This window comes from Leuresthes tenuis, unplaced genomic scaffold, assembly GCF_036924035.1.
Source record: "Leuresthes tenuis unplaced genomic scaffold, fLeuTen1.0.hap1 SCAF_19, whole genome shotgun sequence".
NCBI classification, from domain to species: Eukaryota; Metazoa; Chordata; class Actinopteri; order Atheriniformes; family Atherinopsidae; genus Leuresthes; species Leuresthes tenuis.
The window spans coordinates 26,985,433-27,108,601 of NW_027325373.1; the positions used below are offsets into that span (position 1 = coordinate 26,985,433).

The 123,169-nt window shown below is 43.7% G+C and overlaps 2 protein-coding genes across 5 annotated transcripts; one reads left to right on the forward strand and one right to left on the reverse strand.

Annotated features, from left to right (window-relative positions):
- Positions 1-2,049: 2,049 nt before the first annotated feature.
- On the reverse strand, positions 2,050-58,850 carry chd1 (chromodomain helicase DNA binding protein 1). Of its 4 annotated transcripts, none has more exons than XM_072372480.1 (36): positions 58,259-58,850; positions 56,780-56,889; positions 55,572-55,779; positions 55,168-55,275; positions 53,474-53,670; positions 48,219-48,493; positions 47,751-47,976; positions 47,005-47,105; positions 46,734-46,912; positions 44,574-44,698; positions 44,194-44,410; positions 44,021-44,110; positions 43,704-43,894; positions 41,835-42,023; positions 38,238-38,400; positions 36,805-36,957; positions 36,598-36,669; positions 36,358-36,507; positions 35,245-35,393; positions 35,001-35,097; positions 24,969-25,064; positions 23,139-23,315; positions 22,795-22,955; positions 22,650-22,691; positions 22,434-22,567; positions 20,733-20,871; positions 19,843-19,993; positions 18,399-18,521; positions 18,162-18,305; positions 17,812-18,069; positions 17,565-17,696; positions 6,602-6,780; positions 6,306-6,405; positions 6,166-6,217; positions 5,834-6,074; positions 2,050-3,500 (listed from the first exon to the last, which is right to left on the reverse strand). In XM_072372480.1, the coding sequence occupies exons 2-36, from the start codon at positions 56,830-56,832 to the stop codon at positions 3,245-3,247; spliced, it is 5,328 nt and encodes a 1,775-aa protein (XP_072228581.1). In that variant the 5' UTR covers positions 56,833-56,889; positions 58,259-58,850; the 3' UTR covers positions 2,050-3,244. The 4 variants fall into 4 exon arrangements, with proteins under 4 accessions (XP_072228581.1, XP_072228579.1, XP_072228578.1 ...); XM_072372478.1 differs by having other exon boundaries at positions 17,812-18,072; positions 58,278-58,846; XM_072372477.1 differs by having other exon boundaries at positions 17,812-18,072; positions 58,259-58,846.
- A 555-nt stretch (positions 58,851-59,405) lies between these two features.
- On the forward strand, positions 59,406-120,446 carry syk (spleen tyrosine kinase). The gene is made up of 15 exons (XM_072371428.1): positions 59,406-59,569; positions 63,230-63,348; positions 67,759-68,230; positions 69,012-69,172; positions 94,354-94,492; positions 98,587-98,668; positions 98,753-98,805; positions 101,126-101,185; positions 107,107-107,191; positions 112,787-112,946; positions 118,049-118,258; positions 118,644-118,833; positions 119,099-119,239; positions 119,559-119,671; positions 119,760-120,446. The coding sequence occupies exons 3-15, from the start codon at positions 67,829-67,831 to the stop codon at positions 119,830-119,832; spliced, it is 1,869 nt and encodes a 622-aa protein (XP_072227529.1). The 5' UTR covers positions 59,406-59,569; positions 63,230-63,348; positions 67,759-67,828; the 3' UTR covers positions 119,833-120,446.
- The last annotated feature ends 2,723 nt before the right edge of the window (positions 120,447-123,169 follow it).

Here is a 123,169-nt window from a genome sequence, read left to right on the forward strand (position 1 = left end):
ATGTCCTCTGCTGGAGCCTGGTGGTGGTGATGGCCTCTGCTTGAGCCTGGTGGTGGTGATGGCCTCTGCTTGAGCCTGGTGGTGGTGATGGCCTCTGCTTGAGCCTGGTGGTGGTGATGGCCTCTGCTGGGGCCTGGTGGTGGTGATGGCCTCTGCTTGAGCCTGGTGGTGGTGGTGGGGATGGCCTCTGCTTGAGCCTGGTGGTGGTGATGGCCTCTGCTTGAGCCTGGTGGTGGTGATGGCCTCTGCTTGAGCCTGGTGGTGGTGATGGCCTCTGCTTGAGCCTAGTGGTGATGATGGCCTCTGCTTGAGCCTGGTGGTGGTGATGGCCTCTGCTGGGGCCTGGTGGTGGTGATGGCCTCTGCTTGAGCCTAGTGGTGATGATGGCCTCTGCTTGAGCCTGGTGGTGGTGATGGCCTCTGCTTGAGCCTGGTGGTGGTGATGGCCTCTGCTTGAGCCTAGTGGTGATGATGGCCTCTGCTTGAGCCTGGTGGTGGTGATGGCCTCTGCTTGAGCCTGGTGGTGGTGATGGCCTCTGCTTGAGCCTGGTGGTGGTGATGGCCTCTGCTTGAGCCTGGTGGTGGTGATGGCCTCTGCTTGAGCCTGGTGGTGGGGATGGCCTCTGCTGGGGCCTGGTGGTGGTGATGGCCTCTGCTGGGGCCTGGTGGTGGTGATGGCCTCTGCTTGAGCCTGGTGGTGGGGATGGCCTCTGCTGGGGCCTGGTGGTGGTGATGGCCTCTGCTGGAGCCTGGTGGTGGGGATGGCCTCTGCTTGAGCCTGGTGGTGGTGATGGCCTCTGCTTGAGCCTGGTGGTGGTGATGGCCTCTGCTTGAGCCTGGTGGTGGGGATGGCCTCTGCTGGGAACTGGTGGTGGTGATGGCCTCTGCTGGAGCCTGGTGGTGGGGATGGCCTCTGCTGCCATCCAGCAAAAAACATCAAGTTACTAACTTTAACCACCAACTATGATGCTGTGAAGACGGGATAGAAATTGGGGGCGCACATGCTCAATGCACATCATGGGGAATAATATTAGTATTTATTAATATTAATATTAGTTACTAACCAAGAAGCCACCCATCGCGCACAGTGCCAGCTTGTAGTCTGTTCCCAACAATTCTGTTACTGAATGTATGAATCATGCGTTGAATCAGCCCCCCCCCCCACAAAGCATTTGCACATCACATACGATCTGTACATTGATGGAATGAAAATGTTTGTGGCACATTTCACCAATACTTTAATAAGAATGAATGAATGAAGAATGAATTTACTCTGTGCTCTGTGACAGTCGACTAACTTCACACAGAGTTTGCTACTGATAGTTTTGTGAAACATGTAAGGATATTTATTAGATTTTGACAAGTGAAAGACGACTTTGAGTAAGATGGACATTCTTACCGGAGTGAATGAGCTGTGCTGCAGGGGGGCGTGTGGATGAAGTGGTCCCAGTAGAGTGCCTGAGTAAAAATCCCTCCGTTAGCTCTCCTATAGCTGCAAGTAGCCACATAACAGCAGCTCTGAGCTAACAGAGCTAAATCACATGTTCATTCATTCATTCTTCTTAAAGTATTGGTGAAATAAAGACAGATAATGCCTTATTTAGAGGCTGCATCGTCCCTGCCCTGTTCACTCCGTTATATGGATATATGCTGAAAGTGTATACGGAAACCTTGCCAGAAGAGTTGAAGTTATTATAGCTGCAAAAGGTGGGCGGACATCATATCAAACCCTATGGATTAAGTATGGGATGCTGCTGAAGTTCATACACGTGTAAAGGCAGATAAGTGAATACTTTTGGCAAGCATATATATATATATATATATATATATATATATATATACACACACACACACTTATAAATACAGAAAGTGCTCACAGCTGATCCAAAATAACAGCTGGATTGAGAATTATGTAAATGACAAAATGTGATTAACTTCTTTTTCACATGCCGACCATTCAATGAGGCGTCTTTGTGACGGCTCCAGCGATGCGATTTCTACCAGAACAGAGAAATGTGACAGTTTGTGGAAGAGAGTTTGTACGAGTGAATACAGTGACTGATTTTAATGATTTCATAAACAACTATATAAAACAGTTCATAAAAATTCATGCACTTTCAGTGTAAATTTGTTTGGAAATATAGAGGAAATATATACAAGTTTGAATCTTAACAGTGACTTCATTCAGTTGGGTGGTTCACAACAAATATACTTGGCTGCATAGAAACATTGACATTATTATTGCCTACATGGAAAACAAAATGAAAAGTAAGGGAAAAAAATTCTGAGTTTCATTCTAACAGCTGCTTCAGCTGTTTCTCTATATTTTACAACCTGCCTCTGGGTTCAACACACTGACACTAAACTACTAAGTACTAATGAATAAAACTGAGTATTGTTAAAGAACTTTCCCTTTACCAAAAATTACATTCTGAGAGCATTATTATGAAACCGCTGTCATAAGAAACCTCACTCATAGAATGACAAAAACATAAAAGCCTGAGTTGATAGGGAAAGTAGAGTCATAATAAATCCAAAAAGCCTGAGGAAAAAGTCCACTGATTCTCTATTTTACAAAAAGACATTTACAACAGCGTTGCTTTTATGGAAAAAAAGGGATGCTTTTTACATCTAAGAGATATGAAATTAAATAATTCACGGCTGGTGGGGAAAATGAAAAGCTGCTGAGGAAATGACAAACACTGGAAATGAGGTACTTCAGGTGTTGAGCCTGAGTCCAGACACCTTGTATCGCAATTCATGTGAAAACCGACTTCTTGAGTTGATGCTTAAATAAGGTAGAAAAACACAATAAGCATGACAGAAACACAAACACTGAGGACAGTCAATAACAGGATCCAGTGTCATTGATTGGTTGGAATATGAGGCAGCATACAGGGTCTGTTGTGTCCATTTCAAGCGTCCAAAAAACCCAAAACATTTAGAAAAGTAACAAAAAAAAAAAGTGCTGCATGCTGTAGAGCCTACACAACGATGCAACTTTAAACTTTTAAATAGAAAAATACGTTTGGATCTTTCTATCTGCTGCCTGCGTGGTGCCACTCCCTGGTGTTGTCTGCCAGGGACCCGAGATGCTGCTGCTGAAGTGAAGAAATGAACAGCCATGCTGAACTGACTGATACACAGTGCTTCAAACAGCTTCAGGTTAGGCTCCACAGTTGGTCTAAGGCATTTACTGTGTTGCTGAGTCTATGGCTGCTGCTAGCACACCCAGGCAGCTCTTGTTATGTCTTGCGGCTGCTCCAGATCTGCTCCGGTGTACTCCTGTGGTCTGACGAGTAGTCGAAAGGTGAGCGATGTCCCATTGGTGAGCGCTGGTCTCGGGGAGAGCGGGTCCCACTGGCTGAGGCTCGCTGATCTGTCTGCCAGTCTAAGTGGTAGCGGTGGGACGAGTGGTGGTCTGAATGGGAAAAGTCCAGCCGATGGTCTCTACTGCTCCGGAATTCCTCCAACTTCCTGTGTTTACTGTCATTGTAATATCTGCACACACATATCCAAATCAGTGTTACTGAAACAAGACGGCAGCATCAGACATGATGTACCAACTGAGATGATCAAAGCGAACATTTTAGCCTTCTCTGCTGCATCATCGATGGCTTCACTGCATACTTTCCTACATGTGCACAACAGGAGCAACCACTCAGTGACACCTCCTGCAGTGTCATTGCTATAGATATTTGCTAAACATAAGAAAGATCAGACCATACCTGACCCAACATGCCCCCCAGCTCCTGCTGCAGGCCATGGTCATCTCCCACCTTCACTACAGCAACGCTCTCCTAACTGGTCTCCTAACTGCTCTCCTAACTGGTCTCCTAACTGGTCTCCTAACTGCTCTCCTAACTGGTCTCCTAACTGCTCTCCTAACTGCTCTCCTAACTGGTCTCCTAACTGGTCTCCTAACTGGTCTCCGAACTGCTCTCCTAACTGCTCTCCTAACTGCTCTCCTAACTGGTCTCCTAACTGGTCTCCTAACTGGTCTCCTAACTGGTCTCCTAACTGGTCTCCTAACTGGTCTCCTAACTGGTCTCCTAACTGGTCTCCAGCCTGTGAAACCTCTGCAGATGGTCCAGAACGCGGCGGTGCGTCTGGTCTTGGATCAGCCTAAAAGAACACGTCCCCCCTCTGTTCATTGAGCTCCTCTGGCTGCCCTTAGCATCAGATCCAAGTCCCTGATGTTAGCTACAAAGAGCTTAATGGAACGGCTCCATCTACTTGAATGCTCTTGCAAAGGCTTCTGTCCCAACTGGGTCCCTCCGTTGGTCCCAGGATTGTCGTCTAGCAGCTCCTACACCACGCCTAAGACAATCCAAACTCTGTTCATGTGTCGTCCCACGATGGTGGAATGACCTACCGAGCGCTACCAGAACAGGGGCGTACCTGTCTATCTTCAAGAAGCTCCTGAAAACCCAGCTCTTCAGAGAGCATCTCCTATCCCAGCACTTACCTTGTACTTCCCTACCCCCTCTACTGCAGTATATCCTTCTGTACCTGTACCTGTCCCTCTATGCCTGCACCCTATCTCTACTCTGTCACCTCTGACAGAGTCCGACTCCTGGGTTCCTTCTATGGAGTTTATTGTTAGCTTTGATGTTAGCTGTGATGTTATATCTTCGTTTGTAAGTCGCTTTGGATAAAAGTGTCTGCTAAATGCAGAAACATGAACCAACATGTCTGTGTGCTTCCATGAATGTTTCCCAATGTTCATCTTTCCTCCTCTCAGCTAAATGTGCTTAATCTAAAACAATCCGAATACTGACAGAAGGCAGTATAGGTCAACAAAGCAAACACGTTACAAGCTGGATCTGAACCCATCAAGATTGAATTTTATTCATTGGATATGACTATATCATGATTACAATGAATTGGACTCAAATTGGATTGAAATCGACTATATTATTGAAGTGCCTTGAGGTGACACTTGTTGGGATTTGGAGCCATATAAATAAAACTGAATTGAATCAAGTTATGGACATATCCATTCAGCAGCCAACACCACAGCACACAGTGAAGTTTGTGGTTCTAACAACAGCCACTGAAGTCTGATAGCAAATCATGGACAAGTCAAAGTAAATCACTGTAACAATCATCAGCCTCATTTAAACAACAATAATTACAGTGTCATGATTTATTGAACAAAAACTGAGTCCACTCCACAATCCCTAACCCAGAACCAGATTTAGCAGCAATAACTTAAAGTAATCTGAGGGGCTTTGTTTCTCAGATCTTTCTCAGATTTCAGTGGACCTCCATCCTTGTCCCAGTGCACATGCACACGAGGGGAATTTAGTTATCAGCCTCCTTCACATATACCTTTTCAAGCCAGGACAGATGTGCCTTCATTGTACATCATGCCAAAAGTCCCGAGGCGTAACGGGGATGTGGTAACAGAAATGAAACGGGCCCACATCATTGTGACCTCACACACATCAAACTGGCCACTCATCTGATTCTGCATCGGCGGCTTGATGTGTTTACACACACGCTGATGGGGAGCTGGCATGTGTGAATTATGACCAGGAACAATGACAAGTTCATTTTTCCCATGACTCAACCCATATATGAAAAAGGTTATTTACTGAAGCACGTCTGATGCAGCCACGCAAGTTGTCACGATGACCATACAGCACCCTCTGCTGGGTCGCAATGCAAACTACCAACGGTGCGATGCAACAACACATTTCCAGTTTGAACAGATGTGGGAACTCTTAAATGAAAAAGTAATGGCTCTAGTACATAAAGATAGATGTGTTCACTTTATCTCTCAGCTGACACCATGTGGGCTAGCTGTGGGGGGCACCCTGGTTCCTCACCTGTCCTGTCTGTCTCTGTCCCTGCTGTCTGGTCTGTAGTGGTCTCTGTCACGGTGGTCTTTGCCATTGCTGAAGGAGGGGTACGGTCTTTTTCTGGACTCTGTTGTCTTCCTGAGGGAATCCAAGCTGTGCTTCTCTTTACTGCTGCTTTCATTTCTACCAGAAGGCTGATGCCTGTCAGAGCTGTAGCTGTCCCTGCTGCTCTCATCCTGCTGAGAGCTGTCCTTCAGCCTTTCAACATCTGAAGACAAACAAGACCACAGCAATGAATGAGTCAACAGTGACGTCTTGCTCATCTCATTTGCTTTGTTTCAGAGAGAAACTGACTTTACCTGTATGTTTGTAGCCGTGAGTGTTGATACTTCTAGTGTTCTGCTCCATTGCCTGAAGAAACAGAATCATAATCGTGGATTTCTGAGGCTGGAAAAGTATACGACTCACCAAGTATTACGGTAGTAGGGCGTTCACATACCTGGGCATTTTCCTGTCTTTTCTTGATTGCATGCTTATACAGTTTATGTAGTTTTCTGGCATCAAACTCGGTGAATTTAGAAACAAATATCCACAGGTTTCTGTTAATCAAATAAAAAACCCAAAACATTAGTTTAAGTCACGCAGCAGAGTAACCAAATGTATCTTAATGGGAATAACTTTCAATCTGACCATTTTAAATGATGTAAAACAGGAAGTTCTATAAGCCACTAGAATAACATCATACAAGAACACTTCAGACAGGTTTAATCTAGCCAACCCGCTGTGTATACTAACTTTCTCCATTGTTTGATCTGCTCAGGGTTTGAATACTCCTTCAAACACTCAGTGATGTGGTCTCCGATCTTTATGAGGCATTGTCTGGTGTGTTCCAGCTGCTCGCGCTCTGAAAGGCCTTTCTCTGGTCTGTCCAGCTGCTTCAGGGCAGCTTTAACTGGTCGCATCCTCTCTTTACACTAAAACACGAAAGCAAACGTTTACTCCAGCAACTCGATTATCTCTCTACTCACATGTATATTTAAACATACACATCTACACATGCAGTCATATGCATATACATGTTGGACATGTGCATCAGTTTTGTCTCTTTAGATTGTTTTCTGTTGTTGAATACTGCAACATCAGGGTTACTAATCAGTCCTAGACCCAAGATTAGTTTTAGCTCTTTTGAGTCTCTGATTCTCAGTTTTTCCCACCCAAAGTGGAAATCACAAAAACCTCTTGTGTTTGTTGTTTTGTATCGTCCACCTGGCCCTTATTCTGAGTTTCTGTCTGAATTCTCAGAGTTTTTATCCCAGTTAGTGCTGAGTACAGATAAAGTCATTGTAGTGGGTGACTTTAATATTCATGTAGATGTTGAAAATGACAGCCTAAATATTAACTTTAATTCTATGTTAGACTCTATTGGATTTTCTCAAAGTGTTCACAGACCTACTCACTGCCTTAATCATACCCTTGACCTTGTGCTGACTTATGGCATTGAGAGTGAACAGTTAACAGTGTTCCCTCATAACCCTGTCTTCTCTGACCATTTTTTAATAACTTTTGAATTTACATTACTTGACTACACGGTTTCTGAGAAGAATTCCACATATAGAAGGTGTCTGTCAGAGAATGCTGTAACCAGATTTAAAGAGTTTATTCCATTATTAGTTCCATCATCGTTTCCAGCACAAGCAGGACGCTGATCCAGAAGCTCTGTACGTGTATTGTTGTTTTTAGCGTTTAAGGTGTTGCTTTTTTTCGACTTTGATTAACTACACTTGCTGTGGAGAACTTATATAACCTATGAATATGATGTCTTTTTATCGGCAACACAGCGGTGAACAACTTGTTTATTCAAGGGAGAAGCTGCTTACACTCCAAACAATGGGACGAGCCGGCATTGTTCACCCCATACCTGAGGAACTGAGGAGGCCACAGAGCCGGGGCAAAGTTGGAGCCTAGGCTAGCGGCTAAGCGGTGGAAGTACAAGCCCTCGAATCCTTTGTTTATCGTGATCTATACAACGCCTTCATAAGGCAGAGGAGTGTGTTCAGTGACAGGCTGCTGTCCATACTGGACAACACCCACCACCCTCTGCACAACACCTTCATCAGGCAGAGGAGTGTGTTCAGTGACAGGCTGCTGTCCATACTGGACAACACCCACCACCCTCTATACAACACCTTCATCAGGCAGAGGAGTGTGTTCAGTGACAGCCTGCTGTCCATACTGAACAACACCCACCACCCTCTGCACAATGCCTTCATCAGGCAGAGGAGTGTGTTCAGTGGCAGCCTGCTGTCCATACTGGACAACACCCACCACCCTCTATACAACACCTTCATCAGGCAGAGGAGTGTGTTCAGTGGCAGCCTGCTGTCCATACTGGACAACACCCACCACCCTCTGTACAACACCTTCATCAGGCAGAGGAGTGTGTTCAGTGGCAGCCTGCTGTCCATACTGGACAACACCCACCACCCTCTATACAACGCCTTCATCAGGCAGAGGAGTGTGTTCAGTGGCAGCCTGCTGTCCATACTGAACAACACCCACCACCCTCTGCACAACACCTTCATCAGGCAGAGGAGTGTGTTCAGTGGCAGCCTGCTGTCCATACTGGACAACACCCACCACCCTCTGCACAACACCTTCATCAGGCAGAGGAGTGTGTTAAGTGGCAGCCTGCTGTCCATACTGGACAACACCCACCACCCTCTGTACAACACCTTCATCAGGCAGAGGAGTGTGTTCAGTGGCAGGCTGCTGTCCATACTGGACAACACCCACCACCCTCTGCACAACACCTTCATCAGGCAGAGGAGTGTGTTCAGTGGCAGCCTGCTGTCCATACTGAACAACACCCACCACCCTCTATACAACACCTTCATCAGGCAGAGGAGTGTGTTCAGTGGCAGGCTGCTGTCCATACTGGACAACACCCACCACCCTCTGCACAACACCTTCATCAGGCAGAGGAGTGTGTTCAGTGGCAGCCTGCTGTCCATACTGAACAACACCCACCACCCTCTGCACAATGCCTTCATCAGGCAGAGGAGTGTGTTCAGTGGCAGCCTGCTGTCCATACTGAACAACACCCACCACCCTCTATACAACACCTTCATCAGGCAGAGGAGTGTGTTAAGTGGCAGCCTGCTGTCCATACTGGACAACACCCACCATCCTCTGCACAACACCTTCATCAGGCAGAGGAGTGTGTTCAGTGGCAGCCTGCTGTCCATACTGGACAACACCCACCACCCTCTATACAACACCTTCATCAGGCAGAGGAGTGTGTTCAGTGGCAGCCTGCTGTCCATACTGGACAACACCCACCACCCTCTATACAACACCTTCATCAGGCAGAGGAGTGTGTTCAGTGGCAGCCTGCTGTCCATACTGGACAACACCCACCACCCTCTGTACAACACCTTCATCAGGCAGAGGAGTGTGTTCAGTGGCAGCCTGCTGTCCATACTGAACAACACCCACCACCCTCTGTACAACACCTTCATCAGGCAGAGGAGTGTGTTCAGTGGCAGCCTGCTGTCCATACTGAACAACACCCACCACCCTCTGCACAATGCCTTCATCAGGCAGAGGAGTGTGTTCAGTGGCAGCCTGCTGTCCATACTGGACAACACCCACCACCCTCTGCACAATGCCTTCATCAGGCAGAGGAGTGTGTTCAGTGGCAGCCTGCTGTCCATACTGAACAACACCCACCACCCTCTGCACAATGCCTTCATCAGGCAGAGGAGTGTGTTCAGTGGCAGCCTGCTGTCCATACTGGACAACACCCACCACCCTCTGCACAATGCCTTCATCAGGCAGAGGAGTGTGTTCAGTGGCAGCCTGCTGTCCATACTGAACAACACCCACCACCCTCTATACAACACCTTCATCAGGCAGAGGAGTGTGTTCAGTGGAAGGCTGCTGTCCATACTGGACAACACCCACCACCCTCTATACAACACCTTCATCAGGCAGAGGAGTGTGTTCAGTGGCAGGCTGCTGTCCATACTGAACAACACCCACCACCCTCTGCACAACACCTTCATCAGGCAGAGGAGTGTGTTCAGTGGCAGGCTGCTGTCCATACTGAACAACACCCACCACCCTCTGCACAACACCTTCATCAGGCAGAGGAGTGTGTTCAGTGGCAGGCTGCTGTCCATACTGACCAACACCCACCACCCTCTATACAACGCCTTCATCAGGCAGAGGAGTGTGTTCAGTGGCAGCCTGCTGTCCATACTGAACAACACCCACCACCCTCTATACAACACCTTCATCAGGCAGAGGAGTGTGTTCAGTGACAGCCTGCTGTCCATACTGGACAACACCCACCACCCTCTATACAACACCTTCATCAGGCAGAGGAGTGTGTTCAGTGGAAGGCTGCTGTCCATACTGGACAACACCCACCACCCTCTATACAACACCTTCATCAGGCAGAGGAGTGTGTTCAGTGACAGCCTGCTGTCCATACTGGACAACACCCACCACCCTCTATACAACACCTTCATCAGGCAGAGGAGTGTGTTCAGTGACAGCCTGCTGTCCATACTGGACAACACCCACCACCCTCTATACAACACCTTCATCAGGCAGAGGAGTGTGTTCAGTGACAGCCTGCTGTCCATACTGGACAACACCCACCACCCTCTGTACAACACCTTCATCAGGCAGAGGAGTGTGTTCAGTGGCAGCCTGCTGTCCATACTGAACAACACCCACCACCCTCTATACAACACCTTCATCAGGCAGAGGAGTGTGTTCAGTGACAGCCTGCTGTCCATACTGGACAACACCCACCACCCTCTGTACAACACCTTCATCAGGCAGAGGAGTGTGTTCAGTGGCAGCCTGCTGTCCATACTGAACAACACCCACCACCCTCTATACAACACCTTCATCAGGCAGAGGAGTGTGTTCAGTGACAGCCTGCTGTCCATACTGGACAACACCCACCACCCTCTGTACAACACCTTCATCAGGCAGAGGAGTGTGTTCAGTGGCAGCCTGCTGTCCATACTGAACAACACCCACCACCCTCTATACAACACCTTCATCAGGCAGAGGAGTGTGTTCAGTGACAGCCTGCTGTCCATACTGGACAACACCCACCACCCTCTATACAACACCTTCATCAGGCAGAGGAGTGTGTTCAGTGACAGCCTGCTGTCCATACTGGACAACACCCACCACCCTCTGTGCAACACCTTCATCAGGCAGAGGAGTGTGTTCAGTGGCAGGCTGCTGTCCATACTGAACAACACCCACCACCCTCTATACAACACCTTCATCAGGCAGAGGAGTGTGTTCAGTGACAGCCTGCTGTCCATACTGGACAACACCCACCACCCTCTGTGCAACACCTTCATCAGGCAGAGGAGTGTGTTCAGTGGCAGGCTGCTGTCCATACTGAACAACACCCACCACCCTCTATACAACACCTTCATCAGGCAGAGGAGTGTGTTCAGTGGCAGGCTGCTGTCCATACTGACCAACACCCACCACCCTCTATACAACGCCTTCATCAGGCAGAGGAGTGTGTTCAGTGGCAGCCTGCTGTCCATACTGAACAACACCCACCACCCTCTATACAACACCTTCATCAGGCAGAGGAGTGTGTTCAGTGACAGCCTGCTGTCCATACTGGACAACACCCACCACCCTCTATACAACACCTTCATCAGGCAGAGGAGTGTGTTCAGTGGAAGGCTGCTGTCCATACTGGACAACACCCACCACCCTCTATACAACACCTTCATCAGGCAGAGGAGTGTGTTCAGTGACAGCCTGCTGTCCATACTGGACAACACCCACCACCCTCTGTACAACACCTTCATCAGGCAGAGGAGTGTGTTCAGTGGCAGCCTGCTGTCCATACTGGACAACACCCACCACCCTCTATACAACGCCTTCATCAGGCAGAGGAGTGTGTTCAGTGGCAGCCTGCTGTCCATACTGAACAACACCCACCACCCTCTATACAACACCTTCATCAGGCAGAGGAGTGTGTTCAGTGACAGCCTGCTGTCCATACTGGACAACACCCACCACCCTCTATACAACACCTTCATCAGGCAGAGGAGTGTGTTCAGTGACAGCCTGCTGTCCATACTGGACAACACCCACCACCCTCTGTGCAACACCTTCATCAGGCAGAGGAGTGTGTTCAGTGGCAGGCTGCTGTCCATACTGAACAACACCCACCACCCTCTATACAACACCTTCATCAGGCAGAGGAGTGTGTTCAGTGACAGCCTGCTGTCCATACTGGACAACACCCACCACCCTCTGTGCAACACCTTCATCAGGCAGAGGAGTGTGTTCAGTGGCAGGCTGCTGTCCATACTGAACAACACCCACCACCCTCTATACAACACCTTCATCAGGCAGAGGAGTGTGTTCAGTGACAGCCTGCTGTCCATACTGGACAACACCCACCACCCTCTATACAACACCTTCATCAGGCAGAGGAGTGTGTTCAGTGGCAGCCTGCTGTCCATACTGAACAACACCCACCACCCTCTATACAACACCTTCATCAGGCAGAGGAGTGTGTTCAGTGACAGCCTGCTGTCCATACTGGACAACACCCACCACCCTCTATACAACACCTTCATCAGGCAGAGGAGTGTGTTCAGTGGCAGGCTGCTGTCCATACTGGACAACACCCACCACCCTCTATACAACACCTTCATCAGGCAGAGGAGTGTGTTCAGTGACAGCCTGCTGTCCATACTGAACAACACCCACCACCCTCTATACAACGCCTTCATCAGACAGAGGAGTGTGTTCAGTGGCAGGCTGCTGTCCATACTGGACAACACCCACCACCCTCTATACAACACCTTCATCAGGCAGAGGAGTGTGTTCAGTGACAGCCTGCTGTCCATACTGAACAACACCCACCACCCTCTATACAACGCCTTCATCAGACAGAGGAGTGTGTTCAGTGACAGCCTGCTGTCCATACTGGACAACACCCACCACCCTCTATACAACACCTTCATCAGGCAGAGGAGTGTGTTCAGTGGCAGCCTGCTGTCCATACTGAACAACACCCACCACCCTCTATACAACACCTTCATCAGGCAGAGGAGTGTGTTCAGTGACAGCCTGCTGTCCATACTGGACAACACCCACCACCCTCTATACAACACCTTCATCAGGCAGAGGAGTGTGTTCAGTGGCAGGCTGCTGTCCATACTGGACAACACCCACCACCCTCTATACAACACCTTCATCAGGCAGAGGAGTGTGTTCAGTGACAGCCTGCTGTCCATACTGAACAACACCCACCACCCTCTATACAACGCCTTCATCAGACAGAGGAGTGTGTTCAGTGGCAGGCTGCTGTCCATACTGGACAACACCCACCACCCTCTATACAACACCTTCATCAGGCAGAGGAGTGTATTCAGTGACAGCCTGCTGTCCATACTGGACAACACCCACCACCCTCTATACAACACCTTCATCAGGCAGAGGAGTGTGTTCAGTGACAGCCTGCTGTCCATACTGAACAACACCCACCACCCTCTATACAACGCCTTCATCAGACAGAGGAGTGTGTTCAGTGGCAGCCTGCTGTCCATACTGAACAACACCCACCACCCTCTATACAACGCCTTCATCAGACAGAGGAGTGTGTTCAGTGGCAGGCTGCTGTCCATACTGAACAACACCCACCACCCTCTATACAACACCTTCATCAGGCAGAGGAGTGTGTTCAGTGGCAGGCTGCTGTCCATACTGGACAACACCCACCACCCTCTATACAACACCTTCATCAGGCAGAGGAGTGTGTTCAGTGGCAGCCTGCTGTCCATACTGAACAACACCCACCACCCTCTATACAACACCTTCATCAGGCAGAGGAGTGTGTTCAGTGGCAGCCTGCTGTCCATACTGAACAACACCCACCACCCTCTATACAACACCTTCATCAGGCAGAGGAGTGTGTTCAGTGACAGCCTGCTGTCCATACTGGACAACACCCACCACCCTCTATACAACACCTTCATCAGGCAGAGGAGTGTGTTCAGTGGCAGCCTGCTGTCCATACTGAACAACACCCACCACCCTCTATACAACACCTTCATCAGGCAGAGGAGTGTGTTCAGTGGCAGCCTGCTGTCCATACTGGACAACACCCACCACCCTCTATACAACACCTTCATCAGGCAGAGGAGTGTGTTCAGTGACAGCCTGCTGTCCATACTGGACAACACCCACCACCCTCTATACAACACCTTCATCAGGCAGAGGAGTGTGTTCAGTGGCAGGCTGCTGTCCATACTGGACAACACCCACCACCCTCTATACAACACCTTCATCAGGCAGAGGAGTGTGTTCAGTGACAGCCTGCTGTCCATACTGGACAACACCCACCACCCTCTGTGCAACACCTTCATCAGGCAGAGGAGTGTGTTCAGTGGCAGGCTGCTGTCCATACTGAACAACACCCACCACCCTCTATACAACACCTTCATCAGGCAGAGGAGTGTGTTCAGTGACAGCCTGCTGTCCATACTGGACAACACCCACCACCCTCTATACAACACCTTCATCAGGCAGAGGAGTGTGTTCAGTGGCAGCCTGCTGTCCATACTGAACAACACCCACCACCCTCTATACAACACCTTCATCAGGCAGAGGAGTGTGTTCAGTGACAGGCTGCTGTCCATACTGGACAACACCCACCACCCTCTATACAACACCTTCATCAGGCAGAGGAGTGTGTTCAGTGGCAGCCTGCTGTCTCAATCCTGCTCCACCAACAGACTCGAGAACTCTTTTGTTCCCCTGGCCATCAGGCTGTACAACAGCTCTCAGTGATGGCAGGAGGCACAATAGACAAATCCAAACCCTCTTGGCACTACTTCCTGCCATGCCTGACTACCTCTGCTACATGCTGTGACTTTCATTCTTTTCACAGCATAATTTAATCGCACAGTCCTTTATCCCTATTTATCCCAATCCATACTTCTTTCTCATGTTTGTAGAAAACATTTTTACTTCTACGGTCACTTTATATTTTCAAATAGTTCATAGTTGTAAAACATTTTTATTTCTACAGTTCCTTTCTAGTTTTTAAATAGTTTTTGTATAAATGATTAGCCAGGGTTAACTTAACACAGTCCTATATTTATTCTGTAAGCAAATACTTAATTTCTCTGCTAAAGTTTAATTTTGCTACAAATGTTTAACTTAATTTCTTTAATTTCTCTGTACACATTTAAATTTACATTTATCTCAGGTCAATGTCAACATACAATATGGTTACTGTGTTATAAGTTCATTCTAATGTATGTTCAATGTATGTTATGTTACTGCTACTGGATGCTTGAATTTCCTTCAGGATCAATAAAGTATCTATCTATCTAGTTCCTTCACTGCCATGTGCTGATATGACAGAGGACGGCTACCTAAATTTTACTCCAGTAGAACTTGACTCGTTGACAGCACTATAGCTTCAATGCGTACAACACTGGACAATGTTGCCCCTCTGAAAAGGAAGGTAATCAGTGAGAAGAGGTTGGCTCCTTGGTATAATTCACAGCTGCTTTAAAGCAGACTGCAAGAAAGCTGGAGAGACAGTGGCGTTCCTCTAATTTAGAAGAGTCTCAATTAGTCTGGAAAGATAGTTTAATAACATATAAGAAAGCACTTCGTAAAGCTAGAACTGCTTATTATTCATTATTGATAGAAGAGAATAAGAATAATCCCAGGTTTCTTTTCAGCACTGTTGCCAGGCTGACAAAGAGTCCGAGCTTTGTTGAGCCATGTATTCCTTTAACTCTCAGCAGTGATGATTTCATGAGATTCTTTATCAATAAAATTGTTTCTATCAGAGAGAAGATTAATGGAATCCTTCCCACTATTATCACTGATGTATCATCAAGTAGAGCAGCTTTAGAAGTATCTTTAGAACCTGATTTGTATTTAGACGGCTTCTGTCCAGTTGATCTTTCTGAGCTAACAACAGCAATAGTCTCTTCTAAACCATCAACTTGTATTTAGACCCAATCCCAACCAGACTGTTCAAGGAGGTTTTCCGCTTAATCAATACTTCCATATTGGATTTGATCAATCGGTCTTTGTTGACAGGATATGTACCTCAGACTTTTAAGGTTGCTGTAATTAAACCTTTACTTAAAAAACCTACTCTTGATTCAGAAGTGTTGGCTAATTATCAACCTATATCCAATCTCCCTTTTTTGTCTAAAGTTCTTGAAAAAATAGTTGCAGTTCAACTTTGTGATCATTTACATAGAAATAATCTGTTTGAAGAGTTTCAGTCAGGATTCAGAGTGCATCAGAGCACAGAAACAGCACTGGTGAAAGGTACCAATGATCTCCTGTTAGCCTCTGATAGCGGACTTGTTTCTGTGCTTGTCCTGTTGGATCTCAGTGCTGCATTTGATACGATCGATCACAGCATTCTGTTACAGAGACTTCAACATGTTATTAAAGGAACTGCATTAGGCTGGTTTAAGGCATATTTATCTGATAGATTCCAGTTTGTTCTTGTAAATGAAGAATCTTCCTCACACATTGGAGTAAGTCATGGAGTTCCTCAGGGTTCTGTGCTTGGACCGATTCTTTTTACTTTCTACATGCTTCCATTAGGTAACATTATCAGACAGCATGGCATAAATTTCCATTGTTATGCTGATGATACTCAGCTGTACTTATCTATGAAACCAGATGAAACCAATAGGTTGGTCAGACTACAAGCCTGTCTTAAAGACATAAAGACCTGGATGACTCAGAACTGTCTGCTTTTAAATTCAGACAAAACTGAAGTTGTTCTCTTTGGACCTGAGCGCTTCAGGGAGAAATTGTTTAGTTATATAGTTACTCTAGATGGTATTTCCTTGGCTTCTAGTTCTACAGTGAGGAACCTTGGAGTTATTTTTGACCAGAATTTATCATTTGACGCACATATAAAACTGGTTTCTAGGACTGCCTTCTTTCACCTTCGTAATATTGCTAAAATCAGGACCATCCTGTCTCAGGGTGATGCAGAGAAACTAGTTCATGCATTTGTTACTTCAAGATTGGACTACTGTAATTCCTTATTATTGGGCTGTCCCACATATTCTCTGAAAAGCCTCCAGCTGATCCAAAATGCTGCAGCCAGAGTTCTGATGAGAACTAACAGCAGAGATCATTTTTCTCCAGTTTTAGCTTCTCTTCATTGGCTCCCTGTTGAATTCAGAATAGAATTTAAGATTCTTCTTCTCACATATAAAGTTCTTAATGACCGAGCTCCATCATATCTTAAAGATCTCATTGTAAGATATTTTCCTAACAGAGCACTTCGCTCCCAAACTGCAGGTTTACTTGTTGTTCCCAGAGTTTCTAAAAGTAGAATGGGAGGCAGAATTTAAGATTCTTCTCCTCACATATAAAGTTCTTAATGACCGAGCTCCATAATATCTTAAAGACAATAAATATTTTAAACTTTGACTATTCAGACCAAAGTTGAGATTTCCATTTCCTGTGTTTCTTGGTGCAAACAATTTCCATCTCATTGACCCTCCTAAACCATGGTTTCTTTGTGGCAATTCAACCACAAGAACCTCACAGAATCATGTCTGAACAGGTGACGATGAGATTTGTCTGTCAACTGAACCCTGTGAAGCATTAATGCACTCCAACTTCAGGACAGTCTGAACTTTGATTTGTACGGCACACATCTTTCATTTTCAGAGTAAAGTACAGATTAACGTACCACACTGAAAGTCCTCTGGTCCAGTTCCTCAGACTCCTCAGATACAGGCATATTTTCTGCACTATTAGTTATATGGACTGACGTGTCAGGAACTTTTTTTGTCCGCTCTCGCACCTCAGTCTTTTCTTCATTCTGATGAAAAGCATTTGAGAATTAGTTTCTGATTAAATTAACATTTTTCTCAATTCATTTATACTAACAGCATCTCAGTTCCTCTAATCACTGAAGACTTCTAGAATTATTTTACCTTTTCCATGCCCTCTTCTTGTTTATGCATTACCTCCGGTGTCCTCGTTTCTTTTTTCTCTTTTGACTCCTTTGTCTCTTTAATGTCACAACTTTCCTCCTTTTCCTTTTTTGCTTCTTTTTTCATTTCTTTTTCTTTTCCCTCCCTCTCCCCTGATGAAGAAACATCTTGCTCAGGCTCCTCATCGTCATCCTCTTCCTCCTTCACCATCACCTTATCGACTCGGCCACGCCTGCTTGATGTTTTTACTTGTGCCATCTCCTGAAAGGGTCAACACACATTAATACAACCGGCAAACAACTATTTTATTTCACGCAGCATGAAACTGTACCAACACCATTTAAATGTACCTTCTCCTCATCAGCTTCATCCTCATCATCTGACCTCTTGTCTGATGGGGGATCAGAGGATGGGCTCTTAATTACTTCATCCACTTTAGTTGTCTTCAGCATTTTGCTTTTTTTGCTTCTTGGTTTCCTCTTGCGTGAATTTATCTATATAATTACAAATAGGCATGATCATGCAGGAAAACTACCCATGAACAAGCATTTGATTTAGTCATGCAGAGGAATTACTACGAGACTCACTGCCCCTGTTTGTTTCTGTGCTTCTTTTTTGGCCAGGTCCTTGCTCAGTAATTTGATGAGGTAGTCTGCTCTGGTCTGTAGCTGCTTGGCCTGAGGCTTCTTATCAGGGTCATCTGGTAGTAGCTGATCAACAAAAACAAACAGATCATATTTAAGTGCTCAACATGACTGTAATATGCTACAAATTTCATTCTAATGATGGAATTTCAATGTGTCATTCCAAAATTGATGAAGATAAAGGTCCCACAAGACATTAGTCAGTGTATGGAACATCAAAGGCTCATGTTGATCTTCATTAGTTTTGGAGGGTAGAAAGAACCCACATGCTCATTTATAAAATGCTGCATTCTCAAAGGTCACATTGCTATTATTTGGCAGGCACCAGTCTGTAGAACTTAGTGATTTTCCCTTTACTTCTCTCACTGAAATTAAACATCAGTTTGGTATATATGTAAGTTGTCTGCTCATTTCTAAACCTTTCTTAGTAATACAGTTAAAGCATGTGAGGAAACATGCTGATTCCCATTAACTGATTGATATATTGGTGTCATGGGTTGTGTTATTTCTGTAAGTCAGATTCATTTAAACACTGTTCCGTAGAAACTTTGGCCTGAATGTAAACTATGAAGTTGGGGAATGACAGCTACTCCTTCCCCACTGCAGAAGGAAGTGTTGAATTGTAAAGTCCTGCCAGTCTTTTCTGCAGACAGATTAGTAGGCTGCATTCCTTCTGTTGGGATGCTGCAGGTATTTCTGTCTTTGGATGAATTGGGTCACGCTGTTGTTGCACTTTGCATGTGTTTCATGATGAGAGTTTGTAGAAAAGTCAGCAAACAACAATTAGAGCACACAGAGGGCAGCATGTGAAATACGTGACATTAACCAATGGTTCCTTCGGGTGAGTTTGTTGTTGTAGTGATCCTGTTTCATGATCAGATTATTTAACCTTTTAGGAAAGACAGGAACTTGCTTTGAACTAAATGTCCTTGACCTGGCTCGTTACAATAAATATACGCAGAGAGGGGATTAAAGATCCTGCTCTTCATATGATCCGTTTTACCAGGTGAATTGAAGCACCTCACACACAGATAATGGATAATGAAGACACCATAATGGATTCCATTCTGTCAGAAACAGCAATAAGACGTCTTCTTGGATTTTGGCAGCATTCCAAACGTGGCATAAAGCATTGCAGGGCTGAGCTACACATAAATGAAAAAGAAATACACTGCAAAAATATTTGCAACGTGGGCTGTGTTTAGCAAGAAGATGTCCATAAGTCAAGCTGTCTTGTACCAATATTGATCAAACTCAGGAGACATGTTTGGTGCATACATATCAGGTACCTACATATGGTAGGTACATATTGCAAAGCTTTGTCAAGCCTGAACCGTCTTGTTGCTTTTCACAGCTTTTTGAAGAAATTCAGGGCATTTGCACTAACCTTGTGTGTGAGATTTAGGTCTGGGTCCATCTTTATCATCTCCCAGCTGCCATAACCATATTCATAGATTCCTATGAGGAGGCTTGAGTCGTCCTCTTTCCCCCACTCAATGTCGAAATGGGCTGCCTTTGAGTGACATGGTATCATATACCTACAGGAATACATATACATTTTTTTTTAAAAATTTGTAAATAAGCTGTGCTGCAGCGACAGGCATCGATGACATCATCCCAGTAGATGAGCGTGTGGAAAGCCCTCTATAAGCCCTCCGATAGCCGCGAATAACAACAACACAGCAGCTATGAGCTAACAGAGCTATGAGCTAACAGAGCTATAGCACACGTTCATTCATTCATTCTTCTTAAAGTATTGGTGAAATAAAGACAGATAATGCCTTATTTAGAGGCTGCATCCTCTAAGCCCCGTTCTCTCCGTTATATGGATTTCCAGTTATCTAAATATCTTCTGAAGGACGCCGACTTTCACCAAACTGTTCTCAGTGAGCAGATGAACGTATTTCATGCCAGAAATAAGGTTTAAAAACACCGGAGTTCCTCTTTAAGACTGAACTAAAGAGGACAGATGCATAATAAGATACATTCTTTGATAAATCATATCTGGTGTAAACCTGATAAGGATTCCTACAATAAATCCATAGATTGTATAATGAAGCACAAGGTTTAGTGTGTCAATATAGATGCAGATGTTTGTATAATGGCTGTTCATCACAACTGTCGTATTAGAGAAAAAAAATACGTCTATTCTTGACAGCACTGATGATCTTTTTGGAAGTTGAATGTCAAAACCTATAAGCATAGTCCTAACTTCCGTGCAAAGCAGTAAAATAAGGCATAAAGAGTGGAACAGAAATAATGGATGAGCGGTTTTACCTCTTTCTCTCCTCAGGGTCAGCTGGAATAGCTTTGTGGAGTGGAGCCAGTTCTTCCTCATGGGAGATAACAAGTTTGGCATTAACCTGGACTCCAGAAATCCTGAATGTTGGCCCTTTCACTTTCCCTCTTCTGCCTCCTAATCATTAGAAAAGTGGACATGTGAATCATCTGTTTACAACAAACAAAAGAATATACATGTATATAGATACCCTACTCACAAAAAGTTAGGAACATTCAGCGTTTGGGTGAAATTTATGGAAAACGTAAAAGGTTCACGCTACAGTGATGTCATATCATGAAAGCAGGGCGTTTAAGTGGAAGCGTGCACTGGTGATTCCTCATCTCAATCTATTTATTGAAACAAAAGCCAACAACAAGGTGGGTATACCACAAATGTCAATGTCTCAATAACTTGTCATGTGCCCTTGAGCATCAGTTACAGCCGGACAACGACTCCTCGTGCTGTTCACTTATTGTGTGCTGAGGCACAACATCACACTCTTTCCGAAGGGCGGCCCTCAGGTCATTGAGGTTCTGTGGTACAGAGTTACGAGCCTCTACAGGTGGACCAGATCCCGTAGGTTTTCTATGGGATTCAGGTCTGGAGGAAGTGCAGACCCCTCCATCTGAGGTAGCCCAGCCTCCAGCAGCCGTTCCCTAATGATGCGACCTCGATGAGCTGGAGCACTGACGTCCATGAAGACCGTGTTGTTCATGCAGGGCCACAATGACTGGATTAATGATGTTATTCGGGTACCATTCACAAAGTGTAGGGCAGTTCTGACTAGTCACACCTGCCCACACTGTACCACCACCAAAGGCTCGTCTGGTGACAGCAGGGGCTGATGCACAGCGCTCTCCTTGATGTCTCCATTTCTGGAGAGTGCCACCATTTGTGCTCAGCGTGAATTGACTTTCATCAGAGAACAGCGCTGAGTCCCACTGGTCCCTCGTCCAGCGTAAATGCTCCCTGGACCTTGCAGGACGATGACACCTTTGCCCAGTGGTGTGGTCAGGTACCCTTGCATGTCGTCTAGCACGCAGACCATGCTGATGTAAATGCTTTGGAATGACCTGACGTGACACTTGGCTGCCTCTCACCTCCCTTAAATGTGTCTGGAGTTGAGTGGCAGTCATCATCCGATTCCGCGAGGCGCTGTTCACAATGCAGTGGTCATCAGTGTGGGATGTGGCCAAAGGAGGTCCACTGTCCACACTCTAAGCTCAGTGGCCACATCCGGCAGAGAACATCCTGTTTGAAGCCTTGCAATGGAGAGGTACTGTTGATCAACTGTTAGGTGTCGTCTTGGTCTCATGATGTCAGAATGTGAACGGCCTCATGAGGAGGACTGTTTAAATAGCAATTCTAACTGAACCAGAAAACTGATTGGTCAAGTCATGGATCAAACACCCGTTTCTCCTTGTTAGAGAACAGCAGCCTGTGCAAAAAGTACTGAAACACTGAACAGTTGGACATGTGCATTCAAAAGTTTACATAGGGTCACATTAAGTTCACCTGTAAAGGTTATAATGCATTTTACGTTCATCCTAAAATTTCACCCAAAAGCCGAATATCCCTAAATGTTTGTGAGTAGTGTGTGTATATATATATATATATATATATATATATATATATATATATATCTATTCACATATACATGTGTGCGCGTGTGGGAGACAAAAGATCTGTTGAATAACCTGAAGTCTTCTCTGGTCCACATGGGTTTTCACGTAGTGTTCTCACACATCCGTTGTGCACAGTCTCTGCCAAGCGTTTCAAGTCATGTTCAGACTTATCCACAAGTTCAGCATCACGAGCAATGGCATCCAACCTGAGAACGGACGTCAACGGTGAAGAGGACTGTAAAATCGTGTTGCAGTTTAGAAAATCACTAAGAAAATCTGAAAGCTTACCTTTCTAGAGGTCCACCAAACTTTTTATAACTCTTGACAAACCTGTTGGCAGTTCATAGATATGTTCACAGGGATATGTGGGAAGGAGTATATAAAGTATAGTATAGTAAATAAAGTGTATTGTATTGGCATTTTAAATATCTACCTGCGGATCTCAGCATCACTAAAACCTTTGATATTTTCCCGTGGAATTGTTCGAGGCCGTCCTCTTTTTTTTGGTCTCTTTCGGTCTGATGGGGAGTCACTGTCAGACCCAGAATATCTTCTGTTCCTACTCTGCCGACCCTCGGTAGAGTTAAAGCTTATCTGTTGACAAAGACCACCAAAATCAACTGAAGGTTCCAACAGAAGCTAAGATATACAAAGAAGTAGTTAAAAAAATCTGAAGGTGACTGCACAAAGGTTATTGTGTAGATTCATTAAAAGAACTAATTCCTACTCAATGATGATCACTTGGAAATGATCATATTTGGCATGACTGCTGTATACCTGTTTGGCACAATTCCTCATTCGTGGTAACATGTAGATTTCTTCAAGCTCCTTTTGTCTCTCCTCTTCTTCCATCCTCCTCCTCTGTTCCTCAGGAATTATATCATCCCAACTCCGCTGACTTCGCTCAGAATCAATATCTATGTCCTCGTCCTCCATCATGGTGAAGTTGGCCACCTGGAACAGCACACAAGGGGAAATGTTCGACTCAGCCATGTACATACATATACACACACACACACTCACACATATTATATATATCTCCATCTCCAGTTGTGTTCAAAATTATTCAACCCCCATTACGGTACAAGGTTTTAGGAAATTTAACTTTTTTCTTAATCTGATTTATTATGAAATCTTACAAGGACTTGTAAATGAGCTAGATGCAACAAAAATGACATCAATACTTTTACTAATACACTAGCAAATGTCCTTTTTGTGACTTCCTCACTGATAAAATTATTCAGCTCCTTAAAGATTACCACCCTAAAGAACAGAGGTTTCAATCAGGTGCTGAAAACACCTGTAGATGTGAACAGAGCCACAGTGAGCAACAATTAAGCAGATTTAAAAGGACTGCGATACTCAGCTCCTTCTGGAAAGTTAATGATGTCTTTGCAACATGGTTAAGTCCAGGGAATGGTCAAAGAAGTCAAGAGAGGAGGTCATTTCTCTTCATAAGCAAGGATATGGATATACACGCAAGTTTAAAGCTAAAGGCACAGTGGAAACGTTACCTGGGCACGGCAGAAAGAGGATACTGTCGGCCACTGCTGTCCGGTACCTGAAGTGAAAGCTGGAGAAAAGTCCCCGGGTGACAGCTGAGGAACTGCGACAGGACTTGTCAGAGAGAGGTTCTCAGGTTTCGGTCGAGACAATAAGGCACACACTGCGAGATTAAGGCCTCCATGCCAGAACTCCCAGGCACACCCCCCCGTTGTCTCCAAAGCACAAGAAGAGTCGACTCCAGTATGCCAGAAACCACGTGGACAAACCACAAAGGTTTTGGGATACTTTTCTCTGGAGCCACGAGACAAAAATGGAATTCTTTGGGCCTATGGATCAACGATATGTCTGGAGGAGGAAGAACGAGGCCCATAAAGAAAAGAACACCTTGCCTACTGTGAAGCATGGCGGGGGGGTCAGTCATGCTCTGGGGCTGTTTCACTTATTCAGGTACAGGGAATCTCCAGCGTGTGCAAGGTATCACGAACTCAATTAACTACCAGGAGATCTTGGGTGTAAATGTCATGCAGTCAATGACAAAGCTGAAGCTTGGGAGACGTTGGACCTTCCAACAGGACAACGATCCCGAGCATACCTCCACATCTACCAGAGCTTGGTTGCAGACGAAGGGCCATTGCAATCGCCGACTTAAATCCCATAGAACATTTCCGGTGAAGAAGGCAGTTGCAGCACGCAAGCCCAAGAATGTAAATGAACTGGAGGCCACGGGCTAAGATACCTGTAGATCACTGCAAGAAACTTGTACCAAGCTATGTTTCACGTCTGAAGAGCGTTATTATTGCCAAAAGGTAGTGTGATAAAGACGTATGTGGCGAAGGGGTTGAATCATTTTGTCAATGAGGTAATCACAGAAAGGACATTTGTTTAAGATTAAGATCAGATTTATTCTCATGCACAAAATTTGTCCCCTGCTTTTGACCCATCCAGGTTGGCACCTGTTGACACTCACATGCACAGACTCACACACCCATAGAGACAGATGCCATACACTGGAGCGTTGGGCAGCCATTCACAGCGCCCCGGCTGTGACAAACAGGTGATTATACATCTATATAGATACATATATGCACACACACTTCTAACCTTGAACTGAGACAGCAACTCTTCTCCCACTGTGGAGGGTCCGGGGTCATTCTCCCTGGTCTCAGCTCTTTTGAGGATCTCGTCAATGTCCATTTCCTTTACAGCAGAACAAGGAATGACATGAACATCATCACATAAAATAAATGTAATTACATAATGAATTTATATTGTGTTTGGGGTCACTTTGTAACACCTGTCCAGAGACAAAAGATGAAAAATTTCTGCTACATTTTCAATAAAGTTGAAGAATATTTGAACTTCCAACAATACTGTACAACTGTTATAATCATCATTCCCAGTCAGTGATGGACAAGAGGCCGAATACAGGGAAGTCACTTTGTGGCATGATGTGGAAACAATCACTTCCCCTCTAACCCGAACCCAACAACAGAGGACTGTGCATTTTAGAAGGACCTGGAGGAAGCCGAACACTTTTTATATCATGGTGGTTGAACTGGAAAAGCAGCAATGAGGTTATCCGCAAGAAAAAACAGAACAGGCAGTGATGGTCTAAGGACATAACGGTCCTACAACGTCTGCATCAACATATTGTGCATCTTCTATAAGTCAGTGGTGGAGAGTACAATCTGCTTTAGAGCCATCTGTTGGAGCAGCAGCATCAGAACCAGATACTCCATTTACAACCATTTACCAGAGTTGTCAAGTAAACTATCAAGTCTTTCCCACAAATGTTACTGCAACAGCCTCCTAAAGGGCCTCCCGGCTTGTGTGATAAAACCGCTAGATGCTCCAGAACAGGGCAGAGCGTCTTGTTTTTGATCTCCCGAGAAGGCCACATGTCACTGCTCTTTTTATTGAGTTACACTAGCTTCCTGTAGTTGCTCGCATCAAATTCAAATCACTAATGCTAACCTACAAGTGATTTCTGGGTCTGCTGCCACAAACCTCAATGCTCTCATACAAACCTGTGTTACCTCTCAGCTCCTTCGTTCCTCCAAGGAACATCATCTGGTGCTGCCACCACCACGAGCGCAGCACGCCAGGCTATTCTCATCCATGGTCCCCCATTGGTGGAGTGACCAACCAAGTTCTACCAGAGCAGCCCCTCGCTACCTTCAAGAAGCTCTAGAAAAACCAGCTTTTCTGAGAGTGTCTCCTCTGATAACAAACTAACCACTAACTATACTTATTATTCACATCCTTCTCCTCTCAATGTATGTGGATTAATTGTGTCAAACACTGTCGTTAAACACAGATGTGTAGTCCACAGACAAAGCGACAGAGCTGGCAGTGACATTAGCTCTCTACAAATAGAGCGCCAAGCAGATTCAATTCAGTTTATTTATACAGCGCCAAATGTCACCTCAAGGCACTTCAATGATACAGTCCAATTCAAGCTAATTAGAGTCCAATTCATGATGTGTTGTCCTGAATCAAACACAATGCAGTGCAAAGACGCTTCATGCACAAACCGAAGCCCAGAGGCTTTTCCGCAGTCAAACAGAGCGCTGCAACCTTTTCCAGACTGATGAAACGGTCCGCTGGCTGTGTCCAGATAGTAATACACAGATATTCACTGACATCAAAATATCTCAGAAGAAAATTTTGTTTGACAAGTTCAGTACACATCAACATCTGTAAAAGGAACCATTTGTTGGATCTGTACATTTCCAGTACCTTGGAGTGAGTGCAGTGTCAGAACTGGGGAAGTTTCCCTAGGTTGTTTGAAGTTTTAGTTGCTCCCCTTGGAACAATCCCTTCAAGTAGCATGAAACCCTGTGCAGCAGCATAGTTCAAACACTCAAAGCGACAGTGCCTGTCTGCATTGATCAGCATTGTTTTCTCAGATAATTAGGCTAGTTTGTCATTCCTCAGTGAACTGTAATCATCACCCCCACACAGCAGGACTTGCAAATATCAAATTGTAAACTTTTTAGTTGTTTCTCAGTTTTAGAGCCTCCATGAGAAGAAGGTAATTTCATGCTATTGATTGTTTATTTGAAAATACAAAAGCTTTAACATGGGGAACTGAATAGAAATGTTCCAATGCAAAGCATCACAGCATTTATACCTAAAGATAACCTCCAATGCCCGTCCTACTGTGGTCACTGTGTTTCTGTAATAAAAATGTCACTGAGCTAGCCATTCTTGTAGCTCTGAGCGAAGCGTCCTTAGTGAAAATTGACCAAAGTGAAAACCACCAAAAGCTCAACATCTTTGAAGACCAGAGAAATACTCATGAGCTCAAGGTGCTGCTAACCAGATCCAGTTTCCACAAGGCACAGAGATGGAGTTCATCTCCAGTTACAGGTACCTGGTGCAGCTGGACAGCAAATTATATTGAACCAGCCACATGGAGGCAAATAAAAAAAAAAAAGTAGGGCTGGGCAAATATTCAATTCTTTAATGGTGTTAATCCCATGATTTCCTGTGATTAATCACGATTAATCGCATTGTGATACGCAAAATCCAATAATGCATTCAGAAATAGCAAATAACACACTTTTTTTGGAGCTGTACAGTCATATGATTGAAGCACTCCGGTGATGAGACAAATCAACGCTGCAGTGCTTACAAATAACTTTGGCTCTGTCGCCGTCTGGAAGAACTTTGACATGAAAATGTAAAAGTTCTGTATGTTTGTTTAGCCCGCTTCATCCGCCATTCTTTTCTTTTCTGACTGTTTCCTGTGAGCGCCGCAGCAGGAAGCAACATACTGGGCTCGCTCACAATGGACCTTATTTTGAAAAGGTCCATTGTGAGCGAGCCCAGTATGTTGCCAACAAAAAGCCAACAGACGTTTACAATGAAAATGAATAATAAAAAGTGTAGGTTTTTTTTTTTTGCGGAGGCAAATAATGAATTAATTTGTTAATGCAAAACTAACACAATGTGCCCAGCCCTAAAAAAAAAAAAGGTCAGGTTGTTCTTAAAAAGGCAGTAACTGCCTCTGCTGTGCTCTTTTTACCGGACTCAGGTGGCCAGTGTTCTGTTCTTAGTGCTGTGCTTGGTGGCGGCTGCTCACTCATCTGACAGACTCAATAAACTGATTAAAAAGGGCGAGCTCGGTCACTGGCATCAATGAGGACTGTAAAGAGCAGATGGGTGATTCTCACGAAATTGCATTTTGAAGTGTCTGTAAGGATTTGATAGACTAAACTACTAAAACAATCAAACTTTTGTATTATATATAAAACTATGGTATGTACTAATTGTAGAACTACCGTTGTCATTGCATTTGATGGATTACTCTATTTTATAGACCTTAAAGTTCATTACCGTAACGTGTCCGGGCTTTTATTTTTTATCTTCAACCCAAAATTATCACAATACATCCCCATAATTTAATATACATATAAATAGAAAAAATGGTTGGGGTTATACCCTTTAACCAGCAGTGTTATCATTTTGGGCCAAGTATTTGTGAATAATTATTTTCTGGGCAAAATACATGTGTCCGGAGCATGAACAATTCATTTCCGTAACAATGATATTTGGCTCCATTAAAATCCCTGTGTTCCAATAAATAGTTTTTTTTATCCCATGATGCCTTGTGTGGAAGAGAAGTTTCAAAATAGCTACTAGGTAAGATCATCTTTCAAGTTCTTCCAGTAGATATTTAAAAAATTGTAATTATATACACCCTGTGGCACACTACTACTGTTCATTACTGTAACAGGGTATATTTAAAATAGTTTTGTAGATAATTATTTTATATTCTGTGGAAAAGTAACTTATATAGAGCCAAACTGTAATAATCAGCTATGCTAATTAATGCTATCAACATGGAACTGACATTCATTACCGTAACGCTCTGCATTCATTACCGTAACATATGCAAGGCTGTTACGGTAATGAAATGAAGTGTTACGGGAATTAATTATGTATGTATAATCAAGGCTACAAATTTTGTGGTTCGTTATCTAGGGGTTATACTGTACTGTAGCAGCATTCCTTCTCATATCTACTAACTACCTAGCTAGCTGTAGCCATTTTAGCTAATTAAATTTTTTTCCTGTAAAAATTCATAAAAAATTACAGGGTCCCTTAATTAACATTAGTTAGTACATTAATTAACTGTTTACAGATATATTAGCAATTCCATCCATCCATCATCTACCGCTTATCCGAGGGTCGGGTCGCGGGGGCAGCAGCTTTAACAGAGAAACCCAGACGTCCCTGTCCCCGGCCACTTTCTCCAGCTCTTCCGGGGGACCCCGAGGAGTTCCCAGGCCAGCCGAGAGACATAGCCTCTCCAACGTGTCCCGGGGTCTCCTCCCAGTGGGACGTGCCCGGAACACCTCACCAGGGAGGCGTCCAGGAAGCATCCTAACCAGATGCCCGAGCCACCTCATCTGACTCCTCTCAATGCGGAGGAGCAGCAGTTCTACTCCGAGCCCCTCCCGGATGACTGAGCTTCTCACCCCATCTCTAAGGGAGGCCCAGACACCCTGCGGAGGAAACCCATTTCAGCCGCTTGTATTCGCTATCTCGTTCTTTCGGTCACGACCTACAGCTCATGACCATAGGTGAGGATGGGAACATAGATTGACCAGTAAATAGAGAGCTTCGCCTTCTGGCTCAGCTCCTTTTTCACAAAGACGCCGCACCGATCCGCCCGTCAGTCTCACGCTCCATTCGTCCCTCACTGTGAACAAGACCCCGAGATACTTGAACTCCTCCACTTGGGGAAGGATCTCATTCCCGACCCGGAGAGAGCATTCCACCCTTTTCCGGCTGAGAACCATAGTCTCGGATTTCGAGGCGCTGATTCTCATCCCAGCCGCTTCACACTCGGCTGCGAATCGCTCCAGTGAGAGCTGAAGGTCACGGCCCGACGACGCTAACAGAACCACATCATCCGCAAAAAGCAGAGACCCGATTCTGAGGTCGCCAAATCGGACACCCTCAACGCCCTGGCTGCGCCTAGAAATTCTGTCCATAAAAGTTAGAAACCGAATCGGTGACAAAGGGCAGCCCTGACGGAGTCCAACCCTCACCGGAAACGTGTCCGACTTACTGCCGGCAATGCGGACCAAACGCTGACACCGGTCATACAGAGACCGAACGGCCCCTATCAAGGGGTCCGGCACTCCATACTCCCGGAGCACCCCCCACAGGACTCCACGAGGGACACGGTCAAACACTTTCTCCAAGTCCACAAAACACATGTAGACCGGTTGGGCGAACTCCTATTAGCAATTACTAATACTAAATATTAGCAATTATTGTGTATTACTTAAGAAACACAAGGGACTCTTATTGTAACCGGGGGCTCACACCAAAAGCGGCGTGAGCGGCCAGCTGCCATTCATTTTCAATGTAAGCTGGCGTCGATGAGCGCCCGACGTTGTGAGCGGCGCGTTGTGAGCTTCGTGAGCTTCAAAAGTTGAGAAAGGCTCAACTTTATGCAAATGAGCAGTGACGCGATGACAACCAATTGGGACTGATCTGGATTCCGAAGGTGGAAAAAAAAAAAGCAGGAAAACGGCAGAGCGCAAACACAAAGAAACACTAAGAAGGCTGCCCAGAGTACGATCCATGGTGAAAGAGGGAACCAATGTATGGATGGCTTATTATCTGCTAGTTGCTATACATATAAGCCCCGCCCTATTGACCTCTTCCGGCTTCTCTGACCGCATCCGGCAGCAGAAGAAGCAGAAGCGGCGGGTTGTGAGCGTTGTGAGCGACCACAGCCGCTCACGACGCTTTTGGTGTGAGCCCCCGGTAAAGTGTTACCATATTAGAAATATACTTGTGTCAAGACCAGCGGTATTCTATAATGTTGTACAAGGGTTAGGGTTGGAGATTGTATAAAGGAGGGTTCAAAAGTTATTGATTGTTTGATTATTGTATTTAATTATTGTATTGTATTGTATTGATTTTTATTCATCTTATTCGTATTGATTGTGGTTACACTAAACCTTATGAATTGCTCTTGATTCATTGTTTTATTGTAAAGTCGAGCTTAATTTCTCATTACCTAAGACAACCTAATCATTCAGTAATTCTAATGTAGCCTTGCATGACAAACAGTGAAAAAGATTGGACCATATAGCCTACTTTGTGAATACTGAAAACATGGCTTCTATGTATGAATGCCGTTTGAGTTCATTACCGTAACAAAACTTTTCATTACCGTAACAGCTTTTCATTACTGTAACACTTGCTGTATATGTGAATATTTGGATGGGAATGACTGATACCTTCAAATTTTATTTTTGTACAGGAACTATTTGTTAAGTCTTTTCAGATTACTGAATTGACATTTTTTTATTACTTGTGAAATTTACACTACAGGAAAGATGCAATTTTGTTAAAGTAATGAACATAATAACTAAAATTACTGTATCAATAAAAACATTTCTGAATGTTTACACTATATGACTATTCTGAACTATTAATAGAACATGCATGAAAAAAATAAAAGGTCTACCTTTCATACATACTCAGTTATCATCAATTGAAAATGTGTTACGGTAATAAGTTTATTTGGTCAACGACTCAATAAAACATTCCGAAAATGTATTAAAGAACGTGTATTGATCACTAATTTTAATTGAGCCAGTTAATTGAGACCCTGCTTAATACTAATAAGAGAAAAAAATAGCAAAATTGACCTAAATTTGTTTTTGCAAAGGTTAGAATCACCCAGATGGCTGAGGTGACAGTGTTGAGAAAAATGAATGCAGCAATAATCAACTACATGCACTATAACACTGAACAGTGATAAGGAGTCTGTCGTGCCAGCCGCCATCAGGCAACTGTTCTTAAGAAGGTCAATATTGAACTTTCTATCATCTGCATTATTACTGCTCTTTCTAGGTTAGATGTTGGTTTTATCCACGCATACACAGGGAGAACATGCAGACTCCACAAAGACAGAACCCACGCATACACAGACAGAACCCACGCATACACAGGGAGAACATGCAGACTCTACAGACAGAACCCACGCATACACAGACAGAACCCACGCATACACAGGGAGAACATGCAGACTCCACAAAGACAGAACCCACGCATACACAGACAGAACCCACGCATACACAGGGAGAACATGCAGACTCTACAGACAGAACCCACGCATACACAGACAGAACCCACGCATACACAGGGAGAACATGCAGACTCCACACAGACAGAACCCACGCATACACAGGGAGAACATGCAGACTCTACAGACAGAACCCACGCATACACAGGGAGAACATGCAGACTCTACAGACAGAACCCACGCATACACAGGGAGAACATGCAGACTCCACACAGACAGAACCCACGCATACACAGGGAGAACATGCAGACTCCACACAGACAGAACCCACGCATACACAGGGAGAACATGCAGACTCTACAGACAGAACCCACGCATACACAGGGAGAACATGCAGACTCCACACAGAGAGAACCCACGCATACACAGGGAGAACATGCAGACTCCACACAGACAGAACCCACGCATACACAGGGAGAACATGCAGACTCCACACAGACAGAACCCACGCATACACAGGGAGAACATGCAGACTCTACAGACAGAACCCACGCATACACAGGGAGAACATGCAGACTCCACACAGACAGAACCCACGCATACACAGGGAGAACATGCAGACTCTACAGACAGAACCCACGCATACACAGGGAGAACATGCAGACTCCACACAGACAGAACCCACGCATACACAGGGAGAACATGCAGACTCTACAGACAGAACCCACGCATACACAGGGAGAACATGCAGACTCCACACAGAGAGAACCCACGCATACACAGGGAGAACATGCAGACTCCACACAGACAGAACCCACGCATTCAAAGGGAGAACATGCAGACTCCACACAGACAGAACCCACGCATACACAGGGAGAACATGCAGACTCTACAGACAGAACCCACGCATACACAGGGAGAACATGCAGACTCTACAGACAGAACCCACGCATACACAGACAGAACCCACGCATACACAGGGAGAACATGCAGACTCCACACAGACAGAACCCACGCATACACAGGGAGAACATGCAGACTCCACACAGACAGAACCCACGCATACACAGGGAGAACATGCAGACTCCACACAGACAGAACCCACGCATACACAGGGAGAACATGCAGACTCTACAGACAGAACCCACGCATACACAGGGAGAACATGCAGACTCCACACAGAGAGAACCCACGCATACACAGGGAGAACATGCAGACTCCACACAGACAGAACCCACGCATACACAGGGAGAACATGCAGACTCCACACAGACAGAACCCACGCATACACAGGGAGAACATGCAGACTCTACAGACAGAACCCACGCATACACAGGGAGAACATGCAGACTCCACACAGACAGAACCCACGCATACACAGGGAGAACATGCAGACTCCACACAGACAGAACCCACGCATACACAGGGAGAACATGCAGACTCCACACAGACAGAACCCACGCATACACAGGGAGAACATGCAGACTCCACACAGACAGAACCCACGCATACACAGGGAGAACATGCAGACTCCACACAGACAGAACCCACGCATACACAGGGAGAACATGCAGACTCTACAGACAGAACCCACGCATACACAGGGAGAACATGCAGACTCCACACAGACAGAACCCACGCATACACAGGGAGAACATGCAGACTCCACACAGACAGAACCCACGCATACACAGGGAGAACATGCAGACTCCACACAGACAGAACCCACGCATACACAGGGAGAACATGCAGACTCTACAGACAGAACCCACGCATACACAGGGAGAACATGCAGACTCTACAGACAGAACCCACGCATACACAGGGAGAACATGCAGACTCTACAGACAGAACCCACGCATACACAGGGAGAACATGCAGACTCCACACAGACAGAACCAGCCGGGAATTGAACATGGAACCCTCTGCTGTGAGGCGACGGTGCAACCACCACACCACCGTGCAGCTCCTATATGATTTCCCTTCAGGATAAATCAATTATTTTTCATTTTGTTGTGATGGATGCTCCAGTGAGGTCATGTGTCTAACATATTCATGTTGTAGTGTGCTCAAAGATCAGAGGCTCATTAAGGAATTGCCTCTGGAGGAGCGCTTCAAACAACACCAGAGATGATGCTGGACCAATCCCTCCTCCCCCTCTGCTCCCAACCAGCCACACATGATTTGAAGCATACATGGTGTTTGGAAATGATAACGTGGTGTTTATAGGTTGCGGGCTGCTGCTTCTTTTCAGTCTCTTCTTCTCCTGTTTCTGTCAGCCTCAGTAGGAAAGTAATTGCATTTTCCTTCTTTTGTTTTTGGACAGGTTAGCCCTTCATGTTCAGATCACTTAGGTTAGTTTGTTATTTTGGCCTCGCCAACCTTAATGTAATCTCAACTCCTTTTAGACCAGGTGATTATTTGTCTCTTGTATAGAAACTTCTACATTGTTTGATCTTAATGTCTCAGACTTGGGGAAGATGGTCCTTTTTTATGCTGTGTCTTGGCCACCCCTATGGAGCATAACAAGCTGCACTTCATATACTGTTCTAGATCATACAATGTACAAATGTCACACACACAGTGGCTCTTTCTGTCACTTTCACAGGCTATCTGAATGACTGAAAGGAACTACATCATTACTTGAATTAGTTGACGAAGACATTAATGTTTAATATCTAACGTATTAAAAAGGCTTTAGGAATTATTTGAAAAAAAAAAAAAAGACTGTACCTGGCAGAAAAAAATGAAAGCTAAAACATTTTCCATTTACATAAAGGCACAACACATTTACAACACTAGCTGGGCCAGTACACATTTCTGTTCACATTGCTAAATGAAGTGGAGATGACCACCTCTGAATGGGGGGCTGAATGCATCCAGGGTGTCTTCACACCCAAACTTGTATGTGATGGGGTCATAAAAGAAAAAGTGTAATAAGGGCCAAAGGGAGCATACACAGTGCAGTAATAGTTTTTTTGTTGCTTCTTTATGTTGATGGTATTATTTATGATTCTCACTTTACGTTTTTGTGAATACAACTTTTAAAGAGCACTTTACAAAGAAGTTTATACCTGAGGCTCCTGCTCTTCACCCTCTGGCTCTTTGAAAAGCTCCTCAGCACCAAACTTCAAAATGGCTGAAAGCTCTTCCTTGTTGAATGGTGCAGAACTGTATGAAATAATACACAATCAATGAAATCTAGTGATGAGAGTTTCAGCTGAACTTGATTTGGCAGCTCTGAATGACAGCATGTGGTAAACAAGTACATCTCCATTCAAAATGGACATCTGTTAATTAGCAGAATGTGTTACTTGCCTTGAGGGAGCAGCACCGGTATGGAGGACTGTTTTTCCTGTGGTGTCCATTCTTTGAATAACTAGGTGATCCAGCACCATTTTCTTCTTGGCCCTCTCAATGATATCCTCCTCCACTGAGCTTTTTGTCACAAGGCGGTAGATATTCACCTGCCAGTCCACAAATCACCAATGCATATATAACCAAGAAGCAGCATCTGACAGTACATGTGATGTGGAAGATAAAGAAAACACTGCACGTGCAAACAGATCATTTCAGGGTGCTGGTGCCTGCTGACTGGACACAGTAGTAGTGAGGCTGGTGTGTCTGTGAAGGGAGAACTAAACCTTGTACTCAGAGCATGTCTTTGAGGGAAGAGAACAAGGTGCTAAATGTGGTAGGTAGTAATACAACAGACTGAATCCCCGGGAGCTACTTGTAGACGTAAGACATACTTCTCTGCGATTCTGGAGTTTGCTGCTCCATAGTGGTAGCAAATTGCAGCCGATTGTGCAAAGAAGGATGTTACAAAAGCTACTCAAAGTCATGGACAACACGGCACACGCGCTACATAACATGGTGATCAAACAACAAAGTGTGTTCAGTCACAGGCTTCCCCAGCAACGGATGCTACAGGAGATCATTCCTGCCCACAGTAATAATAATGACAGCTGTTGCTTTTTCATGCCCTAAAATAATTTCTCTATTTGAGATGAATGAAGTAGTTGGAACTGCTTGAAGAATATCAGTCAGAAGAGTTGAAGATGAGGTCAGCTGCAGTGTGAAGACGGTAATGACAACACTTTGGGCACAGTTCAGTGTTCCAATAACCAAATATCCCACAGCTTTTAGGGGGTCGACAAGCTTTAACTGACAAACAGCATGGAGCACAAACACTGGTGTGTACAGAGTGCATACAGAGGAAGAAAAAGCCTGGTGGAAATCCATGCACACGGTTGCAAAACCGAAAGGTCAATTCAACCATCTGTGCCCACAGATTTCCAACGTTTTTTCCCTCCTGGTGGCACTTGCTGGGCTCAGCAGTTATGAGCTTAGTTACCTTGGAAAAAAAAAGAAAGAAAAAAGAAATACTTCCACCAGAATGAGACATGGAAGCGGATCAAGGTTTCTGACCTGTCTCTTCTGTCCGATCCTGTGGGCTCTGGCCTGGGCCTGCAGATCATTTTGGGGGTTCCAGTCTGAGTCGAAGATGACCACTGTGTCAGCTGATGCTAGATTGATACCCAGACCACCAGCACGTGTAGATAACAAGAAGCAGAAATCCTGGCCACACAAAAGGATAGTGATTTTATGGGAGAGTCATGGTTATTACACTGCATTTACTACTTGTTCATAATATCAAACTTACTGTACCTCTGAGCCCTCTGCATTAAAATGATCCAATGCCTGCTTCCGCATCTCCCCTTTGATGGAGCCATCTAATCTCTATACAAATTGATCACATTTCAAATATATTAACAGACACATGGAATGGAACATTTACTAATGAGTAAATTGTGAAGCTTGCCTCTGTATGCATGTATACATTTGTATGGTCACGTGAGAAAGGCGTGTAGATACCTGGAAGAGGAACTGCCGGCTCCGCAGATACTCAGCCAGTATGTCTAGCATTCGTACCATCTGGGAGAAGATGAGAACTCTGTGACCTCGCTCCTTCAATCGCACCAGTAGTTTGTCCAAAAGAACCAGCTTTCCACTACTGCGGATCAGTAGCTTTAAGAGGACAAGAAAGCCAAGCAGTCATTGGTATATTCTAACCAAGAGCTGCTCATCTGACATGCTCTTGAATAGTGTCCACCCAAATAACTTTACCCCAAATTAAAGGAAGCCAGCAAAAGATTATGCTATTCAATTGACTGATATAAGTTAGATTTACCAAGAAAAATCTGACATATATGAAGGAGTACCAGCAAAATGTTTAAAGGTGAAAAGAAGTGACACCATGAAAATCATGTTTGTTTAAATGCTCAGAACGAAGAGTGAATCAAAGAGAATTTTTAATGCATCTGTTGGTTTACTTAGCTCTGCAATCTTTATTGTACTGACACTATATGAACTGGACTTCAATTCATTCGATTATAATCCTCTTTTTTAGATAAATTTAGTTGTGATCAGGCACTATGAGTAAAACTGAACTGAATCGAATTGGAGCAGTGGGAAAAGGAACAGTACCCTCATTTCACTTAACTCTGTCATGTTTTTCTTTTATTATTAACATTAGAATATACTCTGACTGAAACAAACTTACCAAAGAACAAAGTCAGCTGATAACATGCTGGCCAAAGAGCTGAAGTTAGCACTATAATAAACACCGGCACCCATTTCACCAGCTGAAACTAATTAGATTTGGGGCAAAATGGTTCTGAACTGCTCTCAGTTGTGGATCGCCAACTGGTGTCTACATGTTATAGTGTGATGTGGCCACTGGGGGGCAGTCTCAGAAATATGTGGATCAACCTGTAGATCTGTGAAACAACACAATGACGACTATTCCCTGCAGCTGCTGCCTGAACTTTTCACCATTTATGGTTTTTGGCACTTTATCCTCTTTGTTATAAAACTGGCTGATGCTGGTCACTATCAGTTTTAGACAACTTTCAACCAATCAGCTTACGTGTAGCGTTGTTACCAGGCACTGTTAGCTTTTTCAAGGACTGGGCACAAATCTGTTTTCATTGATTGAGGCGAGATCAATGCAGACAAACACCTACTTGCTGAAATAAACGAGCCGTGCCCTAAGTTGTCTTTCTCCAACTGTGATGACACAATTGAGGTTGACTTCCTCTTTGCCTTAAAATGACTTCTTCCTAATGAATGTACATTGACTAGAACACCAGTTTAACAGTGTAGTTAATCTGAGTTATCCAAAGTTCTTACAAAAACTGTTATCCAAATTTCTTAAAATCAGGAATTGACTTTAACATCCAACTACTTCTACTAACTAAAAACTGTTTATAATACAATTTATTTGGAAAGGTAAACCTTAAAGAGACCTGTAAGGCTTCGGCTCTGTTGAGAAAGTCATTGTCATCTGGAGGCTTGATAAGGTAACAGTGGTTACAGCACTTCTTCAGCTCCATCATGATGTTTAGGAAGCCTGATGTGCTGCCTTTGACGCCTTTACTGAGAGCCTTGTAATTCCTGGTCAGGATCCATCTAATCATAAGAAAATACATAACTACTATTAGAACATTTAAAAATAATGCAAAAAACTCATGGAAGCAATAAACTAACAAGATTATTGACATTTCACATAAGCAAAGTGTGAAAAAAAGATTTACTAAGATTTCTGAGCATGATTGAGGAAGGTGAGTGTCCCACCACAAGACTCAAGTACTCAGAGGTTTAACCTATGACGCCACAAAACAGAGGACATCAAGAAAACTCATCGTGCAAGGACTCCACACACAGAAACATTTTCAATCAATTATTGAATTAATCAATATTGCCTGCGTTAAAGCAGACCGCAAGAAAGCTGGAGAGACAGTGGCGTTCCTCTAATTTAGAAGAGTCTCAATTAGTCTGGAAAGATAGTTTAATAACGTATAAGAAAGCACTTCGTAAAGCTAGAACTGCTTACTATTCATTATTGATAGAAGAGAATAAGAATAATCCCAGGTTTCTTTTCAGCACTGTTGCCAGGCTGACAAAGAGTCTGAGCTCTGTTGAGCCATATATTCCTTTAACTCTCAGCAGTGATGATTTCATGAGATTCTTCATCAATAAAATTGTTTCTATCAGAGAGAAGATTAATGGAATCCTTCCCACTATTATCACTGATGTATCACCAAGTAGAGCAGCTTTAGAAGTATCTTTAGAACCTGAATTGTATTTAGACAGCTTCTGTCCAGTTGATCTTTCTGAGCTAACAACAGCAATAGTCTCTTCTAAACCATCAACTTGTATTTTAGACCCAATCCCAACCAGACTGTTCAAGGAGGTTTTCCCCTTAATTGACACTTCCATATTGGATTTGATCAATCGGTCTTTGTTGACAGGATATGTACCTCAGACTTTTAAGGTTGCTGTAATTAAACCTTTACTTAAAAAACCTACTCTTGATTCAGAAGTGTTGGCTAATTATCGACCTATATCCAATCTCCCTTTTTTGTCTAAAGTTCTTGAAAAAATAGTTGCAGTTCAACTTTGTGATCATTTACATAGAAATAATCTGTTTGAAGAGTTTCAGTCAGGATTCAGAGTGCATCATAGCACAGAAACAGCACTGGTGAAAGTTACCAATGATCTCCTGTTAGCCTCTGATAGCGGACTTGTTTCTGTGCTTGTCCTGTTGGATCTCAGTGCTGCATTTGATACGATCGATCACAGCATTCTGTTACAGAGACTTCAACATGTTATTAAAGGAACTGCATTAGGCTGGTTTAAGTCATATTTATCTGATAGATTCCAGTTTGTTCTTGTAAATGAAGAATCTTCCTCACACGTTGGAGTAAGTCATGGAGTTCCTCAGGGTTCTGTGCTTGGACCAATTCTTTTTTACTTTGTACATGCTTCCATTAGGTAACATTATCAGACAGCATGGCATAAATTTCCATTGTTATGCTGATGATACTCAGCTGTACTTATCTATGAAACCAGATGAAACCTACAGGTTGGTCAGGCTACAAGCCTGTCTTAAAGACATAAAGACCTGGATGACTGAGAACTGTCTGCTTTTAAATTCAGACAAAACTGAAGTTGTTCTCTTTGGACCTGAGCGCTTCAGGGAGAAATTGTCTAGTTATATAGTTACTCTAGATGGTATTTCCTTGGCTTCTAGTTCTACAGTGAGGAACCTTGGAGTTATTTTTGACCAGAATTCATCATTTGACGCACATATAAAACTGGTTTCTAGGACTGCCTTCTTTCACCTTCGTAATATTGCTAAAATCAGGAACATCCTGTCTCAGGGCAGAGAAACTGCTCCATGCATCTGTTCCTTTAGGACTGAACTACTGTAATTCCTTATTATTGGGCTGTCCCACATATTCTCTGAAAAGCCTCCAGCTGATCCAAAATACTGCAGCCAGAGTTCTGATGAGATCTAACAGCAGAGATCATGTTTCTCCAGTTTTAGCTTCTCTTCATTGGCTCCCTGTTAAATTCAGAATAGAATTTAAGATTCTTCTTCTCACATATAAAGCTCTTAATGACCGAGCTCCATCATATCTTAAAGATTTAATTGTAAGATATTTTCCTAACAGAGCACTTCGCTCCCAAACTGCAGGTTTACTTGTTGTTCCCAGAGTTTCTAAAAGTAGAATGGGAGGCAGAGCCTTCAGTTATCAGGCCCCTCTCTTGTGGAATAAGCTGCCAGTAAATGTCCGGGAAGCAGACACCCTTTCCACTTTTAGGATTAGGCTTAAAACTTTCCTTTTTGATAAAGCTTATAGTTAGGGATGGCTCAGGTGATCCTGAAACATCCCATAGTTAAGCTGCTATAGGCTTAGACTGCTGGGGGACCTCATCTGTCACACCTTTCCTCACTTTGCTCTCTTTTCCCCCTGTTTAATTTCTCAAATGATTTTATGTACATGTGACATTATTGTGGTTATTAACTTGTGTTTCCCTGTTCCAGCAGGTATCCTTTGAATGGTGTTATGGTGTTTTTCCCCCCTCTTTTCCCTCTTTTCTGTCTTCTCAAACCCCAGCTGGTCGAGGCGGATGGCCACCCTTCCTGGTTCTGGTTCTGCCAGAGGTTTCTTCCTGTTAAAGGGAGTCGTTCCTTTCCACAGTCCCTCAGGCTCAGGACGGGAGATTGGACTGAAGACAAGTTTCGGTGCAATCTGTTGGTTTCCTTAGCTAGGATATTATTATTATTATTTTTTATTTATTTATTTTTTTTTAAATTGGCCCCATATGAATGAATTGGATTATTTTTAAATAAATTAATTGGATTTCACTGGATTATGATTACAGTGAATTGAATTCCAATTGGATTATGTTATTTAAGTGCCTTGAGATGACATTTGTCGTAATTTGGCGCTATATAAATAAAACTGAATGAATTGAATTGTTCAGAGAACAATGCTGTAAAAGCTGATGACCATAATGGACAACACAGGCCACCAGTAATACACAGCAACAATGCATTTTCGCTTTGGATTCAATTAAGTAGCTTTATCTCCACACTATATCTGCATTTAGAAAGTTCACTTTACCACTGGGAGATGGACCCTGCTGTTATTATCGCACACACTAATCCCACTAAAGCTGAAACACATAACTGTGCATCGTGGTGCTTTTTCTATCAGGTCATAAGGTGCCGTAAAATCTAAAAAAGAATTCTCCTGCTTTTGAATGCTTACAAACTGCATCTGCTGCTTGGCTGAGAGTCTGAAAACTGATGTGCAGTTATAGTGCAATTATCCTCAGTTATGCTTTCAACAATCTCTCTGCAGTTAATGCAGAGTTCTTAGCTAAATAGAAACAGGTATACCACCGTTTACCACAACTGACTTCTTGCGAGGCCGGCAGAGAAAGTTGTAACCTTAACATAGTAATATTTCACTCATAGGAAATAATAAAATAATTGATATGAGATATTAAGATTTTCTTTCTTTCAACAATGGGTCATGTCCAGCTCTTACTTGTAATATTGTTTCTGGATGGCACTCATCTCCACTCTGAGGATCTGCTCTACTTTAGCTGGCAGAGATTTCTCAACATCTTTCTTGACGCGGCGCAGCAGGAACGGTTCCAGCTCTTTGTGCAGACTCGTGTAGCCAGAGTCTCTGCCTTTCCCATGCTCGTCCTCAAAGAGCTCCCAGGAGTGAAACCTAGAGAAAACACAGCAAGGGCACCATGTGTAAGCTGTGTCTGAATATCAACACAGGCTTTTTTTCATTTCCAAATTAAGAAGGTTGCCTTCAACTTCACTATTAACAACAATCGTGCAACTATAATGTACACAATACTATTTTTAAGGGAAAATAATAAAAGACAACTTTTCACAGATTGAGCTGCCACACAATACAGCGTCAGCTTAGAGCTCTCTTTTTGGTGCATGTTAGAATGTGTTAGGGCTAAACTTTCAGCAAAAGAATTCTTAATGTTCAACATTAAACACACAGTGGAGGTAGTACGCTGTTGCTCCAAACTGGGAACATGACAAGAAAGGTTTCATGCAAAATAATACGAGTAAATTAAATAACAAATAAAACAGTGTAATAAATCAGAAATGTAAGTTCAGAAACTGAGCTGTATTTTCACATAGAATTATATTTATAATAAAAAATAAAAAACAGGATGGTTTGTCCCACTGTGGCACATAGCGGATGGCATGTCAGTCATCTGTGAGGGATGTGTAGCAGCAATGCTGGTGAAGACAGAGAGCAAGTGCCAAAGAAGAGCCGGCAAAATTCCACCAGCATGGAGAAGAACATGTTTCCATGTAACTCACCCAAGAGAAAATAGCATGAAGCCAGTACATCTACAGCAGCATTGCACAACAAAACATGGGTGCCATGTTTTCATTTTAAGTGCAAACTTTCTGAATTCAGGTCTTCACAAGACACAGTGCGAACAAAGCCTCTGAGATATCAGCCAAAGCCCTGGAGGCGTCTTACATGGTGCCTGCTCAGAGCTGAAGATGAAAAACATTCACTATAGCTGGGCCTGCTCCTGACAGAGGCCATGCTGGACAGAACCACACACAGCGGAGAAATGAAAGACTGTGCCTTTCTCAAATGGGAACCAATGGGAACCGGCATTCCCAAGTCGTGGGAAAACTTGGAGATTCTTTTTCCTCACTCCAGCTGGACAAATCCACAGATGGCAGTGATGGAAATGCACAAGTTGTTGCTGTGCGAGATACGTTGATCCCGATGACATTTATGAGCTCTACTGTTCTGCAAAACTGTGAAACAGGAACAAATGGAAGAGGACGTTTTTGATGTTGTCTACACATTGTTCTGTGAAAACGATCTGAGCTGCAGCAGCATCGATGGCACGGCCGCCACGAAGGGGCTCACTGCGTCACACACAGGGAGAAAATGGCTCCGTTCCATTCCGTTTATTTATCTGTAACCATGATTTTATTTCAGGAACATCTTAACCATCATCCTAAAAGTAGGTTGGTAGCTATTTTAATGTGTTATGTGATTTATTTCTGTAGTTGAAGAAGCAAAGCTGTGCTGGTGTTTAAATTGTTTTGTGCCCATCACTGTTTTCATGACATTGGTTGGAATCCCTACATTTAAGTGTGAAAAGTACTATATTAGTTGGTTTTTTCCCCATATGTTTGGAGTTTGACACTGATGGCACTACGCTGTGCTTTCTTTCTCTTCTTTGGGGCTACTTGGCTACTTTGCATTGCTGAGGAAAGTTTAAGAACCACTGGAATAGTATTTCAGCCGGTAAAAACTAGGCTTGGCCTGTGAATTGTTCTAATGTGTGAGATCTGTTGGTTGCTAAAGGGTACCGGAGAGAGTCGGTGAGGAAAAAGTGGAGTGACCTACTTCTCAGGCATAATGAAGTGCAGCAGGGACCAGAGCTCTTTCAAGGAGTTCTGCAGCGGTGTTCCCGTGATCAGAAGCCTGTGGTTGGATTTGAAGTCGATCATGGTCTTGTAGAGGAGGGAGTCATCGTTTTTCAGTCGGTGCGCCTCATCCACACCAATGAAGGCCCAGTTAACACTTCCCAAAAATGACTGGAGACAAACACATTTTCTTACAAGTTTTCCCTCTGCTTCCATCATTCTGCAGAGTTTGTGTTGAGAAAACATGCTGGGTGACAAACAACAGGAAGACTGTGACAAAGTAAAGTAGCTGCTGACCTTGTCCTTGAGAAGAATCTCATATGTGGTGAGGAGAATGTTAAATTTCATTCTCTTGCTGTGGATATGCATCCACTCGTGTGTTCTGATCTATTAATTAAAAACACAGTTAAATGACAAGAAAGTAGGAATATGACATTGCAGCAGTTTAGTTTTTTTCATGAGTTTTTTACCATGTTCCTGCTGCTGATGTCTCCTAGGTAAACAACAATATTCATCTGTGGGGCCCACAGGTGGATTTCCCTCTGCCAGGAGGTTACTGTGGAGAGGGGCACAACCAAGAGAAAGGGCCCATACAGCTGGTGCTCATTAAACAGATAGTTGAGGAAGGAGATGGTCTGGATGGTCTTTCCTAAGCCCATCTCATCAGCAAGGATACAACTGTTTCCTCTATGAAGCAGAACAGAGCATAACAGAGCAAAGGTTCATACCGGCTCACATTCAGATGGTAACAGCTGGATATTCTGTAGACATATGTGGCCCTGGCATAGCACGGTGTGTTTCCACTGAAAACCTGATTCATAAGGTAGGTACAAGGGTTGCTGAGTCTTACTTGCTCCAGGAGTGGGCCATCCAGTTTAAACTATCTAACTGGTAGTCTCTGAGCTCCAGTCCATCTCCTCCTATGTAAGCGGGCTGCTTCTTCATGGGTACGAACCTGGGTCTCTGCTTCAACACCTAATGGGAACAGGACCAACTGTGGGTTACGTTCACATGTTTGAAAACACCTCAGCTGAAGTGGTAATACATTCTAGTTTCCATAGCATTTGGAAAGTTCTGGAAAATGTAAGGAAAACAAGGATTTGCAAAGAATTTTAACCTTTAATTCAGTTGGACCTAGTAGAAAGACAACATAAATGATGAAACTGAGAAATTTGATTGTTTTTTTCTTTTCTTCTACTGCTCGCCTGGTGAGTCTCCAAACTTTGAGGTTACCTGACAACAGGTGATTCTTTCACAGCATAAAGGTTTTGTCTTGTTGGTTGAGTGTGACTGAGGTGGTACCTGTTCTGGTGCTACCGCTCCAGTGTGAGGCATCTGTCTCCATGAGTGTGTGACCATGTGTGTGTTCAACAGGTGCCAACCTGGATGGCTTAAATGTGGAGGAGTCATTTCGTGTGATACATGACAATAAAGTAATCTTAATGAGCGAGATTCTAGGCTAGCCGAGCCGATGCTATGCAGCGACGTGGAAGCACTGCCGACCTCTGATTGGTCAGAGGGGATTCTCACCTGTGCACCTACACAGCACCGATACAGCAGCACACACACACACACACACACACCTCCTTGTTCTATGAAGTCATTTGAAAGGCCGGCAGACAATTTCCCACATAAGTCACAGCTATCTGCACGTGGATCTCTTGTAACGTTCATTACTAATGGATATATGAACATGTTTATTAACTGCGAGTGGGTTTAGTTTCAGCTGAATGATCATTCAAACCCTCTCAGCTAAAAGCCTGTTGTACTCCTCCACAGTCCTCAGTTGGAAGTCACTTTGGATCAAACTTTCTACTCAATCAGCTCATAAACACACTCGCACAGTAAAGCTGGTTGCAGCTTTACATACGCTACATGCAATGATAATCAGCTGACGAGTGAGGGTGGCCTGAGCGGTGAAAAATGTTCACTCTGAAATTTAGTTTGAAATTCTCAAACGCTCCATCCTTAGTTATCAGCATCTGTGTGTTAACAGAACACGAACACCAATAAAATAACAGTTTACAGCAAAGATTCTCTGTAGATGAGGTCTTACTCATTTCAGCAACACAGTCTGAGTCAGTGCGGTTCCATGCGGGCCATCGGATCGGATTAATGGCCAAATTACAATAAGACTGAGTTATTCAGCTCATGTAACAAGCTTAATCCCACAAGAAATCGGATCGGGTTACGACCCCGGGATAACTCGATCCGGCTGCCCACTTAAGGTGCCTGGAGACGACAGCGGATCGGATCGAGCGTTCTGCGCATGCTCCAGATTTTTTCTCGCGATCGTCACCCGGAAGTGGAAGGAGACGATATTCCTGTTGTTGTCGTCAGAAAGAAAGAAAGAAACAAACAAGGCGATGGAGAACGTTGTGCATCGTCTGTTCCATAACCAGCTCATCACAGATGGAGAGGGACGCAGCTTCATCTCGCTCTGCGTTCGCCATCTTTCTGAATGCCTGAGTTTGTTGTTGTTGGTGGTGAAGACGTCAACAGGAAGTGGCTCTATTAGCGATAGCTGAAATGGGGACAGCGCCACCTATGGTACCGGGGTATGACATGCTTTGTGCCAGTGATTCAATTCATTCACCGCCATATATCCAAGGATAATTACCCTCAGATAAGGAGCAGAACCCAACTGTAGCTGTAATCCAGTTCATCTCATCATGTGGACCCTCTGAGTGTTAAAACAGCCTGGCTCTACCAGTAACCATTTAAAATGTCCATGAGACAAACAAAACAATACTCCAAAGGATGCCCTAAACAGCTCAGTTGTTGGGATGAGAGAAAAGGTGATGTACCTGTGGTTAAAGTGCCCTTTTATGCTCTTTCATGATAAGGAATAATCAAATCCATCAGTTTCAACAGATTTATGTTGTTTTACTACATTTACTTTATCTATTGTCATTGTTTTGGAAAGTTGGGCTGGATTCCATTTAAAACCCATGACTATCCAGGCATTAGCAACACACTGGTTCAGAACACGCTTCAGACACCGAGTTACCTTGCAGTCTCTGGATGGAATGGTCTTAGACTGGTTCCTGCTCATGTAGTCATCAATGCATTTCTGGAACTTTTTAGCAATCAGAGCGCCATCCTCCCAGCTACACTCTGAATATGGTAAACCCTGCCACTTGCACAGGTAATCTGGGTAACCAGCAGCTGACTTCTGGTTTGAATGTCCTGTTCAAAGAAATTCAAACACCTACTGATTTACACATTCCAGGGGTATCAAATACATGCACAGTATACTGCTTTTTTATATGCAACAATACCTATGATTCGCTCTACAAGCTGATATTGAGAGTGCAGATCGTCCATCAATTCTTCCTGACAGTTGAAATATTCTATATCTTCTGGTGAAGCCGCCTTTAACCTGGAGATCAGAATGCCCATTAGAAAGTTGTCAGAAGGTACCAAATGATGCTTAACGTTTCACAAATGATGCGTTTCATCAAGAATGAGCAGCCAATTAACATGAGATGAAAGATCCAAAAGATGGTGCTGGTTTCCACTGAAATAAATTGGGTGTCCGTTCCTTTACTGGCAGAAGTCAGGTGCTGCTCAGAAGCCCCCCCCCCCTCCATGTTACAATGTGTGAAACAACACACTGTCCCTCTTAATCTGATGAGCAATTCCTCAAATTCATTCCTATTGAACCCGATAAGTTGCGTCTTTATATCAAGCCTGCTTAGAAGTGATCCATGTAGGTGCAGCTAATGTTTGTGTATGCTGACAGAAAGTTCTTAGAAAGACAAAGAAAATCCACATCAGCAGGTCAGACTCAGAAATGGTAGAAAGGCACCAATGGCAACATTCTCAGTTTCTTGACAGCAACACCCCATAGAGTCTGTTAGCGCTAATCTTGACAGAACTATTCTTCAGAAGTATATGGAGGAGAACAGAACTGTTTGCATTTATGACCTTAGCATGGAGACACTGTTGTCCATCACCTGGGTACAGAGGCTCCTCACAGGTTGAAATGTGATCAAGTTTAACAAAAAGAAATAAAAGGTCTCACCATTTTTTTTTCTCCTGTTCCTTCTTCTTAAAATTGTCCAGTTTCTTCATGCCCCTGACATTCTGGAGCTTCAGTGTCTCCTCTGTCTCCCAGGTGTTATGGATGTGGGCCCAGTTCTTCCACTTGATCAAATACTGGGTCTCACCAGCTTCTTTGTTGGGACTGAAGTTGCCATTAGGGTCTCCATCTGCTTCTATGGCATATACAGTGGTTGCACTTCCTGTAGCTGTTAAAAAGAAAGAAGGGGACACTATGTCACATATTTCATCCTTGGAACAGGGCTAAAACACTTTCTTTTGACTCCAGGAGGTGAAGAGAATACAGCCACAGGAGGGCTCCAGCTCTTTCCGCTAATCTGAACCTCCATCGCTCTCCCTGACTGTTCGTAATACTAATAACCCACAATATTATTTTCATTCCACACTTCAACTCCAGCAGTTCAACATGAATATTTACACTGTTTCTTACCCCTTTTCCTTCCTATCCTGCTGTCCATCACTCTCTCGATAGTTTCAAACTCCTCTTCCTCGGGCTGGGGAACATCCTCACCCAGAACCTCCACCAAATCGTCGGAATCCGTCTTCATCTCATCATCCTCTTTGTAGCTGATGTTGACTGTGGCTTGCCGCCGTGGTCCTGCAGATGCCATTTTCATGTAGTTATCATTCTCGTCCTCGGAGGAAGAACATTTCTGGGCTTTCTTCCTCTGGGTGACGCTTTTCTTTCCATTCCGAGAGGTCACTCTGAAATGAGATGGGGAACCGTTGAGCATCGGCATTCTTTCACAAGAGACCCAGGCCAACTTTAGTCTTTACAAACAGAGCTATTCCGTCAGAAGGGTGTCCACAACATTAAGAACAGTAAAAGATTGGGTTATGTCAACATAACATGCCAACCCAGAACCGCCAAGACATGCAGAGAAGTCCAAAGGGACATGACTGCAGTATCCCGTCCCTGACGACAAGCAGCCAAGTGAAGAACATTCTCCAGAAGCTCAGCATTTCAATACCTGGGCCGTGCCTCAACTCGTATGTTTGACCGACCACCTTTCGGTAAACATTCATCGACTGATATGAACATCAGAAATTTAGTTCCAAAGCTGAATGGCACAGCCACAGTTTAAGCACCAGCAGCGGAATTCATTTAAATAGTAGAACACAGTTTGGGACTAGTCTGTATGGGATTCATTTCCTGCGTCACACTTCTTGTTTCTGTGCTTGAAAGGCAAACGGAAATATGAACAGAGACGAGTCAACTGCAATCATCTGTGTGCTGGTCAACTGTTGGAGATGGGAGGGAAGCTAGTCGCAGCCTGTGCTCTGACACCTGCTGCTGCATCATCAGCAGCAACACGCACAACTTCCAAAGGATTCTGGGTCACCTGTGTCATTTCAGGACGAGACAAAAGCAGCCAGATAAATACGCAGTGTATAGCAATACTCCGATTCAGTCAAATAGAACAAATGTGACAGGGTGGTGCATCACAGAATAGATGGAAAATAAACTAAATGTACTTCAAAACAAACTCAGGAGCTTTTGAAGGTAAAAGTGAACGATTCAGCACGGGCCAGTCACTCTACTGTCAACCCAGCTCAACTGCATTTCTCTGGCTAAAACTAAAAGCAGGAAGACCCTCAAATGTACAACCCTCTGAGGACAGCTGCAACGAAGGCATCACAACAGAGGAAAACACCTATGTTCTTGTATTTCAGTCATCCTAAAACTTCTTTGAGTTTCAGTTTCAGCTATTGAACTGGACTGGTTCCACAGACGAGGCTTGTCTCAGTTAGCCCCAGACTGTGGAGTCCTAGAGTAAGCTTACAAGAGAACACCAGGCTCAAGCCTCATCAGCCTAACTGGGCGCTCACACCAAAAGCTTTCACAACCTCTGCTGCCGAAGGGGCGGGGCTTTCAAATAGCAGACATATATATAGTAATCCATCTATACATCGGTTCCTGCATAATAAGTTTCTCCTCAATGGTTTTCCTCTCGCTCTGCCCTTTTCCATCTTTTTCCCGCCTTCAGAATCCAGATCGGCTGCGTCGCGTCGCTGCTCAATTGCATAAACTTGAGCCTGTCTCAACTGTCGAAGCTCACGATGCTCATGAAGCTCACGGCGCGCCACTCATCGACGCCAGCTTACATTGAAAATGAATGGCAGCTGGCCGCCTCGGGTGCTCAAGACACTTTTGTTGTGAGCGCACGAAAAACCTGGAATTTTGACACCAAACATGGGTGAAGCTAGAAGAACATGATCAAATAACTATAGAGTATGAGAAAACTCTACTTAAACAAATTGTGGGAAATCATGCTGTCACTGAAAGTAAAGGCTATACTGCTGCTATTGAACATAAGGAGGAGTTCTCGGCTGCCATTTACAGTGAATTCAATGCAAATGAAAATGTAACCACAGGAGCGGTACAGCAGCTGCAGGTGAGACGTGTCTATTATGGTCCGAATATCACAGGTGTCATATAGTTTAGTGATGCTGTTTATATTGAATGATATCTGCCTTCATAGACTCTGTGGAAGAACATCAAATGAGATTTGAAAAAAGGAATGCAGAGGCCAGAAGAGAGAGATTTACTACTGGTGGTGGACCCCCACCAAGTAAAGACAAGACCGATTAATTGGCTGACTGGAACAATAGAGGAGCAGCATACCAGATGATGATGGTATACCAGATGATGATCATTCAGACAGTGGACATGAAGAACTGAGCACAAATGGAACATATAGCATAGAAAGTGAAAGCAGCTCTGAGCAAGTCCTCGTGGGTCATTTTCTGCCACCAGCATGGGCACATCTCAGGACAATCATGCTGCTTCAGGTAGTTGTGCAGCACAGCTGTAGCAATGATCACTGCAGCATCTTCTTGGCTCTAAGCATACGCTCGACCATCCCTCTGGTGCGAACATCAGCCCGTTGTATCTTTGCTGCTCAGTTGTTGTGGGATGTGGCCAAGTCGTGAATAGACAGGAACTCTGAGCATATCCACTGTCATCTAGTAGTAGTCCCCTATGTGGCCCTCTGTAAAACTGGGCACACAATGAAGAGCTGTGAAAAATCCTTCAATCGTGTGTTGCTCCTTTCCAAAGGGCAACAATGTCTGAAAACTCTAAATTGGGAGTGCGTACAGCCTGAACATTGATGGAAAACCACTTCCTACGGTTCCTGTACTCCTCAGCATCAGAGGTTGATGGACACTAGATTTGAGCATGACACCCATCTATACAGCCAATCACTCCTGGGAAGTTCCCATATTCATGGAATGGCACTTTATTGCTCAGCAGCATCAGAGACCTTGATGTACTGATTTCTCAGTTCACAAATGGCACTGCAGACATTGAGCACCATTCTACACGCTGCTGCTTCGCTGACACCACACAAATCTGCAGTTTCACAATCAAAGGTGCCAAAGTGATCAGAGCTTGGAGAGAACTGGGTACAGGCCCTCCTCTGTGAGACATGGAGGAAAGTATAGGCTCGAGCAAAGCAATGATCTCCACTACATCTTCTTTGTACATACAAAAGCAGTCTCGAACGTTAATTCATCAAACTGACTGTTTGGCCTCTGTAGCAAATATTGGTCTTCATTTAGTGGAGCTGAACGATTAATTGCATTTGCAATAAAATTGCGATGTGAAAAAAATTGCTTTTTGTAATTGCATGCGTTGCAATTCAAGTCATGTGACTTTCAACACTCAAAGGGCCAAACTGAGCCAACGAAGATGGCCTCAGGCCCAACCACGACAGCAGCTGACACGAAAGAAACTTCAGTATTTTTACAAAAGAGGAAAAAAATTTTAAAATTGCAATTACACAATTTTTCCATATTGTTCAGCCCCATCATTTAGATATTCCAAATACTCCATGCTCCCAAACCATCTGTGCTCCTTTTCACAAACAGTACTAAGCTGAAGTTAAACCTGCCTCTTTGCAGGATTAATATGAACTTCAATTTAGTCCTAGAGAAGCTCTAACCCACCCTCTTGAAATTGGCTTTGTTTAATCCAGAATAGACTGAATCTATGACTATTTTAAAATAAGTTAAGCCAGCATTTTAGTCTGGGACGAGGCTTCGGCTTAAGCCTAGTTTGCGAAACCAGGCCTATATGTGATTCTGTGTGTATGGACAAAGGAGTTGAATTATATACTTGAACGGATTAAAAAACATTCTTGGGTATATCATTACAGATGTGTTACAGGTGTGTCCTGCCCGAGTATCGTCTACACACGTGGACAGAACTGTTGGTACCCCACTGCTACAGGCAGATAAACCCACAACAGTCACTCAAATAACTTAATAACTTATAAGTAATGATAAATAAAAAAATTAACTCATGTAAATCAGACATTGCTTTGAATTGTGGTTCAACAGAATTATTATATATATATATAAAAAAACCTAATGAATCTGGAATGGACAAAAAAGATGGCACCCTTAACTTTATATTTTGTTGCACAACCTTTTGAGCCAATCAAACGATTTCTGTAACTGTCACTGAGACTTCAGCACCCATCCACAGGTATTTTCACCCGCTCCTCATGAGCAAACTGCTCCAGTTGTCTCAGGTATGAAGGGTGCCATCTCCAGGCGGCATGTTTCAGCTGCTTCCACAGATGTTCAATGGGACTTAGAGCTCACAGAAGGGCTCTTCAGTCTCAGCCATTCTTGGGTGTTTTTGGCTGTGTGTTTTGGTTCATTATCCTGTTGGAGGACCCATGACCTGCGACTGAGACCAAGCTTTCTGACACTAGGCAGCACATTTCTCTCCAGAATGCCTTGATTGTCTTGATATTTCATTGAACCCTGCACAGATTCAAGACACCCTGTGCCAGATGCAGCAAAGCAGAACATAAGTGAGCCTCCTCCATGTCTCACAGTGGGGACAGTGGTCTTTTCTTTGTATGCTTCATTTTTGCATCTGTGAACATAGAGCTGATGTACCTTGCCAAAAAGCTCCAGTTTGGTCTCATCTGTCCAAAGGACATTCTCCCAGAAGCCTTGTGGCTTGTCAGTCTGGCTTTTTTATGATTTACTTTCACCAGTGGTGTCCTCTTTGGACGGATGGTGCAACCTTGGAGTTCACCTCTTTGGTATTATCCGTCTCACAGTTTTGCTCCTGCAGCAACATCCAGGGAGGTTGGCTACAGTTCCTTGGACCTTGAACTTCTGAATAACTGTAGCCACAGCAACATCAAGCTGCTTGGGGTGCTCTAATAGCCTTTACCTTTAACATGCTTGGCAAGAATTCTCTTTCTAATCTCCTGAGACAACTCTCTTCTTCGCCTCCAGTGGTCCACGTTGAGTGTGGTAGACACCATGTCACCGAACAGCACAGTGACTACTTATCACCCTTTAAATAAGCAGACTGACTGATTAGAAGTTTTAATACAACTGTGATGCTAATTAGAGGACAAGCCTTATTTTAACAAGTCCCTATGGTCAAATTATTCTCAGTGTTTTCTAGGGGTGCCATCATTTTTGTCCAGGCCAGATTCATTAGTCTCTCCTCTTTTTTTTTTTAATGATTCTATTGAACCACAATTCAAAAGCAATATCTGTTTTTCATTGGCTCATTTTCATTACATTTTTATTTAGTATTACTTTAGTCAGTTATTTCAGTGACCGTTGTGGGTTTATCTCTCTTTGACAGAGGGGTACGTGCACGTGTGTGTGTCTGTGAATCACTCCTGTCAGATTAAACGCTCCACTTACTTGGTTGGAGGCTTTCTGCATTTGAAATTGTGACTGGGCTCATAGTCAGATGCTGTTTCGTTACTGTTGTCGTCTGGTGATGAATCTGATTCAGAGTCACTCCCAGATCCAGAGCCCGACCCGGAGTCAGAGGAGCCAGAATTTCTTCTTCCTTTGGATCCACTTGATGAGTCAGATTCATCACTACTCGAAGAGTCCTAAAACAGATGAACACAAAGGACAAATAGCCGTCACCAGATAGTGAGTTACATTAAATCAGCGGCGATTAGTTTACAGTCAGGCTTTTTTTTTTCCAACAAAGAGGTTCCAGTGCTGGTTTGGAGCTAGAGCCTAACTCAGAACCAGTTTCGACCGCACAAGTTCTGGGTCCAGCCCAGAAAAAGTGTTTGCTGGTCCAAAGTTAATAACTGCTTCCATCAGGGGCTGGGCTTATGGAGACCAACTGACATGTCTTTGCAACATTTAGTCTGCTTAATTGAAGGCAGAGCAAAAAAACCTGGAGTTTCAACATGAAGTGGAAGCAACAGAAGAGGACCAGCAGCTCAGAGCTCAGCTCAGAGCTCAGCTCAGCGCTCAGCTCAGAGCTCAGCTCAGAGCTCAGCTCAGAGCTCAGCTCAGAGCTCAGCTCAGAGCTCAGCTCAGAGCTCAGCTCAGAGCTCAGCTCAGAGCTCAGCTCAGAGCTCAGCTCAGAGCTCAGCTCAGAGCTCAGCTCAGAGCTCAGCTCAGAGCTCAGCTCAGAGCTCAGCTCAGAGCTCAGCTCAGAGCTCAGCTCAGAGCTCAGCTCAGAGCTCAGCTCAGAGCTCAGCTCAGAGCTCAGCTCAGAGCTCAGCTCAGAGCTCAGCTCAGAGCTCAGCTCAGAGCTCAGCTCAGAGCTCAGCTCAGCTCAGAGCTCAGCTCAGAGCTCAGCTCAGAGCTCAGCTCAGTCATGCTGGGAGAGCACTGAGCAGCATCCAAACACCAAACTCAATCTTTTTGAACCGTTCTTAGAATTTAACCTGCAGTGTTTCCGGCTAGGCGTTTTTCATGTTCGGGGGGCTTTAATATCCCCGGCTGGCATCTATAAATCTGCCCGAAAATGCCATGTGTAAATCCTCATCAGAGCACTGTTCATTAATACTGTTCAGTGTTTGAAGGCTGCAGGCAACTGTTGTTTAAAGCAATGTTTAGGAATTAGACTGATGATATAAGAACATCATTTTGCAGTTTTCACACGCACACACTGATGTCCTGAAAGCTTTTCTGCAGATTTCTTGTGGAAGTTTTCCACCCAGCCCCATGGTGAACATCAGCGGGTGAGATGATGTGTGAACAAATACTCCAGAGCATTTGCTGCCTCTGTGCATGTGCTGATGGGAAATGTCTTCTCTGCCAACCCGTGTGCTGCTTCATGCCATCATTGCTGCATTCAGATAAATACAGTACTCATATCAACACAATAAGGGGCCTCTTCTGCTGTTCTCAAGGTGCTGTAAAGAAGCCAATTACACAGCACTCCCTAACATTTGCAGCCAGGAGAGTTCATTTTCAGCAGAAAGCTTCCTGCTGTGACGCAATTATGTGAACAGTGGGGGGGAAAGAAGGTCTTTTTGTTTCTTTATAGACCCAACTTAGAACTGGCTCTGGCACCAGCACCGAACCAGTACTGGAACCACTTTGGTTGAAAAGGGGTTATAAGGGAGCAATTGGAACCAAACCTCATCGGATCCACTATTTGAGGAGCCTTGTCTCTGTTGCTGCTGTTGCTGTTTCCTGAGCATAGCAGATCTTTGCACTGCTAGGATGCTTGGGTTGGACTTCCAGAACTGGAATAAATTCATTTATTAACAAGTTATTCACATAACTGCAAACTCAAGTACCCTCCCCCACAGTAGAGATAGTGGTAGACGCACCAAGATTACAGCGACAAAACAGTTTTCTATTCTGAAGAGGAAGTGTGTTTAATTTAGTTTAATTAGGAGTTTCGTTGCGTCAAAGACCAAAAAATGCACACAAGTACACAATAACATGAATAAAAAGATTTTAAAAAGTAAGTAAAGATTACCAGCCCTGCCAAGTGGAGTGAGACAAAGTAGCCCAACAACAAACAGCCTTTCTTTACCTCTGCTCCATCAATGTTGGACTTATTTTGTGGTTCCACCTTCTCATTGGATTTCTCTGTGTCAGAATCTGACTGGCTGCCAGAGTCTGAACCACTTCCTGAGTCACTGCTCCCTGATCGGCTGCTGCTACTGGACGAGCTGGAACTGGAGCCTGAGCCACAGGCTGAGGCTGAACCCGACCCAGAACCAGATTCATCATCAGAATTACTGTTTGATGTAAAGACAACAATCAGAAAAGTTTTAGAAATTACTACATGATCATTCTCAAATCAGAAGGCTTTACAAAGCCCAATCTTCTATCAGGTCAAATATAAAAAGAAAGGAGAAAGAGAACACAGGCACAACATTCATTTTAACCACAGAAACACAGTATTAGCCGAACATTTTCACTTGAGGTACAGCATGAAAAGGACGTCCCCGTAAAATCGCTGCTGCTTCACACTGACCAAACAGAGGCCGCATCGGTGTGTGCTGTTAAATAACATGCCGGTGTCACAGCAGCAGACATGACAACAGTGTGGCTTCTACAGTCACATGCCAGCTGCCTCCTACCCCTGCATCTCACAGAGGGAACAGCAAGGTGCAGCCGTGCGGGGACCTGTCCTACGTTTAAACTGAACAGTAATCCAGGCACAGAAATGTTAAACCCACAAGTGCTCAGACAGTCAATTTGGACTATCTGGAAGTGGGCTACCTGCACTTTGACTTCATGCCTATTAACTATTGCTAACAAATCAATAGATTTTGAAAAATAGTTCATCCATACTTCTGCAGCTGTCCAGTGTAAACAGTAGTACAGTGCAGATACAGCACTGTGAAATAACAGGGACATACAATCAGATGGAAGTTTCAGTCCTTGTAAAAACACAAACCCTCAGTGAGGGTTAGATATTCACTGTTATGAGTTGTGTCACTGGGTAGAACATTTCCAATCTGCATCAACTAATCAGCACGGTGCTCCAAAGTCTTTTTTCAGCTGGTAACCATGGTGATACCTCCTTTCTCAGTTTGTTATGATATGTCTAATTTGTACAGTAGCAAAAGAAAAAGAGCCGCTTTCAATCACTCGGACTATGCACAGGCTTTCCCTATCAGAAGGTCATCAAGTCTGCCAAATGATAACTCTGGGAAATTCTACCTGGCACAGTCTCAGAGTGCATGAGACCATTTGGGCCGCGGTGTGCAGGCCTGTCAGTGACGGCTTTACCTTGATTCTCCACTGCTGTTACTGACGCTTTCGTCCTCACTGCGTCCAGCCATGTTCGAGTCCAAATCGCAGAGCTCTCAACCTGTAGGACAATGCTCCACGGAGTTGACCTGTTAGGTGAGAGAAGATGAACTTGAGTGTATGAACAGTCTGGAACAGACTCGTTTCACTTTCTCTGCTGAGTGCAGTAAGAGGGTTTCATTGCGTAGCGGCTTGTTGAAGTTCAGCTAAACATGGCATGACATGAAAATGACACAAGTTCATATCACGTAAGGTTAAATGTATTAGCAACCCAGCACATCCTCACTGACCAACTTCATCCCCACTCCAAAGTTCCACCACTGGGGCATGATACATGTCAAGGCACGTTTTAAAGACAGCATTTTTAAAGTCACTAAGGCTCAGTGGTTATCAGAGGGACCCTGCGCAGATGTGAAGCATCTCTTCCAGCTTCCAGCTCGCGTTAAAGCAGAACAGCGGGATGACGGTGGGAACTCGGATCAGCGTTGTTTGTTACCTCACCGCAGAGGCCTAACAGGCCTGCACAGCACCAACGTGTGTTCACATCCGCACAAACATCCCAGAACTCTCCAAGCAAACACCAAATCGCCAAAAACGCCTCACGTAAAACAGTCCGTTAACAACTTCGTGTCGTCTAATCGTGATATCGTCAAGTCTTAGTGTGGCTGCAGGTTAAATTACAGCGTTAGCCAACTAGCTAACACCGGCTACTGAAGCTAGTTCGTAGCTCTTGGCGGGGCTCGGTTGCAGTAATGTATGCAGATACTGCCAACGCGCCAGCCTGTGGTTTAAAACCTAATTCAAAATTAACAGTAAGACGCAACAATCTGTTCCATCGTCTACCATTGACGGCTTGGTTCCCTCAAATAACTTTACAGCTAAAGCATTGTAATTTAACAATACAGCGCGTTACGCTAGTATTATGGTTTTCCAGTTTGGGGAACCCTTACACTAGGAAGACAATAAGAGTATCCGTCTGTGAACAAATTAAACAACATATTCCAGGCCACTGTTGAACGCTACGGGCTTGCTTGTATTCTGGGACACTGTGGATGCGGTAAACATGAAGCCAGAGCTCACAGCCATTCGTCTATTAGAGTTGTCAACGAATGTAGCTCTGGCTAACGTTATGAAGCACGAGTCGAGAAAGGAAGCTAGCAAAATGACAAAACTTTGCTAAACTAACGTGGAACCAGTGGGCCGATTACTTTATCCTTACAAGTAATACTTGGCATTTACCAGCAGTAATAATTAGCCATGCAAATCTCTGGGCAAATACAGGTCCACGGTAGTGCTGAGCTCACTTAGTATTCATTCTTAAACCCAAATTAGCTCAGACAACTTCACACTCTTCCATCTTGTTTTCATTCGCCGCTCACTTCTCGCGGTTTTTACCACATCAACATGCAGCTCACTTTCTCGTTCATTTATCATTAGAAACTCCACACCATTTATTACCTGCTCTTTTTTGTGTTACCTGTGAAAACCCAATGAAAGTACTTGTCAAAATCCACCTTTCCACTCCAGAGGTCCTTTCTTCTTCTATTTAAGTGGTGAGCTGGCAGCTGCAGATAGCTAACACTGCTATCCTCCTGCTAGCTAGCGATATCTCCCGGTCAGGGAGAGCAGCCCGAGTGACTAAATCCGGTTTAACTTGTGGAGTGTAAATTTTCCTCTCTGTTCAGAAAATCCAATTTGCTGTATTCAGTAAAAGCAAAGGCAATGTCCGTCGGTCAGCAGCATTAGCATAAAGCTGGCTTTTCAAGCCAGAGACTTCCACCAACCGGCCTCAGCCATGACGCCGTAATGTTCACTCCACTAGGAAACCCTGAACAGTGACGTAACGACCTTACTCCGCACACACCGTAACAACAGTAAACATCTGCCGGCACATTTCCCAGACACGCGTTCTTCTTCACCGTGGAAGCACATGGACAAGTTAGCTTTACCGTCATCAAGAGAACCACCAAGCTCGAGGCCTCAGTTTTAGGATGAGGGAATTCATTCATAAATGCTGTCAGCATTCCTGCTCGCGCCACTCTGTCATCTTCACTACACTCGTGCTCACAGAGGCTTTGGGAGCATGAAACCTGATAGACTCATATTCTGTAATTTTTGAGTCGGCATATGTGAATATTTCCCACATCCCCCAAATGCATCATTCTTCATGTCCTCCTGGAAAACCAAACAACCAGGAAATGTTGGCTTCGTGTTGACTGCAGTAATAACGCCCTGACACCACCGTTTTTTTATGTTAATGTGTTTTCCTGTTGAAGTATCGTGTTTGTTAAAAAAAGGGATTCAACAGAAAAGGGTGACTATTTTTTGATCGCGTGGATAAAAAAGTATATTTCGTTTCAACGTGAAACTGATTAAAATGATGGCCAATAATAAACATGCTGCTGCTGCCCTGCCACCTGCTGGCGACGCGGTGTAACGCTAAATTAATCCGAGTAACATTTTCTCATATATTTAACAGGTAACCTAACTGTTTTGATCACATTTAGTTTTTATTAACAGACTATAATAAAACTATAGCCAGTGATGAAAATATCCCAAAGTGTGACTGAGAGCATCTCCGCGCGGTGGAGTGAGGGAACGTGCTTATGGATGTGGACCAAAGGGAAGCGATCCTGTAAGGTAGCAGCTCTGGGTGGAAGCTGCCTTCATGTTCTGCGTTTTCTAACATGCCAAAGAGTGATGTTTCAGTCCTGCACAGCTCCATCACACACACATGACTTTACACATCAAATGACTGCGCTCCACAGGGTGAGTAGACTCCATTGATTCATTTAAGCGGCACTTTTGTTGAGATGCCTTCAGCCGCCCGCTGAGAAAGTGTTTCTGACGCGAGTTAAACTGATGTCCCAGCTGAGGCTTTTGACGTCGCGGACAATGCGGAGGCAAAATGAGGCTAGTGAAGAGCCGTGTTCCGTCATGACCACAGGCTGGGAAAGACACGTTTACCGATGATGAGCTCACAGCCACCGTATCAGAACCACTCATAGCACCCCCTGTTAGTGTAAATGTTTGAGTGTTCGGGTTGTAGTGATGCAGGCAGGAAAACGGGCCAAAGGGATGGCAGCACTGAGTCAGAGAGGCTGCAGCCCACAGCAGGAACAACTGAGACGGTTCCTGCAGAGGAACGTGTAAGGACACCGCGCGCGCACGGCTCCATACTGAGCCCCGTGTGAGGGGCTCTGCGGGGCCTGGATGATGGTTAGGGTGACGTGATGTTGTGCTGGGACCTGACATCCGTGTCATTCACACACACTCCACATGGTTGATGGCAACTCACAGCCCTTCATGGTCACAATATCCAGTGGACGTTATATGTCAGCAGGCCTTTAGAAAAGTGACAATGCATTCAGAGTTCTTATAATCTCAAAAATTCCCAGAATTCCTTGTTATTGTGGTTTGTGTCCCTTTGAGAGAGCATTAAATGCAAACCACTACAAAAGTTATCACCTTAAAAGCTTCATCATATGACAAAACATTATGAAATGTGAATTACTTGTCCTTTGTCCCTTTAATGGAATCAAACCGCAGTGTTTTAATGATTCCTAACAGGTTCACGTGTCTGTCTCTGTCACCTTTACAACTTCCATGTAAGTTCTTATCATGCTAGGGTTGATCAACTTTACGGGTAGCTGGTGTATATACGGGTCACACAAGGTTAACCGCTGACATCCAGGGCACTCTGTCACTTACTGCTTAGGGGATAATAAAATGTGCTGCAATACAACAGTGGGTTTTTGGACATGAAATTGGTGTTAAAATGGATTTAATTCTGATCTATCTATCTATCTATCTATCTATCTATCTATCTATCTATCTATCTATCTATCTATCTATCTATCTATCTATCTATCTATCTATCTATCTATCTATCTATCTATCTATCTATCTATCTATCTATCTATCTATCTATCTATCTATCTATCTATCTATCTATCTATCTATCTATCTATCTATCTATCTATCTATCTATCTATCTATCTATCTATCTATCTATCTATCTATCTATCTATCTATCTATCTATCTATCTATCTATCTATCTATCTATCTATCTATCTATCTATCTATCTATCTATCTATCTATCTATCTATCTATCTATCTATCTATCTATCTATCTATCTATCTATCTATCTATCTATCTATCTATCTATCTATCTATCTATCTATCTATCTATCTATCTATCTATCTATCTATCTATCTATCTATCTATCTATCTATCTATCTATCTATCTATCTATCTATCTATCTATCTATCTATCTATCTATCTATCTATCTATCTATCTATCTATCTATCTATCTATCTATCTATCTATCTATCTATCTATCTATCTATCTATCTATCTATCTATCTATCTATCTATCTATCTATCTATCTATCTATCTATCTATCTATCTATCTATCTATCTATCTATCTATCTATCTATCTATCTATCTATCTATCTATCTATCTATCTATCTATCTATCTATCTATCTATCTATCTATCTATCTATCTATCTATCTATCTATCTATCTATCTATCTATCTATCTATCTATCTATCTATCTATCTATCTATCTATCTATCTATCTATCTATCTATCTATCTATGTCCCTCATTTACTTGGAGAAAGTTGTACTATTTGTTATGACGGTGTTGATCCACAAGGTGGAGCTGTATTTACTAAGATTGAAAGAACTCTTCCGTTAGTGATCTTGACAGCATTTGTGCTGTTGAAAGGAAGTTTTGGATGATATATTCCATCCCCTCCAAAGCAGTTTCACCTTTGTAAAATGAGAGCTTTGTGTGCGCTGGTACCTCGGCTCTTTCAGGCCACATATTCCTATCAGCTGCAGTTGATACTTTTACATGATTGAATTTGAAGCCATAAGTGTTTATCTTATTAAATGTGTTAAAAGCTTTTTTTTTTAAAACTGGGGTAAGAATTACAGAGCATGTGGCACCAGTTGACCTTCAATCGCAAGGCAAGAGAGTAGTTTGACATAGCTGCAGTAAGGTGACAGTACAAAGGGTGTAGAAAACACATCAAATGGGGAGATTTTTCCATTTCTTCGTTCATCAGCTCCAAATAAGCCGGAGCCACTTCCCCCTGAAAGGGAACTCAGATCTGCATGTAGCTTCTTTAGCTTGAAATGTCACAGTGTTGCACAATGTGTCTCACACTGTGCTGCTCCTCCTTTCACACTTTCACACAGCCTCTGAAGAACCTACAACCGGATCACAGTTCTTCACTTCACAGTCATTGGTCTGTCTTGACACAGATGCACCATCTTTCTAAATGTACCTCTAGTGATTTGCAGTATTTAATTTTGTCATCGTAAAGCATTCAAACCTTTGGCCATGGCTGCCAGTTAAACTCTCTGTAGGGGATTGTTTCCATATGTTTTGAGTGTGAAACTCTCTAAAGCCAGTTTACACTACCTGAGATGTAATATGACTGAGTGTCCCTAAATTACACACACACACACACACACACACACAGTCTACTTATCATGTACATGTCAAACGTGTGAACACAAGAACAATGGAAGAACTCAGTGGAAACGGACTCAAAAACTGTCCATTAAATGAAGTGTTGGCCCATCATTTAGAAGGAGCCAGTCGGTAATGGCCGATAAAAACCCAACTTCCTGCAGCATCATCGTGCAGACGCTCGTCTGCACTTCCATTCTCACTGAACACTTTAGTTTTTATGTGTCTGATGGCTTTAGTGGTACTTTACCATATTGTTTTATTAAAAACAAGCTAATTTTATATCACACAAGACATATTAATACACCACCAATCAGTAATATGATATGATATAGTCTATATATATCCATTACATTATCATTTGTTCAATTTATTTTTAAATTTTAAATCTTCTTTTTTTTACAGTTTTAAATCTTATTCCTAAATTATTGCAGTAAAGACTAAAGGTTATAATTATATCAATTATGATGACTATAGATGCAGAATTATTCCAGACAATATAAACATTTTTTTAACACCAAAACTAATTTAGGAAATGATTAGATATATGTTGGAATAAATATGCACTACCTTGAACCTTTATGGAACCTTGCTATCATATAAATTGAAAAGACATTTTAGAGTAACATTTCATTAACATCACCACTTTCTGTGACAGATACCACTGAAATGAGGAAATGTTCTGGACCTCACAGTTTTCTCAGTTTTCTGCTGTTCTCACTTCATTTCCTGGTGTTCAGCTGACGTGTCGGTCAGTGTGCACATTTAAAAAAAGGAAGTAAAAAACTTAAATTGTTAAGGAAGTCGTCGAAATGAGGAAGCTTTAGAGCTCAAGCACTTCAGTGAGTGTCCGACTGAGGGTTGATCTGCTCCAGCTGGACAGCTCGATCACCTGGGAGTGAGTGACTGCTTTTCTCTGCTTGCTCGTTTGTCAGGAGATGGCCTAATCTATGATTAAGATGACCTGTTGGTGTGTTGCTCAGACTGCTGGCTGCTGAGAGACGAAAGGAGCGACAGAAGTGAAGTGTGGAACCACTTCACCCCCCTGCTCACAGTAAGTACACTGGGGCTTTCTTTTAAACTGTTCCAAGCGTTCCGTCCTATTGTGAGATTATTTTACCTGCTCACACTGCTGTTGTTCACAGAATTACTGATGATGTCGAAGTTCCCATGTGTTCCTATTTTCAGATATAGAAGTTCATTTCAAACATGTAGAAAAATAAAAGGCAACTAATAGTTGCTCAAAGAAAGTGATATAGTAATAATTCATATTAAAACAATTATAAATAAGAAAATCATATTTTATGTTAGAGAAGGAGGAAGAATAAACATATTTAATCTGTATTTAAAATTGGACAATATTCATGTTGGTAACGAAAAGACTTTGAATAGTTTTAATAGAAATGAACCGAAGCGCTGTCTTTTACAAACACTGGGTAGGTTTTCCTGTGAGCTGCAGAGGGATGATGTGACACATAAAGTCAAACAGCAGTGTGTGTTTGGTGTGAGCTGCAGACAGCAGAATACTCACTTTAGATATGTTCAGTACAACTTTGCCCAAACTGCCTGCATCATGCCGTGTCTGACATTACAACAACTGTTCTTACACTGAAGTAGGATATTATTTGTAGGACTCCACATTGTTTTATTTCTTTTTTTTCTTCTTTTATTGAAGTGAACAATTTATTTCATCTTGTTTTTTGCATTTTTTTAAATCAATTTATTTGTTTTGTGAGCTGCTGGAAGCTTTAAGCTCACATGACAAACGAAGTCGGCTAAATAAAAAGTCTCAGTATTAATCAGCAGCCATATTGCTATGAAACCACAGCATGTATCGTTTCTAGTTTGTCATTTCTAAGGTGTGCAGAAATGATGTTAGCTTTGGATTAAAAGCCCCTTAAATTTTCTTTCAATGATAAAACTGTAGATGTATTTTTTGCTCCAACATAGAAACATAAAAACTGTTGGGTTCATGAATGTGATATTTATTGTCAGCTATTTTCATCACATAACAGTAAGGATTCGTGATCTGTAAACTGTTTAGTGCATCTCACCTTTTTCCATGATTAAACACCTGAATGTGATATATGACTAAGGTGAATACAGTTTAAAAATAACATTTTAAGGTGTCCAAGTACATTTAATCAATACTGTCACATAACAACGGAAATGTGTGGTGCCGCTCAGCACAAGTCCTACACAAACTGTACGTGTACAACATCCCAGAGCAAGACAGATTCTCACAGGTTTACAACAGAAACTATTGTAGATTTATTCCAGTCAGGAAGTCAAAGCCCCTGAACAAAGGTGATCATGAGAGACCGCAGTCTTCTTTGAGCCTTATCATAAGGAAATTCAACAGTTTGTTATCAAAAGCTTTCCAAATCTATTCGTATGTGTATTGATGCTGTTGGGATGATAGTTGACTTTGTTCTCCAAATAGTGCACAGCGTGCACGTTGAGCTTCACTGCTGCTTCTTTTGAGCACGAGTGAATGAAGCAGTCTGTGAAGTGGGTTGTGTTCGTCTCTCAGTCATGGTGAGGAAATGTACGTATGTTCGCTGAAGCCTTGTTTTGAAGTGTCTTTGCATCATTATTAGAGTTTTAATAGAAAGCTAAATATTCCCAACCTGCAAATAAAATGTTTCTGGGAGCATAATGAAAACCAAACTGATGAAGCGCGAAACAAATGTACATTGTTTCATTAGCTGGACCAGTTTGGTGGATGTGAGCAGCAGCTTGTACAGTCACCATGTTGCTCTGTGGCAGTTTCTGACTTAGATAGGAACTCAGCAGCGTGGTACATGTACTGTTGGTGCAGTTATATACCTAACAATGATGATGAAGAAGTACTTTTAACTGGTATTGTATATGTGCTGGAATTACCAGATGTTTCTTTTGCTCTTAAGCCATCAGGGAATCTTGTACTGAAGTATTGAAGGGATTGGATTATTCAAGGTATAAGAGAGATTTAGTAAACGTACAATGATTTTACAAACCCACAAAAAGTATTTCATATCATCAACCACAGTCTGCAACATATATCGCTCAGAGTAAGAAGTCAGTGTTCAAACTCATTCAGCTAGAAGTGACTCTTTCATATATGTGTTGTTTTAGATTCATTTTTCTTATTTCATCTTGATAAAGGAAATGTTCTTCTATGTTAAAATGTTTCAAAACAGTAAGAAGATTATGAGAAACTCAATAAGATCCAGAACTAAAGATTGAAACACTGCAATGATTTGTGTCCTCGGACCTCAATGTTTAAATGAGAAAAACGTACAAAGACAACATGAACACTGGACTTAAAATGCCAATTCTAAGTCATCAGTGGAACATATCACAGGGCTAACATATCACAGAGCTAACATATCACAGGGATAACATATCACAGGGCTAACATATCACAGGGCTAACATATCGCAGGGCTAACATATCGCAGGGATAACATATCGCAGGGCTAACATATCACAGGGCTAACATATCACAGGGCTAACATATCACAGGGCTAACATATCACAGAGCTAACATATCACAGGGCTAACATATCACAGGGCTAACATATCACAGGGCTAACATATCACAGGGCTAACATATCACAGAGCTAACATATCACAGGGATAACATATCACAGGGCTAACATATCACAGGGCTAACATATCACAGGGCTAACATATCACAGGGATAACATATCACAGGGCTAACATATCACAGAGCTAACATATCACAGGGCTAACATATCACAGGGCTAACATATCACAGGGCTAACATATCACAGGGCTAACATATCACAGGGATAACATATCACAGGGATAACATATCACAGGGCTAACATATCACAGGGATAACATATCACAGGGATAACATATCACAGAGCTAACATATCACAGGGCTAACATATCACAGGGCTAACATATCACAGGGCTAACATATCACAGGGCTAACATATCACAAGGCTAACATATCACAGGGATAACATGTCACAGGGATAACATGTCACAGGGATAACATGTCACAGGGATAACATGTCACAGGGATAACATGTCACAGGGCTAACATATCACAGAGCTAACATATCACAGGGCTAACATATCACAGGGCTAACATATCACAGGGATAACATGTCACAGGGATAACATGTCACAGGGCTAACATGTCACAGGGCTAACATGTCACAGGGCTAACATATCACAGGGATAACATATCACAGGGATAACATATCACAGAGCTAACATATCACAGGGATAACATATCACAGGGATAACATATCACAGGGCTAACATATCACAGGGATAACATATCACAGAGCTAACATATCACAGGGCTAACATATCACAGGGCTAACATATCACAAGGCTAACATATCACAGGGATAACATGTCACAGGGATAACATGTCACAGGGCTAACATATCACAGGGCTAACATATCACAGGGATAACATATCACAGGGATAACATATCACAGGGCTAACATATCACAGGGCTAACATATCACAGGGCTAACATATCACAGAGCTAACATATCACAGGGCTAACATATCACAGGGCTAACATATCACAGGGCTAACATATCACAGGGCTAACATATCACAGGGATAACATATCACAGGGATAACATATCACAGGGCTAACATTGAAAACAGGTTGGTGTGATACTCACAGATGAGTTCAGGCTAACCGTTTGTGATTCTATTCATGTGTGGGAAACTCTTCACGGTGTCACTCTCTGATGGGTTAAGGAGACATGTTTAGAAGGTTTTTTGTAACAGTGGATTCTGGCGCTACAACTGAAGATACAAGCAAAGAAGAATGGGAAAGTTTTGAAAATCAAGGATGCCATGTGCTCCAGGCTAACAAGGAATAAGAATATCCTGCCTGTCATCAGTTCACACTTAAAAAGCTTGTGCACTTAACAGCATGCATGCATGCAGATTTGTAAAGGCACCTACTGTTTTTTACAGACATCCCTACAGCAACATATGCCTGCTGTCTGGAGCTGTAACCCATCTGAAACATTCAGCACATGAAGTGAAGTGAAAGTGAGAAGTGAAATCCTACTTCAAGCTAGAATGAGAAGATATTTGAATTCTATTTTAATAAGAGGTGATTGAACACAGTGATAAGGCTGCTGTCCCATCTTTTTTAAAAATGCATTGCTGGCTTTCAATTCAACTCTTTTTATACCAAAAGTAATGTGTTAAATAAAAAAAATGGAGCTGCACTTGCTAAACCAAGCCAATAAAATCATTTCGCACTGCCACAATTACAATTGTGTTGATTCCCTCCCAGAGGAGAAGGCTGTACGCTATGACAGCACAGATCCTGATCATAGTTTCTGATAATCTTAATAGATTTAATCTTAATTGGACTATTAGGATATGTACCTTTTTTGTTGTTGTTATTTTGATGTGTTTTCTGTAAAATTGCAATTAATCCTGATATGTTATGTTATGTTGTCTTTAGCTTCATTTTATCCCGGTGGCTGAACTTTGTGAAGGGACTGCTGTGAGGGAGCCACCATCCAGAAGCAAACATGGCAGACACTGTGAAAACACTGCCGTTCTTCTATGGCAACATCACCAGGGAGGAGGCAGAGGACTACCTGCGGCAGGCAGGCATGAGCAACGGTTTGTTCCTACTACGACAAAGCCGTAATTATCTTGGAGGCTTTGCTCTTTCGGTTTCAAATTCAGGTCGCTGCTATCACTACACCATTGAAAAACAACTCAATGAAACATATGCTATTGCCGGTGGTAAGAGCCACAAGATCCCCACGGATGTGATTGACTACCACTCCCAGGAGATGGATGGTCTTGTATGTCTACTGAAGAAGCCTTGCAACAGGCCCAAGAACATGCAGCCAAAGGTGGGGCCATTTGAGGACTTCAAGGAAAAACTGATCCGGGAGTATGTAATGCAGACCTGGAACCTGCAGGTTAGTTTGAACTCTGTCCTATAAAAAGCAGGCAGATTTGTTCTCAACATCTACAGTAAAATGTGAAGCCAGCACAGCAACAACCACACATGAATACAGCGAGGCAAAAAAAGGAGTTTATTTTAAGCTAGGATGACAATGAATTTATTCAAGAAATGTTTTAAGCTTGTGAAATGCCAAAACTAGTAAAGTAGCAAACACAGGAAATCTTTCAAGTAGGCAGCAAAACAAGACGGCAAAATTTATTATTCTAAAACAATTGCACCTTAAATGTCACCGACAATCTTTTCATTACAGAAGAACACTTTATAACCACAGGAGCTTAAAGCTAAAACGGGAAGTCACTTGCATGTTTTCGACATACGTTTTACTGCTGCGTTTCTTCACACATCTGATTTCTTAATTATGCCACAGTGCTACCGGATCCCAGGGATTACGCTGGCATTTAATGCACACAGTAGATCTCAGATTAATGCCCCGCCACTTGTTTTTTATTGCTCTGTACTGGAACTCCCTTGTTTCATTAACCGTACAACATGCAGCAGCTGGATACAAAATGCTGAAAAATGCTCTCAACCCTTGTGATGTGTTTATTTTGACTTCATGTCTCCCCACAATTCATTTGCTCAGTTGCATCCTACATGCAACCACCTCGCCTTTGACAGACATGCAGTGTAGAACAAATGTCACACAGATATGTCTCGGCTTGCATATTCTTCACATTAGAAGTTTCAGCCTATAATAAGAACTATAATTCAATATCAATGTTATGTGCATGCAGGGGCCAGCCCTGGAACAGGCCATCATAAGTCAGAGGCCTCAGCTGGAGAAACGGATTGCCACCACTGCTCATGAAAGAATGCCTTGGTTCCATGGAACTATAACTCGGGAAGACTCTGAGCCCAGACTTCAACATGGACACCGTATAAATGGAAAATTCCTGTAAGTATTTGACAGTTGACTTTGTTTGCGTTTACAGTAAATAGCAGGAATGAAATTTAGCATTTTATCAAGATGTGAACAAATCTCTTCAACATTACCATACTCACAGATGAATCCTTATCACACAAAGTCACGCTAAAACATACCGCTGCCCCCCAAAATTCAATGTAAATGTTCCGTTGTTGTGCTTTCTGTGGAACTGCATTGCTTTTAAAGTTACCACCACTTCACATTTCAATAGACAAGTTCTGTCGTAATCAAAAGAATTATCTTGACAGTGTAATTATTATGGGTCTCCTTTGGATGAGTGTGTGGCTGGAGAGTGGTAACCACTCTCACTAAAGGACATCTGAAGTCCTGGTTGAAAAACCAAAGCAGGCCTGGAGGCATTGGGGATGCTCAGTTTTCACTTGGAAACATATTTACACTTAATACAGTAGGATTTTCTTGTTAAAGATACAACACCTGGCAGAAAATTTGGCAGCACCACTCTTGGAGGATGTTAAGTCAGCTGTTTTATTATTTCAAAATAAAAACCACAGATATGATACAAAGCTATCTTATTTAACAGCTAAACATACTGGCTTTGTATATAAAAAAGAAATAGATTGCATGGCAATTTTCTTTCAATTAAAGTTGTCAGGACCCTCAAGACTCAGTACACAGATGCAGGGTCAGATCAAAAGCACAGCAGCAGCAACACAGCAGCAATAAGGCAGGTTGAGGATCTCCAAGCAGAGCAAAGCAAAGGCTGGAAAACTCCTGAGGGCTCTCCTCAGTAACTATGGCTGAGGACGAGTGCAGCTATGAAAGTTAACATGAACAAAAAAGGAGGAAAACAGAAAAGCTATGAATGATAACAAAACAAGGTCATGCTCTCCTATTGAGGCGGATTTAAACAAGGACGTTCTCTTCAAAAAACCGAGGCACTATCAAACGTTAACTGTTAACTTAAAGCTCGCCTTTAACGGCAGCACAAAAGTTCTTAAAGAACACAACACAAAACCGCTCCACCAGGGGAGGAACTATGAAACATTAAAATTACACGAACGCAAAGAGCTCCGCTAACGGAGAGGACTATGGGATGTTACAAATTAAAAATCACTCCAAAAAGGAGGAACAGAACCAGGCTGTGAAAACTTACCGTGGGAAATGAATTATCTATGGCTATGAAATAAATTACAAAGAAATACGCTCTGCAGGAGAGTCGCTCGACTGCAGGCTCGAGGTAACTATGGCTGGGAATCTATGAAGAGTGTGGAACACGAGGAGAGTCATGAAGCTCAAACGGAGACAACATACTGGCACAAGACAAGGGAGACACAGACTATCTGAGCACATGAGGGACCAAGGGGAACAGGTGGAAACACTTTGGAATCAGAGAAGAAAATCAGATGCCTGACACGGGAGGAAGGGCAAGATACCTGAAACAAGAGGGGAAGGTCAGCGATTTTTCAAAATAAAACAGGAAATGACGAGACAAGACATGGAACAGAACATAAATCATGACAAAAGTAGAGGAAAATATCATGGAATTTCCATTCTATAACAAATACCAACACAAGTTTGAATATGAAAATGAGTGTGCAGGGAAAATCGAGTTCTTGTAGTGCTGCCAGTGGAAACTATGGACAGGATTATAAAACTCCTTGAAGGAGGTGATTCAACTCAAGAGTGTGGCCGAAGATGTTGGTTGTTCCCAGTCAGCTGGGTCTGAAATTTGGAGCAACTACAAACATAATGGGAAGGCTGTTTAAGGAGTCAGGACAGACAATTCTAATAAATATGTCTGAAAATAGAAAATGTACAACAAAAGAAACAGGAGTCAGTGTTTGTGAGTGAAATGTGAGAAACCAGCTGCAGGAAATGGGATTTCCATCCAGAGAAGGCAAACATAAACCATCACTAACACCTAAAGAGAAGAAAAGCAGGTTCCAGCGGGCTGAAGGGAAGCAGCCATGGACTGTGGATGGTTGGATGGAAGTGAGACTCAGAGATGAATCACCAAGGAACTTTAGTTTGGTCCAATGAAACAGAAAGATGACTGGCTGAAGGAAACCAGCAGGTTTCCACCATCTCTGATGATATGGGCTGATGTAAAGGACCAGAGGAGATGGCAGCATCACCTCTGCAGGAGGTGTTCAGGTGGACTCTGTTCTCCTTCCATCTCTGATGATATGGGCTGATGTAAAGGACCAGAGGAGATGGCAGCATCACCTCTGCAGGAGGTGTTCAGGTGGACTCTGTTCTCCTTCCATCTCTGATGATATGGGCTGATGTAAAGGACCAGAGGAGATGGCAGCATCACCTCTGCAGGAGGTGTTCAGGTGGACTCTGTTCTCCTTCCATCACTGATGATATGGGCTGATGTAAAGGACCAGAGGAGGTGTTCAGGTGGACTCTGTTCTCCTTCCATCACTGATGATATGGGCTGATGTAAAGGACCAGAGGAGGAGTTCAGGTGGACTCTGTTCTCCTTCCATCTCTGATGATATGGGCTGATGTAAAGGACCAGAGGAGGTGTTCAGGTGGACTCTGTTCTCCTTCCATCTCTGATGATATGGGCTGATGTAAAGGACCAGAGGAGATGTTCAGGTGGACTCTGTTCTCCTTCCATCTCTGATGATATGGGCTGATGTAAAGGACCAGAGGAGGTGTTCAGGTGGACTCTGTTCTCCTTCCATCTCTGATGATATGGGCTGATGTAAAGGACCAGAGGAGGTGTTCAGGTGGACTCTGTTCTCCTTCCATCAGGGATGATATGGGCTGATGTAAAGGACCAGAGGAGATGGCAGCATCACCTCTGCAGGAGGTGTTCAGGTGGACTCTGTTCTCCTTCCATCTCTGATGATATGGGCTGATGTAAAGGACCAGAGGAGATGGCAGCATCACCTCTGCAGGAGGTGTTCAGGTGGACTCTGTTCTCCTTCCATCAGGGATGATATGGGCTGATGTAAAGGACCAGAGGAGGTGTTCAGGTGGACTCTGTTCTCCTTCCATCTCTGATGATATGGGCTGATGTAAAGGACCAGAGGAGGTGTTCAGGTGGACTCTGTTCTCCTTCCATCTCTGATGATATGGGCTGATGTAAAGGACCAGAGGAGATGGCAGCATCACCTCTGCAGGAGGTGTTCAGGTGGACTCTGTTCTCCTTCCATCTCTGATGATATGGGCTGATGTAAAGGACCAGAGGAGGTGTTCAGGTGGACTCTGTTCTCCTTCCATCAGGGATGATATGGGCTGATGTAAAGGACCAGAGGAGATGGCAGCATCACCTCTGCAGGAGGTGTTCAGGTGGACTCTGTTCTCCTTCCATCTCTGATGATATGGGCTGATGTAAAGGACCAGAGGAGGTGTTCAGGTGGACTCTGTTCTCCTTCCATCTCTGATGATATGGGCTGATGTAAAGGACCAGAGGAGGTGTTCAGGTGGACTCTGTTCTCCTTCCATCTCTGATGATATGGGCTGATGTAAAGGACCAAAGGAGATGGCAGCATCACCTCTGCAGGAGGTGTTCAGGTGGACTCTGTTCTCCTTCCATCTCTGATGATATGGGCTGATGTAAAGGACCAGAGGAGATGGCAGCATCACCTCTGCAGGAGGTGTTCAGGTGGACTCTGTTCTCCTTCCATCAGGGATGATATGGGCTGATGTAAAGGACCAGAGGAGATGGCAGCATCACCTCTGCAGGAGGAGTTCAGGTGGACTCTGTTCTCCTTCCATCTCTGATGATATGGGCTGATGTAAAGGACCAGAGGAGGTGTTCAGGTGGACTCTGTTCTCCTTCCATCTCTGATGATATGGGCTGATGTAAAGGACCAGAGGAGATGGCAGCATCACCTCTGCAGGAGGTGTTCAGGTGGACTCTGTTCTCCTTCCATCTCTGATGATATGGGCTGATGTAAAGGACCAGAGGAGATGGCAGCATCACCTCTGCAGGAGGAGTTCAGGTGGACTCTGTTCTCCTTCCATCACTGATGATATGGGCTGATGTAAAGGACCAGAGGAAGTGTTCAGGTGGACTCTGTTCTCCTTCCATCACTGATGATATGGGCTGATGTAAAGGACCAGAGGAGGTGTTCAGGTGGACTCTGTTCTCCTTCCATCAGGGATGATATGGGCTGATGTAAAGGACCAGAGGAGATGGCAGCATCACCTCTGCAGGAGGTGTTCAGGTGGACTCTGTTCTCCTTCCATCTCTGATGATATGGGCTGATGTAAAGGACCAGAGGAGATGGCAGCATCACCTCTGCAGGAGGAGTTCAGGTGGACTCTGTTCTCCTTCCATCACTGATGATATGGGCTGATGTAAAGGACCAGAGGAGGTGTTCAGGTGGACTCTGTTCTCCTTCCATCTCTGATGATATGGGCTGATGTAAAGGACCAGAGGAGATGGCAGCATCACCTCTGCAGGAGGTGTTCAGGTGGACTCTGTTCTCCTTCCATCTCTGATGATATGGGCTGATGTAAAGGACCAGAGGAGGTGTTCAGGTGGACTCTGTTCTCCTTCCATCTCTGATGATATGGGCTGATGTAAAGGACCAGAGGAGGTGTTCAGGTGGACTCTGTTCTCCTTCCATCAGGGATGATATGGGCTGATGTAAAGGACCAGAGGAGATGGCAGCATCACCTCTGCAGGAGGTGTTCAGGTGGACTCTGTTCTCCTTCCATCTCTGATGATATGGGCTGATGTAAAGGACCAGAGGAGATGGCAGCATCACCTCTGCAGGAGGAGTTCAGGTGGACTCTGTTCTCCTTCCATCACTGATGATATGGGCTGATGTAAAGGACCAGAGGAGATGGCAGCATCACCTCTGCAGGAGGTGTTCAGGTGGACTCTGTTCTCCTTCCATCTCTGATGATATGGGCTGATGTAAAGGACCAGAGGAGGTGTTCAGGTGGACTCTGTTCTCCTTCCATCACTGATGATATGGGCTGATGTAAAGGACCAGAGGAGATGGCAGCATCACCTCTGCAGGAGGTGTTCAGGTGGACTCTGTTCTCCTTCCATCACTGATGATATGGGCTGATGTAAAGGACCAGAGGAGATGGCAGCATCACCTCTGCAGGAGGAGTTCAGGTGGACTCTGTTCTCCTTCCATCTCTGATGATATGGGCTGATGTAAAGGACCAGAGGAGGTGTTCAGGTGGACTCTGTTCTCCTTCCATCACTGATGATATGGGCTGATGTAAAGGACCAGAGGAGGTGTTCAGGTGGACTCTGTTCTCCTTCCATCTCTGATGATATGGGCTGATGTAAAGGACCAGAGGAGATGGCAGCATCACCTCTGCAGGAGGTGTTCAGGTGGACTCTGTTCTCCTTCCATCTCTGATGATATGGGCTGATGTAAAGGATCAGAGGAGATGGCAGCATCACCTCTGCAGGAGGTGTTCAGGTGGACTCTGTTCTCCTTCCATCTCTGATGATATGGGCTGATGTAAAGGACCAGAGGAGGTGTTCAGGTGGACTCTGTTCTCCTTCCATCTCTGATGATATGGGCTGATGTAAAGGACCAGAGGAGGTGTTCAGGTGGACTCTGTTCTCCTTCCATCAGGGATGATATGGGCTGATGTAAAGGACCAGAGGAGATGGCAGCATCACCTCTGCAGGAGGTGTTCAGGTGGACTCTGTTCTCCTTCCATCTCTGATGATATGGGCTGATGTAAAGGACCAGAGGAGATGGCAGCATCACCTCTGCAGGAGGTGTTCAGGAGGACTCTGTTCTCCTTCCATCTCTGATGATATGGGCTGATGTAAAGGACCAGAGGAGGTGTTCAGGTGGACTCTGTTCTCCTTCCATCTCTGATGATATGGGCTGATGTAAAGGACCAGAGGAGGTGTTCAGGTGGACTCTGTTCTCCTTCCATCTCTGATGATATGGGCTGATGTAAAGGACCAGAGGAGGTGTTCAGGTGGACTCTGTTCTCCTTCCATCAGGGATGATATGGGCTGATGTAAAGGACCAGAGGAGGTGTTCAGGTGGACTCTGTTCTCCTTCCATCTCTGATGATATGGGCTGATGTAAAGGACCAGAGGAGATGGCAGCATCACCTCTGCAGGAGGTGTTCAGGTGGACTCTGTTCTCCTTCCATCTCTGATGATATGGGCTGATGTAAAGGACCAGAGGAGATGGCAGCATCACCTCTGCAGGAGGAGTTCAGGTGGACTCTGTTCTCCTTCCATCTCTGATGATATGGGCTGATGTAAAGGACCAGAGGAGGTGTTCAGGTGGACTCTGTTCTCCTTCCATCACTGATGATATGGGCTGATGTAAAGGACCAGAGGAGGTGTTCAGGTGGACTCTGTTCTCCTTCCATCTCTGATGATATGGGCTGATGTAAAGGACCAGAGGAGATGGCAGCATCACCTCTGCAGGAGGTGTTCAGGTGGACTCTGTTCTCCTTCCATCTCTGATGATATGGGCTGATGTAAAGGATCAGAGGAGATGGCAGCATCACCTCTGCAGGAGGTGTTCAGGTGGACTCTGTTCTCCTTCCATCTCTGATGATATGGGCTGATGTAAAGGACCAGAGGAGATGTTCAGGTGGACTCTGTTCTCCTTCCATCTCTGATGATATGGGCTGATGTAAAGGACCAGAGGAGGTGTTCAGGTGGACTCTGTTCTCCTTCCATCTCTGATGATATGGGCTGATGTAAAGGACCAGAGGAGGTGTTCAGGTGGACTCTGTTCTCCTTCCATCTCTGATGATATGGGCTGATGTAAAGGACCAGAGGAGATGGCAGCATCACCTCTGCAGGAGGTGTTCAGGTGGACTCTGTTCTCCTTCCATCACTGATGATATGGGCTGATGTAAAGGACCAGAGGAGGTGTTCAGGTGGACTCTGTTCTCCTTCCATCACTGATGATATGGGCTGATGTAAAGGACCAGAGGAGGTGTTCAGGTGGACTCTGTTCTCCTTCCATCAGGGATGATATGGGCTGATGTAAAGGACCAGAGGAGATGGCAGCATCACCTCTGCAGGAGGTGTTCAGGTGGACTCTGTTCTCCTTCCATCTCTGATGATATGGGCTGATGTAAAGGACCAGAGGAGATGGCAGCATCACCTCTGCAGGAGGAGTTCAGGTGGACTCTGTTCTCCTTCCATCACTGATGATATGGGCTGATGTAAAGGACCAGAGGAGATGGCAGCATCACCTCTGCAGGAGGTGTTCAGGTGGACTCTGTTCTCCTTCCATCTCTGATGATATGGGCTGATGTAAAGGACCAGAGGAGGTGTTCAGGTGGACTCTGTTCTCCTTCCATCACTGATGATATGGGCTGATGTAAAGGACCAGAGGAGATGGCAGCATCACCTCTGCAGGAGGAGTTCAGGTGGACTCTGTTCTCCTTCCATCACTGATGATATGGGCTGATGTAAAGGACCAGAGGAGATGGCAGCATCACCTCTGCAGGAGGAGTTCAGGTGGACTCTGTTCTCCTTCCATCTCTGATGATATGGGCTGATGTAAAGGACCAGAGGAGGTGTTCAGGTGGACTCTGTTCTCCTTCCATCTCTGATGATATGGGCTGATGTAAAGGACCAGAGGAGGTGTTCAGGTGGACTCTGTTCTCCTTCCATCTCTGATGATATGGGCTGATGTAAAGGACCAGAGGAGATGGCAGCATCACCTCTGCAGGAGGTGTTCAGGTGGACTCTGTTCTCCTTCCATCTCTGATGATATGGGCTGATGTAAAGGACCAGAGGAGATGTTCAGGTGGACTCTGTTCTCCTTCCATCTCTGATGATATGGGCTGATGTAAAGGACCAGAGGAGGTGTTCAGGTGGACTCTGTTCTCCTTCCATCTCTGATGATATGGGCTGATGTAAAGGACCAGAGGAGATGGCAGCATCACCTCTGCAGGAGGTGTTCAGGTGGACTCTGTTCTCCTTCCATCTCTGATGATATGGGCTGATGTAAAGGACCAGAGGAGGTGTTCAGGTGGACTCTGTTCTCCTTCCATCTCTGATGATATGGGCTGATGTAAAGGACCAGAGGAGGTGTTCAGGAGGACTCTGTTCTCCTTCCATCACTGATGATATGGGCTGATGTAAAGGACCAGAGGAGATGGCAGCATCACCTCTGCAGGAGGTGTTCAGGTGGACTCTGTTCTCCTTCCATCTCTGATGATATGGGCTGATGTAAAGGACCAGAGGAGGTGTTCAGGTGGACTCTGTTCTCCTTCCATCTCTGATGATATGGGCTGATGTAAAGGACCAGAGGAGATGTTCAGGTGGACTCTGTTCTCCTTCCATCTCTGATGATATGGGCTGATGTAAAGGACCAGAGGAGGTGTTCAGGTGGACTCTGTTCTCCTTCCATCTCTGATGATATGGGCTGATGTAAAGGACCAGAGGAGATGGCAGCATCACCTCTGCAGGAGGTGTTCAGGTGGACTCTGTTCTCCTTCCATCTCTGATGATATGGGCTGATGTAAAGGACCAGAGGAGATGTTCAGGTGGACTCTGTTCTCCTTCCATCTCTGATGATATGGGCTGATGTAAAGGACCAGAGGAGGTGTTCAGGTGGACTCTGTTCTCCTTCCATCTCTGATGATATGGGCTGATGTAAAGGACCAGAGGAGGAGTTCAGGTGGACTCTGTTCTCCTTCCATCTCTGATGATATGGGCTGATGTAAAGGACCAGAGGAGGAGTTCAGGTGGACTCTGTTCTCCTTCCATCTCTGATGATATGGGCTGATGTAAAGGACCAGAGGAGGAGTTCAGGTGGACTCTGTTCTCCTTCCATCACTGATGATATGGGCTGATGTAAAGGACCAGAGGAGGTGTTCAGGTGGACTCTGTTCTCCTTCCATCTCTGATGATATGGGCTGATGTAAAGGACCAGAGGAGGTGTTCAGGTGGACTCTGTTCTCCTTCCATCTCTGATGATATGGGCTGATGTAAAGGACCAGAGGAGATGTTCAGGTGGACTCTGTTCTCCTTCCATCTCTGATGATATGGGCTGATGTAAAGGACCAGAGGAGGTGTTCAGGTGGACTCTGTTCTCCTTCCATCTCTGATGATATGGGCTGATGTAAAGGACCAGAGGAGGTGTTCAGGTGGACTCTGTTCTCCTTCCATCACTGATGATATGGGCTGATGTAAAGGACCAGAGGAGGAGTTCAGGTGGACTCTGTTCTCCTTCCATCTCTGATGATATGGGCTGATGTAAAGGACCAGAGGAGATGGCAGCATCACCTCTGCAGGAGGTGTTCAGGTGGACTCTGTTCTCCTTCCATCTCTGATGATATGGGCTGATGTAAAGGATCAGAGGAGATGGCAGCATCACCTCAGCAGGAGGTGTTCAGGTGGACTCTGTTCTCCTTCCATCTCTGATGATATGGGCTGATGTAAAGGACCAGAGGAGGTGTTCAGGTGGACTCTGTTCTCCTTCCATCTCTGATGATATGGGCTGATGTAAAGGACCAGAGGAGATGGCAGCATCACTTCTGCAGGAGGTGTTCAGGTGGACTCTGTTCTCCTTCCATCTCTGATGATATGGGCTGATGTAAAGGACCAGAGGAGGTGTTCAGGTGGACTCTGTTCTCCTTCCATCACTGATGATATGGGCTGATGTAAAGGACCAGAGGAGATGGCAGCATCACCTCTGCAGGAGGTGTTCAGGTGGACTCTGTTCTCCTTCCATCTCTGATGATATGGGCTGATGTAAAGGACCAGAGGAGGTGTTCAGGTGGACTCTGTTCTCCTTCCATCACTGATGATATGGGCTGATGTAAAGGACCAGAGGAGGTGTTCAGGTGGACTCTGTTCTCCTTCCATCACTGATGATATGGGCTGATGTAAAGGACCAGAGGAGATGGCAGCATCACCTCTGCAGGAGGAGTTCAGGTGGACTCTGTTCTCCTTCCATCACTGATGATATGGGCTGATGTAAAGGACCAGAGGAGGTGTTCAGGTGGACTCTGTTCTCCTTCCATCACTGATGATATGGGCTGATGTAAAGGACCAGAGGAGGTGTTCAGGTGGACTCTGTTCTCCTTCCATCACTGATGATATGGGCTGATGTAAAGGACCAGAGGAGATGGCAGCATCACCTCTGCAGGAGGTGTTCAGGTGGACTCTGTTCTCCTTCCATCACTGATGATATGGGCTGATGTAAAGGACCAGAGGAGATGGCAGCATCACCTCTGCAGGAGGAGTTCAGGTGGACTCTGTTCTCCTTCCATCTCTGATGATATGGGCTGATGTAAAGGACCAGAGGAGGTGTTCAGGTGGACTCTGTTCTCCTTCCATCACTGATGATATGGGCTGATGTAAAGGACCAGAGGAGGTGTTCAGGTGGACTCTGTTCTCCTTCCATCTCTGATGATATGGGCTGATGTAAAGGACCAGAGGAGATGGCAGCATCACCTCTGCAGGAGGAGTTCAGGTGGACTCTGTTCTCCTTCCATCTCTGATGATATGGGCTGATGTAAAGGACCAGAGGAGATGGCAGCATCACCTCTGCAGGAGGTGTTCAGGTGGACTCTGTTCTCCTTCCATCTCTGATGATATGGGCTGATGTAAAGGACCAGAGGAGGTGTTCAGGTGGACTCTGTTCTCCTTCCATCACTGATGATATGGGCTGATGTAAAGGACCAGAGGAGGTGTTCAGGTGGACTCTGTTCTCCTTCCATCTCTGATGATATGGGCTGATGTAAAGGACCAGAGGAGATGGCAGCATCACCTCTGCAGGAGGAGTTCAGGTGGACTCTGTTCTCCTTCCATCTCTGATGATATGGGCTGATGTAAAGGACCAGAGGAGGTGTTCAGGTGGACTCTGTTCTCCTTCCATCACTGATGATATGGGCTGATGTAAAGGACCAGAGGAGATGGCAGCATCACCTCTGCAGGAGGTGTTCAGGTGGACTCTGTTCTCCTTCCATCTCTGATGATATGGGCTGATGTAAAGGACCAGAGGAGATGTTCAGGTGGACTCTGTTCTCCTTCCATCTCTGATGATATGGGCTGATGTAAAGGACCAGAGGAGGTGTTCAGGTGGACTCTGTTCTCCTTCCATCTCTGATGATATGGGCTGATGTAAAGGACCAGAGGAGGTGTTCAGGTGGACTCTGTTCTCCTTCCATCACTGATGATATGGGCTGATGTAAAGGACCAGAGGAGGAGTTCAGGTGGACTCTGTTCTCCTTCCATCTCTGATGATATGGGCTGATGTAAAGGACCAGAGGAGATGTTCAGGTGGACTCTGTTCTCCTTCCATCTCTGATGATATGGGCTGATGTAAAGGACCAGAGGAGGTGTTCAGGTGGACTCTGTTCTCCTTCCATCTCTGATGATATGGGCTGATGTAAAGGACCAGAGGAGGTGTTCAGGTGGACTCTGTTCTCCTTCCATCAGGGATGATATGGGCTGATGTAAAGGACCAGAGGAGGTGTTCAGGTGGACTCTGTTCTCCTTCCATCACTGATGATATGGGCTGATGTAAAGGACCAGAGGAGGTGTTCAGGTGGACTCTGTTCTCCTTCCATCACTGATGATATGGGCTGATGTAAAGGACCAGAGGAGGTGTTCAGGTGGACTCTGTTCTCCTTCCATCTCTGATGATATGGGCTGATGTAAAGGACCAGAGGAGGTGTTCAGGTGGACTCTGTTCTCCTTCCATCAGGGATGATATGGGCTGATGTAAAGGACCAGAGGAGGTGTTCAGGTGGACTCTGTTCTCCTTCCATCACTGATGATATGGGCTGATGTAAAGGACCAGAGGAGATGGCAGCATCACCTCTGCAGGAGGTGTTCAGGTGGACTCTGTTCTCCTTCCATCTCTGATGATATGGGCTGATGTAAAGGACCAGAGGAGATGGCAGCATCACCTCTGCAGGAGGTGTTCAGGTGGACTCTGTTCTCCTTCCATCTCTGATGATATGGGCTGATGTAAAGGACCAGAGGAGGAGTTCAGGTGGACTCTGTTCTCCTTCCATCTCTGATGATATGGGCTGATGTAAAGGACCAGAGGAGGTGTTCAGGTGGACTCTGTTCTCCTTCCATCTCTGATGATATGGGCTGATGTAAAGGACCAGAGGAGATGGCAGCATCACCTCTGCAGGAGGTGTTCAGGTGGACTCTGTTCTCCTTCCATCTCTGATGATATGGGCTGATGTAAAGGACCAGAGGAGGTGTTCAGGTGGACTCTGTTCTCCTTCCATCACTGATGATATGGGCTGATGTAAAGGACCAGAGGAGATGGCAGCATCACCTCTGCAGGAGGTGTTCAGGTGGACTCTGTTCTCCTTCCATCTCTGATGATATGGGCTGATGTAAAGGACCAGAGGAGGTGTTCAGGTGGACTCTGTTCTCCTTCCATCACTGATGATATGGGCTGATGTAAAGGACCAGAGGAGATGGCAGCATCACCTCTGCAGGAGGTGTTCAGGTGGACTCTGTTCTCCTTCCATCTCTGATGATATGGGCTGATGTAAAGGACCAGAGGAGGAGTTCAGGTGGACTCTGTTCTCCTTCCATCTCTGATGATATGGGCTGATGTAAAGGACCAGAGGAGGTGTTCAGGTGGACTCTGTTCTCCTTCCATCTCTGATGATATGGGCTGATGTAAAGGACCAGAGGAGGTGTTCAGGTGGACTCTGTTCTCCTTCCATCACTGATGATATGGGCTGATGTAAAGGACCAGAGGAGATGGCAGCATCACCTCTGCAGGAGGTGTTCAGGTGGACTCTGTTCTCCTTCCATCTCTGATGATATGGGCTGATGTAAAGGACCAGAGGAGGAGTTCAGGTGGACTCTGTTCTCCTTCCATCTCTGATGATATGGGCTGATGTAAAGGACCAGAGGAGGTGTTCAGGTGGACTCTGTTCTCCTTCCATCTCTGATGATATGGGCTGATGTAAAGGACCAGAGGAGGAGTTCAGGTGGACTCTGTTCTCCTTCCATCAGGGATGATATGGGCTGATGTAAAGGACCAGAGGAGGTGTTCAGGTGGACTCTGTTCTCCTTCCATCAGGGATGATATGGGCTGATGTAAAGGACCAGAGGAGGTGTTCAGGTGGACTCTGTTCTGCTTCCATCAGGGATGATATGGGCTGATGTAAAGGACCAGAGGAGGTGTTCAGGTGGACTCTGTTCTCCTTCCATCTCTGATGATATGGGCTGATGTAAAGGACCAGAGGAGATGGCAGCATCACCTCAGCAGGAGGTGTTCAGGTGGACTCTGTTCTCCTTCCATCACTGATGATATGGGCTGATGTAAAGGACCAGAGGAGGTGTTCAGGTGGACTCTGTTCTCCTTCCATCACTGATGATATGGGCTGATGTAAAGGACCAGAGGAGGTGTTCAGGTGGACTCTGTTCTCCTTCCATCAGGGATGATATGGGCTGATGTAAAGGACCAGAGGAGGTGTTCAGGTGGACTCTGTTCTCCTTCCATCAGGGATGATATGGGCTGATGTAAAGGACCAGAGGAGATGGCAGCATCACCTCTGCAGGAGGTGTTCAGGTGGACTCTGTTCTCCTTCCATCTCTGATGATATGGGCTGATGTAAAGGACCAGAGGAGATGTTCAGGTGGACTCTGTTCTCCTTCCATCTCTGATGATATGGGCTGATGTAAAGGACCAGAGGAGATGTTCAGGTGGACTCTGTTCTCCTTCCATCACTGATGATATGGGCTGATGTAAAGGACCAGAGGAGGTGTTCAGGTGGACTCTGTTCTCCTTCCATCACTGATGATATGGGCTGATGTAAAGGACCAGAGGAGGTGTTCAGGTGGACTCTGTTCTCCTTCCATCTCTGATGATATGGGCTGATGTAAAGGACCAGAGGAGGTGTTCAGGTGGACTCTGTTCTCCTTCCATCTCTGATGATATGGGCTGATGTAAAGGACCAGAGGAGGTGTTCAGGTGGACTCTGTTCTCCTTCCATCTCTGATGATATGGGCTGATGTAAAGGACCAGAGGAGATGTTCAGGTGGACTCTGTTCTCCTTCCATCACTGATGATATGGGCTGATGTAAAGGACCAGAGGAGGTGTTCAGGTGGACTCTGTTCTCCTTCCATCTCTGATGATATGGGCTGATGTAAAGGACCAGAGGAGATGGCAGCATCACCTCTGCAGGAGGTGTTCAGGTGGACTCTGTTCTCCTTCCATCTCTGATGATATGGGCTGATGTAAAGGACCAGAGGAGATGTTCAGGTGGACTCTGTTCTCCTTCCATCTCTGATGATATGGGCTGATGTAAAGGACCAGAGGAGGTGTTCAGGTGGACTCTGTTCTCCTTCCATCTCTGATGATATGGGCTGATGTAAAGGACCAGAGGAGGAGTTCAGGTGGACTCTGTTCTCCTTCCATCTCTGATGATATGGGCTGATGTAAAGGACCAGAGGAGGTGTTCAGGTGGACTCTGTTCTCCTTCCATCTCTGATGATATGGGCTGATGTAAAGGACCAGAGGAGATGTTCAGGTGGACTCTGTTCTCCTTCCATCTCTGATGATATGGGCTGATGTAAAGGACCAGAGGAGGTGTTCAGGTGGACTCTGTTCTCCTTCCATCTCTGATGATATGGGCTGATGTAAAGGACCAGAGGAGGTGTTCAGGTGGACTCTGTTCTCCTTCCATCACTGATGATATGGGCTGATGTAAAGGACCAGAGGAGGAGTTCAGGTGGACTCTGTTCTCCTTCCATCTCTGATGATATGGGCTGATGTAAAGGACCAGAGGAGATGGCAGCATCACCTCTGCAGGAGGTGTTCAGGTGGACTCTGTTCTCCTTCCATCACTGATGATATGGGCTGATGTAAAGGACCAGAGGAGATGGCAGCATCACCTCTGCAGGAGGTGTTCAGGTGGACTCTGTTCTCCTTCCATCTCTGATGATATGGGCTGATGTAAAGGACCAGAGGAGATGGCAGCATCACCTCTGCAGGAGGTGTTCAGGAGGACACCTTCCTTCAATAAAAAGGAGGTTTGCTGATGCAAAGCTCATTTTCCAGGAGGGTAACCAAAGAGTGTCCACCCTTTTCTTCAGGAAAGACATCAACTCAATGACAAGGCCAGCAAACAGTTCAGATTTATGGTGGAACTGTAAACATGCTCCATCCTGCAGCTGACCTGTTACTGCTGTGCAAGAAAGTTGGAACCTGACTGATGAGGAACGTTGTTTTTCAGCTGTGAAGTCATCAGAGAACTCAAGCTGGCAGAAAAGACAGAGGAGCTGAAACTAAGTACCAACTGGGATTTTTTTGGTCCATACTTTCTTCTCTGTCTGAGAAGAAAAAAATTTATTAACTTCAACAAATCATGTAATGTTTTTTAGGTATTATCAGGTATTAAAAGAGTGCCTTCGACAAGCAGTCACAGTCCCAATTTGGAGACGTCTCTTTTTCTCTTTTCTGCACTTTTGATCAATAGATTTTAGTAACCCTTTAAGAATCACTCCTGACTTTACCACTACCTTCTCTTTCGGTCAACACTACCTTATTTGTAGTCACTGCTGTTGCAATTAAGCCTAACTTAAAAAAAAAATGGTGTGGAATCCTTATCTCTATGGTTGTGTGTCTCAGTTTAGCTTTTGCCCTGTTAAGGACTTCATGTACTTCATTCTGAAAAGCACAACACAAATAAAGCTAAGCTGTCAGTGAAAACAACACCGATGGATGGATGGATGATGGATGGAGGGATGGATGATGGATGGATGGATGGATGGATGGATGGATGGATGGATGCATGGATGGATGGATGGATGGATAGATGGTGGATGGATGGAAAGTTGTGAAATTAATAAGAATGCTGTAAAATCAGATATTCATATTATGTTGCAGCACCCCACCCCCACGACCCTGAGTTGGATTAAGTGGGTACAGAAAATGGATGGGTGGGCTTGGAAAATGTCATTTCGACAAATGAAATGTTTGAAGCGTGGCTTTTTAAGATTTGAACAAAGTACATGTAGAGTATTTATAGGTGCTGAAACACCAGTTGAGAGGCCGGGGTCTCAGCTGAAGAAACAAAACGCACACCCACATTGTGGTTTCCGCTCTGACAGTTTGCAAAGGACTTCCTGAAATAGCCAAACAAGAAGAAGAGAGACCGCAGGGCAAGATGTGACTGCTCCTGTTTTTCATAAAACAGCTTGCAGGAAATGTTGTTTTTCCCCTTAAACATCTTATTGTAGCTTTAACTACATGAAAGCTTTGCAGATGCTGTGCAGCCAAGCTAGAAGATTCTGGAGGTTCTGGTTTGGAAGACCAGTATCATTTTAAAGCTAAATATTTTGTATTCCTTTGAAATAATCTTGAGTGACTGAGTAAGTAATCTTGAGCATAAGCCTCTCTCTTCTTAAGTTCCTCCTCAGTTCCTGTAACTGTGGTCCTTTCTGTAAGTCTCGGCTGGTTCTTTCTCACTTCCTGAACCATGACAGTTCTCACATCCAGTGGCGGCTGGTCACAGCTGACAAACTGTGTGGTAGCAGGTGGGGCTAATTACCGTTACACACAGAGCAAAAGAACATTAGATTTTTTAGCATTTCTTAATTAATGTCTATGCCTTTAATTAGAAAGATTCATTAGAATCAGTCTTAGACAAACTGAATAATTACACACATAAAAACGTTTTGGGGGGGAAATGGGTTACAAGAAAATAAAAGCTGTACCAAATATACAGAACCTGTATTATTACAACCTGAGCTGATCCAAAAAAGCCTTTCACCATTTTAAAAGTGCTTTCCGGCTAGTCATATACTCTGACTCTAAATAAAGGAAGCTGATGAAGCGAAAAGCTGAGATGGATGGCTTACTTCAACTTAAAAGTAGGAACACCAATAATTACTTATTGACACTCGATAGAGTTGTTTGGATGTTTTTTTGTGGTAAAGTTGTTCTTGGAAGTGTTTTCCCTCACCTCTACACAGTAAGTCAGGATTTGTAGGATAAGTAGAACAGTGGGAAACCTCATTTGAAAAGGGCTGGCACTTTAAATGATTGTTGATAATAGTGTGATATATTCAGCTATAACCAGCAGGAGACAGAACATCACACCTGTCAGTATGAGATGATTGTTTCACAGAACTTTTTTTCCAGTGGTTCCCTTGAAATGCACTAACTTGATGTGATCCAGAACAGAGCCAAAGATGAGCATTTGAGATTAATACTTTTATGCTCAAGCTGAGAATTACAGTAATGGTCATGATATAGCATGATAAACCCTTGATTGATGCTAATTAATCATTTCATCAAGAAATTGCATTATGTTTAATGAGTCTAAAATAGTTTCAGTTCAAATTTGAAAGCACAAAGGCATGCCACCATCGTGAAATAATGACCACGTAAATAAAAAGCAGAGCACTCCCATAAAATTAATTGTGTAGCGATAAATGGTCACAGATGAACATTGTTTAAGTTCCCCATCTATATTGTAGAAGTGGCAAATAAACCAACATGATGAGCCAAACCTGTTTGGAAACACATTAGTAAAATATGTGGTGAAAAGGAAGTAACATTATGTTCATGTTGAAAACTTGAACTGAAGTAGCTTTGCTGACCGTGTCATATAGGGTTAGGGTTCACACAAGATTAAAGCTGTCATAGTTAGACACTTATGATGGTTGATTAACGTACAAAAGCTAGATTAACAATCCAAGTTACGCTTTGATCATCTTCAAAACGATGAAAACCTACAAAGAACAAGGCCCTATAAAGATCAACAACTGTAAGTTAACATGAAACAAACGTGCACAAAATAACTGAAGCAAGTAATTAAACAAGTGCACAAGGCAGGCACGACTATAGAAGGATACCACGTAAAAACGTCTAAGATGTATTTGGGGGGCAAGGCCATCAGGAAGATATGAAATCTAACAGGGAGGAGATGTCAGGGGCCGCGGACTCAGGGCCTTTTCACATTCAAAGGGGTTTTATTTCCACACAGAGCACAGCAGGGATCTCCAGGCACAGCAAAATAACTGCCTGTGAAAATCCTCTCAGTAACTACGGCGGAGGACGAGTGCAGCTATGAAAGTTACAAAAGAGAAAAACTCTCCACGCCAGGAGGAAAACAGAAAAGCTATGAACAGATTACAGAACAAAGACAAGCTCTCCTAACGAGGCAGAATGAAACAAAGGACGCACTCTTAAAAACAGAGGCTCTATGAACTTTAACGATAAACTTAAGGCTCTCCTTTAACGGAGGCGACTATGAAAAGTTACAATGAACAATCTCTCCTTGAAAACAGAGGAACAAACAAGGCTATGAAACCTACCGTTTAGAATAAATAAACTAAGGCTATGAATAAGAATAAATTACAAAACAAGATAGCTCTCCAGGAGGATCCCTCACTGCAGACTCGTGTAACTGTGGGCTAAAGTAAGGCTGGTAGTGATGCTCATGGACAGAGACAACATACTGGCACAAAACAAGGGGAACACATGAGGAACCAAGGGGAACAGGTGGAAACACTTGGGAATCAGGGAAGACAATCAGACACATGACACCGGAGGAAGGGCAAAGTACCTGAAACCAGAGGGGAAGGTCAGTGATTTTTCAAAATAAAACAGGAAATGACGAGACATGGAACAGAAAGTAAATCGTGACAGGAGAGCCCAGCAGTGATGCGTTCGTGCCTTTTAGGAAACCCTAACTGATACCCGAGTATAGTGAATTACAGGTGAGGATAGACTAAAGTATGCATAACCTTGTGTGAGTCATTAGTTGAAAGAAATGACCATCCTCTTGAGATAATTTTAGCTGTAAAAAGCAATGTTTGAGCATGAAAACTGAGGTTAGAGTCCGAAATTCCACTTCAAGCTAAAAAAACTGATATCATAAGTCTTCTCTTACTGCTCTCAGCAGGTTAACAAGAGCTGTCTCTGTACTATGAAGTGCTCTAAAATCTGCTCTTTAAGGACACTATGTGGCCATGAAAGAGCTACTTTAATAATAATAGAATCACTTAGTAGAGACTACAAAACCTCAGTGCTTTTCCAGTCTCATCTCTGTCAATCAACAATAAGTTTTTCTAAATTCGAGCACAACTGAGATAATTGTAATTGGTCCCCAGCAACTAACTAAACAACTACTGCCATCTGCTGGTGTCATCCAAGAATACATAGAGCCTTTTGCAAAGAACCTTGGTGTTTGGTTTGGCAGGAACCTGAGTCTCGAGCAACACATCACCAAGCAGTCCTGTTTTTATCACCGAAGAAATGTTTCTAGAATACGATCTATTCTATCTTTTAAAGACACAGAGATCGTTTTACATGCTTTGATCTACTCATGCCTTGATTATTGCAACAGTGTTTTCTCTTTTTTTCAACCAAAAATCCATCAAACGGCTCTAGATTGTTCAGGAATGAACAGATAGACCACAGACCTCAGACTTCAGGCTGCTATGTTGTGAAAGCTGTAATAACATGTTTATTGGATGGTCTGGATTGGTCTTTTTTGCAGGATTTGTAAGGGGGCCTCCAGGGTGGGGCAGGTGGGTACTTTCTTGGGTGTGCAGTGACTCCCCAGGTGCTGTCAATTCGGGCCCAGGACCTGGTGGACATCGAGCCCTCCTGCCCTATGGTCCAGGGGAATGGGGGTGCCTATTGTAGCCAGTCATTGGTTGCCCTTTCTGGGGGGAACTTCTCTCCTTCCGGTCCTACACATCCCATACCCCTCTCTCTTCTGGCTCCTACACAACATACACCCACACACGCAGGGTTTTGGGGGTTGTGCATGTTCTGTGGTGGGTTGGGCCATCTAGGTAGTTCTCCTTGCTGCACTACGCAGCCGCCACCTGCCCCTCAGTTTTAATTGCACATTAGACATTACTACAAATCCGTGTATCATTCGTTTTTCCAAATAAAACCAAAAATAAGAAAACGAAAAAACAACTATTTTTCTCTGTATTCGTTTCCAAAACAGGCGAAAAAATGCCTGGTATTTCATATTTCACTTTTAGGCTCAAATCAATGAAATGGAAAAACGGGCACCAGGACAGAATTTGATTTTAATATTTAATTGGTCGGGTTACGTGAAAGTTTGGTCAGGCTGCATCAGACATATACAGACGCCGCATCGACAGTTCCTAAAGCGCCGCTTGGTACAGTGGCAGCTGTGCATGAATTTACGAAGGAAAGAGGTATTCCTCAATCTTAAAGTAGAATTATTCGCTGAACTTTGGACCGATTTCCAAACGTATTGATTTGTTTAAAACGTCACACATGTAGCTATGATACAGGGTGCTTGGATATTTTAAAAATGCTGGTTGTCTTGCCTCAGCATATCCCTGAAGCGAAGAAGCATTATTGTCTACCAACAGTAGGCTGGATGCATTTTAATCACACCCTTGCTTCTCAAACACTCAACATTGTTGAGCCTTGGACACATGCCTGGGCAGCCGAGGCCTGTTTAGTCTTTCTACAGATGTAGCAGATCAATGTTCGATTTTGTCTTGTTTTTCCCATCATCTTCTCATTTCTTTGTATAAAGTGATTTAACTAAATTAAATAGGTAAGCAGTACTTGGGGAGCTTTATATTCATAAAGCTTCTCTTGGTAAAGCAAATGCGTTTGGCACAAAACAGTATTACATTGATGCTGGACAGGACAAGGTAAAGAAAAATGGAAATTTATTAAGAGGGAATAGGGATGACTGTGGGGCATACTTCTTTAAGCAGCCTAGTGATACTTTTAATGCAGAATTAGGTCATACTGAAGATGGTTCACTCTAACTGAGGAGGGGAAGTCTGTTGAAAGTCAAAGAGGTAAGAGTCAGGCTGGATTTGAGCTCTTTTATGTTCAACTTTATTCATCAAAGAATAATTTAATTAGTTGAAATCTTGATTAATTTTCAGGCAATTGAGCATCAAATTATTCAAAAGCCGAGGCTACCTATTACAACAATACTCTGTTGTAACTGGATATCAGTTGTGGGAAGGAAGATGATCTTGCTTCCTTAAAAACGGCCTCATAAAATAACATTTGATCTTTAAGGGCTATATTTTTGGATTCCCACTAATAGTCAAATTTTTTACAGTATTTTTAGGGCTTGAATATGATCGTTGATCCAGGGGATTTATTTGATGTTTGTTTCTTACTTTTGAAGGGGGTGATTTGGTCAAAGATGGAAGGACAATAATCGTTGAAGAAATATAACAGTACATTTGGTTGAAGTGGTGGTTCAGTGGGATCCATCATAGGGTCAGCACTGGGAATGTGAGCACATCTCACTGCACACATAGAGACAGACTGATGAAGAGGCACTTTAAAGATAAAAGTGTTAGTCAGACTCAGAATATCCAATAGCTTACAAGAGTTAACCGAAAAACCAGATGAAAGTACTAGGTCTAAGGTGTGACCTTTAAAGTGTGCAACCTCTTTCAAAGGTTGAATGAGGTTCAAAGAATCAATATATATATATATATATATATATATATATATATATATATATATATATATCATAGAAATGAAAAGTTTGGGAATGGGAGGGACAGCACTGATGGATATTTAAGTCACCAAGAATAAGCACGCTGTTATATGTTATATGTATTACAATTGATAAAAGTTCCGAAAACTTAGACATATTAAGAAGTAGCAGATTCAGGGGGGGGGGGTTATAGATTAGGATGCATAAGATGGATGGGCCTGTGTTTAGGAAACATTGTGCTTCAAAGGAAATAAAGTCACCAAAAGTAATAGGATGGCACTTAAGATCGAGCTTATGGAAGACAGCTGGACCATCCTTTCTTGCAGAAGACCAGGTAAAATGAAAACAATAAATATCAAGAGGACTAGTTTCAATTAGAGCAACAGTATTCATGATTTTATCCAGCTTATTAGTAACAAAGAAATTCTTAATCACAAACGACTTTTTATTGAGAGATCTGAACAACAGAAAGCCAAAATTGTTTGGTATTGAACACCTACTTCGTTAGCTATTATTTGCTTATCAGACTTAAGGTTGGAGTAACTCTAATCCTGATGCAATTTGATTCTATTGCTAATAAGACAGTAAGCAATCAGCTCATTGTGGACTTGAGGACTACCAAAGATGGCACACACGCGCCCATCTGTATCAAAGGGACGCAGGTTGAGTGTGTCGCCAGCTTTAAGTTCCTGGATGTACACATCTCTGAGGACCTCTCTTGAACCCTCAACACCTCAACCCTAATCAAGAAGGCTCATCAGCGCCTCTTCTTCCTGAGAAGACTGAACAAGGCCCATCTGTCCCCTCAGATACTGGTGAACTTCTAACTGCTGAGCATCCTCACCAACTACATCTCTTTGTAGTACATCTCTTTGCTCTGCCGCTGTAGGTTCAGAAACAGCTTCTCCCCTGGGCTTTGCTGAACTCTGCCCCCCTTCTCACATCTACCTCCAATGACTGTACTTCACCCCTCCACTCTGGCATTGACGGCCGCGCACCTTCCATCAGTCTCAGTACTTGTACTCTGTGCAATGACAATAAAGTTGAATCTAATCTAATCTAATCTAGTCTAATCTAATCTAAAAGAAATCAATGAAGCATTGACACACTAAGATAAACTGAACCTGAGTTAACCTAGCAGTCACTCGAGAACTGGCTAAAAACATGCCTTTAATCACTTTTCCAGACTGGAATCCTTTAGTTAAATGAGCAGATTCTGAAAAGTGAATTTTAAAGATAAACCTAAAAGCTATATTAAAAATTATACTCAATGACTTTCAATAGAGCTTCATGACTTGGACACACAAAGGAGGACTCTAGGTAGGCAGGGTAGAATCTCTGGTTGTTCAACCCCTTCATTCATGATCACCTTGCCTCTCTTTGATAGCATTTGGCCACATTTCTCTTGCTCATCCCGATGTCTTTGTTGTATGTATCACTGTATCAGTGAGTCGATATCTCGCTCAGTCTTGAGAGGGTTTAGGCCTATGCAGAACAGAAATGGGGACAGAGAGTCTCCTTGGTAGATACTCCACTTGATGTTAACTTGTGCTATTGGCTTTGAATTAACCTCTAGGGTTGTCTTTCACAGTCCCATTGAGTTCCTAATGTAGGTTCTTAGTGTCCTGTTGATGTTGTAGAGTTCCAAAAATTCCAGTATCCATGTGTGCACCAATGAGTCATTGCATAGATTCTAATGTCTGATCTTACAGTCACGAGTGACGGTTAAGTCGATCAGTAGCTGGTGTTCAGTTATTTCTAATTCCCCTATGGGCATTGCTCATGTATTGAGCCATGGGTCTGGGGCAGGTAATTGACCAATAGTTAGATGGAACTGCTCCCTTCTGTGTATCTTTCATGATTAGTACTGTCCCACCTTGAATTAACCACTATGTTAGTTCAGTTCTGGTGGACAGCCAGATCTCCGGCGACCCAGACGCCCCTTCAGGGCAGCGAGGAGAGGCGAGGGCAAACGAGAGCCAGCTCGGGCTCCCACTGGCAAAGGTGAGGACGAAGATGCACCCACCTGGGCTTCCATTGGCGAAGGCGAGGATGCGCCCACCCGACCCACTCCCGGGGCTCTGAACGCCGGAGCAGGCTGGATCATGGGTGGATTGACAGGCTTGGTCTTGGTAGAAGCAAGAGTCTTGGTCATAACAATCTTGGTCTTTGTCGTAACAGTCTTGGTAGCAATGGTCTTGGCATGAACAGTGGTCTTGGTCGTAACAATCTTGGTCTTGGTAGTAATAATCTTGGTTTTAGTAAAAACAGTCGGGGTCATGGCGGCATCAGCGGGCTGGTGCAGGACCTCGGTGGCAGCGGAGTGCTGGGGCCAGCTTGGACATGGCCGTGGCGGCCAGCATGGACACGGCGGCGGGCTGTGGGGACGGCAACACAGGAGAAGAAGCTCGGGAGGAAAAAGGAGAGATGAGAGCCTGCTGGAGCGCGGCCGATACCTCGGCCGAGTCTGAAAAATATCCACCATCGCCGCATAGTGGATCTGTGTCGCCGTCTTCCAGACTTCCTGGAGTGCGGGGATCTCTGAAACCAGCCCCTGCTGGTACATGTCCAGTACGTCCCTGGAGGCCTCCCAACAGTCCCACGCGTCGGCTCCATTGACCAAGCAGTTGGCCAATGCAGTGAGTCGGCTCCGGAGAGCATGATAGTCCGCTGGTTCCATTCCGGCGAAAATCCTCCTGTCTATGGGCAAGACATTCGGACCCTGTTGCGTCCTCACTGTGCCAGTGTGTACTTTCACGGACCACAGGACACAGATGCAGGGTCGATTTCAAGGCAATTATTAACAATAAACAGGTCGAAGATCTCCAAAACAGAGCAAAAACAAGGGGCTGTGAAACTCCTGAGACACTCCCTCAATAACTGTGTTTGAAGAGGAGTGCAGCTATGAAAATGATCAAACAAAAACTCTCTCCATGCCAGGAGGAAAACAGAACAGGCTATGAACGATTACAAAATAAACTTTCACGCTCTCCTAATGAGGCGGACTGAAACAAAAGGCTCTCCCGATAAGCGGGGCACAATTACTATGGAACATAAATCGCTCCACGAAGGGAGGTACTATAAAACGTAACGATTAACGATAAGCACTCCTTTAACGGAGGCACAACAGGATCTCTGAAAATCAAAACACAAAATCTCTCCACTCGCGGAGGAACTATGAAACAGTTACAAATCGAAACCACTCCAAAAACGGTAGAACAAAACAGACAAAGAAAACTTCCGTGAGTTTATGTATGTATTGATTTTATTGTGTGAAGCACTTTGCACTGCTTTTTGTATAATAAATGCTATAAATAAATAAAATTTGATTTGATGATGAATCACAGTTTTATTCTATTCAGTTTTTAGATATGTGTCATAACTAGGTTAAGCAGAGTAAAAGATGGTTACTCCTTATTGTACTTTTAGTTGGCCCTTTTAGACCGTTCAACAGGACAAACAAATGCATAGTATTTGAATTGAATATCATATGGACCATTTTCCAACTAACTTAATTTAACAGTTTTACTACTTTTGCATTTTATTGTATGAGAAAGAGAGGCCAAAAATAAACCTGTCTTACTGATATAGTATTGCGTCTCTAAAAATAATCATGTCAGCTGAATTAACATTTTTGCAGCTAAAAATCTCCTAAACTATGAGCCATATCTACTGTATGAAGAACTAGTAGCTGAATGATATTAACCAGAGACAAACCACTCCACCATGCAGACAGACAAAAAACAAAAGGTTTCGAAATCACACTACATGTAATTTTCTTTTCTTCTACTCGTGTGCGCAGGATTCGACAGAGAGATCAGAATGGATCATACGCTCTGTGTTTACTTCATGAAGGACAAGTGATGCATTATCGGATTGACAGGGACAGGACCGGCAAGCTCTCCATCCCAGATGGCAAGAAGTTTGACACCCTGTGGCAGGTTAACACAATGTTGTTTTATGTGCTTAGCAATCCATTTTCATTGAATTAGAAATATTAGCATGATGTATTACATGGTAATTAGTTGTGTATCTATCCATTATAGACACAGTCTCGAAATTTGTGGGGATTATATTTCTGCTCTGAGGGTTGGAACAAAGCAATATAGACACAGAAGAGTTCATTATTAGACTTTCTTTTTGGAAAATGTTAACAGTTCAATTCTTTCTTAGATTTTGATTTATTGTGTTAAAAGATGTTGAGATATTGATCAATTTACAGCTATTTTCCAAGATATTAAACAATTTCTTTGAAAGAAAATCAACAGAACAATACTGACAATTTGAATTGAGTGTTGTTGATTGTACCCAGAGTTGACTGTAGCCTGATGTGTTTCACAAAAAAATGAGAGGATCTACCCACTTCATTCACCCTTACCACCCACATTCACAGTGGCTTGTAAAGTTACTGACCCCCTTGGCACTGGTCCTATTTTTTATTTTTCCATTTCAACCTGTAATTTAAATTGATTAGATTACAGTATTTATACAGCTGTTCGTAAAGACCCCAGAGTTTGCAACACCACTAATCAAGAGGCACCACCAAGTAAGCAATTCCATGACAACCAAGGAGCTCGCCACTCAAGTCAGACCCAAAGTTGTAGAGAAGTACAAATCAGGGTTGGGTGACAACAAAAGTCAAATTTGCTAGCAGTGATGAATGGCCCTCTCACCTCAGCAGCGCTCTGACCTGTGTTGCAATGAAGGGCCCTAGTGATCGCTAGGTCAGGGCGTTTGGGGGCTCTTTGAACTCATCGCTCGAAGGACATAGAAATCACTTCCTCTAAGCTGCCATCAGGTAGCACTGTAACCATGTGTCCATACCAATGTGCAGGCATGTTCAGTGTAGGATTGTTATCAATCATGAAAAATATGAGCAATGCAGGACAGTGAGTGGACTACTGAGAAACAGCAACTTCCTGTGTCATGGCCATGGATTGACATTTTACAGGAAGCCAGTAGATTAATGATCAGATCAGATAGTTTTATTTGTCACATACACAATCATACACAGTACAAAGTGCAGTGAAATTTTTCATGTTCCTGCTACCAAATAATAAGAATTGAAATGAAATATGAATAGAATAAAAATCTAAGCGAGGAAGGAGGCATATTCCTACAGTAAAACCATGTTCTGACCAAGGTTGAAAGAATGTGTTGGAATGGCTTAGAACAGTACATTTACAATTGTAAAATATGGAACCTCCTGTTGCTAGTGGGTGGGACTACAGCAATGACAGAATATTGACTGTTCAGGAGCTGACTGTTATTAACAAGTTTAGTAAAGATTGTATTATGTATTTGTGAGGTGTAAGTACATCCTCTTTCATGCCAAAGTCCTGATATAAGTTGGCGTGGCTATGGTGATAACAGAATATTGACTCCAACATTGGTTCATCCCGCAACCCTGAATTAGATTAAGCGGGTGTAGAAAATGGATGGATGGACATCGGTTCAAAGCTGGACGGTAACAAAACATGTCACAAGTTTGGTGATGCTTGGATGTTGTCTGTGCCAGCTATAAGGACTTCTTGTTTCAATGGCAAATCATAAAAAATTGTAAAGTAACATCTTAATTACTTGGCAAACTTTGAAGTGTGATGAGTAAACTCTTCAAAAGCTGTAATTAGAAATCAAAAAAATATCCCCTTCGGTTGTCAGTAGGGGTTATGGCTTCGACAGGATCTAGGAATATAAATATGTTCAGGGCATAACAGTGATTAAACCCTGTAAAACATTCAGATAGGGGTGGGCGATATGACGATATTAAATCGTGAAGGATTGCAACGTGAAGATGATCCATAACGATCTGTCAATCTGCAGAGATCGTGGGATTGTCTCGGGCACATTCTATAAATTGCAGTTCTATGCCGATGCACCGACGCACCAGACGTGTTACGTTGTCAACCTGACCGACCAATCACAGCGAATTACGGGCAGTGACGCACTTTCTTACCCGCCTCCTTGTTTGTGTGTAGCCGCATGGAGAGCCGTGGCTGAAAGCCAAAGGGAGGAGATGGTCACTAAAAAGAATTCCACCTCCATTATATGGAATTGGTTTGGATTTTCCACAACTGTAACATGCAAAGTTTGCACAGAAACAGTTCGCACGTCGGGTGGCAACACAACGAACCTGTTCAATCACTTGAAGAGGAAGCATCCAAACAGTATGCTGAGAGTCAAACCGCGAGGGGCCCGGCGGCACCGGCACCGCAGGCGGAGGCAGCAGCTAGCGTAAGCAGCGGCTAGCGTAAGCAGCGGCTAGCGTAGGCAGCGGCTAGCGTAAGCAGCGGCTAGCGTAAGCAGCGGCTAGCGTAAGCAGCGGCTAGCGTAAGCAGCGGCTAGCTAAGACCAAAAGAGACAACATTAACACAGGCGTTAGACAAAGGCACTCCTATGACAAGTCAAGCAAGCGATAGAAAGAGGTGCCCAGCCAAACATGCTTCTGCAACACTGTCTTATTTTCATTGTTCAATTTAAGATTGTGATAAAATCGAAATTGTGATTTTATTAAAAAAAAATTGTGATATATTTTTGCCATATCGCCCACCCCTACATTCAGATGATATATGAATGATTTATTATAACTTTTGTGGTAATACAGTCCAATTCAAGCCGATTAAGAGTCCAATTCATTGTTATCAAATCAAATCCAATTTATTAGATTAAAAATTATGGGCTGCCACACCCATTGAACTCAAGATTTTAGTACCTTTTAATCACACATCTTAAGACTATATTGATTCATTTTAGTGTTGTATGGTCAAATCTGTAGGAGTTTGTTTAAATGTAATGTGTATAAAACACCAAAAACTTCCTGTTAGATTTAGGCAATAGCTCCAAGACGCTTTTTTGTTCTCATTCTATACATTTTGGTACATTCTATCTATATTTCAGATTCCATGCACAATGGTAAATTCCTTACATAAGTGATTAATTTGCCCAGAAAATGACAATAAAAGCATTCATTTTAATTAGCCTTTGTACTGCTTTTGGTGAAATGTTGCATCCCATGGACGCCATTAAATTCATTATTACATCACAACAAATCTGCCAAGAAAGGGCCATCCACCAAAACTCACATATTGGCCAAGGAGGGCAATAATCAGAGAGGCAACCAAGAGACCAAGGGTTACCCTGAAGGAGCTAGAAAGCTTCACGGGGGAGACTGGTGTATCAGTAGGGCCGCTGTAAACATCACACTTTAGCTGGTCTTTACCGAGGTGTGGCCAGAAAAATGATTGCTTCCAAAAAAGTTCACAAAAAAGCATATAAGCGATTCCCCAAACATATACAAGAAGGTCCTTTGGCCAGGCGATGCTAAAACGGAACTTTTTGGTCATTAATGCAAAGCCAGCACTTCTAATCATCCCAAGAACACCACCCCACAGTGAAGCATGGTGTTGGCAGAGTACTGGTCAGAATTGAAGGAATGATGGATGGTGTTAAATACAGAGAACTTCATGAGAAAAACCTGTTTCAGTCCTCCAGAGAATTTAGACTGGGACGGAGGTTAACCTTCCAGCAGGACGATGAACCTCAGCGTACTGCTACAGAAACACTTGAGTGCTTTAAGGTGTTGGAATGACCTCGTCAAATCCCAGACTGAAAATCTGTGGCATCACACAAAGATTGTTGTACACCAGCAGAACCCATTCAGCTTAAAAGAGCTGGAGCAGTTTTACATTGATGAAGATGTGACAAGCTCATAGAGACATACCCTAAGAGACTGGCAGCTGGAATTGCTGCAGAAGGTGGCTCTACAAAGTACTGACTTTGGGGGTAGTGAACAGATGTGCACACACCACTTTTTGTTTTTTGATGCATAGAAATTGAGCCAATAATCAGTTTTCAGGTTGTAATGCTAAAAAAAAAAAAAAAAAAGGGAATAATACGATGAATACTTTTGCAACCCACTGTACAGTACCTTGCTTCAATTCCTTTGCTTTTCGGTGTATGCTGAACATTGTGGTTTCTGACATAAGATTTTATATTTGAGAACAGTCTCTTATGTAAACTTCTCTCCACGTCACAGCTGGTGGAGCACTACTCATACAAACCTGACGGTTTGCTGCGAGTACTGACAGAACCCTGTCCAAGACCTGGAGGCGAGACTGGTAAAAACACATACATAAAGTTCTAAGAATGAAACCTGCACTATCACCAGAGCTGATCCTTTTTGTCATATTTGACTTTTGCAGGTCTGGCAGGACAGTCACTACCACAGAATCATCATGGATTAGTTGCTACCATTGTAAGTTGTGTTTGTATGTTTTTATATATATATATACACATATATATGTTAGATTGATTATTCACAACAAGGAACAGCCTTGTTGACCCACATCTTTGTCCTGTGAATAAGCCTGTGCCTTTGCCCCCTCCCTTCACCTCCACTGAACTCAACGACTGCTGAAATTTTAGCACAGTAAAAATTTTCTAAAGCTTAGTCGACTATTAAGGGGCTGCAACAATGTATAGCAAATCTGTTGTTGTGAATAATCTATATGTGACATCATTGTGTTCATATACCTACTAATTTCTTTTTTGCTTCCCTTTATACTTAAGGGTCGTATCCACCCTGTAATTTAGTATCATGTTAAAATCCCCTCCACATATTATATCCATCCATTTTCTATACCCACGTAATCCGTCAGTCGGGTTGTGGGGGGCTGGAGCCTAGCCCAGCGGTCATTGGGCGAGAGGCGGGGTACACCCTGGACAGGTCGCCAGTCCATCACAGGGCCACATAGAGACAAACGAGACACACACACTCACACTCACTAAGGACAATTTTAGAGTCACCAGTTAACAAACAGAAAGGTGGGGATTGAACCTGGAACCCTCTCACTGTGAGGTGACAGTGCTAACCACCACACCACCACAAATATATATATATATATATAACAACAACAATAATAATAATACAAAATGAATACATGAATCAATACATTTGAGAAGAACATGTCAGCAGTCACTGTTAAAAAGTCTTGTGGCTGTGGGGACAAAGGACCTCCTGAACCTCTCAGTCCTGCAGCCTCTCACTGCAGCTGCTCCTCTGACCTGCCAGGATGCTGTGGAGAGGATGTTTATTATTATCCAAAACAGAATATAATTTCCTCCTCATCCGTTGCTCCACCACAGCACTGAGAGGGTCTAGTCTTCTACCTACAACAGAACGGTCCTTTTTTACCAGTTTGTCCAGGCGCCTACAGTTTCTGTCTGTAGTGCAACTCCCCCAGCAGATAACACCATAGAACAGTGCACTCTCAATGATAGTGTGATAAAATATGCACATCATATCACTGCAGACATTGAAGGACCTGAGCGTCTCAGGAAGAAGAGACAGCTCTGGCCCCTCCTGTACACTGCTTCTATGTTATCAGACCACTCCAGTTTATTATCCAGCACCACCCCCAGGTATTTGCAGGTCTGAACAGTCTCTATAAAAAAAGAAGAAAACGAGGAGCTACAATGAAGACCTAGCTCAGAACAAATTGTGGAATGGTTTAGATATTGATTGTCTACCAGTTATTTAACAATCCACTGTTGTTCAGTGTCAGTTAAGCACTTTAAACGTTAAATTATTACAGTGTCAGACATAAACTTTCAACTTTCTGCTTGACAACATTTACATGTTGTTTCAGTCTGAGTTTGCTGTCTTGGAGATCATCAGGACAAGAGATCAGTGAAAGATTTGATCTGAATTACAACAAACGGCTCGGGGGCAGCTTATGGGTTCAGCCACGCTTATCATGGTGATCTTGTCAGGCTTAAAGAAAGAACTTTTTGACACTCGAAACTCAACATAACTCACTACGTCACCAATCTCGCTTCATAGTACACCTCTCAGGTGAGATAAGGCTAATAAAATGAGGTTGGGCAGGTAGAAGCAAAACTAATGGAGAAAGAGGACATGAAGAAAGATTACAAATCCTAAAACAAAACAGAGAACCCAATATGAACTTAACAAAGCCTAATTTAAAAAACATGGAAATCGGAATGACCAAGTAACACTACAACATGACCACAGATCATGGCATGCAATATATTTAGGCAGGTTTAAGAAACAAAACTTAAGCAAATGCAAAATCTCATTGCAGATTACAAATATAGAGAAGTGAAACTCATGAACTAGTGTAAGCAGAGTCCAATAAAGAAGTTTTGTTTGAAACAAGAAAAGGTTTGGGGATAGACAGAAAACGAGACGGGTACGCACACAAGTGAAGAAAACAGACAATCTGACAGAAAACAGGCAAGAAAGACAAAGTGTAGTAAAACAACCAAAGATAGATTTTAGATTTATTTTCCAAATGAAACGGTAAAACCATGACAATGTGGATTAACTATGAGTCTGTGTTAGACAGATATGTTGGTAAACTTCTTTTCTTTTCTTCTTACCACCACAGGCTTGTTGACTTGGGTTGAATTGGACTGATTGATATGAGACTTTAGGACAAATCTTTGTTTGAAACTAACCTTTCCCCTAAATCTGCTTCTACTGCAATGAACAAATGCACGACCACATTATAACTTCACCCTCTGATAACTTCTCTGAATGTTTTGATTTCCAGCAAAATGCAGCAGACGGAATTCTCCCCAAAAAACTTGCTGCCATGCTTGGCATTGAAAAGGTATGCTAACACAGCCTCCATCACCTGATGGTCACAACAAGTCACAGTAATGTTAACCCTGACCCTGACACAACCCAGCTCTTCAGTAACTCCTCAGAGTGTATTGCTTACATTACCTGACATCCCTCAGATCAGAGCAGAGCCCATGTTTACAACCAAGGTGACTGAGCAAACACATTTTACTTTTCATTTCACAGTTTTACATGAAAATACCTTTCCTACTTCTGATTGCATTCTAACACCACCAAGAGGTACTAGATGCACGACCAAGTGAGCATGTTATAATATGGTCACCCAGGCTGTGTTATTCGAAAGGGTTCTTTAAATGTTCAGGTGCTTCCTTTAAGAACCTTGTACCCATGTATTTGTCTGACTGACAAAAGTAAGATACAGTGAAATAAAAATGATACATTCAATAAGTCCTGAATAATTTACTCTTTAATGACTTCATGTTTAAGAAACCTTTTCTTACAGTTTCAGGACTGTTGACACATCAGGGGCCACATTAGGCAATGATATAGGGTAAACTGGTAAAACCACACCTTGAATTTCTCTGTAGGAAAGCATTAATTGGATTGCAGGCTTTAAAGAGGCTGATAGCTGAAGCCATATGCTTGTCAAAGAGGTCTGCCAGGTATAACCTAGCAAAACTCCTCACAGGTTCTTCCACCAGTAGTGAGATGTGTTCACCATCCACAGTAAAGACGTTGTAATCGCTCCTGGCCCCTTTAAAGCTTGAAAAGTTGCATGACATGGTGAGCTTTTTTTACAGGCCCATGCCAGCAACTCCAAAACCTTTTGAGGAGTCTTGGTGTACAAGCTGCTGTTTGGAGGAGGGTGTTGAAATCATCCATGTAATACTGTATTGCCAGCAGCATTTGTCCTGTCTTTCTTCCACCTGTCAGGATGATCTCAAATGCAGCCATGAAGAGGATGGGAGAGATAGAACATCCTATTAGTCTTCCCTTCTCAAGTCACTGCCAGACTGTTGTGATCTCCCTGGTTGTGTGGCAAACATGTAGCTAGTATTTTGCCACCAGTTTTTGGATGCTTAGTGTGAAGGTGATGAGCCGGTGGGGGACTGAGCCAAAGGTGTTTGCAAGATCTAACTAAACAATCTGCAGGTCTGATATGCTTCGCTTGGCTGTCTGGATTTGCTTCCATATTGCTGCTGAATGTTCCAAGCAGCCAGGGAACTCAAGGACACCTGCCATCTGACAACTAGTGTCGATGTACTTATTTGAGAGGAGGTAGCTGGTCACACATCTTGTGAAGGTGGAAAAGATGTTTCCCTCCACATTCAACAGGATGGTGACTCTAAACTGCCTGAGCTTCTAGGAGGCTTTTTCCTTTGGGGTAAAGGTGGTGACTGCTTTACACCATGAAGATGGGATGGACTGGGTCTCCTAAGTAGTTCCCATAAGCTTCCACAACAGCCTCAGAAGCCCGGGGCAATTCTTCAACACCTTATAGGGGACGCCATTTGACTACATGTAGACTCTGCTCTAATGTGTTCTATAATCTGTCTGACTTCTGACCACTTGGGGGGAGTGATGTCAAATTTGCATGGAGGACTCAGGTGGACATTAAAAACAATTCTTCTATCCATTTTCTATACCCATTAAATCCAAGGGGTCGTGAGTGGGCTGGAGGCTATCCCAGCTGTCATTGAGCGAGAGGCAGGGTACACCCTGGACAGGTTGCCAGTCACATTAAAAATGATGAATAAGAATAATTGTTGACAGATAAAAAGAGTCAGCAGGATGTAAAGTGCAAGTACTTTCAGTAGTGGCACTAGCAGTGTAAAGCGCATAGATAAAAGTACAAGTCACTCTTACACACACATTCATTAGGATAAGATAAGATAAGATAAGGATAAGATAAGATAAGGATAAGATAAGATAGTTCTTTGTTAGTCCCACAGTGGGGAAATTCACAATGTTACAGCAGCAAGGATCGAAAAGATCGGCATATACATCATTTTATGTTTGTAAATGTTCAAAGATTGTGTTGTATTGGTTATAGAAAAATAAAAAATAAGATACCATATACAATACTGAATAGATCACATATTGTCAGTTTAAGCTGTTTTTAAAACTTCTACAAGGCTCCCATTAGACTGAAACATTTTGTTGGGAATTTTGTAAGAGACAAGCACTGAAAAAGGATGACTTCATGAATTTAATTATTTTTTCAAACAAATAAGCATGATCGTAATTTATTTAATCTATCATTTCCAGTGTTAGAAAATTAATTAATGATTCCGAGAGCCTGAATAAATGCGACTGAACTTCTTTCACTTCATTATTTAAAAGAAAAGAAGAGGTCAATATGCCATTTTTCAGGCTCTTAACCTTTACCATGACCTAGATGAATGAGAATCTAAAGAAACATTACCTCACAAGATAGTATTTTTTGATTTTAGAATTAACTGCTCATTAAAGGCTAGATTCTATATATACTTTATCTCCGTTAATCTAAAAATGAACCCTTTTACATATATAAATTCCCCTTTAGTAGAATGAAAAGAACTATGACATGGAGTTCTATAGATATTCATTTCCATCCAATTCAGACTTTTTTATGAAGATAGCAGCATTTGTTTTATTTTAGAGTGCACAATCTCTCATCTGACTGAAATAATGAAAGTATAGAATTAAGGATAATAATGACCTGTGGTAGGATACTATGGTCTCTCAAAGGAAAGACAATAGAACATTTCTCGGAGAAGCCGTTGCATGTGAACACTGTTGTCAGGACAGCGCGTTGTCACTGTAAGTGTGATATACTGCTGATTCCATTTTGATTGCAGCAGGGAAATCTAGTGATGTAATATACTGTATATATGTGTCAAAGTCTTGGGGTTTGACAAAATGTCAGTATCTGAAGTCCTGGGAATGGCAATATTTAGATTTATGTATTTAGCAGACGCTTTTATCAAAAGCGACTTACAAATGAGGATATAACATTGCAGCTAACATCAAAGCTAACAATAAGCTACATAGAAGGAAAACCACTAGTCAGGCTCTGTCAGAGGGGACAGAGTTGTGACAGAAGCCTTTGTGAGAGCATTCAAGTAGATGGAGCCGTTCCATTAAGCACTTTGTAGCTAACATCAGGGACTTGAATCTGATGCGGGCGGCTAAGGGCAGCCAGAGGAGCTCAATGAACAGAGGGGGGACGTGTTCTTTTAGGATGATCGAAGACCAGACGCCCCGCCGCGTTCTGGACCATCTGCAGAGGTTTCACAGCACAGGCTGGAGACCAGTTAGGAGAGCAGTTAGGAGAGCGTTGCTGTAGTCAAGGTGGGAGATGACCATGGCCTGCACCAGGAGCTGGGGGGCATGTTGGGTCAGGTATGGTCTGATCTTTCTTATGTTTAGTAATGCAAAGCGGCACGATCGAGCAACAGAGGCAACATGATCTTTAAAGGTCAGTTGGTCATCAATCATGACACCCAAGTTTCTAGCTACCTTTAATGGAGCAAGAAATAGGGATTCAGTTTGGATGCAGATGCTGTGGTGTATGGTTGGTTTGGCCGGGAAGACAAGCAGTTCAGTTTTTGAGAGGTTTAGTTGGAGATGATACATCCATGTCAATATGTCAGAGAGAGTCTGAGATTCGTGCTGAGACCGTGTGGTCATCAGGTGGGAAAGACAGATAGAGCTGGGTATCGTGAGCATAGCACTGGTATGAGAAGCCATGTGATCAGATGATCTGGCCCAGTGAGGTGGTGTATGTAGCAATGAGAAGAGGTCCCAGTACTGAACCTTGGGAGAATGACCGACTAGTGAGGTACGATTCAAACCAGGTGTGCTCTCCCTGTGATGCCAAGTATTTACAAGTATTTGCAAAACACAGGCAGAGATACAAAACACTGAGGTAGAGATATAAAACACTGAGGTAGAGATACAAAACACTGAGGTAAAGATACAAAACACTGAGGCAGAGATACAAAACACTGTGGTAGAGATACAAAACACTGAGGTAGAGATACAAAACACTGAGGTAAAGATACAAAACACTGAGGCAGAGATATAAAACACTGAGGTAGAGATACAAAACACTGAGGTAGAGATATAAAACACTGAGGTAGAGATACAAAACACTGAGGTAAAGATACAAAACACTGAGGCAGAGATACAAAACACTGTGGTAGAGATACAAAACACTGAGGTAGAGATACAAAACACTGAGGTAAAGATACAAAACACTGAGGCAGAGATACAAAACACTGTGGTAGAGATACAAAACACTGAGGTAGAGATACAAAACACTGAGGTAAAGATACAAAACACTGTGGTAGAGATATAAAACACTGAGGTAGAGATACAAAACACTGAGGCAGAGATACAAAACACTGAGGTAAAGATACAAAACACTGAGGTAGAGATACAAAACACTGAGGTAGATATACAAAACACTGAGGTAAAGATACAAAACACTGAGGTAGAGATACAAAACACTGAGGTAAAGATACAAAACACTGTGGTAGAGATACAAAACACTGAGGTAGAGATATAAAACACTGAGGTAGATATACAAAACACTGAGGTAAAGATACAAAACACTGAGGTAAAGATACAAAACACTGAGGTAGATATACAAAACACTGAGGTAAAGATACAAAACACTGAGGTAGAGATACAAAACACTGAGGTAAAGATACAAAACACTGAGGTAGAGATACAAAACACTGAGGCAGAGATATAAAACACTGAGGTAAAGATACAAAACACTGAGGCAGAGATATAAAACACTGAGGTAAAGATACAAAACACTGTGGTGGAGATATAAAACACTGAGGTAAAGATACAAAACACTGAGGTAAAGATACAAAACACTGAGGTAGAGATATAAAACACTGAGGTAAAGATACAAAACACTGAGGTAGAGATACAAAACACTGAGGTAAAGATACAAAACACTGAGGTAAAGATACAAAACACTGAGGTAGATATACAAAACACTGAGGTAAAGATACAAAACACTGAGGTAGAGATACAAAACACTGAGGTAAAGATACAAAACACTGAGGTAGAGATACAAAACACAGAGGTGGAGATACAAAACACTGAGGTAAAGATACAAAACACTGAGGTAAAGATACAAAACACTGAGGTAGATATACAAAACACTGAGGTAAAGATACAAAACACTGAGGTAAAGATACAAAACACTGAGGTAGATATACAAAACACTGAGGTAAAGATACAAAACACTGAGGTAGAGATACAAAACACTGAGGTAAAGATACAAAACACTGAGGTAGAGATACAAAACACTGAGGTAGAGATACAAAACACTGAGGTAGAGATACAAAACACTGAGGTAAAGATACAAAACACTGAGGCAGAGATACAAAACACTGAGGTAGATATACAAAACACTGAGGTAAAGATACAAAACACTGAGGTAAAGATACAAAACACTGAGGTAGATATACAAAACACTGAGGTAAAGATACAAAACACTGAGGTAGAGATACAAAACACTGAGGTAAAGATACAAAACACTGAGGTAGAGATACAAAACACTGAGGTAGAGATACAAAACACTGAGGTAAAGATACAAAACACTGAGGTAAAGATACAAAACACTGAGGTAAAGATACAAAACACTGAGGTAGAGATACAAAACACTGAGGTAAAGATACAAAACACTGAGGTAGAGATACAAAACACTGAGGTAAAGATACAAAACACTGAGGTAAAGATACAAAACACTGAGGCAGAGATACAAAACACTGAGGTAAAGATATAAAAAAGAGAACCCCATTGTTAAACTTTCTTTACAGTCCCCATTTGAAAGAAAATTTTCCCTCATTGCATATTACATTCAAGAAGTGCACTCAGTCAAACTATACACTTTTAAACTGAACATTATTTCAGACATTTTCTTTTCTGTGAAACTGACAACAGAACCGCACATCTCGACACAACAACAATGGAGAAAATCTCAATCCCTATGAAACCAGGGTGACCAGCAACCAGGCAGGCAGCAAAGGTAAGTTATCTACATTTCTATGTGCTGTATAAGCACAACTTTCATTAGACAGAAGGTTGAATATATTGTTCAGGTGATGTTACAATGTTATGTGATGTTATTTGGCCGGACTGCGATTAGTTCCTTTTAGTTCCTTTTCTACAGATGTGGACACATGTACTGAATGTATGCAAAGTACCAGTCCAAACCTCTGGCTGTATAAAATGTACTTCTTGTCTGGAGCTAAACTGCAGGGCCAGCCCTATACACCAATCAGCCATGACATTAAAACCACTGACAGGTAAAGTGAGCAATGCTTCTCATCTTGATCCAATGCAGTGTTCTGCTGGGAAAGGCTGCATCCTGGGACTTGCATGGTTTCACTTTGACACCTACCTACACATTTCTGCAGACCAATCATCCCCCACAGCCATACAGTACGACAACACCAATCCTCTCATGAGCATCTTTCCGCAGAGGGACAGCACTCAGCCTTGCAAAAACAGCTTAGGATGGGCTTCAAAGCATATCAAAGAGCCTGAAGTGTTCACCTGACCACTAAAGTCTCCACATATCAATCTGATGAGATCTGATATTATCCGTGGGAAGCAATCCCAATGCTCAAAGACCCTCCCCACAACCCACAGGCCCAAAGGATCTTTTGCTAAGGTTCTGGTACAAGACCCTCCAGAACACCTTCAGATGTTCTTTTACAACACATTGACTGGTCAGAGCTCTATACTAGACAGGTGGTCATCATTTTATGGCTATTGGTGTAAACACCAGTGTTACTGATTAAGTGACTGAATAACACCAAATCAATTAAATTCAGGTCAGTTTTAGTTCCCTTTATATCAACAATACAGATCAAAAGTCAACTCAAGGTCATTTAAAGATTTAGTCCAATTAAGTCCAGTTCATTGAAATCCAGTTGTAATGTAATTTAATCCAAACTATTCTGATTCATATAATGCATAATAATGCATAATAATAATTCATAACAAATTACCTCACAATGAAACTTTTATTTAATCCAATCCCCCGTCCTGAGCCCGGATGAGGCAACATTGGGGAGGAAAACTCCCTTATAACAGGAAGAAACCTCCATCAGAACCAGAACCAGGAAGGACGGCTGTGGTAACTTCAGCTGGAAAATAACCACTTGACCGTGTCTTGGCCATAGTTGCACTTTATATAAGGATGGCAAAATAAACATTACATCCAGAACTCAGCTGTAGACTGTCGGCTGGAGGTCAAACATATGACAACATCCGGGGAAGATGAGTCCTTCAAAATAAATGCAACATATACAACGTCAACTCCTAGTATGGCTCTTATGCTCTCATTCTGAAAACGAAAACTTAATATAGTTCACCTCACAACACTTCTCCCCCTTTAAATTCCAACATTCCCCCGAAAGGTAAATTAACTAGGAGAAACCAACAGTGGTGTTTTTAGCTGGCGTACACCTAAAACTTAAACTATTGTCCCAACAACTGTAAACACAAGCAGCTGGAAAACACGACAGCTTTAACATTCCGTTAAACTTTTCAATCAAACATTCAGTCTGTCTGTGCGCTGTGACCTTTGCACTAACCCCGATGACCTAGCACTTACAGCTGATGTTTTGGGTGGATCTGGTGTAGGGAAACTGAGAGGGTCTGGATGTCAGTGTGAGAGTCTCCACCCTCTCTGAAAGACTCAGAAGCCTCTGCCTGTCTCCCTGTCTCCTGTGGACCCACCTCCACAGTTGTTGGTCTCACCACTGGAAGCGCAGCAGCATGGTATGTCACCAAACCCGTATCATGCCGCAGGTGTACATGATCCTGATGTCTGTGGAACGTACGTCCATCAGTCAGCTTGATGACATAGGAGACTGGCCCCCTACACTAGAGATTAATCCTAGGTAGCCACTGCTGGTTGCTATTACTGCTGAAGTTCATCTGGTTTCAAGTCTCTTACATGCATGTTGATCATGTCTTTCTTTCTGTTTTTCCTGCTTTAACACCACTTTTGCCTTCATGTCTGGACGCAGCAGGTTCAGTCTCGATTTAGGCCTATGCTCCATCAGCATCTCTGCTGGAGTGCATCCAGTTGTAGTTTGTGGCGTGAGGCGGTATTTAAACAGGAAATGTGAAAGCTGAGTGCTGAGCGAATCTCCTGTCATCCGCTTCAGGCCCTCCTTCACTGTCTGAACAGACCACTCTGCTAACCCATTTGAGGCTGGATGGAAAGGAGCTGTCCATATGTGATGAATGCCATTCTGCTACATGAACTCACTGACCAGCTCACTGGTGAATGTCGGGCTATTATCAGTGACCAGTTTGTCACGCAACCCGTGGACAGTTTGTCAATGGTTGTGGGGGCTGTGATGTTGCTCATGATGTGGAACTCTATCTATTTAGAATGTGCATCCACCATTACAAAAAACATTTGCCCCATAAAAGGACCAGCAAAGTCCGCATGCAGCCTAGACAAGGAGCGGTCTGGCCACTCCCATGGGTGCAAGGGAGCAGGTGGAGGCATGTTCTGATTGGCTTCACACTGTGTGCACAATTTTACCTTGTTCTCCAGATCTTGGTCCAGTCTTGGCCACCAGACATAGGATCTTGCAAGGCTTTTCATCCGAGGTACACCTGGATGAGTCTTGTATAATTCTTCCATAATCTGTGCACAGCCTGAGGGAGGCACGATGACCCTCGCACTCCAGAAGGCCTCAACTCCTCTCCTTCCACCACACTGGGCCAGCCCTGTAGAAGGAAAGTTTTGACTTGGGACAGAACCGGGTCCCTCTCTGTCCACTGCTTTATGCAGGCTGCTTTTACAGGTGTCTCTGCCAGCCTCTGCAATGAGAAAACAGTCTCTGGAGGTACATATGTAGCAGTAGGTGTTTCAGGTAATGGTAGCTGACTCAGCGCATCGGCGTTTGCATTATCCTTACCCGCTCTGTACACTAAAGTGTACTGGTAGGCTGACAGTGTGAGTGCCCAGCGCTGTATCCTGGCTGATGCTAGCGGCGGGATGCACTTGGTCTCACTGAACAGGCTCATGAGTGGTTTATGGTCCGTGTAGATTTTAAATGCCCGACCATAGAGGTACTGATGAAAGCGCTTCACAGCAAAAACGATGGCTGGGCCCTCCTTATCCAGCTGTGAATATCCCTTCTCTGCTGCTGTCAGCGTACGTGAAACAAAGTCGACTGGCTTCTCTAACCCATCTTCCATAACATGTGAAAGGACTGCCCCAACGCCATATGGTGAAGCGTCGCATGAAAGGGTTATCTCCTTATCTGGGTCATAGTGGACTAGGAGCGTCGCTGAATGGAGGAGCTTTTTCACTTCCTTAAAAGCTCCCTCCTGCTCCTCACACCACTGCCACTTAGTGTCGTTGTGAAGCAGCTTGTACAGTGGGGCCAAAAGCTTAGAGAGGTCGGGCAGGAATTTGCCATATATATAATTGACCATGCCCAAAAATGATCTAAGTTCAGTGACACACTTGGGGCCCAGGGCCTCCTTAATAGCTCTGACTTTATCTTCCACTGGACAGAGCCCCTCGGCTGTGATCTTGTGTCCCAGGTAGGTCACACTTGGTGCTAGGAACACACGTGTTGTGCTTTAATCGCAGCCCTGCGTCTGAGAACCTCTTCAGTACCTGTAATAAGTTAGGTAGATGCTCTGCCTCCGTGGCTCCTGTGATCAAAATATCGTCCAGGTAGACTGCTACATGTGAAATCCCCTGCAACAGAGTGTCCATTGTTCTCTGGAAAATGGCAGGACTGGACTCCACTCCAAACACCAGGCAATTGTACTTGAATAACCCCTTGTGTGTATTGATTGTAACATATTCTTTTGAATCCTCATCAAGCAGCAGCTGTTGGTACGCCTGGCTCATGTCAAGCCTTGTGAATAGCTTCCCTCCTGCCAGCGTTGCAAACAGGTCATCTATGCGTGGCAACGGAAACTCCTCCAGCTTGGAGACCTGATTCACTGTGAGCTTATAGTCCCTGCATATCTGTGCAGTTTTGTCCTCTTTCAAAACTGGAACAATTGGCGCTGCCCACCTTGAAAACTGGACGGGCTTGATGATACCCAGCTTCTGCAACCGCTCCAGCTCTTCCTCAAGAGCTGCTCTTCCTCAATCTCAAATGTAATGTTTGATATTGAGACGTTGTTTGAGACACTGCCCACAGTCAGTGTCAGAGGGCAGGTGGTTCCTCATCCGTTTCCACCCCAAACATGTTGAAGGAACACACGCCTCATTGTCTAGGTGGTGAGTGGTTGCCTCAGTCTGATGCGTTTTTCCTTACCCAGGCTCCCCCTTCTTCTTTGAACTTCTACACTTCTTAGCTAAATGCCCCTTTTTACTACAAGCATGGCAGACAGCATCTTTAAATTTGCAATCATTTGCATAGTGTGCCCCCCCTCACCAAAAACACACGTTTTGGGATGCTTAACAGTCTCTCTCTTGACTTGGTGCACTGCTACTGACTGTGCTTCTCCATTTCCTTTCAGAATATATTTGGCATTATTAGCAGCCATCTCCATACCGTGGAAAATAGCATCATATGCATCATTAGCATCATTATTAATGCCGCACACATCTCTGTCACCGAGCATATCATCTAACACTGTCCTGAAATCACAATGCTCTGGTAGCTCGCCACGAGACTGACCAGTTCATCATATGGGATATCCCCGGTTTCCACGGTGTGACCAAGGACCTTATCAGCTTATAAATCTTTGCTCCACATGCACTCAGGAGAATAGAGCGCTTTTTAGCCTCCTCAGTAATCTCATAAGCAGAGAAAAAGTGTCCTAACCTTTCTTCATACTCCGTCCAGTCCTCGTTCCCCTCCACAAACTCACCTATAGTCCCGTATATAGCCATTCGTGCACAAGGCTCCCCATCCCCATGCAGCTCCTCCACAGCCACAGGAGCTTTTCTCTCCTCTGCAGCCGCCAGCACTATATGCACTGCACCTCTGCAACAGATCCAGCCGCTGTCCGCGGGTCACTCGTAACACCCGCCTAGCCAGTCAACCCCTAGTAGGCGTATGGCTCTTGTGCTCTTATTCTGAAAAAGAGTAACTTAATAATGTTCACATCACAACATCTGCCTGGACCAGCTGGGGCTGAGAGGACAGGAAAGAGGGGACAACAAGCAGCGTAACACCAGGCCAGAGACACCTGCTGAGAGGGAGAAACACAAGTTAATGACAGCAATGATGTCATCTGTACATGGAGGGAGGAGAGGTGCATCATGGGAGCTCCCCCAGCAGTCTAGGCCTGTATTCCTCAACAATCTCCTCCTCATGACCTTTGAAGGAGACAATTCAATTCAGTTTTATTTATATAGCGCCAAATCACAACAGATGTCATCTGAAGGCACTTAAATGATACAGTCCCATTCAAGCCATTTGGAGTTCAATTCATTGTAACCATAATGCAATCAAATCCAATTAATTAAATTCAAAATTAGTCAAGCTTGTTCATTTTGTTTGTTTGCAACTTTTGTGATTTAGGTAGAACATTTTCATGTTTTGTGCTTTAACTTCAAATAAAGTTGAATATTTAACCACCACTCTTCTAATGTGACATGGTCATTCTTCTCCATCAGAGGCGATGCCAATGGATACAGAGGTCTACGAGAGTCCTTACGCAGATCCAGATGAACTCAGGAGTTCTACAGTGGATCGTAGCCAGCTCTTATTGGAAGATGGAGAACTGGGCTCAGGAAACTTTGGAACTGTCATGAAAGGCACTTACAGGATGAAAAAGTAAAGTTCATCACATTACTACAAACATAACACTACCCCTTATCCAGAGTGTCATCGATCCTCGGTAATTTGTGTTCAGACATCTTTACTCTGTACAACCCTGTGTTAGGGTAGTAGCATTAACAAACCAGTAAACAGTTTGTAAGATGAATGGTAAGTTTTTAATGAATGGAAAAAACTAAATGGCAATGTAGCCATAAACACCTCAGAGAATCAAGGGTCAACGGGTGCTATTTAAGACCATGAGAATCTGGAGTTATTAAAGTGCTAACTAGTTGATCTATGAGAGGAGTTAAACAACTAGAAGCCTCACCTAACTAGACATCTCTAGTCAAAACCAAATGATTATGTGAGTATAACCTGTAAAACTAAATGTAACCTGGTGGAGGTGTGTGTTCTTATTCTTATATTCATACACATATCTCATATTGTAGAATGCGCTGCACCACACTTGGCAGCAAGTTGCAGTAGCTCTGATCATATTGTATGCATTTTGTAATTTGTGATTTATACTTTTCACATCAACACCCACTATTATCTGGCTCTTGAGCGCAAAGTGACTACAGAAGTGGACACAGCTCACTTTGTCTTTACAGAAACACACAATTACCATTCTTATTGGCTCACATGGAGGCCCTGAAACTGACAGCAAAAACGTGCTGATAAAAAGAGAAAAGATTCATCCGTTTTACCATCTGCAATACAGCTGGCAGCTCACTTGCTGTGCTGCCATGTGGGATTGATGTTCGGGGTCTCATTAAAAATAAAGGAATAAATCCATGATGAGATCCTCCAAGCAGTTAATAGGTAGGTATTTCCAGACAGAGACCGGGGAATGACGAATCCAGGAAGCAGGTTGACAGATGAGATACACCAAACTGGTGTGGTGGGGCAAGTGGGCAGGCAGGCCAGGACGTCAGACGTATGGCACTCCTCTGCACAGATGGTGACTCAGACTGGTGGCACTTAACGTGATGGACCTGATGGACAGAAAATCAGAAATCACTTTGGAAGACTCAGACAGACTAAGGAAACAGTGAGTTCAGAGGAGGGGGGAAAAACACAGCATCCACACTAAGCCAGGGGAGTACAATGTGGGGCCTGAAACAAACCTCAGTAACACCAGAACAGCAAACATCAGCCCACCATCCAACATAGAACTCAAAACAGCTCGCTTCACACATAAAAACGCAAGAACAACTTGAAGGCGTGGGATGGGGGTAAGCCCAGAGTTTTGCTACTTCTGGCTCTCAACCAGTGTCTCAGTTCACAGGATGTCATTGTGATAACACAGCAGGTTGCCATGGAGAAGTCCTTGATCAGGTCCCAGTCGGAGTCAACAATCACCAGGTGTCCATCAAGGAAGGGAGGGAGGAAAAGTAGTTCAGAGCGTCTCCCAGCAGCGATCTCAGGGGGTTGTTTCAGCAGCAGTTTTGGCCAAGGCTACAGGAGAAGTGCCACAGGTGCCACAGGAGAGCCGGAATGCAGATTAGATTATGATTGTTGGGTTAGGGCGAGTAGTCGGATTTCAATGGACACACGACTTACTCTGTTTGTCCATTCTGGTCACAAAAACGATCCACACGCCTTTGCAAAGCCAACAGCTCCGCCCACTGCTTCGATCATGTCGGGCAGCTTGGGGCCTCGGACCACTGTCTCTGACTTCTGAATTTTTGATTCACCAGGGCAATGTCTAAACCAATCAGCAGAAAGCCCGTTATCATGGTTCCGAATATGTGAAGATCCTCGATGTCCTCAACGGAAAGAATCACCAGGCACACGACCCTCCACTGCTCCCAGGAGTCCCTCATGTAACCAGCGGTGAACGTTCCATCAGGACAGGCAGCTTCCCCCGGACCGGAGCTTCTCCTCAAGAATATTCTGTCAATTGCATTGAGAGACCAGTTGACCAATTCCATGATTTTAATTTTGAGAGCAATGCAGAGAGAGGCACCGAAGTTTGAGACAAGACAGGACAAGACGTGAAGAAAAGCAGGGAAGATAGAGGAGAGAAGAGAAATGCGACCGCCTTCATTGAGACCCGGAAGAAGAAGTTAGTCTTATGTAGAGCCAATTTTAAAAAAGAAGCCGAGCTAAGCAAGCCAACAGATTGCTTCCAAACTTCATTTCAATACAATCTCCCGTCCTGAGCTGCACGAGGCAACAGTGGAATGAAAAAACTCCCTTTTAACAGGAAGAAACCTCCATCAGAACCAGAACCAGGAAGGGTCCATCTGCCTCGACCAGCTGGGGGCTGGAAAAAGGGGACAACAAGCACCTTAACAGCAGGCCAGGGATACCTTGTAGCCAAATTATATATCGCCGGCACACAAGGCACCAACAGTATATATATATTTATAGCGGACACACGTAGCGTGATGTGATAAGATATAAGGATTTATCGGAAAGTTCTCACTATCTGAATAAGCCTTATTTAACCTCGTTTTAGGGCACCACCTTCAATCGAAGGAAAAAGACAGAATCTTACATTCTGGTATGTTAAATTAATAATCAATTATTAATTAATAACTAATACATTCTAGTCTCATATAGTCGCTACTGGTGAATTCTCGTTTTGTTGGACTCACACATACGTAAAGAACACATACACAAAAGCCGGTTGATTTTATATGTGTATATATATGAACCATTTATTACAATGATATGAAAATGATCATTCAAATAGTCGACCTTTGCTACTATTTGAATTTAAAGGCCGACAACTTGCGTTAATTTATAATTTTAACGGCAAATTCTCTCGACACCCACCGCATACCGTCTGAAATGTAAGAACAGGGCAGATCTTACGGTTAGCTCAGCTCCGAACCACAGGTCGTCGCCAGCGGGTCCCACTGGGTCTCTCCCGGTCTCGCGGCCTTTGTTGTGGGTGACTTTCAGGGACTTCAATTAAAGTGGCCTGGACCGGTCGCTCTCCTGCGCCGGAGGGTCTTCTGGTGACTTCTGGTCGCTCAGAAGCCGAGCGGGTGGTGTGTCGGAATTCACCGCAAATAATGATAAAACTGTCCAAGGGTGGAGTTGGTTTTGGTTGCTGACCAACTCTGATGAGGTGAACTTAAATTCAAAGATTGACAAAAAGGTTGACAAGCTGAACGCTGGCTCCTTTTGGTGATCACAAATAGGTGAGGAGGCTGCAGCAGCAGAGTTTAAAAGAACTCTCTGCTCTTCATGATTCTGATTCATGATCTGTTCAATTCCCTACCATCTTCTCCGACTTTCTTCTATCTTCTGACCTTTCCTCCATGTACATATGACAGTGATGTCTTATGTACATGGAGAGTAAAGAGAGCAGAGGGAGGAGTGGTGCATCATGGGAGCTCCCCCAGCAGTCTGGGCCTATAGCAGCAGAAAATGGAAGATGGGTTAGGCTCATTTGAGCCATTCCAAACTGGAGATTTGAAAATTGAAAACTGAGTGGCAAAATAAATAAATAGCATCATCAACACAAGCTTAAATAAATGCAGTTTAAAATTAAAGAAGATTTTTTTAAAAATCAAATTTTATTCAATTATTTTGCATATTTTTTTGTAGCATCTGTCATCATTTAAACTTGTATAGTGAATATATTTTTTCTGAGTCCTCCATGATGGACAAGGGATTACTGTGGAAACCTTTGTCAAGCACTACAATACAGAGTTCCATTCACAAGCTTTACTGTGCAGGAAAGAAGCCTGATGTTAACCTCGTCCACTTCTCTGGGCTCGGAGGCGTCTGGGATGGACCGTCACACGGTGGAAACGTGTGCTGTGGTCAGACCCATCAGTATTCCACATCTTTGGTGGAAGAAATGGAGCAAAGAGCAAAAGCAGCATCCAGCCTGCTGTCAGCAGCCAGTCCCTGCAGCCAGGCTCTGTGATGGTATGGGGTTGGATCAGGGGGCAAAGCTCATTTCCACTTCTGTGACGGCAGCATTAATGCAGAAAAGTTCACTGAGATTTTACAGCAACATATGCTGCCTTCAAGGCCACATCTTTTCCTGGGACGTCCCAGCATTGTTCAAGCAGACCATGGAAAACCACATTCTGCCACAGTCCAAAGGCCTGGCTGAGGAAGAAGAGGTACGGGTGCTGGACTGGCTGCCTGCAGTCCTGACCTGTCCCCAGCAGAGAAACAACCACCCCCCCGCACTGCTGCCCACCTTAAGACCTGTTTAAGGAGGAATGGGACAAAATAACAGCTGGAACTCTGCATCACCTGGTTTCCTCAGAGTCAGAGCGGCTTTAAGTGTTGGCAGAAGGAAACAAAGTGGGAAAAGGTTCACTGTCCTGACTTTTATGGGATGGGTTGCAGGTCTGAGGTGTAGAAATGGATGTAAATGTACAAGTCACAGAATCACGCTTTGCTGTTGTTAAAGGGTTTTGTGTTCTTTTTTTCCTGTTGCTCAGGAGGTCGGTGGTTCCACTCTGGCTTCCGTGGGCTACATGTCGAAGCGTCCTTGGGCGAGACACTGACCCCCACGTTGCCTACCGATGCATCCCTCTGTGAATGAATGTGTGTGAATGTGGTAGGAAGCACGTAGCTGTATGAGTGTGTGTGAGTGGGTGAATGTGGCATGTAGTGTTAAAAGCCTTCTGAGTGGTCAGCTAGACTAGAAAAGCGCTGTCCAAGTACAGTCCATTTACCATTTATCATACCGGCCCAACATTTTCTGATTTATGGTTGTACAACCAGACAGAAGAACATCACAAAAGAACAGAAGCAATGGTAATGCAATAAGAATAAAGGGAAATAAAAGGTAGGGCCATGGCAAGTACAGTATGAGATTTTATGAAAGCATCCATCAGCTAGCACACACTAACTCCAAGTACTGTATTCAGACTCTTCTACAATCTTCTACAACCCTGAGAGCTGATTTCTTTTCCAGCTGCTACTATATCCCTCATTTTCAGAACACTTTGTCTTAGTTGTGCACTGTATTGATACATATTTATACTTGAATACTTACTTTCTACATTCGTTATGTGTGAGTGGTGTCAGTATATGTTATCTAAAGATGGATTTCTTTGCGTGAATCAAAATGTCTTATTAATGAGAATGTGCTGAAGGGACACAGTTGTCCTAACGCTAACATTCCTGTGTGTCAGAACACAGAAACCAGTGGCAGTTAAAATTCTGAAGAATGATGATAACAACCCATCAGTGCGGGAAGAGATGCTGCGAGAGGCAAATGTCATGCAGCAGCTGGACAATCCATATATCGTTCGGATGATTGGTATCTGTGAGGCAGAAAACCTCATGCTGGTCATGGAGCTGGCTCAGCTAGGACCACTCAACAAGTTCTTGCAGAAAAACAAGTATGTAACTCACTAACACACTTTTTGAATTGTTGGTCTGTAAATTTGCTGAACAGCAGCAGTTTTATTCAAATTGAATTGAACTGAAAATGTATTAGCAGAATCCCAGCCCCTAAAAAAGAATTCATTATTATGACTGTTGAATTTCCTTCTGATGTTATATCCTAAACTTATATCCTAAACTGATATCAGGCATTTGTGCGGCTTTACAGATCAGCAATAAAGTTAACAGTAACAAACATTCAAAATAAAAACAGCAATAAAACTTGGGAAAATTACAAAAAGAAAGTTCTACTAAGATGTTTGGTTTAAGGTGGTAACGGAACATGTAGAATGATCAGCTGTCATCTGAGGTTGAGATAATGGAACAAGTGATTCTCCACAGGCAAACGTCCATAAAGAATATCACGGAGCTGGTTCATCAGGTGTCTATGGGGATGAAGTACCTGGAGGAGCATAACTTTGTTCACAGAGACCTTGCTGCCAGGAATGTACTGCTGGTCACACAGCACTATGCAAAGATCAGTGACTTCGGCCTCTCCAAAGCTGTGGCAGAGGAGCAAAACTACTACAAGGTTAATACTGACAGGGATATTCAGTGTGGGGGAAGCATTATGTAATATTCCCTTACTCCAATGACAGAATGAACAAATAGATCAATTAGAAATATATATATATATATTAAACAAAGCACTACTGTTAGATGTTGATTTGTCGTGAGCATTTTGGAGCATGTTATCTTTTACCCAGCGGTCAAAGTCGTACATGCTGACACTGCAAAATGATAAATATGTCAGTAAATCAGAGCTTCTGGTGCTTTGTTTCTGTCTTGTCCTCCAGGCCAAAGGTCATGGGAAATGGCCAGTGAAATGGTATGCTCCTGAATGTATAAACTACTTCAAATTTTCATGCAAAAGCGATGTGTGGAGCTTCGGAGTGCTCATGTGGGAGGCATTTTCCTACGGCCAAAAACCATACAAGGTATGAATAAGCAACTTAAGTCACGATGACACATGTTGTTCATCACTGACATGCTGTCTGGAAGTGGACTGTTTGAATACAGTAGATGAGACACACAATGTCAAAGTTATTGTCACCATCTGCTGGTATAACTCAAAGCTGATGCAGCATTTTGCCTGTTTTTCTTTCTTTTTCAAAGTGCTTATTTCTTAAATATTAAAATGACTTGCTAGCTCAAACTGCTCCAATGCAAATGTTTTACATTCTAAATTAGTGTTTGGTTATGATGCTTCTGTATTAAAAAATGTCACTTCAGTTCTGAATGTATGTCTATTTACAGGGGATGAAAGGCAATGATGTGATGCAGATGATTGAAAGTGGGCAGCGTATGGACGCCCCGCTAAACTGTCCACCAGAGCTGTATGACCTCATGAGGGCGTGCTGGACATACAAGTAAGCCACCATCTGCCAATCATAACAGGAATTAGGTGGGCCAAATTAAAGCAGGTTCATATTTATATAACATTTTTGTTTCTTCCAGGGTGGAAGAAAGGCCTGGATTCACTGTTGTTGAACCGAGACTGCGCGAGTATTACTACGACATTGCACAGTGATGTTTTGAGGCTATGCAGACTTTTTGTTGTGGAGTCAAATGTATTGCATATGATTGGCTTATGAGTTAGAAATGCTGTGATATAAAGACTTAAACTCTGGAATTTATTAAACAGATTCAGTGCTGGGGTGGCTGTGGCTCTGGAGGGAGAGCGGTTACGCCAGTCAGAAGTGATAAAGTGTCCTCGGAAAAGACACTGAAGCCCACATTGCCCTTGATGTATTTTTATATGATGATTACAGAGAAAACAACTGAGGAGACTTAGGCTATATAGACTGAGAAGTGCTCTCCGTGTGTGTGCACCTGTGTGTGTGCGCATGCACCTGTGTGTATGGATGTGGCTTGTAAATACACTTAGAGTGGTCAACAAGATCATTACCCACTATAAATTCAATTAATTGACTATACGGACCATAACTTTGCATATTACTAGTATTTGATTGCTTTTATTTTCTTTCCAGAAATGTACTTTTATAGTAGCTTATCAGCAAGTAAACGTTATGGCTGTAAAACTATATGAATTTATCGTTTGGTGTATGTGCTTCACATTGAAAGGCATTATATGTGTGGTAGCTCTAGCACTATGTCAATACAGTTTAACCTAAACTTCAGAAATCTATGAGTGGGAGTCTGCTTGTTTCCAGCTAAAACTGGAGAAACATGATCTCTCCTGTTAGTTCTCATCAGAACTCTGGCTGCAGCATTTTGGATCAGCTGGAGGCTTTTCAGAGAATATGTGGGACAGCCCAATAATAAGGAATTACAGTAGTCCAATCCTGAAGTAACAAATGCATGAACTAGTTTCTCTGCATCACCCTGAGACAGGATGTTCCTGATTTTAGCAATATTACGAAGGTGAAAGAAGGCAGTCCTAGAAACCAGTTTTATATGTGCGTCAAAGAGAAATCCAAATATATAACTTCCTGTAGCAGCCTAATGCAGTTCCTTTAATCCCAATAACATGTTTGAATCGTACCTCACTGGTCGGTCCTTCAAAGTATCCTGGCTTGGTCACACTTCTGCAGCGCACCACCTCGCCACAGGGGTCCCCCAAGGCTCAGTACTGGGACCTCTTCTCTTTGCCATATACACCAACTCACTGGGACAGATCATCCGATCACATGGCTTCTCATACCAATGTTATGCTGATGATACCCAGCTCTATCTGCCATTCCCACCTGACGAACACACGGTCTCAGCACGAATCTCAGACTGTCTCTCTGACATATCAACATGAATGAAAGCTCATCACCTCCAACTTAACCTCCCAAAAACTGAACTGCTTGTCTTCCCAGCCAAACCAACCATACACCACAGCATCTGCATCCAAACTGAATCCTTATCTCTTGCTCCATCAAAGGTAGCTAGAAACTTGGGTGTCATGATTGATGACCAACTAACCTTCAAAGATCACGTTACCTCGGTTGCTCGTTCGTGCCGCTTTGCATTACTAAACATAAGAAAGATCAGACCATACCTAACCCAACATGCCACCCAACTCCTGGTGCAGGTCATCTCCCGCCTTGACTACTGCAACACTCTCCTAACTGGTCTCCTAACTGCTCTCCTAACTGGTCTCCTAACTGCTCTCCTAACTGGTTTCCTAACTGCTCTCCTAACTGCTCTCCTAACTGCTCTCCAGCCTGTGAAACCTCTGCAGATGGTCCAGAACGCGGCGGTGCGTCTGGTCTTGGATCAGCCTAAAAGAACACGTCCCCCCTCTGTTCATTGAGCTCCTCTGGCTGCCCTTAGCCGCCTGCATCAGATCCAAGTCCCTGATGTTAGCTACAAAGAGCTTAATGGAACGGCTCCATCTACTTGAATGCTCTTGCAAAGGCTTCTGTCACAACTGGGTCCCTCCGTTGGTCCCAGGATTGTCGTCTAGCAGCTCCTACACCACGCCTAAGACAATCCAAACTCTGTTCATGTGTCGTCCCACGATGGTGGAATGACCTACCGAGCGCTACCAGAACAGGGGCGTCCCTGTCTATCTTCAAGAAGCTCCTGAAAACCCAGCTCTTCAGAGAGCATCTCCTATCCCAGCACTTACCTTGTACTTCCCTCCCCCCTCTATCTCTGCACTTTATCTTTCTGCACTTCCTTCTATGCCTGCACCCTATCTCTACTCTGTCCCCTCTGACAGAGTCGGACTCCTGGGTTCCTTCTATGTAGCTTATTGTTATCTTTATATAGCTGTTATATCCTCATTTGTAAGTCGCTTTGGATAAAAGCGTCTGATAAATACAGAAACAGAAACATGTTCAAGTCTCTGTAACAGAATGCTGTGATCGATCGTATCAAATGCGGCACTGAGATCCAACAGGACAAGCACAGAAACAAGTCTGCTATCAGAGGCTAAGAGGGGATCATTGGTAACTTTTACCAGTGCTGTTTCTGTGCTATGCAACAATTACTCTAATCAAAACAACAAATAGTTTTTCTGTTCATACACTTTTATCGACTCAGGGGTGTCCTAAACTACTGCCCTTATAGAAGGGAAATACAACTCACAGCTCCATGTTAATTTGACACTCAGATATATCAGCTTATCATCAGTAAGACAAAAAAACTTTTTAAAACACTTCTGTCCCTTCCTTATTGGCTGTGAGCATATTACAATCATATTACTTGCTTAGGGTTGGAAGTCTGTTACATTCTTTTCATTATGCCACTATCATCATTTTGGTGTCACCAACGCCAATTTGAAACAATTAGAAGTTTCCTATTCTTTGAAGTCATAGATCATTGTTGCCTACATGGGCAAATGAGGTTGTTATTTGACAAAAGAAAGTATTTTGCTATGTTGTACTCTGAATCCAGACTAGTACTGAATCAAATCATTTCTGTGCAAATTTACCATATACCACTGAAAACGTCCATCCATCCATCTTCGATAACCACTTAATCCAATTCAGGGTTGCAGGGGGCTGGAGCCTATCCCAGCTGTCATCCCGTAAGAGGTTGAGTACACCCTGGACGGGTCGGCAGTCCATCACAGGGCCACACAGAGACAAATAAGACCATGCACACTCACTCCTACCTACGGTCAATGCAGAATCACCCTGACATGCACGTTTTTAGACTGTGGAAAGAAGCCAGAGAACCAGGAGAGAACCCACATATCCATGGTGACAACATACAAACTCCACACAGAAAGAACCAGCTGAGATTAGAGCCAGGAACCCTCTGCTGTGAGGAGACAGAGCTAACCACAGTGCAGCCCCTGTTTGGAGCATTATTAAACACAAAATGCAAGAAAGAAGACCCAGCACTGCTGAGCAGCTGGAATCTTTTATCAGACAAGACTGGGACAACATTCCTCTTGCAAAGGTCCAGCA

Coding starts and splice junctions, on each gene's coding strand:
- chd1 (XM_072372478.1), bottom strand. CDS start 56,832: ATGGCTGGACGCAGTGAGGACGAAAGCGTCAGTAACAGCAGTGGAGAA. Junction 19,994..20,732: donor GACCCTGAGGAGAGAAAGAG/GTAAAACCGCTC, acceptor GTATTCCTGTAG/GTATATGATACCATGTCACT. Junction 6,781..17,564: donor ACCAGAGGACTTTCAGTGTG/GTACGTTAATCT, acceptor TTCGTGTTTTAG/TGTAAAGAGAGGATGCGACC.
- syk (XM_072371428.1), top strand. CDS start 67,829: ATGGCAGACACTGTGAAAACACTGCCGTTCTTCTATGGCAACATCACC. Junction 101,186..107,106: donor CCATGCTTGGCATTGAAAAG/GTATGCTAACAC, acceptor AACTGACAACAG/AACCGCACATCTCGACACAA. Junction 112,947..118,048: donor GGCACTTACAGGATGAAAAA/GTAAAGTTCATC, acceptor CCTGTGTGTCAG/AACACAGAAACCAGTGGCAG.